Here is a 144179-nt window from a genome sequence, read left to right on the forward strand (position 1 = left end):
AGCCACTGCATTGTACTGAATTTACATTTTTCCTGATTGAAAAAAAAAAAAAGCAGTTGCGTTAATCTTATTTTTCCATAACTCCTTTATATCCATATTGAATGTTTAAATTCTTCTCTTTACTACAAAAGTAAATAATTTCTAGTTTACTCATATGAGACTGGAAAATACATTTTGATGCCTGAATATAGAAATGAAAAACTCAAAACCTCTTAATTCAACTGGACACTGAGGTTTCCATTGCTTAGCGTTGCCTGCCTCATGGGTGATCTCTAAAATGGATTCCACTTAAAGTCTCAGTGATTCATTTATATGAAGGTGTCAGCAAAACTATTTCATATATTTTTTAGTCTTTCTTGGACTCTACTTTCACATATTTTAGATTGTTAGAAGCTCTTCCACTAGTTATTCACTAGTTATTTACATTCTATTTGGTTTTTTACTTTTTTTCTATATGCTTCTGTATAGTTAATGCTTATTGACCTTTTTCAGGTTTTCAAGTTCAATGATCCTTTCTTCTGCAGTGTCTACTCTAGTATCAAATTTATCTAATGTTCAATGTTTTCTTCCTTGCTTCATTTTTGTTTCTTTTTCTATCATAGATATGGTAATTTTTTACTTCTAGAATTTTGATTTGATTATTTTGTACAGATTCCCTTTCTTTGCTGAGAATATATATCTGTTCATCTATTCACTTTATCTTTTCCGTTAAGTACATGAACATATGTAATTATTTTAAAAATCTTTCCTGCTAATTCTAATATTTGTGACCTATTTCATATTTTTAATTGTAAACAAGATATTGTATATAAAGGAATAGTGGAATTTGAAGTGTACTACTCTTTGCTTTTTCTGTTTTTCTCAGAAATGGTGAGTTCTTTTGATATGTCTGGCAACTAAGATGAAGTGTCAAATTAATCTGCAACTGAGCTTTACTTTCAATAAGATTGAATTTTTGATTAGCCCAACCACCAACTAGTGTGCCACTGTGGACTCTTCTTGGGAGTGGCTGATCTCTTTTATCTTTTTAAGTTCGGTCTAAGGTGCAGTTGGTTCATGTTTTCACCTTCAGAATCAGCAATAGTGGTCCCTTGCTCTAATAAGCATAGTGAGAATGTTCAAGCCTGCAGAGACTTTTTATTCTTTTCAGCCTTGCATTCCTGGTCATTTACTGAGGCAAAATAGAGTGGTAAATAGTCAGATTAAGATGATTGTTTTTACTTTTACTTTTACTAGACTCTCAACTCCATACCTCTCTACCTTCTTCACCAATACTTATAGCTTAACCTTGTTGATCTCTCTTAACCTGGCATATTCTCTGGAAGGCATTCTTTTGCCCATACCTAGATCTGCCATTTCCCCCAGGAAAAAGCCGGAACTTTCTTCTCACTTATGAAAGGCTCCTTTTTTTTTTTTCCTGAAATGAGTTCTCCTGGGATTTCTTAAATCCACCATTTTTTGAAAGCCTTGCATATAAGTATGATGTCTATTAAACTGTATTTTTTCAGTGTTGAAATAGTCTGAATATATGTCCCTGCCAAATAGCATGTTGAATTGTAATCCTTAATGTTGGAGATGGGGCCTGGTGGGAAGTGACTGGATAATGGGGGCGGATTTCTCATGAATGGTTTAGCATCATTCACATGGTTCTGTCTTCACAATAGTGAGTTCTCACGAGATCTGGCTTTGTAAAAGTGTATGACACCCCCACTACACCACCTCTTGTGCCTGGTCCCCTAATCTTGCTCCCACTTACACCATGTGAGAGGCCTTCTCCCACTTCACCTTCTGCTATGAGTATAATCTCCCTGAGGCCCTCCCAGAGCCAAACAGATGCCAGCACTATGCTTCTTATACAGCCTGGAGAAGTGTGAGCCAATTAAACTTCTTGTCTTTATAAATTACCCAACCTCAAGTATTCCTTTATAGCAGTGCAAGAACAGCCTAATACAAGTGTTAAAATCCTTTTACATCATAACTGGACATAAAATTAATTTTACCCACTCTTATGTTGTTTTCTTGAGTGCCGTGCCCCATTTGCTGTTAGTTAATAGTTTTATCTAGTTTCTCCAGTCTGTTTCATTTTTCATGACTTACAAACATCTGACTAATCCTACTTGTGTTTTATTTGTTTGTCATAGTCAGTATGCCAGGAAACTATAGAGCATTGGGTCTTTCTTGGTTCCTGGACTCTTAGATAAAGTTTTGGGGTTGCATGTCTTTTAGTATTTTCTGTTTGACATCCATTTTATAATAGTTTCTCTCAAAGCAGGATCCGATGTTAACATTGTATGTATTTGATTTATTGTGGGAGAGTTCTCAAGAGAAACTAGTAGGATGAAAGGAACATGATAGGTGTGCTGAAGGGGCAAGTAGTAGTGTGGTTTCAGATGAATTTAAATTCAACATGATCCTCAAATGATTTTTGGAGTCTAACTGCATCTGTCCTTCTTGGAAGCAAGGGTAGGAGGATGACACCTAACCTGCAAGCTTCTTGAAGAAGGCAGCTGTAACCTCTCAGGAGCAATCTTCAGGGGGAGAATGCAGGTATGAGGAGATATCAATTAATGAACTCACAGCAGCTTAGGGACTGGTGCCACAGCAGAGTTGGTGATGGAAATACAGGGAACTAGGTGGGACACATACAGAATCCTGGTAATGTTTCTAATTCTCCTTAAATTATACATTGCTATTGAACTCTCCTGGAAATAATCCATAGAAAAAACTCTCAGTATGGAAAGGCTATTAAAAGATCTAGAATACTAAAAATTAATTACCCAACACAGGTTTTTTTCTACCTTCCTGTAGGGGAAGCTTACTGAAGAAACTTTAAAAACAAGAAAAAACAAACAAAAAACAAAAACCCAACACATGGAAGCATTATTATTCCACCTCATGCAGAAATCCAAATAGTGTAGTGTCTTGAAACAACAGTATCTGAACCAGAAGAGAGGTCAGGGCACAGTTTCCTTGCTTTATTGAGCAACACTTTCTATTTAATCATCTGGGGTCAAAAAGGATCTGACTACTTGCCTATTTGTGCTGACTTGGGTTAAACCAAAGTGTCAAGTTTTTTCAGGGATCACGACCCCCTTAGCCAGTTTTTAGAACTCTTGCTCCTAAATGAGGAAACCACCTTGGATGGTTATTCAAAAATAAAACTTTGAGCTTTTTTCTTAATAGATTTTATTTTAACTTCCTAAATAAGTACACATGTAGTTTAATAACAATTTCTTGTTGAGCAATTTCTTGTGAGTATCAATCACACAAAGACTGAGAGTTCCAGAGACAATTTATCACACAGTACCCTTAAAGTCTGTGGCCCGGTTTTGATGAAGACTAAGGGTATATAATGAATTTTCTGTCTGGAAATATAGGCATATAGTCTTTAGAACACTAAGTAACAAACTACTCTTGTGGTATTGTATAATTCTATTTAGGAGAAAATTGTAGTTATATTTTTTTCTTAATTTTTCCTGTGTAAATTCTAGAGTAGACTGATTTCCCTTATACGGATGAATAATTTCTTGATGCATTGTTTTTAAGGAATGTTTTGTGGAACAAAGTGTGATATAGCTCATGGGAAAAAGGCAAAAGGATTCTATGGTCAATTAAGTTACTTTCCCTTTATATTGCTGTAGTAAAGGCAAAGACATATTTTAAGCAAAGAAACCTGTTTAATTTTGCTTATTTTAGTGCTGGCCAAATTATTGTTTAGCCATCTATGTCTCTGAATTTTTATTAGTGTTATTTTTATTTTCCAGTCATGTTCAAAAAACCCTGGAATATATAGGTTGGAAAATGTTCCCTTGGAGTCATACAGATTTTCAGTAGAAATGGCACCTAGGTAAAGTTAAATTAGGAATCACTCACATCATCTTTCTTTCCTTTTCCCTCAACATTATTTTTATTCCTACTATTTCTCTGGATGTGCTATGCTGTCATTATGCCCTAAACTCAACACAGGAAAGATGAGGATAATAGATCTACACATATTTGTTTCCTGAATATTGGAATGGGCACCAATTTGACTTAAACAATCTAGACTCAAATAGCATATCTGCTCTTAACTAGCCACATAATATTTAGCAGTTTAACCTTCAAATTTCTACACTATTAAAAAAGAAACAGTAATGTCACTGTATTCATCTGTTCTCACACTACTATAAAGAACTACTGGAGACTGGACAATTTATAAGAAGTGTAATTGACTCACCATTCCACAGGCTATACAGGAGACATGACTGGGGAGGCCTTACAAAACTTACAATAGGAGTGGAAGGTGAAGGGGAAGCAAGCACTATTGTCAAATGGCGGAGCAGGAGAGTGAGCAAATGAAGTGCTACACACTTTTAAACTGCCAGATCTCATGAGAACTCACTATTATAAGAATAGCAGGGTGGAAATCCACCCTCCATGATCCAATCACCTCCCACCAGGACCCTCCCCCAACATTGGGAATTATAATTCAACATGAGATTTGGGTGAGAACACAGAAACAAACCATATCATTCTCCCCTTGGCCCTTCCAAAATCTCATGTCCTTCTCACATTTCAAAACACAATCATGCCTTCCCAACAGTCCCCCAAAGGATAACTCATTCCAGCATTAACTCAAAAGTCCAAAGTGTCGTCTGAGACACAGCAAGTCCCTTCCACCTATGAGCCTGCAAAATCAAAAACAAATTAGTTACTTTCAAGATATAATGAGGGCAAAGGCATTGTGTAAGTGCTCCCATTCCAAAAGGGAGAAATTGGGCAAAACAATAGGGGTAAATTCCACATGCAACTCCAAAACCCAGCAGGATAGTCATTAAGTCACAAGGCACCAAAATCATTGCCTTTGACTCCACATCTCACATCTTCGGCATGCTGATGCAAGGGGTGGGATCTCAAGGTCTTGGGCAGCTGCACCCCTATGGCTCTGCAGGGCAGAGTCCCTGTGGCTGCTTTCACAAGCTGGCACTGAGTGCCTGTGACTTTTCCAAGTGCACAATGCAAGCTGTCAATAGATCTACCATTTTGGGGTCTGGAGGATGGTAGCCATCTTCCTATAACTCCACTAGGTAGTACCCAGTGGGGACTCTGTGTGGGAGATCCAACCTCACATTTCCTTCCCACACTGCATTAGTAGAGATTCTCCATGAGGCCTCTGCACCTGCAGCAGACTTCTGCCTGGACATCCAGGCATTTCCATACATCCTCTGAAATCTAGGCAGTGGCTCTCAAACCTCAAATCTTGCCTTCTGCCCACCACAGGCCCAACACAATATAGAAGCCACCAAGGCTTGGGGCTTGCAACCTCTGAAGCAATGGCCTGGGCTGTACCTTGGACCCTTTTAGCCACAGCTAAATTTGGGGCAGCCGGGACACGGGTACCATGTCCCAAGGCTGCACAGAGTAGCAGGAGTGTGGGCCTGACCCATGAAACCATTTTTCCCTCCTCGGCCTCTGGGCCTGTTATGGGAGTGGCTTCCATGAAGGTCTTTGAAATGTCCTGGATGAATTTTTCCCATTTTCTTGGCTATTAACATTTGGAGGCCGGGCGCGGTGGCTCACGCCTGTAATCCCAGCACTTTGGGAGGCCGAGGCGGGTGGATCACGAGGTCAGGAGATCGAGACCATCCTGGCTAACACGGTGAAACCCCGTCTCTACTAAAAATACTAAAAATTAGCCGGGCGTGGTGGCGGGCGCCTGTAGTCCCAGCTACTGAGGAGGCTGAGGCAGGAGAATGGCGTGAACCCAGGAGGCGGAGCTTGCAGTGAGCCGAGATCACGCCACTGCACTCCAGCCTGGGCGACAGAGCGAGACTCCGCCTCAAAAAAAAAAAAAAAAAAAAATTTGGATTTTTTTTTTTTTTTGAGATGGAGTCTCACTCTGTCACCCAGGCTGGAGTGCAGTGGCACAATCTCAGCTCAATGCAACCCCAGCCTCCTGATTACAAGCTATTCTCCTGTCTCAGCCTCCCAAATAGCTGGGATTACAGGCATGCACCACCACATCCTGCTAATTTTGGTATTTCTAGTAGACATGGGGTTTTGCCATGTCGGCCCAGCTGGTCTTGAACACCTGACCTCAGGTGATCCACCCACCTTGGCCTCCCAAAGTGCTAGGATTACAGCTGTGAGCCACCATGCCTGGCCTGGCTTTTCTTTACTTATGCAAATTTCTGCAGCCAGCTTGAATTTCTCCTTAGAATGTGGGATTTTCTTTACTACACATTTTCAGGCTGCAAATTTTCTGAACTTGTATGCTCTGCTTCCCTTTTAAATATAAGTAAGTTCTATCTTAAGATCATTTCTTTGTTTATGCAAATGAGCATAGGCTTTTAAAAATAGCCAGGCCACATCCTGAATGCTTTGCTGCTTAGATATTTCTTCTGCCAGATACTGTAAGTCATCTCTCTCAAGTTCAAAGCTCCCTAAAACTCTAGAGCAGAGGCACAATGCCTCTAGTCTCTGTTAAGCACAGCAAGAATCACCTTTATTCCAGTTCCCAATGAGTTCCTCATCTCCATCTGAGATCACCTCAGCCTGGACTTCACTGTCCATATCACTATCGGCATTTTGGTTACAACCTTTCAAAAACTTTGTAGGAAGTTCCAAACTTTCCCTCATCTTCTTGTATTCTTCTGAGCCCGCCAAACTGTTCCAACCTCTGCCCATTACCCCGTTCCAAAGTGGCTTCCACATTTTCAGGTATCTTTATAGCAATGCCTCACTCCCAGTACCAATTGTCAGTATTAGTCTGTTGTCATACTACTATAAAGAGCTACCTAAGACTGGATAATCTATAATAAAAGAGGTTTAGTTGATTCAGTTCCAAAGGCTGTACAGGAGGCATGGCTGGGGATGCCTCAGTATACTTACAAAAATAGTGGAAAGTGAAGGGGAAGCAAACACTATCCTCACATGGTAGAGCAGGAGAAAGAGCAAAGGGGGAATTGCTACACATTTTCAAACAACCATATCTCATGAGAACTTTCTATCATGAGAACCGCAAGGGGGAAATTCACTCCCATGATCTAATCACCTCCCACCAGGACCCTCCCCCATCATTGAGAATTACAATTCAACATGAGATTTGGGTGGGGACACAGAGCCAAATCATACTAGTCACCATCTACCTTACAGAGTTACTGTGATGAGAAAAACAAGGTTTGGTTAATAAGTGCTAATTTGGTGGTAGTGACTTTTGGGATGTTAAAATGCTATGAAAATTTAAGATAAGTGTTTATGTATATGTATTCTTGTTGCATTTTGGGGAAAAATCGCAGATAGCCTTAACAATTAAACTATTTTCGAATTTAAAAACTAAAAATAACAATCAGATTTGAGGCAAAGTAAGGGCCAGGTAGCAAAATAAAATCCCAAAGAGTTAATATACAAATAAGCATGCTGTGTGAGCTTACCAGCATGCATAATTGATTGAATCATTACTCTCCTTAAATGCTAGATTCAAAGGATTATTTGGATAGCAAATAAAGGAGGAAAAGTATAGAGGAAATTTTAAAAAGTAAAATGCATATACAGACAACAAAAAGTTATTTAAATCTCATTTCTTAAAATTCTAAATTTATTGGTTACATAACATAAATTCATTCACATGAAGAGTTTATCTTGCAGTATTCCATCACTTTTTTTTGTAAATCAGAGGTTGTCAAGTCCCTGACTTGACCCAATAATCAACATTAAACACATCTCAGTGCAAGGACACATGGGGCATAATTGAGTAACATGGAAAAAAATATTTGGCCCCCAACCTGTTAAAGTCTAAAGGAATTTAGCCAAGTATTACTTGAGATAAATGATTTTGATATATTAACACAGAATTTAAGTAAAAATTTACTTTTTACAAATGTTTTACTCTGTTTGCTTTTTTTATACCATTTCCATTTTTTGAAAATTTTGGGGGGATTTCTTTAATTTAACTTTCAAGTCCAGGGGTGTATGTGCAGGTTTGTTATTTAGGTAAACTTGTGTCATGGGGTTTGTTATACTGATTATTTTTTCACCCAGGAATTAACCCTAGTACCCATTAGTTGTATTTCCTGATCCTTTCCCTCCTCCCACCCTTCAGCTTCTCATATGCCCCAGTGTGTGTTTTTCCCCTCTATGTGTCCATGTGCTCTCATCATTTACCTCCCACTTCTAAGTGAGAACATCCAGAATGTGGTTTTTTGTTCCTGCATTAGTTCCATCTCCATACATGTTACTGCAAAGGACATGATCTTGTTCTTTTATATGGCTGTATAGTATTCCATGATGTATATTTACCACATTTTCTCTATCCAGTTTATCGTTGATGGACATTTAGGTTGATTCCATGTCATTGCTATTGTGAATAGTGCTTCAATGAACGTATGTGTGCATGCATCTTTATAATATAATGATTTATATTCCTTTAGGCATATACCCAGTAATGGGATTTCTGGATCAAATATTATTTCTGTCTTTAGGTCTTTGAGGAATCACCACACTGTCTTCCACAATGATGGAGCTAATTTACACTCCCATCAACAGTGTATAAGGGTTCCCTTTTCTCTGCAACCTTACCAGCATCTTTTTTTTTTTTTTTTGTCTTTTCAATAATAGCCATTCTGACTGGTGTGAGATTGTATCTCATTTTGGGTTTTATTTCCATTTATCTAATGATCAGTGATACTGAGCTTTTATTTCATATTATTATCCACATGTATGTCTTCTTTTGAAATGTGTCTGTTCATATCTTTACCCACTTTTAAATGAAGTTTTTTTATTATAAATTTGTTTAAGTTTCTTGTAGATGCTGGATAACTTGATTACTACTTATCTTGTCTGTAGCCTGAAATCTTCCTGAAGGAACAACCATGATTTCTTTCTTTGCTGTATTTTGTCCTCTTACTAAGACACTTCTCTTGCAATAACTATGTATTGAATGAGTAGTAAATAAATGACTGAAAGTCCATTCTTTAAAAATACTTCATTATAAATTCCTACAAGGAATATCATAAAATAGTAAGTATGAATGAATTAAAACATAACAATGACATTAAATGAGAAGATTCATACTAAAAAAATACTTTATAACTCAATTTATATAAAGTTTACAAACAGGGAAATTCATCGTGTCAGATGTTAGGATATCACCATCTCTTGGGGAGAATGGTTAATAGAAGAGACCACTATGGGGCTCCTGGAAACCCAGTGATATTCTGCTTCTTGATCTGTTGCTGGCTGTCTAGGTGTCTTCAAGTTAGTGTCAAAAACACATCACGATGTGACCTGTGTACTTTTTTGTATGTATGCTATCCTCAATAAACTTATATTCAGAAATAAAACCTAATTACCTAGTGGGGAAAAAAAAAACAAATTAGACCATTTGACTGTTTCTCTTTTTTTTGTGATGGAAAATTGTAAGTGAATATTTTGTCAAAAGTTTTGAAGACACTCATATTCTTATCAGTTTAGCTTTCATGAGACATTTTCAAGAGAAAGAGGCACATCATCAGTGATTATAAACCACAAATCCTACAGAACAGACACACACTTGAGCATGACAACCTTCACAGCAGACTAACTTCTATTTTCCCAATTCTCAGCCCTGTCTTCAAATTCCAATTGTGCTACCAACTTAAAAGTAGATTTCTCTGTTCCCTCAGCTATTGGCTATGAATTTAGCATATCTTTTTACAATATCTCATCCCCAAAAGATATTCAATGTATTCCCAAATACAGGAGCAACTGACATATTATCCAGTAGACATAATGAGTAGACTGATCTATCGTTCTTTCTAAAATATTCCTCTTGTGCTTGAAAAACATGTTGGTTTACTCAGACACTGAGTGGTGATTTTTAATCTCTGGTCAAGCCAGAGTGTTGGATCCTCTTCTACTCTGGAATAGCATCTATATTATTGGAATTAGAACAATTGATTAAAAACTGTCCATAATCTTTCCTAAAGATAGATGTCCTATAAGCTTGCTCTGGAATCCGTCCCGTGATGAAAGGCTGGTTCCTCCTACATGGATAGGTTGCAAAATTCCATAGTGTAAATATGTATGTCTTTAAATAGGAATGCACAGTACACAAAATTGCAAAACAAAAGCCACGAATCTGCACCTATTTGCTAGATGGAAACACTGACGTCAACATAACAACTGTGAATATCTTCTCTCCCTATTTTCATATGTGTATTTGCAATTCTTTTTGAATCGTGATATACTATACTGATCGGCATCTACCCAACCTTTTCCTACCAAATCTTGAAACTACTAATCAGAGATAACTGGTGAACCTTGTCTTGTCAAGTCATGTCATGCTTTGAAAGAGAAAAGAATAGTTTAATAAACTCATGGTGATTCAACTTATTTTCTATAGGTTTTAAACTAATAATATAATACATTGTAAAGAATTAAAATATACAGGCTCGGGTACCAGTGTTCACTGTGAAACCTTGTACATGTCTTGCACCCTGCGTAAGTGTGTGTATTTGTGATGTGGAAAATAGTAATAATGATGATTACAATTATTATGATTTCACCAAACTTTACATGAATGTTGTAAGAAACAATAAAATTAGAGTAATTGAAAGGATATCAATCACATAAAATATTAGCAAACTGTAGAAAGTATGTAACAATGTTACGCCTATTTATTACTGAGACGTGAAGAGTAGAAATCTAAAGTAGTGGTTTAGAGGTATGAAAAATAGAATATGTCAGTCTAGCATACATCCAATTGGAGTTCTGTGAGAAAATATGGAGTGACAATATTTGAAGAAATATTACCTAAGAATTTCCAGAACTGATGAAAGATACTAATTATCATATGAAGAGCTATAACAAATCCTAAACAAAAGAAAGAAAAAGAAATCCACCCCTAGACACATGAAGATGAAAATACATAAAATCTTGAAAAATTATTAAAGCAATCAGAGAGGAAATGTACATTATTTATATGATTCAGGCTGAAGACTGACTTCATATGGCAATTTTAGAAGCAAAATCTTAGCAGAATAATATCTTCAAATAACTGAAACATAAAACTGTCAACCTCAAATTCCGTACTTATTAGAACTATCTGTTGAGAATGAAAATGTGATATATATGAAAAGCTCTTGACATTTATTCAACCTTACTTCTAGTGTGTCTCCTTGTGGTACAAACTGGAAAAAATTAAATAAAGAATACATTTCCCAGATTCTCTAGTAGCAAGTGTTTCAGATGTGACTTGAGATTAGCCAATCAAGAGCACATACACATGCTATAAAAGGTACAAATGAGGTTTGGACTTGACCTTTTCCTCTTCTGTTGATTTTTGGTAAATTTAATTGTGGAGGCATTGCATTTTGTTTTTACATTTTCAATTTTTGTATTTTCCCTAGTGGTTTGATTGTTTCTGTAGAAAAAGTAGTAGAACTTTCCTTTGATTCCTAGCATAATAGAAGGTAATCAGCAACATTTGAGGGAATTCATATTTTGCTAAAATGATTCAGCAAGAATAGTGTGAACCTGGAGTCAACAGTTATAGTGACCATTTCCAGATCTGTGAACAATAATTAAAGTTATATATTTCTGGAATCAGTCTTGTCCTCTGGTTGTAGTAGTCATTCCTGGAAGTCCAGTTGAAAGCACGTTCTTCCAAAGCATCTTATAAGCACATATTTCCCTACAGTAAGTCCCTTTCTCCTTAAAAATAAAAAAAGAACAACAACAACAAAAAAAACCCTCAAGTGTGTTCTATTATTTGTCGTGCAGAGAATCAAGACTGAAGAATAATGTACAGAGTATCAGTTAGCTGTAGGAAAAATTCAAGAAGCTTAATAGACATATAACTGCAGCCTCTGAAAAAACAGAAGAGAGACTGGGCAGAAAAGGCATTGGGATAAATGTCAAAATATTACAAACTTCATAAAAACTATAAATATAGTTTACACACTGAGCCAAGAAACTCAATGAACAGGAAGCAAATAATAATAAAGAAAACTATGGCCAGGTGCGGTGGCTCACGCCTGTAATCCCAGCACTTTGGGTGGCTGAGGCAGGTAGATCACGAGGTCAGGAGATTGAGACCATCCTGGCTAACATGGTGAAACCTTGTCTCTACTAAAAATATAAAAAATTAGCCGGGTGTGGTGGCGTGTGCCTGTAGTCCCAGCTACTCAGCAGGCTGAGGCAGGAGAATAGCGTGAACCCAGGAGGCGGAGGTTGCAGTGAGCCAAGATCGTGCCACTGCAATTCAGCCTGTGCAACAGAGCGAGACTCCAACTCAAAAAATTAATAAATAAATAAAAAATAAAGAAAACTATATCAAATCATATAATTATCCAACTGCTTAAAAATCAGTGATAAGAAGATTCTCTTAAAAGCTGCCAGAATAAAGAGACACGTTATTTACAGAAGAGCAAAGATGGCAATGACAGAAGATTTCCTTCTGGAAATGACAGAATCCAGAAGAGAGTTGAACAACATCTTTAGAATCAGGAAGAAAAGAAAATTTGGCCTAGAAATCTATAAACAATTAAAATAGCTTTTAAACTGAAATGATAAAAGGATTTGTAAGGCATTGAAAATTTGAAATAATTTGTCATCAATAAACATTTACTAAAAAAATTATAAACCAAGGTTTTCAACATAAAAAATATGAAACTACATGGGAAGAATCATCTATATAAAAGATAAAGAACACTAGACTATTTTAATTTTATGTATAGATATAAAATATATATGTTTGTTTATTTTTTTATTTTGAAATAACTATAAATTTACAGGAAGTTGTGAAAGATGTACAAGAAGGTATTACATTTCCCATTGATCATCCCTCATCTCCATAATTATAATCTCCTAGTTTTGTTGCTTAAAAATGTAACATAAATGGAATCACATATTGTATGGCTTTTTGAGATATTTTTCTAACCTTTGTTTTCAAACAATAAAACTTAATTGAAGTTTATGTAAATTGTCATATGCATGAACAGTTTGTTCCTTTTTATTGCTGAGTAGTATTCCATATTATGGAATTGTGATTATTAAGTTTATGTGTCAAACTGACTGGCCACAGGGTTCCCAAATTAAATGTTTTTTTTTTTAGTGTTTCTATGATGGTGTTTCCAGATGAGTTTAGAATTTGAATTGTTGAACTTAATAAAATAGATTGTCCTCCCAATGTGAGCAGGCATCATCCAATTCATTGAGAACCTAAATAGAACAAAAGATGAAGAAATAAATAAAGCACTCCTTTTTGTTCTCTGATTTCAGACTTTGACTCAATTATACCACCAACTTTTCCAGATCTCCAGCTTGTAGAGGGAAGATTATAGGACTTCTGATCTCCCATAATCATCATAATCATGTGATCTAATTCTTCATAATAAATTTCTCTCTAAATCTCTCTCTTTCTCTCTTCGTGTGTGTGGGTGTGTGTGTATGTATAAAATATATCCCACTAATTCTGTTTATTTGAAGAACCCCAAATAATACAAGACACACTACCATTTGTTTAACAACTCACATAATGGTGGACATTTGGGTAAGTTTTCAGTGTTGGGTTATTTATCAATAGACCTGCTATGAACATTTACATATAAGTTTCTGTGGGAATATATGTTTTTATTTTTCTGGGTTAAATGTCAAACAGTACAATTTCTGAGTCATATTCTAAATCCATTTGTAGTTTTAAAATAATTGTTAATTTTTTTCTAGAGTGGATATGCTATTTTGCATTCACACCAAAAATGTGAGTGATTTGGTTTCTCCAGATTATTGCAAGCATTTGCTGTTATCACTATTTCACATTTTAACTATGCTGATAGGTGTGTAGTGATATATCACTTTGGTTTTAATTTTCATTTCCTCAATAGCTAATAAGGCTGAACACCTTTTTGTGTAATTATTTTTAATCTGTATATTATTTTTTAGAGTAATTAACAAAACTGAAAAGTTTTATTAAAAATTATAACAAAATAAGCAAACTTCGAGTGAAACTAATCAAGCAAAATTGTAGAAGGCAAAACCTTAGAGAAATAAAACGTTGACACAGCTATAAATAAATACAAAAGACCTAAAAAAGAGAGAGAATAATAAAATTTAAAAGTTTGTGCTACTTAATAGGAAAACTTAGACATTACAAACAATTTTCTAGGAAGCAATTACAACTAATCAGACTCAAGAAGAAAAGAAAATATGAATAGGTTCAGTAAAAACAAAACCATACAATGGGGATACTACTTCACATTCACTAGTATAATCAGAAACAAATAATCAGATAATAATGTGTTGGTGAGGAAGTGCCAAAATTAGAACCCTCATACACTGCTGGTTGGGAATATATAATTGTACAGCTGCTTTAGAAGACAATCTGAGAATTGTTAAAATAGTAAAATATAAGGTTTTCATATAATCCAGAAATTCTATTCTTAGGTATAATCACTAGAGAAATGAAGGTACATGCAGAAGCTTGTACATGAATGCTTTTAACAGCATTATTTATTATGGCCAAAAAGTGCAAACAACCCAAATGTTCATCAATCAATCTGTATATTATTTTCAGTAAAATACCTATGTCTTTTTCCCGCTGTCTATTCAGTTTATTTAACTTTTAATTGAAGTTTTTTTTATGTTCTAGATACAAGGCCTTTGTCAGATATATATTTGCCAATACTTTCTCCCAGTCAATATGTGGTTTATAATCCTCTTAGAGACGTTCACACAGCAGAAGTTGTTAAATTTAATCAAGTCCAAGGTATATATTTGCTCTTTCATGGATTATATTTTGGTGTCATCTGAAGAATTCTTCATCCAATTCTAGGTCCTAAAGAATTTTTTCCTATGTTTTCATAAAAGTGTAGATTTATGCTTTATATTTAAATCCATAGTTCAACATGAGTTAATTTTTGTAAAAGAGTGAGGTTTAGGTAAAGGATTATTGTTTGTTTTGTTTCTCTTTTTCTATTTTTTTGGTTTTAATGATTTTTTGTGTTGTTGTTGTTGCCTATAGATGTCAAATTGCTACAGCATCAGGTGTTGAAAAGACTATCCTGTCTCCATTGAGTTGGCTTTGTACCTTTTTGAGAAATTAATTAGGAATATTTTACGGCTCTATTTGTTTTCTTTTCTTTCCTTTTTTTATTGTTATTTTTTGACAGAATCTCACTCTGTTACCCAGGCTGGAATGCAGTGGGGCAATCTAGGCTCACTGCAACCTCCACCTGCTGGGTTCATGCCATTCTCCCGCCTCAGCTTCCTGAGTAGCTGGTACTACAGGTGCACGCCACCATGCCCACCTAATTTTTTGTGTTTTTAGTAGAGCTGGGGTTTCACTGTTAGTCAGGATGGTCTTGATCTCCTGACCTCGTGATCCACTTTCCTCGGCCTCCCAAAGTGCTGAGATTACAGACATGAGCCACTGTGTCCAGCCTGTTTTCTTATTTTATTTTTTTGCAAATAAAATTTCATAAAACAAAAAATGATAAAAAATTATGAGATTTTTAATACATGTAAAGATAACTTGTGTGATAAAAATGCTCAAAGATTAGGAGAAAAAATAAAAATATTTTGTTGAAAAATAATTTTTACATAACATGGTAAAATATTGACATAAGGATTATACTGTGAGAACTATAATCTATACATCATGAAGAAGCTGTTAAAATTTAAATACAAAATTATCGCTATTAAGTCAACAAAAGAGATGAAAAGGGAATAAACAAAACTTAGCTATCTAAATAAATAGCAAAATAAAATGTAAAATTGACAGGAAAGTGGAATACAAATAATAATATGGTAGATTTAAGCCACTTATATCAATGATTATATTAAATGTAAATAGTCTACACAATCCAATTAAAAGGCAATTATTTTCAGATTAGATAAAAATGCAGGACCAACTCTGTACAACCTAAAAGAAATCTGTTGAAATATAAAGACATAAATATGTCAAAAGTAAAAAGGTAGTACAAGGTATATCACACTGTCATAAATAAAAATGAGTAGAGGCTATATTTATATCAAAATGTATTTTGGAGTAAAGAATATTACCAGAGAAAAGAACACTCGTTTTAACATTAAACAAGTCTATTAATTAAGAGGACAAACAATTCTAAATATTTTTGCATTTAATAATAGAGGTTCAAATGCTGACATGAAATGTGAATAAAGTGCTAGACTAGAAACATTCAAAACAGTGATGGCAAAACAATTCTCCTCATGATAAATAGAAGTAGACAGAAACTTTGAGAATACACAAAACTGAAAAAACATGATTAACCAACTTTACATAATTGACATTTACAGGGCACTTTACACAGCAGTAGTAAAACATATATTCTTTTCAAGTACCACAAAATATTTGCCATCCTTGGCCATAGAACAACTAACATTTAATTTTAAAGGAGTCAGTGCATACTCAATATGCTTTTTGACCAAAATGAAACATAGTTAGAAATTCATTACAGAAATACATCTATTAGGGCTGGGCGCGGTGGCTCACACCTGTAATACCAGCACTTTCGGAGGCCGAGGCGGGTGGATCACGAGGTCAGGAGATCGAGACCATCCTGGCTAACACGGTGAAACCCTGTCTCTACTAAAAATACAAAAAAATTAGCCAGGCGTGGTGGCGGGCGCCTGTAGTCCCAGCTACTCGGGAGGCTGAGGCAGGAGAATGGCGTGAACCCAGGAGGCGCAGCTTGCAGTGAGCCGAGATGGTGCCACTGCACTCCAGCCTGGGCAACAAGGCAAGACTCCGTCTCAAAAAAAAAAAAAAAAAAAAAAAAAAAGAAATACATCTATTAAAACTTCAACTATTTGGAATCCAAATTAGACATTTCTAAATAAAAAATAAAAAGAGAGATAGGCAGTACTGTGAAGTAAATGCAAAGGAATACAAAACAGAATTAAATATGTAGTTATAGATCTATCTTGGGTTCAGATGACTTCACTGAAAAATTTTACCAAGTATTTCTGAAAGAAATAATAATTGGACATAAGCTCCTTCAAAAAATTAAAGATGAATGGATGTTATTCATTCATTCTCTGAGGCAAGCACTATTTTAACATTAAAATAAGACAAAGACAGTACGATAAAAAAACTACTGACTAGTATCACTCAATAACATAGATGTAAACGTTTTTAACAAAATTTTAGAAAATCAAATCAATATAACAATATTTAAAAGCAATAACTCATCATGACAAAGTGTGACTTATTCTAGGTATGCAAGGTTAAACATCTGAAAACAAATTAATGTTATATATCATATTAGTAGACAAAACAAGAACAAATATTAATTATTTTATAAAAAACAAAATGAGTATTTATAAAAAACCTAAAATTCTGTAGAAAGCTGAAACTGGATCCCTTCCTTACACCTTATACAAAAATCAATTCAAGACGGATTAAAGACTTAAATGTTAGCCCTAAAACCAGAAAAACCCTAGAAGAAAACCTAGGCATTACCATTCAGGACATAGGCATGGGCAAGGACTTCATGTCTAAAACACCAAAAGCAATGGCAACAAAAGACAAAATTGACAAATGGGATCTCATTAAACTAAAGAGCTTCTGCACAGCAAAAGAAACTACCATCAGAGTGAACAGGCAACCTACAAAATGGGAGAAAATTTTCGCAACTTACTCATCTGACGAAGGGCTAATATCCAGAATCTACAATGAACTCAAACAAATTTACAAGAAAAAAACAAACAACCCCATCAAAAAGTGGGCAAAGGACATGAACAGACACTTCTCAAAAGAAGACATTTATGCAGCCAAAAAACACATGAAAAAATGCTCACCATCACTGGCCATCAGAGAAATGCAACTCAAAACCACAATGAGATACCATCTCACACCAGTTAGAATGGCAATCATTAAAAAGTCAGGAAACAACAGGTGCTGGAGAGGATGTGGAGAAATAGGAACACTTTTACACTGTTGGTGGGACTGTAAACTAGTTCAACCATTGTGGAAGTCAGTGTGGTGATTCCTCAGGGATCTAGAACTAGAAATACCATTTGACCCAGCCATCCCATTACTGGGTATATACCCAAAGGACTGTAAATCATGCTGCTATAAAGACACATGCACACGTATGTTTATTGTGGCATTATTCACAATAGCAAAGACTTGGAACCAACCCAGATGTCCAACAATGATAGCCTGGATTAAGAAAATGTGGCACATATACACCATAGAATACTATGCAGCCATAAAAAATGATGAGTTCATGTCCTTTGTAGGGACATGGATGAAATTGGAAATCATCATTCTCAGTAAACTATCGCAAGAACAAAAAACCAAACACCGCATATTCTCACTCATAGGTGGGAACTGAACAATGAGAACACATGGACACAGGAAGGGGAACATCACACTCTGGGGACTGTTGTGGGGTGGGGGGAGGGGGGAGGGATAGCATTGGGAGATATACCTAATGCTAGATGACAAGTTAGTGGGTGCAGTGCACCAGCATGGCACATGTATACATGTGTAACCTGCACATTGTGCACATGTACCCTAAAACTTAAAGTATAATAATAATAAATTTAAAAAAAATTCTAAAAGCACAACCAAGTAAAATAAATAAATAAATAAATAACAAAAACAAACAAAAAACCTAAAATTCATCTCTGATTTAAAAAAAAAAACTCTTATCAAACTGGAGGGATAAAACATTAGAACTATACAGCCTGATAAAGAGAATCTTTTAAAAAGTCTATAATTAATGTCATACTTGATAGGTTAAGATAAAATATTTTGCACCTAAGATTATAAAGAAGTAAATATACCCTCACCATATCCAGTCAGCATAGTTGGGGTTGTAGCCAGTGTAATAAAGCAAGAAAAAAAAAGTGTAAAATAAATCTATGTTGAAAAATGAGAAAGATTTCTACCAAGATGGGATTATAACCTGTGAAGAAATTTTATACAATTTACCGAATAGCTCCTAAACATAATAAATGAATTTAGGGAGGCTGCAGAATATACAAAAATAAAAGAAATAATAAATTACTGACATTAACAAATACATGACAATTACATTAGCATCTAAATTCAAGAATATTTTAAAGAAAATCTGACAAAACACTTCCAAAACACAGAAGACCACAAAACATTGCTTAGTGAAATTAAAGAAGACATAAATAACTATATACACATATTTATTATTAAATAACCAGTTAATTTAATATCATTAAAGCATCAGTCCCCCCAAATTTTCTACAGATTCAATGCAATTCCAATCAAAATCTCAGTAGTATATTTTGTAGAAATTAATAAGGTGATTATAAAAATGATATGGCCTTTCAAAGGACATAGAATATCCAAAACAACCTTGAAAAAAAATTGAAGTATTTACATTACCTGGTTTTAAGGCTTATGATAAGCTGCAATAATCAATACAATATTTCATTAAATATTTCAATTAAATATTAATTGAATTAAATAATTATTTAATTAAATATTTCATTAAAGATTTCATAATCTTGATTATTGCAGCTTATCATAAGCCTTAAAATCAGGTAATGTAGTAATATCTTGATTATTGTAACATCATAAGCCTTAAAACCAGGTAAAATCGACTCACGTCACTTTTAAGGACGCATAGACCGAAAATGATGGAATGAAAAAAGATATTTCAAATAAATTGAAACCAAAAGAGAAGAAAGCTGGCTACATTTATGTCAGACAAAATATCCTTTAAGTCAAAAACTGTAAAAAGAGACAATTAGGGCATTTTATAATGATAAAGGGGTCAATTTATTAAGAGGCTTTAACAATTATAAATATACATATACCCAATAATAGAGATTCTAAATATATTTTTAAAATTTGAGGACTCTGAAGGGAGAGAAAGATTGCAACACAATAATAGTGAGGAATTTAATACCTCATTTTCAACAATGAACATATCATTCAAACAGAAAATTAAGAAAACTGTGGACTTGAACTACACTTTAAATGGAACTAACAGACATATGAAGAACTTTCCATCCACAAACAACAGAATATCTGTTTTTCTCAAGTACACATGAAACCTTCTTTGGGCTAGATCATATGTTAGGCCACAAAACAAATCTGATTAAATTTAAGAGAATTCAAATTATATCAACTATATTTTCTGACCACAATGATACAAAACTAGAAATCAGTAATAACAGCAACAAAAAACCTTTAAAAATCACAAATATGTGGAAATTAAGCCACATGCTTCTGTACAATGATGGGTCAAAGAAATGAAAAGGAAAATTTTTAAAAATATCTTAAGACAAATGGAAATACAGTATACCAAAACTTATGGGATGCAGCAAAAGCAATTCCAAGAGGGTCATATATAGCAACCAATGCTTATTAAAAAAAAGTTCAAATAAACAACCTAATGTTAGATCTCAAGGAACTAGAAAAACAAGGAACAAACTAAAGCTAAAGTTAGAAAATTTAAGAAAATAATAAAGATCAGAGTAGAAACAAATGAAATAGAGACAAGAAAGACAAATTAAAAATCAATGAAATAGAAGTTTTTTGAAAAGATGAACAAAAATCAACAACAGTTACCTAAACTGAGAAAAAAGAAAGAAGTCTTACATAAATAAAATAAGAAAAAAGAGGAGAAATGACAAATGATACAATAGAAACAGAAAAAGATTACTATGAAAAATTACATGCCAACAAGTTGTATAACCTAGATGAAATGAATAAATTCCTAGACACCAAAAACCTACCCAAACTAAATCATGAAAAAATAGAAAATCCAATCAGGCCAATAATGAGTCAAGACATTGAATCAGTGATGATAATTTATTCTATCAAATAAATTCTCAGTGGCTGGGTTGCAGTGGCTCATGCCTGTATCCTAGCACTTTAGAAAGCCAAGGCAGGTGGATCACTTGAGGCCAACAAGACCAGACTTGCCAACATGGCAAAACTCTGTCTCCGCCAAAAATACAAAGATTAGCTGGGCATGGTGGCATACGCCTGTAATCCCAGCTACTTGGAAGGCTGAGGCACAGGAATCATTTGAACATGGGAGGTAGAGGCCACAGTGAGCCGAGATCATGCCACTACACTCCAGCCTGGGCATCAGAGAGACTCTGTCTCAAAACAAAACAAAACAAATGTTCCCAGGGCCTGATGGTTTCACTGCTGAATTCTATCAAACATTTAAAGAGGAAATAATACAAATTCTTCTCAAACTCTTTCAAAACATTGAAGAAGAAGAAATACTTCCAAACTCTTTTTTGAGGTCAGTATTATCCTGGCACCAATGCCAGAAAAAAGACATTAAAAGAAAAGAAAATTGGAGGCCAACACCCTTGAGGAACATAGATGTAACAATCCTCAACAAAATAAAAGTGAACCAAATTTAACAATACATTACAAGGATAGTCAAAACGATCAAGCAAGATGTATCCCTGAGATGTAAGAATGGTTCAAGATATTCAAATGAGTAAACGTAATAGGTTATATTAACAGAATAAATAACAAAAAACACGTGATCATGTCATTAAACACAGAAAAAGTATTGTCAATATTCAACATCTTTTCATGATGTAAACTCTCTCAAAATTAGGTAATCATGTAATGTGTCTCAACACAATAAAGACCATATATGAGAAGCTCACAGCTAACATTATACTCCATGGGGCAAAATTGAAAACCTTTCCTCCAATATCTGGAACAAGGCAAGGATGTCTACTCTCATCAATTCTATTCAACATAGTACTGGAAGTTCTTGCCAGAGTACTTAGACAAGAGAAAGAAAGAAAAGACATCTAAGTAGGAAAGGAAGAATAACGTTTTCACTATTTCTTGATGACATGATTTTACACATGAAAAATCCTACAGATGTCACCAAAAAACTGAACTACTAAATGAATAAAGTTGCAAGATACAAAATCAATACATAAAAATCAGTAATGTTCTATACACAAACAATTTGGGGAAAAAGCCAAGAGAACAATCCCATTTACAATAGCTCAAAATAAATGAAATGCCTAAGAATAAATTTAATCAACGAGGTAAAAGATCTGTACACTGGAAACTATAAGATATTGATAAAAAATATTGGAGAAGATATATATTAATGAACAGCTGCCCCATGTTCATGGATTAGAAAATATAATATTGTTAAAATGATTATACTACCTGCTATAGGTTGATTTGTTTGATGCGTCAAACCTTATGTTGAAATTTGATCCCCAATGTTGGAGGTGGGGCCTAATGGGAAATGTTTGGGTCATGGGGAGAGATCTATCATGACTCGGCTAGTTCCATATTTGTGGTAATAAGTGAATCCTCACTCTATTCATTCCCACAAGAGCTGGCTGTTAGAAAAGAAACTGACAAATCCTCTCTCTCTTTCTCATTTCTTCTCTCAACCTGTGATCTCTGCACATACTGGCTGCCCTTCCCCTCCATTTCTGCCATGAGTGGAAGCAATTTGAGGACCACACCAGATATAGATACTGACACCATATTTCTTGTTTAGCCTGCAGAACCATGAGCCACCTAAGCCTATTTTCTTTTTAAATTGATCCTTTATATCAACATAAATGGACTAAGACAGACAATTGGTACTGAGGAGGAAGTTGTGGCTATAAAGTTACCTGAAAATGTGGAAGTAGCTTTGGAACTGGTAATAGGCAAAATTTAGAATAATTTTTCAGGCTTAGAAGAAGACAGGAAGATGGGGGAAAGTTTGAAACTTCCTAAAGACTACTTAAGTGGTTGTTACCAAAATGCTGATAGAAATCTACACTGTAAAGGGCACGCCGAGGAGATCGCAGATGAAATGAGCAACTTATTGGGAAACGGTGAAAAGGTCACCCTTATTACACTGTAGCAAAGAAATTCACTACATTGTTTTCATGCCCTGGGAATTTGTGGAAAGCTAAATTTAGCAGTGATGACGTAAGGTTTCTGTCAGAAAAATATTTCTAAGGAACAAAGTGTTCAAGAAGTTGCATAGCTGCTTTTAACTGCTCATGGTCAGATATGGGAGCAAAGGAATGATCTGAAATTGAAATTTATAATTAAAAGGGAAGCAGAGCATAAAAATTAGCAAAATTCCAGCCTGGCCATGTGGTAGAAAAGAACAGAGGGTTTTCAGGAGGAATCCAAAGGTGCTGCAGAGAAACCACTTGCTAGGGAGATTTTTCAGAATGGCTGTTATCAAAATCGTGAAAGATAACAAGTGTTGGTGAGGGTGATAACCCTCGTATACTGTAGGTGGGAATGTAAATTAGTATAGCTATTCAGGAAAACAGTATGGAGGTTCACCAAAGAAATGAACAAATAAAATTACCATATGATCCAGTAATTCCACTTTTGGGTATATATCGAAAGGATTTGAAATAAGTATGGTGAAGAGAAATCTACACACTAATGTTTCTTGCCGTATTATCCAAAATAGCTAAGTTATGGAATCAACCTAAGTGTCCATCAACAGATAAATGGATAAAGAAAATGTGGTGGCTGGGCATGTTGGCTCATGCCTGTAATTCCCGCACTTTGAGAGGCCAAGGTGGGCAGATAGCTTGAGCTCAGGAGTTCAAGACCAGCCTGGCAACATAGTGAAACCCCATCTCTACAAAAAAATTAAAAAAATAAAAAACTTAGTCAGTTGTGGTGGTGTGTGCCTATAGTCCCCGCTAAATGAGAGGCTAAGGTGGGAGGATTGCTTTAGTTTAGGAGGTGGAGGTTGCAGTGAGCCGAGATTGCGACACTCAACTCCACCCTTGGTGACAGAGTGAAACCCTGTCTCAAAAAAAAAAAAAAACGTGGTACGTATACACAACAAAATATGATACAGACTTAAAGAGGAAGTTATGTAATTTGCCACAACATAGAATAACCCAAATAAGCCAGGCGCAGAGACAAATACCATATGTTCTCACTTACATATGGAATCTAAAACAATCAAATTCATAGAAGCAAAGAACAGAATGGTGATTATCAGAGGCTGGGGAGTGGGGTAATGGGAAGACAATAGTTAAAGGATACAATGTTTTAGATAGGAGAAATAAATGACAAGTGTTTAAGGTGCCATATATGTTAATCAACTTCAATTATTTCAAATTGTATACATATATCAGAGCATCCCTTTGTACCCCATGAATTTTTACAAGCATAATTTATCAATAGTCAATAGAAAATAATTAATTAAATATCAGTGTAAAAATAAAACATTTAGATAAAAATTCAGTGAATCTGTTTTTGGAAAATATTTTTTAATACAAAACAAACACACAAACTATCAAATAAAGAACAATAAGTTAGACTTTTTCACAATTTAATCTCTTGATCTCCAAAAGTCACTCTTGTAAATAAACTAAAAGTAATTATTTGTAAAATATATATCCAACAAATGATCTGTAGCTAGAATATATCAATAACTCATAGCCCAATGATAAGCAATCAACTATTTTTAAAGGTTAATTATTTAAAAAGATATTTTACCAAAATAACGTGCAGATGATGAGTAAAGCCATGAAACAGTAATTAACATCATTTTTCATAGGCAAATGCTAATTAAAATTGCAATGAGATATCACTACATACCAATTAGAATGGCTACAATTAAAAATACTTACCCTATCATGTCTGTTGAGGTTATGCCACAAATGACTCTCATACCCTGTTGAGAGAAATGTACAAAGAAAATAAATTTGGAAACACTTTAGGAATTTATTAAAAAGACAAAAATAAAGTACCATTTGACCCAGTTAGTTATTCAATTACTAAGTTTCTACACAAGATAAATGCAAGTATATATTCACATAAAGATTTGTACACAAATGTTCATAGCAGCATTTTTTAAAATAATATTTCCAAACTGGAAACAAGTCAAATATCAATCAACAGGTGGATGAATAAACAAGTCATGGTATACCCACATATTGGAATACTACTCAGCAACAAAAATGAAAAACAATGTATTTATACACAAAACAATATGGGTGAATCTCAAAATAATATGCTGAGTGAAAAAAGCCAGATAAAAACAAAGTACTGCCTTCCTGATTAAATTTGTGTATAAAATTACAGGGAATAAATCTGTATGGAAATTCCAGAAACTACAGTGACAGAATGCACATTAATAACATTGTATATGACAGAGAGCAAGAAGGAAATTCAACAGGGCACAAGAAAATTTGAGGGGATGTCATGTAAATTTTCTTGATTTTGGTTTTAGTTTCATGGATATATACGTGTGTCAAAATTCAACAAAAAAATACACACACACATACACTTACACACATATACATACATACATATGTCAAAACTCAACAAATTATACACACACACACACATATACTTACACACATATATGCATCTGCCAATAAATTGTAAGTGCACTTTTAAAAATTAGAACATAAACTGTATGCTTTCTATATAAGATACACAATTCAAAAATAGAAAACACAACATCTCAAAATCAAAATAATGAGAATATATACAATGCAAACACCAATAAAAATTATCATATTATATAAAGCAAACACTATTTTGAGGTGACAAATATTAATGGAGATAAAACATTCCATAATAGCTAAAGCGTCAATTCAACAGAGAAATATAACAATACTAAATTTATAGGTTTTATAATATAGTTTTAAATTATATGATGTCAAGCTAACAGAGCTAAAAGTAAAAATAAAATAACCCACAATTAATTTTGAGATTTGAACATAGTTTTGTGAGAAACTGTTAGAAAAAGTTGACCAAAAATCAATAAAGAATGGAAGACCTGTAAAACTTCACAGTAACATTTTTCTCAAGTGCATATGAAAGATTTCCCAAACCATCTGTTGAGCCATAAAACAAGTATCTGTAATTATCCAAGGTGATATCATGTGTTTTGTTTTATGATCACAATTAAATTTCAGTGAAACTCAATAATAACATTATAACTAGACAAACTCTGAATCCTGGACATTAAGAAAGTTACTTCTAGATACTTACTGGGTCAAAGAAAATTATCAAAATGAAAATTTGAGAATATTTTTCAAGGAGTTACAATAGTGTCATCGCATGCCAAATGTGTGCAATTCAGCTACTACGGTGTTCAGAGGAAAATGTATATACTAAACAACAAGATAGTTTGATAAGCAATGAGCTAAACTTCTTTCCAAAGAGCTGGCAACGAACATTCAATTAAATCCAAAGCAAGTAAAATGATGTAACCAAGAAATAGAAAACATTAAGTAAGAAAAAAATCCACCAAATGAGAAGCTTATGTTTTTAAACATAAATTGATAAACACCCAACTAAACTAATTAAGGGGAAAAAGTAAAGAATGGACTGATAATATAAGAAATGCAAATGTTGCCATTATTTCATATTCCACACATGTTAAAAGGTTAAAAGAGGCTTATCATTAATAATTCCATGCCAATAAACCTGACAATTTGAAAAACACAGCTTATCAAAATTGATATTAAAAAAGCCAAAATTTGAGTAGCTCTCTACTTACTAATATATTAAATTAATTCAAACCTTCCCATTGAGACAGCTCCAAGAGCAGATGGTCTCACTGGTAAAATTTTTCAAACATTTAAGGAATAAGACAATCTTCCACAAACTTTTCCAGAGAATAAAAAATGTTAAAGTGCCTCAATACACATTTTATGACCTGGCATAACTAGGTATCAAAAACCGTAAGGAATATTGCAAGAAAGGAAATTTACAGATCAGTATCTCCCAGGAATAAGGACACAAAAACCCTCAATGTAATATAAATTATTATAATATTTGGTTAAATAAATATTGTATCTTATTAGCATTAAGTAAAAATTATGTCAATAAACAAATGTTCATTCCAGGAGCATAAAATTCCAATTAAAACTGAAAAATCATGAATACTATGTGCCATGTTAACAGAATAAAGAGAAAAAAATTGTATCAGTATCTCAATAAGTGTAGAACAACCATTTGATAAATTCCAATATCTATTCATTAAATAACAACAAGGAATATTCTCAGAAAACGAGGAATAGAATGTTTTCAGTCTAGTAAAAAGTATATGCAAAAAAAGCAACAGACAAACAGTAAAAACTCTCAGAAAAAAATACAATAAAACATTGAATGTTTTCTTTTGCAGGATAAAAACAAGATAAAAATGCCCATCACCTCCAATTCTATTAAACATATTATTAGAGATAATGTAGTAAATGTCAGTGCAATAGAGAAAATGTAATAAGGCAACAAAATAAAATATATGAGAAAGTCCAGGCATGGTTGCTAACACGTGTAATCCCAGCACTTTGGGAGGCCGAGGCGGGTGGATCCCTTGAGGTCAGGAATTCAAGACCAGCCTGGCCAACATGGTGAAACTCCATCTCCACTAAAACTAACAATAAAAAAATTATTCGGGTGTGGTGGCGTGCACCTGTAATCTCAGCTACTAGGGAGGCTGAGACATGAGAATCACTTGAACCCAGGAAGCAGAGGTTGCAGTCAGCCAAGATCACACCACTGTCCTCCAGCCTGGGCAACAGAGCAAGACTCCGTCTCAAAAAAGTATATATGAGAAAGAAATAAAAATTACTATTATTTACAGATGATATATTTATGCACACAAAAAACAAAATATTCTGAAAATAAACTGTTAGAAATAATAAAGATTACTGAATAAAATGCTAATATAGAGAAATCAATTGCATTTCTAGAGATTAGTACCACACAATTGTTTATACATTTTACAGGCATTATTTTCAATAGCACAAAAGGGTGTTTTCATTCCCATTTAGAGAAGGAATATATCATATACCCTGTTCATGAATTGGAAGACATAATATTATGAAGAGTCAATTCTCCCCAATTTTATTTAAATCTAATTTATTTAAATCTTTTTAAATCTAATCTAATTATTAAATAAATCTAATGCAATCTTAATTAAATCCCACCAGGACCTTAAGCAAAAATGTACCACTAATTTTAATGATTAGCAGTGAAAATGACCTAGGATAACCAAGATGATCTTAGAAAAGGAATGCAAAGCTAAAAGACTTACAGTATTAAATATCAACAATTATTTTAACACTAAAATGTCTAAAACAATGTGGTATCCATGCGAAAATCTAATGGAACAGAATAAGCAGCCCAGACACAGATACATATACATCAACACTTGATTTTGAACCTAGACGCCACTGAAATTTGGCATGGAAAGGATAGTCCTTTAATTAGCACTTCTTGCTCCACTGGATATTCTATTAAAAAATGAACTTTTTGGCTTCTACTTTACAGCATACAGAAAAATTAATTACATATAGACTAGAACAAAAATTGGGAGGTGAATTGTGGCAGGAAGTTAAACTGCAAACTTTAAAGAAACAGGTAAAAATCATGTTTATGCTAAAATTTCAAGGAAAAGTGTTGATTCTTGTTTTTTCAAAATTCATAATCCCTAATATACATGTAAATAGGCATTACATTTAACATAGATTTCTCAGAATCTGTATTTACTACATATACCTTTATTAACATGCTAATATAGAAAATCATTCCTTGACACAATGGCCCAAGAATGAAACTCAAAAAATGGGAATGAAAACACCCTTATTTTCAACATACTGAAATTTGTATGTTTTTTTAACAATACATTTTTAATGTATGTTTCCTTGGGCAATATCTTTAAACCTAAGAAATTTAATTTCATCTGATTACACTTTAAGGAGGAAGATATCCAGTTTTTGTGTTTTATCTTTTAGTTGTAAAACTTTTATAGTCTTAACATAGGAGGAGAGAAAGAAAAGAGGAGAGTAGATGAGTGAATGAAGGCAGGAAAGAAAGAAGAAAAAAGGAGAAATAAATAAAGGGAGAGAGAGAGGGTGAGAAAAAATTGTTAAGTAGTAGAGTTCCTCTTAGGTAAAAAAATAGTTTGTATTTAAGAATCCACTTTACTGGTTATATTTATTAATTCAGATAAGGCCCTTTGTGAATAGTTTTTGTACAATGTGACCAGAAATTATTTAATTAAGTTAAAAGAAATTGAATAATTTTATGATGAACTAGAAGGAAACACAGAAAATCGAGGCATTATAAAGAACTATGAGAAACTAAGAAGGAATTTTAAAGCTGGGGCAATTTTACTTTCTATTTAATTTCCTTATTTATTTGTATATTTTCTTTTTTAAGTTGACATATAACCGTTGTACATATTTTGGGGTGTACATATAATATTTCGGTATCTGTATACAATGTGTAATTATCAAATCAGGGTAATTGGAGTATCCATCACCTCAAAGATTTCTTTCCTTTGTGTTGGGAACATGACAAGGCTTTTCTTCTAGTTATTTTGAAATATACCATAAAGTATTATTAACTACACATTTTTTTTTTTTTTTTTTTTTTGAGACGGAGTCTCGCTCTGTCGCCCAGGCTGGAATGCAGTGGCACGATCTCGGCTCGCTGCAAGCTCCGCCTCCCGGGTTCATGCCATTCTCCTGCCTCAGCCTCTCCAGTAGCTGGAACTACAGGCTCCCGCCACCACGCCCGGCTAATTTTTTTTGTATTTTTTAGTGGAGATGGGGTTTCATCGTGTTAGCCAGAATGGTTTGGATCTCCTGACCTCGTGATCTACCCGCCTTGACCTCCCAAAGTGCTGGGATTACAGGTGTGAGCCACCTTGCCCGGCCTATTAACTACAATTTCCCTACTGTACTATCAAATAGCAGAGCTTCTTCCTTCTAACTGTATTTTTGTAGCCCTAACCAGCTTCTCTTTGTCATGCCCCCTTGCTGGTTGTGTTGACACACAACTTGCATGAGGTCTTCAGTAAAGTTTCGTATACCCACAGATGTCCTGTTTGACTAGTATTTGGAGAAAATCAAGGGAAAAGAGAAGAATACCATGCCTCACTGGTGCATGGCTGAGAAAAAGGAAAAAAATGGAATTCAGATAGGCAGGTCATTGAGAAGAGAAGTGAGGAGCTAATATAAACGTGGAAAATTTCCAAAAATCTGTGGAAGATCACTACTTTCACAGGATGAGGGGTAAGGAAGTTCAAACCAATTTTCTTTAAATATCAAAGGACTGAGTGACCTTTGATACTTTAGTTGCAATATAACTAGAAGGTAGAATAAAGAGTAGAAGCAAATGACCTCTAAGGCCTCAACTAACTTCGAAATGCTTTGATTCTAAGAGAAGCATATGACTGTTTAGCAATATATCAAAGACTTGCCAGTGTGACTGTGGTTTGGGCCAATTATTGCATTTATTTATGGTTTGGGAACTTCATTTAGGGCTTGGGGTACAAGACTGAAATAACTCAAGTTCAAAGAAATAACAATGACATTGACATTTCACACGATCAGCAAGTCTTTCAGGGAGTTACAGAATGGCAACATTTAGAAGTAACGGATTAGTAGAGAAAACTGTCCCCAAAGCCTCATTACAGAGTAAATCAAACCTGACCTGCTGGCCCAATGTTGCTGTCACATCAGGAGAGAGACCAAACCACTAAAAACGGCAAATGCAGCAAATCCCTTATTGCTTCTTTAGGGTAAAATAGAAAGAGAGATAAATAAAAAGCCTAAACCAAGCCATTCTGCAAGTTCTTAAAACTGGGAGGCCCTAGATACTGACAGTTTTTCGATTGGATTACCCAAGATAGTTTGTGGTTAATTATCAAATGCAAAAATCAATGTCTGCTTATTAACTCTGAACAAAGAAGTTTTAAGTGTTTGTCATAAAACTCAGAGTCTAGTTATCTTAATCAAAAGTCCAATGATATGCAAACGGAGTCACTCACGCTTAGCTCTTTACATGCTGACATTTTGAGACAGCAGAGAGAGGCACTATATTAACCATGATGCTAATATGAATAACAGAGGGACTTCTGAGTCACAACACATTGAAGTATCCATAGTGCCCTTATGAACATCATTCTATGATTATAGAGGACTGACTTGGTTGGGCAAGATCATACATAACATATGAAAAGGAAAATGTATATTTGTCATTAGAATCACTACTTGAACTCCAGGGAAGTGCCAATGGTTAAAAACCAGAAGGTATCATACCCTATGACAGACATATTTTATTGTGAAGAAGGTAAACACCTTGCTTATAATTTCTGTTTTTGCATTGCAAACTATAGATTATACAGTAGGATGAAATGCATAAAGCTAAGGTTTAGGAAATTCAGGCTCCATTTCTAGTTAGGCCACTAACTAGCTGGGTGACATTCAGCAAGTCAGTTCATCTCTTTGGCTTACACTTTCCACACCTGTAAAAAGAAAGAGGTAAATTTTGTGACCTCCCTTCCAGATGACAAGGTTTAATGTTAATTTGCTACTTTTTCTTCATCTCTACATTTATAATATAGAATTCCATTTTGAATAATCAGAGGAGATACTTTCCTGGGTCTAAAGACCTAAGGCATATCTAATCATTCCTTTACGTCTCACAGAAACATGTATATCTCTCTTTTTCCAACTTTAAATGCCCCACTGTACTCATTGAACTTGAAGGAGTGTTCCCACTGAGCTCTGTGTGAAAAGAAATTGCCATCACATGAATATTTACTCGTCCACATTAAACTAGACATGAAAATATTCCAACCACTCCACTCATCCTATTAATATTCCAGCCTGATGGATATGGAAGAATCACTGACTCATGATCTCTTTCCCAGCTGGTCTCTGCAGAAAGAACTGGAACAATGTGTACATACATTTCGCTTATTAATTGCATAACTGGATATTTCAAGATTACTCTGACCCTCTGCAGAGCAAGATAAACACTGTAATAAAAGTTTTCTATATGGAGAGGTTACTCTAATTTTTCAAGATCCAAGGATTTATAAGTTAGTCTTTTAAATTGCAAGAGACAGAATAGCACTTTCTAGTTGCCTCAGAAATGAGAGTAAGGATGCAAGAACATTTTAGCTCTTATATATGAAAAATTATATGAGTTTCATTTAACTTTGTGCAAGTTATCCTATTTTCATCCCACTCCCCATGCATTTTCCACCTTTCTTCAGCCTTCTCCATGACACTGGAGGATGATTTCTGTTAATTGCCTCACTGACTTCCTTGAAGTTGAGTGATGACAAAGGGAGGTACCAGCTAGAGACTGAAGAGCTAACTGAGAAAAATACCCGAGCATTTTCTTTCAACTCTCTCCATTCTTCAGGGCTGTGTCCACCTCTCTAGCACTATCTGACACCCCCACAAGACACATCATGACTATTGCAGCTTTTATTAAGCTGGAATAGCACTATTTCTTTCCCTGGTTCCTTCAGTTCCAGAGATGGTAACAACTTTTCATTTTCTCTCGACTTTGAGTGTCTCATCCTTTCTTATTTATTACTTTTTTTTTTTTTTTTTCTGAGATGGAGTTTCGCTCTTGTTCCCCGGGCTGGAGTGCAATGGCGTGATCTCGGCTCACTGCAACCTCCGTCTCCTGGGTTCAAGCGATTCTCCTGCTTCATCTTCTGAGTAGCTGGGATTACAGGCACGGAATTTTGCTAGTCCTTTCATAAATAATTGTACCATTAAAATATGCTTTTTTTTTGTATAAACTGTCTGGAGTGAATTCTGCAGGCCTTGGCTGACATAAGCTAAGGTCTAGAGTTCAAACTATGTTACAAAGACCTACTCTCTATTGCTCAGGTTTATGCCCTTTCATTTTGGCTCAGGTGGAAGCAAGATAGTTACCAGTAACTCAAGACACACACCCTTCCATGTTGGTGTCTAGAAAAAGAACATTTTTTTTCCAGAAATTTGAACAGGAATATTGAAGGAGCACTCATTAGGCCAACTGGGGGCATATGGCCATGTCTCAACCAATGTTGTGGCCAGGGCAATGAGAAGCAACTGGTCAAACAAAAATCCTTTCCATACCCCCAGAAATATGGGGTGGAGTCAACAGCAGCCAAAGTCCTTGGACTGAGAGCAGGAGAGATGGATTTCAAGAGTACTCTCTCTGTGTCATTTGGGGAAAAAAAAAGGAAAGTAGATAAAGTGGCCACAAATTATTAATTCATTTAGTTGGGACCATGAAGGCTGAGCTTGAAAAAAAAAAAAATGAGTTGTCCTTTATTTGAGCTCACCCTACTTCTTCTTTAGGTCCCAGATCTACCTTTAGTTTACTTTCTATCTCTTGGGTCCCCATATAATTAGGATGCCATAACTGGGTCACTGCTTCCACCGATGAAATATTTTCATAATCCTTTTTCATATGATGGTAGGAAAACTCTGTCAATTTTCACTTAAAATTTTTCTGTATTTAATGTTTATTAAAATTAACATACTCTCAGGATAAAGTCCAAGGATCTTGCCATGATGCAGAAGACTATACTGAATCCAATTCCCTTCCTATTCTATGATCTCATTTTGCACCAAGATATCCTCATTGCTCTCTCTGTTAAAACTTCATTGAAGTATTTTAATTTCTGTAACACACTAAGCTTGCTTCTTCCTCAGGGATTTTGCATTTGCTGCTACCTCCCCTTGGAAGGCTCCTTCCCACATGTTCACAGGCTGATTCGTTCTGATCATTTGGGTCCCAGCTCAAACGTTATCTCCTAACTGAGACTGTCTTACGCCCTCTCACTTTTTCTTAATCCATTTTTCTATTTTATGGCACTGCCATAAAATTTATCTTTGTTCAAAATTACCTTATTAATTTGTTACTTTTCTCTCTCTTGCCAGATTGTCTACTCCTCCTGTCTGACACATGGGAGGCACTTAGTAAACATTAATTGAATGAATAACCATGGTAACAAAGCAATGCAAAGAAATCATATCTTTTTACTCAAAAGGAATGGCACAATTTTAGATACTAGAGGAAAGGAGGTTGGGGGAAGGTCCCTTGACATCCAAGACATCTACATCTTATTAGATATATTATTGAAATATATAAGAAAATAAAGTTTTAGAAATACAATGATAAAAATATATTTAATGGTGCTTAAAATAGGTTTGGCAAGTATTTTTATTTCTTTCCCAATTAGGTAAAGAAATTGGATAGTGGGAGTAGAGACCATATTGATAGGGTAGAAACATAATTGTCAGCTGCCAACATTGGCAAATACTGTTGTTCTTAATAGACACACACTGTCTAGTGAATTGGAAATTGATTTAAAAATGGGCTGCAAGATGTCTACTGCAGACCACCTGTCTTCAGATTTTCATATTTTTAGTGCCAACCACTCCTTCCCCACATGCAACACTGAGAAATAGTGAAGATTTAACAGAGATTGATAATTATTATGAAATGGAGGTATACATGAGAACAGAAGGCTGAAATAAATATGGTGTTTTTGTAAATGCTGTGTTGCAATATGAACAATATGTAGTAATGCACAATTGAAAGTCTTGGATAAGTATAGCAACACTCGCTTGATTAGGTTAAGATTAGCTCGGCTGAAATTCTGTCTCCTCCACTTTCTGCTTGACATTGGAAAAATCTCTCTGCTCTTCTGAGCCTCACTTTTCTCATCATAAAAATAGCAGTAAGAAATAAAATGCCTAAAATATTATACATGTATTATTGTGAGGGACCAATGTTATAGCCCATGTAAAAAAATTTAGCATACTGTCTCATACAGACAGTAAGCTCTCAATAAATATTGGCTGTTATTAATACAATGATCACTATTGCATTCATTAATTACTCTGAGAATGCAAGGGAGTTATCAATATCTATTTTCAAAGCCAAAATTTCTCCCACTTTAGGATTTATTCCTAAGTATATTATTATCTATCTAAAAGAAATAACAAAAAATGAAGATTTTTTAATAAGTACAAATATTACTAGTGTTTATATTTGTACATCTTATAAAGAGTTATCTCTTTGAAATTCAGTTTCATTATTTGCAAATTATAAAAGTAAGAAAAATATAAATCTCTCAGGGTAATTAAGATGATTAAGTGAAATAATAATTATAAAAGAGACTTAGCAGGGTGGATATGTAGCAAACACTCAGTAAATGGCCATTAATATTACTATTATTACACATTAAGATTAATTTTTATGTGGGGCTTTTTAGTATTTGTGACAAATTTTGTAATTCCTTTTATCAGTATGAGGAGACTGAGACTCGTAAGCTAAAGACTCACTTAGGTATAAGCTAGAAAAATAGCATCTTGACCTTAGATCTTTTCAGGTCAATAGCTTTCTTCTTTCCACCACACCTTGTTACTTCTGATGTTTGGTTTGTATTTAAAGTCTCTAGCATAATAAAGAAAAATGGATCTATTATCTTTCTATGGCTTCATTAGAAGACAAAAGCAAGGGAGTATACTTACAAGTATTGCTAATATAACTCAGATACATTTCCTGAGTTCAAAACTTAATAAGTCTAAATTTATTCAGCAGAAAAAGAAATTCTGCAAAATCCAACTGCAAAACAACTTCTAAGTAGTAGACTTTGGTCCATTTCCCATCTCTGAATATAAATGCTCCAGGACTCAAAAGTGGTAAAACACATCCCCCACAGTCGGGTGGATATGCCAGATCTCTGAATTCCTAATTCAAACAGTGGTGGCATACATTTTAGGGAAGCCCTTGACATAAAGTCATATTTTATATGAGCCAGAACTAATATTTTTAAGCTGAAGGAACTGCCATTTTTACTAGTTCTTTGCAACACAAGTCATTCTCCTTTACCTGTTTATGGTGCCCCCGTCCTTTTAAATGTAAGTTGCTTTACATCATATTCTGCATCTTCTGTAAACCACTTTCCTTTTCAGTACCTATCATTCTCTTTCAAAGTTCCATATATTTGTACACATTGTTCCCAGTGCTGGTAAATTTCCATTCTCCCAATCTCAGTTCTCATTTTCCATTCCACACCCTCCCATATGGCATAGCACCACCATTTAGAATATTGGCTCTTCTTGCCTCTATGAAGTCTTCCCCCAGGGCCTGTTGTCTCTTCCACCACAGAGTTCACCAGAGTATGGCTCCTTGAATATGATCCTATTTTTTATTTATACCATCCAATATTGTTTTTAATCTGCCCATGAAATATTTGCAGAAGCTTACTGTCTCAGGAACTATCCCAAAGACTCATAGAGTGAACATATCAAATACATTCACTGCCCTCATGGTTCTGCCAAAATAGTGATTATTTTTAACTACTGATCTCTCCTGGATGTATCATGGGTACCATGAAAGTAGAGTGTATCTCATTCATCATCAAACCCATAGTGTCTAGCACAAGGCCTGGCACGCATCAGTTGCTGATTAAATATTTGCTGAATCATAGTGGTTAACAAGCTAAATTTTGTATTATCATAAATATTTGTGTTTCAGAGTCAGACAATTCAGTCTAAGATTTGACTTCAGCTTCTTCTCTGCAGATTCCCAAAGGACTGGTTTCTTACATTAGAGCCAACTGAATCTGCCATTCAGCACAATTTGTTGACTTTGAGAAGTTATTCCCCAAGTATTGTACCAAGTTTTGCTTAACAAGGTGCCAGAGGTGCTGGAATCATTGCAGACAATATTTACTCGCATGCTCATGGCCCTTGCAGCTAGGGAAGGCTGGGAGGACATACAGGGAACATTACAGATAAGGACAGCCTAGTTAATATTATAAAAGAAGCAGGGATAAAGCTCCTGTTTCAGAAAGTGTCTTGGCACAAGCTTTCCCTTTGCAAAAGGCAATTGAAAATGGGCAAAGAAATCTTTTAATTTTCTGATTGTCTTCATAATTTGACTAGAGTATCTTCACTTGTGGTGAAATCTGAATCCATTCTGATCCTGTCCTCTCTGGCTCTTACTGTGACTGTATCTTTGAACACATATATTATATAACTTATACAACAAGTACAAATAATACAACTTATTTATTTAATCAACTAGATAAATAGGTTTACCAAGAACCTACTACATGCCAAAGCCTATGATAGACACAGAGATTATAAGGAAAAATAAGACATAGTTACAAATTCACCAATATTTGCTGTTCTCAGAATACAGGGCAGAAAAACATAGTATCAATATAATAGGTGCCATCTTAAAGGTTTAAACACATGCTGGGAAATCCAAGAGGAGTCAGCAATTGAGTATTGTCCATGAATACAGGCAAACATCCAGAGGAGGTGACACTGAGCTGCGATTTGAAAAATGAGGGAAGAGTAATTGGAAACATCTCCACAATAACCTCTTCACTTTTTCCCTGCCTCCATTCCCACACACTTTCATCAGTTACCACACAGCTGCCCAAATGATCTTTTATAATGAAAAATGGATCATACCGCCCACCTGCTTTTCAATCCACTTAGAATAAAATCCAAGCTCCTCACCATGGCCCACACTCTCTTGACACTTGTCTACCTCTGATATCACATCACATAAAATTCACTCCTCACTAAAGATACTCCAGAAATAATATGTTCTGTCTGTCCCTTGGACAAGCCAAGCTTCAACTTTATTTCTGTACCTTTACACAGGCTGTCTCTTCTGCCTGAAACTTTTAGCCCACGCCACCCCCGATTTGCATAGTTGACATATTTTTGTCATTTAGTTCTCAGCACAAAAATTGCTGTTCAGAGAGGCTTTTTCTAAATGCCCAGTATGAATGAAGTGGACTATTCACTTCCAACGTATCACTTTTTATCCTGTTGTTGTTTTTTTTAAGTGAGAATTCAAGCACCAGGAAATAAGATTCATGCATTCAATCTGTCTTGGACATTGTATTATTCCCAACTCACAGAATATTTCCTGGTACACAGTAAGCACTCTTAATGTTCTTACATGATTGATTTCTCGTCTGTCATCTATTTCATGATGATGTATATATTATAATTCTTACGAGGATACCTTACTGAACATATTTGGGAGTCTTCAGGAGACTCCAAACTTTTCCTATATATTTGCTTAAGCTACCATAACAAGGGACCACAGACAGGGTGCCTTAAAGCACAGAACTTTATTTTCTCACAATTCTGGAGGCAAAAGATGCAAGGTCATGATTTCAGCAGGATTAGTTCATCCCAAGGCTTCTCTCTTTGGCTTGTAGATGGCTGCCTTTTGCTGGTATCTTCACACAGTCTTCTCCCTGTGTGTGTACACAGCCAGTCCTCCACATCTGTGAGATCTATATCCACACATTCAATCAACTGCAGATCAAAATGTTCAAAAAAGATAACAAATAACAATAAAATAATACATGTTTTACAAAGAAATAGCAATGCAACAAAAAAACTATACAACAATATAATACAAATAAAAAACTACAGTATAACAACTATCACATTTACATTGTATTAGGTATTATAAGTAATCTAGAAATGTACAAGAAGATGTGGATAGGTTATATGCAAATACTATGCCATTTTATAAAAGGAACTTGAGCATCTGTGGATTTCTCAGAGGGTCCTGAAACCACAGCCCCATGGATACCAAGAAATGGCTGTATTTGTTCCCTAATCCCATCTTTCCATAGGGATACAAGTCATATAGGATTAGGGCTCACTCTAAAGCTTCCATCAATCTTAGTCACCTCTTTAAAGATCTTATCTCCAAATACAGTCATATACTGAGATGAGACGTCAATATATGAATTTTGGGGGTCCACAATTGAGCCCACAAGGCCATATAATATGTCACTATGAATCTACTAGAAAATATAGAGTTCATTATATAAAATAATTTATAATCCATAAAACTTTCCTGATTTAGACCGTGGGTCTTGATTTGTTCTTTATTTCAGCAAACGCTGGTATAATATGATACTGATATGCTTAAGCTCATGTAATGGAGACACAAAATACAGTAACTCAAGAAAGATACATGTTTATTTTTCTCTCAGTTCAGACATAAGTGGCTATTCTATGGCAAGTGGGCAGTTTTCCTTCGGGAGGTTGTCCAGGAACACAGTTCCCTTCTAACTTGTTATCCACTATTCACTAAGGTGGTTTTCTCATGTCTGCATGGCTGAATCTACCCCTACTAATACAACTTTCTCCTTTAGACCAAGAGAAAGGGCTAGAGAAGAAATGGTGAACAAGCAGTTTTCTTTTCAGGACGTGGACTTGAAGTTAAGCCCTTCACTTCCTCTCACATTCCATGGAATTAATTTACTCATATCATCATACCATTTGCAAAGAAAGCTTGGAAATGCAGTCTCAATCTGGTTGAGTATGAGATCTGTCACATGATTATACCATATGTGGTGGCTGAGAAGTTCTAGTACTAAAAGAAAGAAGTAAGGAACAGATATTGGGGAACAATTTCTGCTACAAGAATGGATATTGAGGGACAATTAATCTCTGCCAAATTAATTAGATTTTTAACTATATCCAAAATACTTGCAGCAGTATTTTGGACAGAGAGTAGCATAAGACATGGTCTTTTCCACTTATGTAACATTCTTATTTAAAAGTGTAAGATTAGCTTAATCTGTTATAATTATCATTGGAACCTGAGATTATTTTTATACCAAGTTTGACAAAAATTCCATCCACCATGGTCATATTTTTTGATCATCCTAGCATTACCTATGATAAAAACTTAAGTCAAAATATTTTGCATAATTTCATGCTGTTTTATACAAGCAGAAACATAACAGAAGGGCACAATAAATAAAACTATAAATAAAACAATAATAAATAAAACAATTAAATAAATAAAGGCACAATAAAGTAAAAGATAGAGGCATCTAAACGACACAGTTTTGGAAGGGCCCTCACCTGTGTAAGCATCAGCCAATGAACAAAAGAACAACCATAGGCAAGGTACTTAATGCTTCCAAATCTCAGTTTTTATATTGCTACACTTAGAATAATACTTACCTTGAGGGTTCTTCTAAAGGCTTAGGCTAATGTGTGAAAATCAACCTGCAGAGCTCAATAAACAGAAATACAATTTGGTGGTTTTCTTTACTTAAGAACATGGTTTCTAGATAAGATTATCTGATATTTGTTAATCATTTGTGACATCAGGTAATATTCTTAAACTCCCTAAGTCTCAGTTTTCTCAACTTTAGAACAAAAATAACAATAGCACCAGATTGACAGTAGTGTTACTGTCAGATTTGAGTAAAACAATGCATGTAAACTGCCTATCAAGGTGCTTGGTGCATCCTAAGTGTTTAGTCAATATCATTGCCATGATTTTTTCTCTGCTGAATATTGTGGCTTAGGTCATTAGACAACAGTCTTCCTCCAGCCCCATCTAAGGCCCTGGTTCTTTATCAATTGTCTGCGCTGCTGCTGAGTAAAAAGTGAAGATACACAGCACATCTGTTTCCCATTTAAGAGGCCTTCAGGCTGGGTACTTTGAAGATTAAACTGCATTATTGTCATTATCCATGTGAAGACTTCTTTTCATGGTGAAGCTATTCATACTTAGAGTGGAAAATTACAACTTCCAAAATTGTCTCCCCAGGGGAAATCTAATGGGTATTTTTGTTGATGTCTTTTGTAAATGATTGCTATCAAATGAAGAATTCTGATTAAGGTCATTGAAACTTTTTAACAGATAGTGAGAGGAAAATCATTGGGCATGTTCCTAGTCACATTCATTCCCCCATTACCCTTTGACCCATTAATTCAACAGGACTATTTAGCTGCCCTTTTTATGTTAACGGAAACACAAAAAAGTTGGAAAATTTCTGACTAAAATTTTAATTGCCCATTTGAGGCAATTAAAATTTTACCATCAAGTAATTGCCCATTTGAGGACAATAAGTTCAAGTCATAAGAATAAACACCAGGGGACACCATTTAGTTCTAGGAAGATTCAGAATTGACATCACTCCTTCTCGCAAGACTTATTATTTTCTAATATAGAAGACATGTTATTGGAATATATCCCAAGAACACACTCTTTTCAAGCACTAGGAGATAAAAACCTTTCTTGCATAACACTACCTATATGCTAGTCATTACCATGTCAGTTCTAAAAGTCACGTTGGAACCAGTTAAAATAATTATTTAAGAAAAAACTAAATCAACTTAATTTGCCACCTGTATGGGAGCCTGTGTGCTCCATCAGTTGACTAGACAAACAGGTAGCTTGCATAGCCTAAGGAAGGAAAAAATCAATCTTCTAAGAATAAAGCTAGTGTCAAAGTAACAGGTATCCTTGAAGCTTGATTTAAGATCAGTGAATTACAAACATTTGCTGTGGTGGAATGAAAACATAACAGAAAAAGTTCTCCTTGACACGGAGGTACTTACTACTTAACAATTAGAAAATCAGATCTTGTCACATTCTGAATTTGTTGATTTCCTCATCATTAGATTCAAGTTAAGATGATTGTGGTAGGAAAACTACATGAAGATGTTTACTTCTTTCTGCATCCCACCAGGAGGCATATATGCTAGGGTTTTCCCACTATCAATGATGCGAAGACTGAGAACTTGATAAAGACGCCAAGTGAATCATTTTATATGAAGGTAAATTCTTCTTTGGAATTATTAGGTAAACTGTGGAGAGATACTTTAAGACCATGTTAATATCCTGCTCCCTAAAACTATTTCAGAGACAGGGGAAATACTTTCTAGTATCCTTCGATAATGCTTGTCTATAGCAGTTACTGCATTGGCTGTCAGAAAATGGTGACTTTGTAATTTTATCATTCCTTTATTCAACTGGACTTGTTGATTTTGGCTTACACATATTGAGGATCTTCTTAATTTGCTTTGTTATAGGGCAGCTCACAGAAAAAATTCAGCAAAATTAGAACTGAGAGTTCGAATCATCTTTCAAAAGCTTATAGTACTAAAGTTCCCAACCCTTCTTGCATCTCTCTTTACTATTTCTGCTATTCTTATTTTGTTCTGATTTATTCCATGCCTTTCCATTCTGCCTCAAAACCTTTTTGAAAGAAATTTATATAAGAAAATACTTATTTCTGGAATCTGAATAATGTCTTTCTGTTCTTGAATGGCCAGAAAGGGAGAGAAGAAGGGCTTTTTATGACTGTGTCAGAGATTCTTAAACTATATTAAAGAACTAGCAACATGCTTTCAGAAGAGGTTTTCTGCTTATACACAAACAAAGAGGAGGGCAAGATTAAAGAAATTAAAAATTCTGAAGAAACACACATTACACTGATTTCCAGTCAATGGGACCTGGGTCTGGCATTTGTCAATTTTATACATAAACCAAGTACTACTGGCTTTGTGATTTGTTTAAATACATATCATCTTTAGGAGTAATTATGTCATTTCCTTTCAAAAGGTTGTAAGAAAAGGAGCAATACAGAGAACTTACTTGAAAATGCAATTCAAAATGTATATTCTTTTTTAATTACTCAGTTTATTATTTGTAAAAAAAAGGACAACAGCTCTCATCATTCATCCATAGGTCTGTGAATCTTTTCTCAAAATAAGTTTGCCATTTTTTGCCAGCAAAATGCATTCAGTTCCAGGCAAGTGGTACCACATTAACATGCCATTTCTGTTAGATGTTAAGCCAAATTGTTACACACTCCAAGAATGATTTTGTGAAGCACTTGTGTGAAGCTTTCCAATTGTGCTTCTTTAAAATAGTTCAACAAGCTCCCTGGGAGAAGGTTGAGAAAGCTCTTTACCAATTGGCCAACCGCAATTATTCTCTAACCCAGAAGTCTCATCTGTTGACCAAATGGTTGAGTGGTTTACAGGAGAATGTCAATAGGACCAAACATTTTGACCATCCTGAATGGCTTGCATCTTAAGCCTTTAATCAAAGCAGCTATTCATTCATTTTAGAGCAACATATCTATAAGAGCAGCAGTGAGATATTGAACTCTTACTTATTGTTCCCATACTGAGCTGAAATGCTGAGGCATAGATATGGAAGGCACCACAGATACTAGGCACATAAATGCCACTTCATCTGACAGATGGATAACCCTGAATGCCTTTTGCAAGACACCTCAAATCTCTTCACTCAGTGCACAGGCTTCACACAGTTATACAGTATAGCACCACAGATATTCAGGGCCAACAACTCTATGAAAGGCATGAAAATGCTTTGCCTCCCAGAAGATGTTAGGCTCCAAGAGGTTTGTAAATTGAGACTGATCTGAATGTCCATTTCAAATCAGAGAGGAACAATTTTTTTTTCAAAAATAGTTGATCTGAAACTTGTACAATAAAAATAATATAAAGCTTATATTTCGATCGTTGTCATTGTATTGCAACTCCCTACTATGCTTCACCTCTCTGAGAGGTGTACAAATTCCTAGACAGTGGTAATAATGGGGAAACCCACAACCACACTGTAACTTCTCTCACTTTCTCTTTTCTCTGTCTCTCTTTCACTCAACTTTGCAAGCAAACTTGATACGGTAAAAATAATAGTGGGAGTTAGAATTTGAATAATTTACCATTATTACTCAAATCTTGGGTAAGCTATTTTCTCAATATACTTTCATTGGTAAAATTAAGTCAGTTGTTTCCACATTGTATGTTTTTTGATGATTGAGGATAAAAACATGAAAGACACCAGATACAGACTCAAAGTCAATATGATACTGACAGTTTGATAGAAAACAATCTCTGAAACATAACCCATAGAAGCCTCCCTCATCAACCACCAGATTTCTAATTGCAATTCATTTATTCATCCATCAACATATACTGAGTACTTGTTATGTGACAGGCATTGTGTTAAGAGAAACATAGTCCTAATTCTGAAAAAAAAGGCATTCCTTAATGACCAGCATGGACAAGTACAAGGATGACTGCCATTTTGTGGAGCTATAGATAATGAAAGCAGTATTTTAAGAGTTGATTTCAGCTTTCTATATGAAGTTCACAGTTATATCATAAATTGTCTTTATAAGAATACTTTAAAAATGATTTAAGAACTTAGAAGCCAAACATCTAAATCCAAGTCCTTTTCTTTTCCTGCTCTCCACTCATTAAATTGCATGAACTTGAAATAGTTATCTAACATCTTAGTTTTATCTAATTTTGAACTTTATAACATAAATAATATACAATGTGCAACTTTAGCTTCTTTTGCTTAACACAGTTTTTTAGATATTCTTATTGTTTTTATAAATTAGTAGTTCATTATTTTTCACTGCTGGCTAGTATTCTATGAATGTAGAATTATGTATGCATTTTCTTATTTATGAGTATTCAGATTGCTTAAATTGAGGGTGTAAATGAATAAAGTCGCTATGATTATTTGTATACAAGTCTTTTTGAAGAAATATGTTTTTATTTCCCTTTGATAAATAAGATTGAAATAACTGGCTCTTGGGATATGTGTATGTTCAACTTCATAAGAAACTGCAAAACTGTAAAAAAAAAAGAAATAGTTATCTAACATCTTTTACATCATTTCTTCATCTGTGATATGAGGTAATAATTGCATTTATTGGTTCATTAAGATAATTTAAGATAATAACACTAGAACAGTTTGTGGCATGTTTAAATCCTTGACATGTGGTAGCTATTGTTAGAAAGTCACTAACACATATATTAAAAAAATTATTTAGTGTCTTTTATCTCGGAATTCATTCGGTTATGGTAATCTAATAGGACAAATAATACAGTTATGAATCCCAAATTTATAGAACTTTGATTCTTGGAAGAAGAGAAAAGCAGATAACAGGATTTTAAGAGATCATCTAGCCAAACATTTTATTGTGCAGATAATAAAACCAAAGCCAAGAGAGATATAAATAGTAGTTTTGAAAGCTACTGTGCACATACCTCATACTTTTTGAAGCACTTTAAATATTTTCATCACAATAAGTCTACAGCATATTTACTGTTAGTATTTTCATTTTACCAGTAAAGAAACTGAGTAACAGAGTTTTCAAGTCAATTACCCCAGCTCACATGGCTAATAAGCAGCAGAGATGGAAATCTGATTTGGACAGTCTAGCTTTAAGAGCCAAGTATTTAGCCAGTAGGCCACACTGCCTTTTAATGTAGAGGACTTGCCTAAGGGTAATAATCATCAACACTTGTGACAAATGAAGAGCTAGATGAAAGTATATCAGATTCAGAGCAATACGGCATCACCACAGCACACACCCCCTAATTTGTATTTAAGTACTTCTTACAGAGAAAGCAATTTGAATTTCAAACTCCTTTAAGAGTTTCTAGATATCAGATCACCATTTAGAAAGTCCAACTAAATATCTGCATTAACAATCGGGCACCAAATAAAAAAAATTACTCTAAATCAAAATGCCTAGTCTTTTTAAACAAGATCAGAAATTATCTGAAAACAAGATCAGAAATTATCTGAACTGAATTTACTCCATAATAATTTTTTCAAAATACCTAAACTCTTTATCACTTCTTAAAATTGTATTGTCACACTCATGCTTATCAGGTTCACAGAGCAAGAAATATTTTATTTTTATTGCTATTAAAGTAAGTAGCATACTTTTCTGTTAGTCATCAGGAAATTATTGTCCATAAAAGTTTCCTAGGAGAAAAAATAATTAAAATTCTTCTTCTTCTGAGAATCCATATTTACTACTACTTGGGTGTATTAGTCAGCTTATAATAGATAAATGGAAAAGCAGCAGTGACAAACATCCCTAAATTTCGTACACTGAAAATATGTTTCTTTCTCAAATAAACCTCACAGATTGGCTAGAGTTCTGTTCTACTCAGAATCTAAGCTGATAATGCTTCCATGTTTTTGTAGTTACTGTATCTGCAAAAAGACTTTAGTGGTCACAACAGCAGGGGAAGAGAGAATTGGAGGGCCACCTACTGGCTCTCTTGTCCTCTTGCCTATATATGAAACACATAGATTCTGTGCACAGTTTACTCACAAAAGCTAGCACTTTTCCCTGCCTAATTGCAAGGGTGTGGGAAACTGTAATACTACTTCAGAAGTGCAGAAGGAAAAAGCATAAGATTTGAGTAAGCACTGTAAGTCTATACCACAATGAATCTGTACATACTTCTTGCTGGACAGATAAGGATACAGAATGACTGATGTTAAACGTTCCATCGCAGTGCAACTATTACTACTATTATTACTAAAGCTGCTATACTACTCATATACCATATAGAAAGCAAGTATTATGTGCTAAGTACTATGTTAGCAAATTTTATAGAATACCTAATTTCACAAAACAAGGCCATGAACTATTATTATTTCCAGCTAACAAATAAGAAATCTGAAGTTTAGAAAGTTTAGCATCTTGTTCAAGATCCCACAGATAAGAAGTGATGGAAATACTTTGTTTGCATATAGTTCATTATGACTTCAAAATATTTGCTATTTCCACAGTGAAATAAATTTAAGAGAGCAGGCTGGGAATTCAAAGCAAAGTATATTAGATAAATCTTCTATGTGCTAAACAGAAGAAGGAAGCATCTCTCTGCATTGAGGAATGTACTATTGTATTAGGTAATTAAGGCTTATACAGAAGTAACTATTCTTTGATATTTTTTTCATTGATGACAACTACATTGCTACTACTGTATTTAGGTTTTATGCACCAGCCAAAGTGTTAGAGCCTATCTGTCTAACATCTGAAATATTTACTCAAACACTACAAAGTAGGTATTTTTATTCCCTTGTTATGGATGAGAAAAGAGACCCAGAGAATTCAGGTGACTCGAACTAGACTACACATTATACATAGAAGATCTGAGATTTGAATTTCTATGCTTTTGGCGCAGAATTCACGTTTTGAACTATGTTAGATCAATTTCACCTGCTAAACTTCTCAACATTCAAGGCTTAGCTAAAGCATTACTTGCCCTGTGAGTCATATTAGAAACCCCAGTTACAGGTAGGAATGTTCTCTTCTCCACCTTCCAAAAATACTGAGTGAAAGCCACTATGTTAGCCATTATCACATTCTATTGTTACTGTCTAATTACATCACTACCTTACAGACAGACCGCAGACACTGTGAAGTAAGCCTAGGCAAATGAGGTGGTTGTTGTTAGCCTTAAAAAGAGGTGGGAGGATTTTCACAGAGGTCCCCTTGTCCAAGGAAAGCCTCAAAAGATACCAGCCTCAAATTAAATGGACCATTCTATACTTTGGTAGCAGGTAAACTTCAAGCCACTTATGCAGTACCCGCTTTTCTGAACTGGCATAGCGAGTGTCTGCAGTCAAGGACTTGAAAGCGCGAACCATCAGCAGAGCTCAACAATGCTCAATTAGTAAACAGATTTTGAGTGTGCATTTACTATTGTAGGACCTATGCTAGGCACCGGCAATGCAACACTAAATAAGATAGGCATGGTCTATGGCTTCATAGAACTCATTTTTGCGGGAGTTTAGATAACCAACCAGAAAGCAAATTAACAAAACAAAATTTGTGGTACGTAGTGCTTTGCAGAGAAGTTCACAACAGTGCCTCATGCCTGTAATCCCAGCACTTTGGGAGGCCGAGACGGGTGGACCACGAGGTCAGGAGATCAAGACCATCCTGGCTAACATGGTGAAACCCCATCTCTACTAAAAATACAAAAAATCAGCCAGGTGTGTTGGCGGGCACCTGTAGTCCCAGCTACTCGGGAGGCTGAGGCAGGAGAATGGCATGAATCCGGGAGGCGGAGCTTGCAGTGAGCCGAGATTGCGCCACTGCACTGTAGCCTGGGGGACAGAGCGAGACTCGGTCTCAAAAAAAATAAAAAATAAATAACAATGATAAATAAATATAAAATGATAGATAATAGAAAATAGGGAGATAGCTAGCTAGATAGCTGCATAGATAAACTCAAACAGGGCTATATGACAAAGTGGATAAAGAAGGCCACTTTGTGTAGTGCAGCCAAGGAAGACCTTTCTAAAAAGGTGACAGTTAAGCAAATACCTGAATAATAAAAAAGAGCTAAGTAGATAAGATACAGGGTAAAAATATACAAGGAATATATGTTTTTACATACTTTGGCACTCAAGGTGGAAGATAGTCCTCAAGGTGGAAGATCAGATATATTCTGACAACTCCCATGTATAACTGCAACCCTCAATTTCCCCCTGAATTCCAGATGGCACATGGACATTACTACCTGGATATCTAATGCAAATGTCAACTTAAAAAAATGATTTTCCCCAAATTTTTGTTCCCCAGTATTGGCAAATAAGACCACAATTCACCTACTTGTTATTGCCAAAAAGCTTAATCATTATTTCTGGGGTAGAATCAAAAATCCTGTAGGATCTAACCTCAAAAGATTTCCCTGATCCAACGACTTCTCAACACCTTCATCTCTACCCAATCACACTACCATCATTTTCCACCTGGACAATAGCAAATTCCATATATTGTCTTTCTGATTCTACTCTTTCATTCTGACATTTTATTTTCTGTTCAGCAGCCAGAGAGTTTGCATCCATTTTCTGCACAAAATATCCATTGCTTCCCTCCATCAGTTAGAATTAAATTTTGAATTTTTACCAAAGACTCGGGGTTGGAGTGAATGGGAAGATATTGGTTAAGGGTACGAAGTTGAAGCTAAACAGGAAGAATAAAATGGTAAGTACTGAAAGTGAAAAAAAAAAATCCTTACCATGGGCTGGTGTCTCACTCCCTTTATACCTGTTTTCTTACCTCTCCCTTTATCTGTCACTCTGCTCTAGTAACTGTGACTTCTCTTGCTGTTCCCTAAACAAAGCACGAATATTCTTGTACCAGAATCTTTGTACTAGATCTCAAGACATACGAAGGGATAGCAAATGCTATTGTGTCCATTCTTCCATCTTCAGCATCTCTCTCTGGAATATAAAAGTTCTCAATAAATATTTGCTGAAAAAATATTTGCTCTGTTGCCCAGGCTGGAGTGCAGTGGCACCATCTCAACTCACTGCAACCTCTGCCTCCCAGATTCAAGTGTTTCTCCTGCCTCAGCCTCCTGAGTAGCTGGGATTACAGGGGCACACCACCATGCCCAGCTGCTTTTTGTATTTTTAGTAGAGACGGGGTTTCACCGTGTTGTTCAGGCTGGTATTGAACTCCTGACCTCAGGTGTTCCACCTGCCTCGGCCTCCCAAAGTGCTGGGATTAGAGGCATGAGCCACTGCGCCCAGCCCCTCTTTCTTTTCTCTACTGAAAACGTCTTGGTTTTCCTGGCTACTTGAGTGAACTAATCAATTTCATTCCATTCAAACAGTTGAACATTATATTTAACATCCTCCTAAACACAAATAACTGATACAAGGACACATATGTTGCCTATTTTAACTGCAATAAAGTATATAAGTGCCAGAAGGAGTCACTGAATAGAGCCTGATGTAAGAATTAGGTTTATTACAGTTATTTCCTGCACTAAGAAGACACACGGACCTAAGAATGACAAAGACTAGAGTTCAACGTTCAGCCTTGTCTTTGGCTGGGTGACATTAGTCATATAACCTAAACCTCAGTGACACTCTCCGAACCTCAGCGTCTTCATCTCTAAAACAAGAATACTAAAAACCACTATTAAACTTCGCTATGACTAGTAAAATAAAATAGGATACAGAAAGAACATGCAACAAAGTACTTCTTTTTCTGCTCCCAGTGAAGAGTCAAAGAGATCAGCCTTAACTATTGAGTACTTGCTTAAAGGACAAACCACCACCTGTTGTGCTTCTGCTTCATGAACTTCTATCTCCTGCTGACAAACCATAGAAACAGTGAGATATTAATTCATTACAACCATTGGAGAATTATGATATCAGAAGGCAAAGCAATAAACTACAAATGTTATGCCAACATTTGGTGCTGAGACTAGACTCCCTGACAGTTCAGAGAGGTTGCTTAATAGGAGCATACTTCATAAGGAACCTGAATGTTTGTTTGCTTTTGAGAATCAGAGAGCCCAGGTTCTAGTCTGTTAGCTTTCCGTAGTAATGATTTTTCCTGTTTTCAAATAAAAATGCCAAGCTGAGTGGCTGGTGTCCCCTTTGGGCCATAATGAAGCAGCTTTTGAGAGTTCCAGAGGCCACATTTTCAGAAGGAAACTGCAAAACAGTGTCCTACAGCTTTAAGAGGAACCCAAACAAAGCCAATTAGAATAGCTTTCTGTAACCTTTCCAGCCCTTTCTAATTCATTTTCTTAACAAGCATCAAATCTACTTACATGTAAAATCTGGTCACGTCTACTTCAGCAATAATGGAAAATGGTTTGATTGGACAGTTACAAATATTTATTGGACAGAGCTAAATGTCTTTCAAGATTATCAGGTGTTGCCAGTGTTTATGCCCAGAGAAGATGTAATCATTTTGTTTTCATCACCTGTTGCTTTTTAATTTCCTCTCTCATTGAGAATCCTATTGCCACAGAAACAATAACATCACTGTCTATATGTGTACATACAAACTGCACAGGAGCTTTGGTGCTGGGACAAGATATGCTAAAATAATAAAGAAAAGCAGATTATGCCTTCCAAAGAGCTTTGAAAATACTGAAAAAGATATGTTATCAGTGGCCACGTTTACACAATGAAGATCATGAGAAGAAAAGAATTATAAATTTTCTGAAATTTATTTGAATATCTTTCAAGGATAAACTAAAATAATCTAATAAAATTATCATTACTATTTAGCTTATTATGGATTACACCAAAGACATACCTAACTGACGAGGGATGCAGACTCAAAAGAACCTGGGTCCAAGATTCATGATGTTAACCACAAAATTGCTATGGGAATTGAGCTGTTTGGTTGTTTGTTGTTTTCTATGAGCTCCAGTCTCCTCAGTTGGAAAATGCGGTAGGAAATACTTATTCGCAGGGTGCTATGAAATGTCACATGAAATCACTGAGATGGAAGCTCTGTGAATATAGCAAATTAGAGTGCAAAATATTGGTTATTATTGTATATTATACAGTAATATATATTTAATAAAAAACAAACCTGTGCAGAAGACCAATGGGGATTTGGAGCCCCTCTGCTGCTTGAAAAAATAGTTTCACATTGTGTTTGTTTTCTAGAGCTTATACTAGTAAGGTGGTTTTTTGTTTGTTTGTTTGTTTGTTTGTGTTTTTTTGAGATGGAGTCTCTGTTGCCCAGACTGGAGTGCAATGACACGATCTCGGCTCACTGCAACCTCTGCCTCCAGGGTTCAAGCGATTCTCCTGCCTTAGCCTCCCAAGTAGCTGTGATTACAGGTGCCCATCACCACACCGAGCTATTTTTCGTATTTTTAATAGAGACCAGGTTTCGCCATGTTGACCAGGCTGGTCTCAAACTCCTGACCTCTGGTGATCCACCCACTTCGGCCTCCCAAAGTGCTGAGATTACAGGTGCAAGCCACTGCACCCAGCCCATACTAATAAGTTTTAATCCTGTCAGGGACATATGGCTCTTCACATAAGTAGGAAACGTTATCCTAAAGTAGCCTTGGGTGAAGCCAAGCTCAAGAGGCCAAACCTGAGTAGAAAAATCCAATCGCATATTGTCCCTTAGAGTTTACAGTCCTGAATACATCTGAAAATAGGAATCAAAGACCCTCCCACCTCCACCTGCCCTAAGGAAAACTGACTAATTACCATAGAATAATGTAACTTCTCATCCCTTCCAGAGTGTGCTGGTGCTGAAAGGGCAATCAATGGACTAGGGAGATCTGCAGGGCTACAGCTGTGTCTCTGGGGCTTCTTTGACAAAGAGCATGATGCAGGGACCTATAATCCAACCTCAGATTTGAAAGAGTAATTTGTATCTAAGCAAAAAAATATTTAGTGGGAGGAAACACATACTATCTGAGCTGGTTTTCTAACCCTTTGTGAGTACAGACTAACACATACTATGACCATGGAAGGTTGGTTTGCTTGCTTGCTTTCTTGTTTACTGTCCACTAAGACTGAAACCTTTCCTTCAAAAACAAAGGCAGTAAATTCTCAAGAAATCTTTCTCTAACCTCTGCGTTCCCTAACCCATCTTTGGTTAGGTACTTCTTCTCTTGCCCACATCTAAGTTACTATTTTCTATTGATTTTTCTCTCATCTCCACTGAACTCCTGGTTCCTTGAGGGCACAGGTGGAATCTATTCAGTTCCTGTTGTTACTACAGTGCTGAAGAACCTGCTGGTCTATATAAAGCATTCAGTAAGTATTCTGGAAGAATTAAAAACACATAGGAATCTGCTGGAAAGAAGTACTTAACACAAACTTTGAAGTTTTCATAAATGTGATTTTATTATGTTATTGATCAGAACGGGATGATGTGAGATATTCTTTCCCTTTCAAAAACAGACAGCCAAAAACAAGAAAACAACAAAATTCCTCTTACCATTTTAGAAAGGGAATCAGATACCGCGAATCAGATTCTAGCACCTCAGGAATTCAGTCACATATCTTAAGTAGTAAATATCTCGACTTTGTTGTTTCTGTCACACCATCTTTCTAAAGTAATTGCTAGCAATATCTTTCTAAATGAAAATGTCTGTGGAGAAATAAAAATGATGTTAAAAATATGATCTTTGCCAGAGTGAAAGAAAAGAAGATAAAATTTGTTCATACCATAAATGGATGTACGGGTGGATAGATGGATAAATGAACCATCGAGAATAACTCAAGCAGGAAAAATAAAAAAAGTATTGCAATGAACAGGAAGATGATCCATCCCCATACATACACACATGCATGTATACATGCATGCATATACATATTATATATGTGTTTACAAATATAATTATGTATAGTATACACACATATAAAGTAAAGGAGAGACATGGAGCAATATTTAGACTTAAGTTGCATGTTCTAATATTTAGTGGGAAAGCTTAGCGCCTATTCTGATAGGTTGAAATGAATGGTTCCATGGTATTCAGATGCCATTTGAGGTCAGGAGAGCAAGAGATATTTGCATTTATTCTATGCAGTACAGAATAAATTATCTGTGTCCCTATGGTGTTCTCAAAATAGGAATATATAGGGTCGAAGGCAATAGAAGCACTCTATCATTATCTAGGTTGTCCTATGAAGAACATTTGGTAAGCCAGGATAGAGTCCAGGTCTAGAGGTTCTGTCCTTTCTTCTGGGTATATACATAAATATCAATACATTACAACAATCCAGGGGAATAAATGGACAACAGAATAAAAAAAGAAAGCTGGACAGGAAGCCTTGGTGAAAGACAGGTATAAGTTGGGCACATGCAAAAAAATACAAATATCTTCACATAGATATGGTGACTATACATTCGGATATACCTGAGATAATCCCAGTTTCAATTGTTGCTCACTATAATTTTTAATAGTGCGTCTTTTCCTTTTAAAGCTGTCTTGGTTTTGATGATAAAGACCAAATTTATAGATCATCTTATTACCCAGGACACATGCATGGAAAAGGAAAATGAGCCAGAAGATTTTAATTTTAACATAGACAACCACCCTTCTGGTCAATAAATGTGTCAAAGATTTGCCTAGATTTTATTTTCTTTTTATTAGGAATAGCTGCAAAGGAGATAGAAGAATGCTCAAGAATCTCTATCCCCTTGGCCTATTCCAACGTACACCTAAAATTTTAAATTCCTCTAAAATTTTAATTCCTTTACAAGTTTGCTTAGTCCATATGTACAACTATATAGAGAGAGTGAGAGAAATTGTGTGTTATGTATATATACTAGATGTGTGTGTGTCTGTATATATATATATATATATATATACACATGTCTACACACACGCACACACATATACCAGTCCTATATACATAAAGTTTATTCACTCTAGATATGGTACTTTTCCATTCCATACCCTTCATTTCTATCCTTATTTGTTGTGTGAATGAACTGTTTTTCTTCCCTCGTTTATCATAGGGGAAATGTAGAGATAATACAGAAACACTAATGGCAACATTTTTAAATTTTCTACTATAAGCCAGTCATGGATAGTTACATGTACATACATTATCCCTGCTATGGTCTGAATGTTGTATACTTCCAAAATTCATGTGTTAAAATCTAATCCACAATGTGTTGGTATTCAGAGCTGGGGCCTTCAAAAGGTGACTAGGTCATGAGGGTAAAGCCCTGGCAAATAGGATTAATGCCCTTATAAAAGAGACCAGCGGGAGCGTGGCCACCACCCCCAACCATGTGAAGACACAAGAAGAGACCATCTATCTACAAGGAATGGGCCCTCACCAGCCCCTCAATCTCTGGATCCTTGATCTCGGAGTTCTCAGCCTCCAGAACTGCTATTAATTGAGCATTAAATTGCTATTGTTTACAAATTGCCTAGTCTAAGGTATTTTGTTATAGCAGGCTGAACAAACTGTGACAGTCTCTTTGATCTGCTTAGCAAAAAGAAGGAGGCAAGAAGTCAAAGAAGAAAGTAGGAGAGGTAACAATGGAGGCAGGGGGTTGGAATGGTGTGAAGCAGAGGTCATGAGCCAGCAAGGCAGGTGGCCCTACAGAAGCTGAAAAAGGCATGGAAACAGATTTTCCCCGAGAGCCTCCACAAGGAACCAGCCCTACCAACACTTTGTTCTTAGTTCAGAGAAACTGATTTTAAACTTCTGGGCTCTAGAACTTTAAGAAAATGAGTTTGTTAAAATAAACAATTTTACAGGATTTTCTATATAATTCCCATAGATATCTAGGGAAATGTGTAGGATTAAAAGACTCCTGTGATTGTATCAGCCTTACTCAGATGATCCAGAAGAATGTTTCCACATCAAAATTTTTAAAGTAATCACATCCAAGTCCCTTATGCCATGTAAGGTAACATTCCTAGGTTCTTGAAAATAGAATGTGGATATTGTTTGGTGGACAATTCTTCAGCCTACTGCACCACATATACTGTACTTCATTTGCTGTCTCCATGGTTTGTACTTTACCTGTAGTGTGAGTTGCTGTTTCTCAACATCCTCCTCAATACCCAAATAATCAGAAATGTATATTTTTGATAAACTAGATGAAAAACAGCCTCTCATATTTTTATCTTATTTCCAGTAAGTTTGAATATTTTTCATACATTTATTGAACTATTTTTTAGCCCTTCTGTGTATTTCTTGTTTAAATAACTTGTGCTTTTCTATTGAGCTGTTTGCTATTATTTATTTGCACTACATGTTCTAAATACTAATGTTTTGCCTGTTAAAGGTTTGCAAATGTGTTATCCAAAATTGAGTAATCGAATTTGTAAATCCTTTCTTTCATGCTCTATGCTTTCTGCTTGTTATTCAATGAATGCTTTCATATCTGAAGTCAAACATAAGTTCTGTTCCAAATCTTTCTAAAAGTTTATAAGGTTCTGGCTTTTTTGTTTGTTTCATTTTCCATGCTCTGATTTTTAACCCATCTAAAATATACGTATTTTTCTCATATGTAAAGTAAGTACCAATTTAATTATTTTTCCAAAATTGAAAGCCAAATTTCCTAGCACCAGTATTTAAATATACCTGTTCCCCCTTAAACTGTTGGATTGCTGCCATTATATAGCAAGTTTCCTGATACATGTGGGTTCTCAGTTCTCTACTTTGTTCCAAATGGAGTCTATTATTGTATCATCACTACACTGATTTAATTCACATATGTCAGCATTTGGGGGTGGAGGGTATTAGGGAGTAGTTTCTACATCTTTTATATCATACTACTAATTATGAAATTGAAATTACATTTCTGTTTAGTGATATTGTTTTCTGCTTGATCAGGTTCCCAGGGAGTGTGTGTTTAGTCCCTCGCTGTATCTGTTAATTTATCTTCATGTGTCCCATATTTGTTTCTTTAGGTTTATTTGATCTTATATTAAGTTTCAGATCATTTTGATGATAAACTAGGCATTCCTTTTGTCAGTATAAAATATTGTTCCTTGTGCAAATACATTTCCTTTTAGTTTTATTGTATCTATTATTAATATTGCTATAGCATATTTGTTTGGGTTATAATTTTGCTGGCATATTCCTCTCTACCCTTTATTTCCAATGCATTTGGGTTATATTGTTTTCATATGTTCTACCAAATTACTTCCTTATTCTTTCTCTGAACTTCTTCTACATAACTTCCATTATTTCACATTGGCTGGCACATATTGGACATTTCAGCTATGTACAATGAGAGAGAAAATAGAAAATAGATGATCATTATGTAAGTATCTATTAATACACAGAAGGAACCTAGTTTTGTTTGGAGACAGATCAGGATGTGAGAATACAACCTTTCACCATGTTGTTTTTTCATTAGTTAATTTCAGCTAATATGATATGTTAGGATGACACATTCCCCTTCATTCTCCTCTCCACGGGCTTTCCTCCCAATTCTTAGTTCACAGAAGAGGGAGATGTGAGCCTTACCAGGCTTGATAGCAGATACATGCATGTCAGTGTAATCACTTCCCAGTTTTATAATCCTGTGTATGGTATTTAAACACTGAGTCTTAGTTCCATCATTGCTCAACTGGAATTGCTCCCCACTATTTCATGATATTGCTCTCCAGATTAAGTGAAATGCCATCTTTAAAATACCTCATAAGGCTCATGAGGCACAAGGCATGAATTTGATGCTCTCTGTAGCACCTTCTACATAGTGGATACTAATGAAATGCATGTGAAATGATGTGAAATTATGTTGGGTTACTTGGAAAGAAAAGTTATTTCCATATTTCTAAAGGCATGTAACACTTATCTAATATTAATTACATAAACATCTTAGACTTCTTTTGTAGTCTAACCTTCATCCCCAGGGAATAAGTTTAACAAACATAAATCTCTGCAGTCAGATCAAAGGTCTAATAAAATAAATCACACAGATCTTTTTTTCTCAAGTAACAGAGCTAATATCATAAAGGCATCATTTCTCAAAAGAAAAAAAAAAGACGCTGAATTGATTTAGGATCTCTCTGTCAGTGTTACCCCAGCACATCATCAACAAATCTCTCTTACAAAACACTAACTTGTTTTCTATGTCATTCACAGAAATATCCCATAGGGAAAAACAGTAAGAGCAATAGAAATACAACATTATTAGCGGGTCAGACCATAGGCCTTCCTTTCTCTTTCTTTTTCTCCCTCTCTTTTCTTACATTCCTTTTAACACTCATACTTGCCAAGATTCCTTGTTAGAATGGGTATAGAAAATTGGTAAGTTTCAGCACCAAGGTAGTGGTGGAAGACTTAAAATTTACAGGCAATGGAGAGAAAGTAACTCTGAAACATTTCTTAGGTTATTTATCAGGACCAATGACTGGCAAAACTACACACTCCGCAACATGTATTTTTCAACACTCTTACACCTCCCTTCTGAGAACTTCCTTCTCACCATTTGACACATTCCCCGTCAGAGCTAAGATTCTCTTGTTCACAGCACAAGTTCTGAAGTCAAGAAACTTGGACTTGAAACTTGCCACCACCACGTAGTAGTAAGAACTCGTACTGAGTAAGTCAACTCCTAAATCTTAGTTTCCCATTAGGTAAAATTGGTTAGCTACTTTTATTTTACCTAATTCACATCAAAACATAATTTTTCAAGAAATGAAAAACATGGCTTTTATACAAACATATAGTGAGCACATGTCAAAGGTTTATTTAACTCATAAATAGGGTAAGTGGCAGAATATTGTAAAGCTTGCTCGAAGGAGACTTAGAGAAAATAAGGAAATACAGGCACTGAAAAACATTGCTGAAGTAAGATTACTGCTGGGATTACATGTGCATGATGTGGAAACGAGTGCCATGGTCTTCTGCTGCACAGATCAACCCCATCCCCTAGTTATTAAACCCAGGATGCATTAGCTATTCTTCCTGATACTCTCCCTGCCTCCCCCCGAACAGGCCCCAGTGTGTGTTGCTTCCCCACCCCACCATGCATCCACATGTTCTCACCGTTCAGCTTGCACTTATAAGTGAGAAAATGTGGAGTTTGGTTTTCTGTTCCTCTATTAGTTTGCTAAGGATAATGGCTTCCAGCTCCATCCATGTCCATGCGAAGGACATGATCTCATTCCTTTTTATGGCTGCATAGTATTCTACTGTGTATATGTATCACATTTTCTTCATCCAGTTTATCATTGATGGGCATTTGGGTTGATTCCATGTCTTTGTTATTGTAAGTATTGCTGCAATGAACATACACATGCATGCCAGACCTTAAAATAAAAGTTGAAAAAAAAAAGTCAAAAATAACAGATGTTGGTTAGATTGTGGGGGGAAAAAAAGGGAATGCTTATATAGAGCTGGTAGGAATGTAAAGTAGTTCAGCCCCTGTGGAAGGCAGTTTGGAGATTTCTCAAAGAACTTAAAACAGAACTATCACTCAAAGCAGCACTCCCGTTACTGGGTATGTACCCAAAGGAATATAAATCATTCTTCCAAAAAGACATACACATTCAATTTTCATCACAGCACTATTCACAATAGCAAAGACATGGAATCATCCTAGATGCCCACTGACAGTGAAGTGGATAAATAAAATGTGGTACATATACACCATGGAATACTATGCAGCCATTAAAAATAAAATTATGTCCTTTGCAGCAACACGGATACAGCTGGAGGCCATTATCCTAAGTGAGTTAATGCAGAAACAGAAAACCAAATACCATACATTCTCACTTATAAGTGGGAGCAGTACACAAGGACACAAAGATGTGAACAATAAACACCAGAGCTTACTTGAGGGGGGAGGATGGAAGGAGGGTAAGGGTTGAAAAACTACCTACTGGATACTATGCTCACCACCTGGGTGACAAAGTCATTTGTACACCAAACTCCAACAATGTGGATTTACCCATTTAACAAACCTGCACATGTACCTACTGAACCTAAAATAAAAGTTGGAAAAAAAATACTACAGGGAGAATAAATCCATAACTTTTACAGTTATCATTTCTACTGAACAGAAGTAATTTGCATGCCTACCAGAAAAATGCATCTCAAAACATATAATTTTACAGAGCCATGGTTCTAATCAATAGAAAATAGTATGTCAATCAAAAGTGCATTAAGCTAGAGAACTAAGTAATCCTTAAGCAGACCAGTTAGACAATACTCCAGTAAAATTTTGAAAAGACATACAGTCATCCTTTAGTACATTTTCCACATTTTAGATAATATTTCTTAACAGCACAAAATATTTGTCAAAGTTCTTTAATGTTGTTATGCTTTTCCAGATATTCATTATTACTGTAATTGCTACTACTATCAACACAATCATTAATTATTTTGAGGGAGCTTATATGCCTAGAGAAGCCTTTGGAAATGTATTATTTCTTTCATTAGCTTCTTCCCCTTATTTTTTGTTCTAAGTGGTTCAAATAGAGATGAGGAAAAACTTCGAAGGTTTTCTGAAGCTTTTAACCTAAAAAGGAAATATGCAAGAAAATAAAAGGGTAGAATATGTTCTGCAAGAGTTATGTACATTATGAGGATACAACAAAGCTAGCAACTTTATATAATTTTGCCCAAAGGAGACAAAAAACCTCCATGGATAAAATCTTACTTCAGATGTATACCCAGGCAGCCAATGGGCAGAAGAATGAGACTTTGAGCTAAAGAATTATACACATACAATTGTAGCTGAAAAAACTCATAACCCACACTTACATAACTGAAAAGAGTTTATTGTGGCTAAAACACAGAAGGTATGGGGAAAAGTGATAAGAGATGAGAGTGGCGAGGTAAGATATCATCAACTTGCAAAGTTTTCTAGTTTTAAATCATAGAAGTTGCAAACAAATGGACATATTCGCATTATAAGCAAGAGACTGAACTGGGGGCCAAGGTACCTCGATTCTATTTTTATTTTATTTATTTATTTATTTTTGAGATGGAGTTTTTCATTCTTGTCTCCCAGGCTGGAGTGCAATGGCAGGATCTCAGCTCACCACAACCTCTGTCTCCCAGGTTCAAGCGATTCTCCTGCCTCAGCCTCCAGAGTACCTGGGATTACAGGCACCCGCCAACATGCCCAGTCAATTTGTGTATTTTTTCTTTTAGTAGAGATGGTGTTTCACCATGTTGGTCAGGCTGGTCTCGAACTCCTGACCTCAGGTGTTCCACCCGCCTTGGCGTCTCAAAGTGCTGGGATTACAGGCATGAGCCACCGTGCCCGGCCAATACCTAGATTCTAAAACCTGTTCAGCCAATAGCTGAATTTCAAAATTTTTTCAAAGTTATTTCAAAACTTAGATTTTCTTTCTCAGCCTCTATTTTCTATCTGTAAAATGAGGGTTGCTGGACCACATGAGCTAAATCCCATAAATTCAACAATGCTTATAACATGCTGAGTGCCCTTGGGGTCAAACCTTTGAAAGTGAGGGAAAAGGAGTAACAGTGGGCAGAGGGAGTAGTTGAGCCTAACGTAGAATGCAGAGAAGTCTCAGCCAACTCCATTAGAAGCTCTGGAGCTAGAATGGCCCTTCAGAGTAGTCCCGAGTTGGGTGGCCACTTGGGCTACTCCAGGACTTTGGGCAAGGTGGCTCTATAAGTGATTCAATCCTTGAAGGAACTGACAGTGAAGGCTATTGGCCAACAGCACTCTCAACACTGGGAAAAGAAGTCACTGGAGGGAGGCCTGGGTCACACATCACAGTATCCACCCCAAAGAAGCTTATGATTAATCACATTCTGTCCTGCTATTTATCTTCCCCTTCTTCGCCCTACCTCAACACTGTTTTACCTATGTAAAATTATTTACAGATCCTCAAACACGACATGAAAGCATTTTTTTTTAACAACCTCCAGCATTACCATCCTGACCTACTACTTCTGTGTTCTCAACTTAGGGATCACTTTCTTCTGAATGCTTTCCAGGACAACCTGGTATTGTCCAAGTTTCTTACTCTGTGCTGACTATTGGCCATTAGTCATTCTTTCTTCATGCATCTGACTACCCTTATAAATGGAACCAACTTGAAAGTATTTAATGGGTCTTCTTATATCTAGCACATATGAGGTACATATAGTAAATACCAGATGCATCTTTGTTGAAAACAAACAGACAAGTAAATGAATGCATGAATTTCAGAGATAGTAAATTAAAATGACAATGCAAGTACGTCAATCTAAAAATCTGAGAAACGATCGGAAAAATTAAAAGCTAAATCCAATACCTCATGTTCTTACTTATAAGAAGGAACTTAACGGTGAGAACACGCGGACACATAGAGGGGAAGAACATATTCTGGGGCCTGTCAGAGGTTGGAGGTTGGGAGGAGGGGGAGGATCAGGAAAAATAACTAATGTATACTAGGTTTAAGACTTGGGTGATGAAATAATCTGTATAGCAAACCCCCATGACACAAGTTTATCTATATAGCAAGCCTGCACTTGTACCCCAACTTAAAACAAAAGTTAAAAAAAGAAAAATACATATAATTTATAGTGGCTTATATTAAAAAATTAAAAATTGTAATGTTACCAATAACAGAAAAAACAGGGTTGAGACAGAAACAGAAGCTAAATTTCTCTGAATATATCTTGTTTTGATAGATTCAACTTGAACTAAATAGTTACATAATTATAAAATAAAATACAAACTTTGTAAAACTATAAAAAACAAAATTAAAACAAATTATGAAAAGAGAAAATACCAATTTGACATAGGAGCTTTTTTCGTCATGAAATGTTCTGCATAAAGTGCCCAGGAGTGCACCTGCACTAGCAGAACCCTGAGGGAGAGGCGCGGAGCTGTCTATGACTCACGGTTGTTTCCCTAACTGCGGTTCTTAGTGTTATCTTCTAATTTTGAGGTTTGATTTCTACTACCCCTTGGTTATTGGTCTCTTTTGTCTTCAGACTTCAAAGAAAAGAAGAAAAAACAAGAACCTCCATGCATGTGTACACTGTTGCACAACCTATAAGCAGCAATTTTAAATCAATATTCTTGGCAAAGCTGTTAAAATGCCTTCATTCCTGGTTCTTCAGGTATTCTAATCGTTTATTTCCTGGATTTTTTTTTTTTTTTTTTTTTTTTTTTTTTTTTTTTAGATGGAGTCTCTCTCTATCGTCCAGGCTGGAGTGCAGTGGCAAAGTCTCGGCTCACTGCAAGCTCTGCCTCCCGGGTTGACGTCATTCTCCTGCCTCAGCCTCCCGAGTAGCTGGGACTACAGGCGCCCACCACCACGCCCAGCTAATTTTTTGTATTTTCAGTAGAGGTGGGGTTTCACCGTGTTAGCCCAGATGGTCTCCATCTCCTGACCTTGTAATCCACCCGCCACGGCCTCCCAAAGTGCTGGGATTACAGGCGTGAGCCACCGCACCTGGCCTTTACTGGATATTTTAAATGGCATTTCATATCACTTATCTTTAAATCAAATGCTTTTACATTTTTAAATCCCTTTTATCATTAAAATAGTCCAGGGTGGGATATATCGGATTCAATATTTTTCACATAAATTACAGGAGACTCAGAGAGGCCGCAGAGTTGCTTAAAGTCACACAGTTAGGTAGAATCTGCTCCCAAACCCAGTTGTTTGAATTCTACCCTGTGTCCCCTTTATATTACCGTAGCTGAAGTGAGAATCTTACCATATTGTCTCTAATACCAATATTAGAGACATATTTATTTGGTACTTACAGGTCTTGGTGCTCTAAGAAATAAAAGACGAATATTCCTAAGAAGGGAATATGTGTCTAATGATGTAAAAGCAGAAAAGAAGCAGCAACTATTGCCTAGTGATTTAAAGTTGCCATCTCCTTTACTTTTTCAAAAACCCCAGTATACACATTCCTTTTACAGACAAAGAAATCAAGGCTCAGAGCGGTTGAACTACTTGCATAAGATCCACAACCAATTATGGAAAAATTATGATTGGAACTCAATTATTTCCGGCTCCAAAACCTCTTGTGTTTTTATTATACATTCACATACCCTCCAGGTTTCAGACTTTCATCCTCCTTCACACTTAGAAAATAGCATCAACAAGTTTAAATCAGTCCAAATTGCTCTGGTCCCTTGTGAGAACTGAAGTTCACGCCCCCACCTGCAATTCTGAGTGAGACTGCTAGATCCAGAGCTATGCATCGTTTAAGATCATTAGCGTAAAATCAATAGCTGCAGGAAATAATTGTAAGTATCCCTGTGACCTTGCCCCCTGTGATACTTCATCTTTGAAGGTTATTTAATTAAAGTCCAAGCAAGATGGGTTAGCTCTGGAGCGTTATGTAAAGTGGAATTGACATGACCCAACAGGGAAACGGCCTTCACTACTAGCCTTGCAATGTGTGGCTCAGGAAGAGAAGGTCTCAAAATATTTGGAGCCAGAAGACCTAAGATTCTGTGAAGGATCACTGCCTTGTAGGTGATTAGATTGTCTCTGACATTATAAGACATAAGCTGTGTACCATACGTAGGCAGTTATTTAGTAAATATCTACGGAAATGCTACTGTATGCTAAATTTTCATGCTGTAATGAAGCTGAATATAATATCAACCCTAATTAGCCTCTAGATCATATTTGAATGGAGGCAAATGTCCAATAACTATCTTAGTTGGTTCAGGCTGCTGTAACAAAATGCTATAGCCTAGGAGACTTACATAAAATGCATTGATGTCTCACAGTTCTGGAGTCTGAAAGTTCAAAATCAGGGTGCCAGCATGACTGGGTTCTGGGAGGGTTATCTTCCAGATTGCAGATTGTTGAATTCCTCTTGTATCCTCGCATAGCAGAAAGAAGACTCTCTGGGACCCCCTGTAAAGGGCCACACACTAATCTCATTTACGATGGGGTCGCCCTTATTACCTAATTACCTGTAAAAGACCCCACCTCCTAATACTATCATATTGGGATTAAATGTCAACATTTGAATTTTGGGAGGAAACAAATATTTCACTTTGTAGCCCAATGTCTTCTGGTGTATGATATCTGCATAGACATAATTGGAGTATATACCTTTCAACAATCTAGATTCTGTCAAATCTTGTAAACATTTTAAGAGGGGGTAAATTTGAATACAATTGACCCTTGAACAACACAGGTTTGAACTTCATGGGTCCACTTCTATATGTGGATTTCCTTTTGCCTCTGCCACCCCTGAGACATCCTTTTCTTCCTGCTTTTAAGCCTATTCAACATAAAAACAATGAGGATGAATGATCTTTATAATGATTTGCTTCCACCTAATAAATAGTAAATATATTTTCTCTTCCTTATGACTTGTTAAATATCATTTTCTTTTCTCTAGCTTACTTTATTGTAAGAATACAGTATATAGTATACATAGCGTACAATATATGTGTTAATTGACTGTTTATATTATAGGCTTCTGGTCAACAGGGGAGTTAAAATTGATCCATAGATTTTCAACTATGTGTGGGTCAGCACCCGTACCCACTGCATTGTTCAAGAGTCAACTGTGTTTTTGTTCCATGTTGATACAGGAGCTAGAAAGAAATTACTTAGGCAGTTATTGAGGGTAAAAGAGTCCTCAGTAAGACTTTCCTTGTAATAAAAAGCAGCCCCCAAATCATTTCTTTTCTAACAATGATCAGCCTGAAAAATCAAGCTGCAGACATAGATAAGCAAGCTGGACACTTGCATAGGTAAATGCCGGCAGCTGTGACAGTAGAAAAAGGCTACCTGGGGCCAGGCATATTCAACATGGAGGCTCCATCTTTCCTTTTCTTTGTCAAGCACACATGCATTAAAGAAGCAGGCAACATGGCACCGGCCAGGTGGAGAACCCATCTGCATAGTAAAAGATTAGGGTGGATTGGCCAGCTTCTTTGCATGCAGAGTAAATGGCACACCCTGTCCAACCAATCCTTTGCGCCCTATGTAAATCAGACACCACCTCATCAAGCTCATCTATAAAGCCCTGTGCATTTCACCACAGAATCAGAAGACCCACTCGGGAGCCCCTCTCTCTCTGCAGGAAAAAGACCTTCTCTCTTTCTTTTTCCTATTAAACCTCTGCTCTTAACCTCACTCCTTGTGTGTCCACATCCTTGATTTCCTTGGCATGAGGCAACAATCCTCATGTGTTACCCCAGGTGAATGATGCCACTTCAATGTCACCTCCCTTTGGAATTCAGACCACAGCCTGAATTTCCACGAGAGCATCTCCAATTCCCAGACTGCTGGGATTCACACTTCCCTTGACAATGCTTGCTTTGCTTCCAATACTTGCAGGCTATTATCTACCCCTAAATTAATGCTGCTTCTATTTTGTAGTAAGAGCATACTTAACTACTTGGCACCAAACATAAACTCAGAACTCACTTTATTTTAGGTCACAAATCAGTAAAAACATCCATTTATTCATTATTTTGACACATATTTGTTAAGAATCAACAGTTGTAGTTCTTTTATTAATGAATAATTATTTTATAATCATATTAAACTATTTTTCTTACCATAATTAATTCTGATTTTATCTAATTCATATAACAGACATTTTCAGTGTACACACTAAGTGCTACGTAGTATTTAAAATGCCATGGATACAACCATAAATGAAACAGGTTATTTGCCCTGAGGAACTTACATTCCATTTGAAGAGGCAAACTAAAGAAATAAAAAGCAAACAAATCAATAATTAAATCTACTTTTATAGTTCTATGAAAAAATACAGGTAAATTAATCGGATACACAGTGTCTGGGGTGGGTAGGAATATTCTCATTGATTGGGTGACCCTGAAAGAATACTACAAGAATATGAGAGTTGAGATTCATATTTTACTAAAATATTTACTGAAGATATAGCAAAAACAAACTTTAACCCGGAAACTAGGTATGGCTCTTCTCAAGTCTATAGCCCCACCCCAGCTCAAAGTGTGTACCTCTGTAATAGAGACCTGTGCTTATATTTTGTACTGTCAACTGGGTTCATTTAGGACTTTCATTTCCTAAAAGTCTTTTCTTGTATGACTATGAGTTATGATTAAAGCAAACACTTACATTCTGAAGGTCTTAGATAGAATGTAAAGAATAGATAAAATGTCTTCTCTGCCTCTTCCCTCACCAAGTCCCACTGTCTTTCCTGATTGTTGACCTTGGGTAACAACAACATCCCCAGACTATTGTACAGTTAGGAAGAAGCTTTCCAGAGATATCTCCATGGGCTTCCCCTTGGTGATCCCACCTGGCAGTTGGATGTGCTTGATGTCTTAGACTTCCCTACAAGTTCTAATGTATTCAACCATGTGTTTTAAGAGAAATACTCAGGGGCATTTTTAAATTGTCTTCCTACTTCTTTTCTAGACATGAGTCTTCCTATTTCTCCCACAATTCTGTACTTTCTAACTCCTTTTAAAAATATCTTATACCATTCCCAGGCAAGATGATCGAATAGGAAGAGTTCTGGTCTGCAGCTCCCAACAAGACCAGTACAGAAGGTGGGTGATTTCTGCATTTCCAACTGAGGTAGCTGGCTCATCTCATTGGGACTGGTTAGACAGTGGGTGCAGCCCAAGGAAAGAGAGCAGAAGCAGGGTGGGGTGTCACCTTACCCAGAAAGTGCAAGAGGTCAGGGAACTCCCTCCCCTAGCCAAGGGAAACCATTAGTGAGGGATGGTGCGATCCAGCCCAGATACTACGCTTTTCCCACTGCCTTCACAACCTGCAGACCAGGAGATTCCCTCGGGTGATTATACCACCAGGGCCCTGGGTTTCAAGCACAAAACTGGGCAGCCATTTTGGCAGACACCCAGCTACCTGCAGGGTTTTTTTTCATACCCCAGTGGCACCTGGAATACCAGCAAGACAGAACCATTCACTCCCCTGAAAAAGGGGCTGAAGCCAGGGAGGCAGTCTTGCTCAGCAGATCCCCCCGACAAAGCCCAACAAGCTATAAGATCCACTGGCTTGAAATTCTTGCTGCCATCACAGCAGTCTGAAGTCAACCTGAGATGCTTGAGCTTGGTGAGGGGAGGGGGTGTTCACCATTACTGAGTTCTGAGTAGGCGGTTTTCTCTCACCGTGTAAACAAAGCTGCCAGGAAGTTTGGACTGGGCAGAGTCCACTGCAGGGCCACAAAGCCACTGTAGCCAAACTGTCTCTCTAGATTCCTCCTCTCTAGGCAGCGCATCTCTGAAAGAAAGGCAGCAGCCCCAGTCAGAGGCTTATAAATAAAACTCCCACCTCCCTGGGACAGAGCATCTGGGGGAAGGGGTGGCTGTGGGTGCAGCTTCAGCAGACTTAAACGTTCCGGCCTGCCAGCTCTGAAGAGAGCAATGGATCTCCTAGCACAGTGCTCAAGCTCTGCTAAGGGACAGATTGCCTCAAGTGGGTTCCTGACCCCTGTGCCTTCTATCAGGGGAGATACTTCCAAGCAGGGGTCAACAGACACCTCATACAGGAGAGCTCTGGCTGGCATCTGGCAGGTGCCAGAGAAAGGAACAGGCAGCAATCTTTGCTGTTCTGCAGCCTCTGCTGGTGATACCCAGGCAAACAGGGTCTGGAATGGACCTCCAGCAAACACCAGCAGACCTGCAACAGAGGGGCCTGACTGTTAGAAGGTAAACTAACAAACAGAAAGCAATAGCATCAACATCAACAAAAAGGATGACCACGCAAAAATCCCATCCGCAGGTCATCAACATCAAAGACCAAAGGTAGATAAATTCACAAAGATGAGGACAAACCAGCGTGAAAAGTCTGAAAATTCCCAAAACCAGAATGCCTCTTCTCCTCCAAAGGATCAGAGCTCCTTGCCAGCAAGGGAACAAACTGGATGGAGAATGAGTTTGACAAATTGACAGAAGTAGGCTTCAGAAGGTGGGTAACAACAAACTCCTCCAAGCTAAAAGAGCATGTTCTAACCCAATACAACCAAGCTGAGAACCTTGATAAAAGGTTACAGGAACTGCTAACTAGAATAACCAGTTTAGAGAGAAACATAAATGACCTGATGGAGCTGAAAAACACAGCACGAGAACTTCGTGAAGCATACACAAGTATCAATAGCCGAATCGATCAAGTAGAAGAAAGGATATGAGAGATTGAAGATCAACTTAATGAAATAAAGCATGAAGACAAGATTAAAGAAAAAAGAATGAAAAGGAATGAACAAAGCCTCCATGAAATATGGGACTATGTGAAAAGACCAAACCTACATTTGATTGGTGTACCTGAAAGTGATGGGGAGAATGGAACCAAGTTGGAAAACACTCTTCAGGATATTATCCAGGAGAACTTCCCCAGCGTAGTAAGACAGAGCAACATTCAAATTCAGGAAATACAGAAAACGTCACAAAGATACTCCTTGAGAAGAGCAACCCCAAGACACATAATTGTCAGATTCACCAAGGTTGAAATGAAGGAAAAAATGTTAAGGGCAGCCAGAGAGAAAGGTTGGTTTACCCACAAAGGGAAGCCCATCAGACTAACAGTGGATCTCTTGGCAGAAACCCTATAAGCCAGAAGACAGTGAGGGTTAACATTCAACATTTGTAAAAGAATTTTCACCGAGAATTTCATATCCAGCCAAACTAAGCTTCATAAGTGAAGGAGAAATAAAATCCATTACAGACAAGCAAACGCTGAGGGATTTTGTCACCACCAGGCCTGCCTTACAAGAGCTCCTGTAGGAAGCACTAAACGTGGAAAGGAAAAACCAGTACCAGCCACTGCAAAAACATACCAAAATATAAAGACCATTGACAATATGAAGAAACTGCATCAACTAATGGGCAAAATAACCAGCTAGCATCATAATGATGGGATCAAATTCAAACCTAACCATATTCACCTTAAATGTAAATGGGCTAAATGCCCCAGTTAAAGACACAGACTGGCAAATTGGATAAAGGGTCAAGACCCATCGCTGTGCTGTATTCAGGAGACCCATCTCACATGCAAAGACACATATAGGCTCAAAATAAAGGAATGGAGGAATATTTACCAAGCAAATGGAAAGCAAAAAAAAAAAAAAAAAAAAAAAAAAGCAGGAGTTGCAATCCTAGTCTCTGATGAACAGGCTTTAAACCAACAAAGATCGAAAAAGACAAAGAAAGACATTATATAATGGTAAAGGGATGAATGCAACTAGAAGAGTTAACTATTCTAATATATATGCACCCAATACTAGAGAACCCAGATTCGTAAAGCAAGTTTTTAGAGACCTACAAAGAGATTTAGACTCCCACACAATAATAGTGGGTGACTTTAACACCCCACTGTCAGTATTAGACAAATCAATGAGAAAGAAAATTAACAAGGATATTCAGGATTAGAACTCAGCTCTGGACCAAGCAGACCTAGTAGACATCTACGGAACTCTCAACCCCAAATCAACAGAATATACATTCTTCTCAGCATCAGAATATACATTCTTCTCAGCACCACATAGCATTTATTCTAAAATTGACCACATAATCAGAAGTAAAACACTCTTCAACAAATGCAAAACATGGAAATAATAACAAACAGCCTCTCAGACCACAGTGCAATCAAATTAGAACTCAGGATTAAGAAACTCACTCACAACCGCACAACTACATGGAAACTGAACAACCTGCTCCTGAATGACTACTGGTTAAATGATGAAATTAAGGCAGAAATAAATAAGTTCTTTGAAATCAATTAAAACAAAGACATAATGTAGGAGAATCTCTGGGACACAGCTAAAGCAGTGTTTAGAGGCAAATTTATAGCAGTAAATGCCCACAGGAGAAAGTGGGAAAGATCTAAAATTGACACCCTAACATCACAATTAAAAGAGCTAGAGAAGCAAGAGCAAACATATTCAAAAGCTAGCAGAAGACAAGAAATAACTAAGATCAGAGCAGAACTGAAAGAGATAGAGACATGAAAAATCCTTCAGAAACCAATGAATCCAGCAGCTGGTTTTTTGAAAATATTAACAAAATATATAGACGGCTAGCCAGACTAATAAAGAAGAAAAGAGAGAAGAATCAAATAGACACAATAAAATATGATAAAGAGGATATCACTACTGACCCCACAGAAATACAAACTAACATCAGATAATACTAAAAACACCTCTATGCAAATAAGCTAGAAAATCTAGAAGAACTGGATAAATTCCTGGACACATACACCCTCCTAAGACTAACCCAGGAAGAAGTCAAATCCCTGAATAGAACAATAACAAGTTCTGAAATTGAGGCAGTAATTAATAGCCTACCAACAAAAAGAAGCCCAGGACCAGATGGATTCACAGCCAAATTCTACCAGAGGTACAAAGAGGAGCTGGTACCATTCCTTCTAAAACTATTCCAAACAATTGAAAAAAGGGACTCCTCCCTAATTCATTTTAAGAGGCCAGCATCATCCTGATATCAAAACATGGCAGAGACACAACAAAAAAAGGAAATTTCAGGCCAATATACCTGATGAACATTGATACAAAAATCCTCAATAAAATACTGACAAACTGAATCCAGCAGCACATTAAAAAGCTTATCCACCACAATCAAGTCAGCTTTATCCCTGAGATGCAAGTCTGGTTCAACATATACAAATCAATCAATGAAATCCATCATATAAACAGAACCAATGACAAAAACCACATGATTATCTCAATAGATGCAGAAAAGGCCTTTGATAAAATCAGTACCCCTTCAGGCTAAAAAACACTCAATAAACTAGGTGTTGATGGAAGGTAACTCAAAATAATAAGAGCTATTTATGACAAACCCACAGCCAATATCATACTAAACGGGCAAAAGCTGGAAGCATTCACTTTGAAAACTGGCACAAGAAAGAGATGCCCTTTCTCACCACTCCTATTCAACATAGTATTGGAAATTCTGGCCAGGGCAATCAGGCAAGAGAAAGAAATAAAGCATATTCAAATAAGAAGAGAGGAAGTCACATTATCTCTGTTTGCAGATAATGTGATTGTATATTTAGAAAACCCCATCATCTCAGCCCAAAAACTCCTTAAGCTAATAAGCAACTTCAGAAAAGTCTCAGGATACAAACTCAATGTGCAAAAATCACAAGCATTCCTATACACCCATAAGAGACAAACAGAGAGCCAAATCATGGTAAACTCCCATTCACAATTGCTTCAAAGAGAATAAAATACCTAGGAATACAACTTACAAGGGATGTGAAGGACCTCTTCAAGGAGAACTACAAACCCAAACCACTGCTCAAGGAAATAAGAGAGGACACAAACAAATGCAAAAACATTCCATGCTCATGGATAGAAAGAATCAATATCATGAAAATGGCCATACTGCCCAAAGTAATTTATAGATTCAGTACAGAGGTCTCTGAAATAACACCATGCATCTACAACCTTCTGATATTTGACAAACCTAACAAAAGCAAGCAGTGGAGAAAGGATTCCTTATTTAATAAAGGGTGTTAGGAAAACTGGCCAGCCATATGCAGAAAACTGAAACTGGATCCCTTCCTTACACCTTATACAAATATTAACTCAAGATGGATTAAAGATTTAGATGTAAGACCTAAAACCATAAAAACCCTAGAAGAAAACCTAGGCCATACCATTCAGGACATAGACATGGGCAAAGACTTCATGAATAAAACACCAAAAGCAATGGCAACAAAAGCTAAAACTGACAAATGTGATCTAATTAAACTAAAGAGCTTCTGCCCAGCAAAAGAAACTATCACCAGAGTCAACAGGCAACCTGCAAAATGGGAGAAAATTTTTGCAATCTATCCATTTGACAAAGGGCTAATATCGAGAATCTACAAGGAACTTAAATAAATTTACAAGAAAAACAACCCCATCAAAAAGCCGACACAGGATATAAACAGACACTTTTCAAAAGAAGACATTTATGCAGCCAACAAACATGAAACAATGCTTATCATCACTGGCCATTAGAGAAATGCAAATCAAAACCCCAATGAGATACCATCTCACACCAATTAGAATGGTGATCATTAAAAAGTTAGGAAACAACAGACACTGGAGAGGATGTGGACAAATAGGAATGCTTTTACACTGTTGGTGGGAGTGTAAATTAGCTCAACCACTGTGGAAGACAGTGTGGCAACTCCTCAAGGATCTCGAACTAGAAATACCATTTGACCCAGCAATCCCATTACTGGCTATATACTCAAAGGATTATAAATCATTCTGCTACAAAGACACATGCACATGTATGTTTATTGCAGCATTGTTCACAGTAGCAAAAACTTGGAACCAACCCAAATTGTCATCAATAATAGACTGGATTAAGAAAATGTGGCCCATATACACCATGGAATACTGTGCAGCCATAAAGAAGAATAAGTTCATGTCTTTGCAGGGACATGGATGAAGCTGGAAACCATCATTCTCAGCAAACTAACACAGGAACAGAAAACCAAACACCACATGTTCTCACTCATAAGTAGGAGTTGAACAATGAGAACACATGGACATAGGGAGGGGAACATCACACAGTGGGGCCTGTCGGGGGGTGGAGGACACACTGAGGGATAGCATTAAGAGAAATAACTAATGTAGATGACTAGTTGATGGGTGCAGCAAACCACCATGGCACATGTATACCTATGTAACAAGCCTGCACGTTCTGCACATGTATTGCAGAACTTAAGGTATTTTATATATATATATATATCTTATACCATAACATTTACAGTACTTCTGTTTCTCTGAAGGATAATTATACTGATCCTGAAAGTGGTTCCAAAGAACATAATCTTAAGAATGGAAATCCACAGTTGGTTCTCTGATGGGCTAGAGTTAAAGACACTAATAACATGTTTGCCAGTAATAAATGGAGTGTTGGTAGTTCATAGCATGCAATGGAAGAACTGTCATTTAAATTATTCACCTGTAGTTATCTGGAATCAGATGTGTATAAAAGACAAAGCTTTGTCAGACTACAAAACAGTTCAGGAGAAATAAAAAGTATACAACTTATGAAGCTGGTTGATTAATTTACAAGTGTACTTATGCATATAGAAAAAAATGATGAACACAGGTTTAAATTCTCAGCTCAAGTTTTTGTTTGTTTGTTTGTTTTCAGAAGCTGGAAAGTTGTTATTACTGGAAGGAGGGACTTTGGGAAGAGCATAGTGAGAACCTCTATGCGTTTTCCTCTATAGAAGCAAAAAGAAAACTGGCAAAGTTGTTCAAATCAACTTTTTTAGAACTCTGGAAATTAACCAAAGAATTTCAACAATCCAAGGAGCATTTATCTAAGAAAACTGCCTAATTTCAGTAAGAAGAGTGGAGATTTGTGTCATTTTAACCTGGTTGACTCCCATGCCCCACTCTGTAACACCATGGTAAGTCTTTGAAACAGGAGTAACCCCCAATGTTGGACATGTGGCCTAGAGAGAAGTATTTGTATTTAGGGTCAAATTCCTCATAAATGACTTGGGCCATCTCCTTGGTAATGACTGAGCTCTTGTTCTGGGTTCACGTGAGATCTGATCATTTAAAAAGTATGTGGCACCCATCCTTACTATCTCTCACTTGCTCCTGCTTTCACCATGTGACATGCCTGTTCCTTCCCCTTCACCTTCTGCCATGATAGTGAGCTTCCTGAGGCCTTCCCTGGAAGCCAAGTAAATGCCTGCACCATACTTCCTGTAAGTTCCTGAAGAACTGTAAGCCAATTAAATGTATTTTCTTCATGAATTATCCAGTCTTAGGTATTTCTTTATAGCAGTCAAAGAACAGCCTAATACAGAAAATTGGTACCAGAAGAAGGATATTGTTATAAATATACCTGAAGATGGGGAAGGAAAGTTGGAACTTGGTAATGGGCAGAGGTTGAAAAGGTTTGGAGGGCTCAGAAGTCAGAGAGATGTGGGACAGTTTGGAACTTCCTAGAGACTGATAATATGGCTGTGACCAAAATTCAAAATTCTAACAGTGATATGGACAGTGAAGTCCAGGCTGCTGAAGTCTCAGATGGAAATGAGAAATTTATTGGGAACTGGAGCAAAGGTCACATGTATTACGCCTTAGCAAAGAGCTGGGCTGTATTCTGTTCATGCCCTAGGGATCTGTGGAAGCTTGAACTTCAGAGTGTTGATTTAGGATATCTGGTGGAAGAAATTTCTAAGAAACAAAGCATTCAACATGTGGTGTGTTTGCTTTTAAGAGCCTAGCCTCAAATGTGGAAGCAAATAAATGACTTAAAGTTGGAATGTATATTTAAAAGAGAAGCAGAATGTTCAGGTTTGGAAATTTGCAGCCTGGCCATGTGGCAGAGACAGAAAAAGCTTTCTCAGGAGAGGAATTCAAGCAGGCTATGGAGCAAACACTTGCTAAAGATATTTGCCTAACTAAAAGAGAGCCAAGTGCTAATATCTGAGAAAATAGGTAAAAGGCCTCAAAGTCATTACAGAGATCTAAAAGGCAGCCCCTCCTATTACAGGCCCTGAGTCCTAGGAAGACAGGTACCACTCAAGGTACCACTGTTCTGCACAGTCTTGGGACACTGGTTGCTGCATCCTGGCCGTCCCAACTCCACCTGTGGCTCAAAGGGGTCCAGCTACAATCTGAGTGGCTACTCCAGCTCCAGAGGGGGCAAACTGTGAGGCTTCATGGTTTCCACACGTGTTAAGCCTGTGAGCACACAGAATGCAACAGGAAAAAGGCTTGGCAGCCCCCAATCAGGTCTCCAAAGATGTATGAGAAATCCTGGGTGCCCAGGCAGAAGCCTGCTGCAGGTTGGAACCCTCACAGAGAACCTCTACTAGGCCAGTGCCAAGGTGAAATGTAGGGTTGGAGCTTCCACACAGAATCCCAGTAAGGTACTGTCTAGTGGAGCTGTGGGAAGGGGCCACTGTCCTCTAGACCCCAGAACGGTAGATTCACTGGCAGCTTGCACCCTCTGCCTGGAAAAGCCACAAGCACTCAACAATCTGTGAGAGTAGTCACAGGAGCTGAAACAACAAAGACACAGAGGTGGAGCAACCCAAGTCTGTGGGAGTCCACCCCATGTAGCAGTGTGCCTTGGATGAACAAGATGGAGTCAAAGATTATTTTGGATCTTTAATATTTAATGGTTGCCTTGCTGGGTTTTGAACTTTCATGGGTACTATAGCCCCTTTCTCTTGCGCAATTTTTCACTTTTGGAATGAGAATGCTTACCCAATGCCTATACCTCCCTGTTGTATCTTGTTTTTGTTTTACAGGCTTATAAGTGAAAGAAACTCATTTCAAATGAGAAACTGGGCTTTGGACTTTTAATTAAATTTTATTTCGTTAAAAACTTTGAGGTAATTCTGGAATAAGTTAACACTTTCAGAGACTGTTGGGAAGGTGTGATTGTATTTTGCCATGTGAGAATATGAGATGCTGGGACAGGGGGGTGAGAGGGTGTTCAGAATGATATAGCTTGAATATTTGTCCCTGCCCTAATAGCATTCTTCTCTCTCTTTTTTATTTTTATTTTTTTTGAGATGGAGTCTTGCTCTGTCACCCAAGCTGGGGTGCAATGGCATGATCTCGGCTCACTGCAACCTCCACCTCCCAGGTTCAAATGATTCTCCTGCCTCAGCCTTCTGAGTAGCTGGGATTATAGGCATGCACCACCACACCTAGCTAATTTTTTGTATTTTTAGTAAAAACAGGGTTTCACCATGTTGGCCAGGCTGGTCTCAAACTCCAGACCTCCGGTGATCTTCCTGCCTTAGCCTCCCAAAGTACTGGGATTACAGGCATGAGTCACTGCACCTGGCCGAAATCTGATGTTAAAATGTAATCCCCAGTGTTGGGGGTGAGATCAGGCGGGAGGTGTTTGAATCATGGGATTCATTGTTCATGAATGGCTTGGCCCATCCCCTTGGTGATTTGTGAGCTCTCGCTCTCTCTCTGAGTTCACATGAGATCTGGTTGCTTAAAAGTGTGTGGCAACTCCCCCTCCTCACCCTCTCTCACTTGTCCCTGCTTTCACCATGTGACAGGCCTGCACCCCCTTTCCTTTCTGCCTAATTTTAAGCTTCCTGAGGCTTCCTAGAAGCTGAGCAGATGCCAGCACCATTCCTCCTGTGAAATCTACAGAATTGTAATCCAATTAAACCTCTTTTCTTTATAAATTACTCAGTCTCAGATATTTCTTTACAGCAATGCAAGAATGGTTTAATACAGAGTACAAGATTTGTATACTGAAAATCACAAAACATGACTAAGGGAAATTAAGGATCTAAGTGAATTGAGAAACATACAATACTTATGTACTGGAATACTCAATATTGCTAAGATGAAAATTATTCCTAAATTTATCTAAATATCAAAAAATCCCTATCAAGACTCCACTAGGCTTTTTCATAAATGATAAGCAGATATTAAAATTTATATGGAAATGTAAGGCACCAAGATTAGCCAAAACAATTTTGAAAAAGAATAAAATTGGAGAACATTCACTTTCAGATTTCAAAACTTACTGTAAGGCTACAGACATCAAGGCAGTATGGTACTGGCCAAAGAATGTACATACTTTTCAATGAAAGAGATGTGAGTCCAGAAATAAATCCATATATTCATAGTTAATATATAATTGACAAAGGTTTATGGTAATTCTTGAGAAAAAGATATTTTCAAAAAATGACTTCTCACGGTCCAAAGATTTCATTAAAATACTCAAATATTTTTAAAGAAAGAAATCTACCTATCCTTTGGAAAGGCTTATCAAGACAGAAGTCAGAAGTCAGGGATGTGGAATGATAGAATGGAATGAGGTTCGTGGCTTACATTGCCCATAAACTTTCTTTAATTCTCCAATATTTTTGTAATGAGAAATATAGATTGGTGTGTGAACGATGTGGTATATTAAGTGCTCAGACTTGAATTAGACTGCCTTATTTCAAAATTCAGCTCAGTATTTACTTAGGTCTGTGACTTTTGGCCAAATCACCTAACTTTTAATTGACTCAATGTATCTTTTTAATGGGAATAGTAATATTACTTACCTCTCAGAATTGCCATATGAATTAAATTTGATAACGTAATTAGAGTGCTTAGCATAGATCCTTTTGTATGGTAAATTCTCAATAAATATTTGCTTTGAAAAATTAAACAGGAAAATAAACCCAAGATACATAACCTAGATAAAGAAGAAATAAGGAGACACATAAAATAATGTATTATACCTACAGATGTGAACACCAACCACTTACCCCACCAAAGCATAACCAAAAAAAGGAGAAAATCCAGAGGGCTCTAGGGAGGTGGAGACAGAGACAAAGATACAGAGAGAGACAGAGATTTCTATATAAGTTATGGCTAACATATCTGTTCTAAACAGTCTCCTAAGGGATGCTGGAACAGCATCAGAAATCTCACTCAAGAAAAGAGGAAAGGCCAGGTGCAGTGGCTCATGCCCGTAATCCCAGCATTTTGGGAGGCTAAGGCGGGCAGATCACATGAGATTAGGAGCTCGAGACCAGCCTGGCCAACATGGCAAAACCCCGTCTCTACTAAAAAATACAAAACATAAAAAAAAAAGAAAAACTGCCAGGCATGGTGGTGCATGCCTATAGTCCCAGCTACTCGGGAGGCTGAGGCAGGAGGATTGCTTGAACTCAGGACGCCAAGGTTGCAGTGAGCCAAGATCACGTCACGGCACTCTAGCCTGGGCGATAGAGTGAGACTTCATCTCAAGGAAAAGAAAAAAAATGAGGAAAGGGAAAATCAGGAATAGTTCAGTGCTGGTGTGTGTGGAAATGCAGCAGTAAGCAAGAAACACTAAATCATGCTGAAGGAACTAGTGCATTGTATTACAGTTTATTCTTAATTATAGCCATGTCTAAATTGAGATCAAAACTCTGCAATTCAAACAAGATCCACTTTGGAAACATTTCTTTTCACTATAGGACACTTAGCCTTCTGAGAGATTGTTACCTGAGGAAAGAGTTAACAGTGATTAAAGCAGTTTTTCCATTCAAAAGGACGTGAAGCACTTCAGACAGGAGAAGAAGGGCTGATTCCACTGGAAAAGGAAGCTTGGTGAAATGCGGAGTTCAAGGTCCTCTGCTTCACAGGAATCTATCCACGTAATCTCATCCCAGTTTTCAGGGATCAAGAAGCAACAGGACTGCGGGATGGGATAGAAAAGAATTGAAGAGGAAAACAGGTCCCATGAAACCACTGTCTGTCCAGAAAAGTAGAGGGCTGACACTGTGAAGTCAGAGCACACTTCTCCTAGGTTTCTGGGTACCTAAGGAAACCAATGAGCCAAGACACTTAAGGCACTGAAGCCTTCCCTCCTCCCAGTAGTTTGTTGTTACTAGCCAAAAATAGCATAGCAAAACAAAAATAAAGGTGCCCAGCTTTATTTAGCTAAATCTCCTTGTTGCCACAGAAATTACTTCACTTTTGCCATTCTCATGCTGTCAAAGCCTATCAAATATCCCTCTCTGAATGTAGAAGGGAATAAACTAGACAGAATGTAGGACTGGACTAGCCACATTGTAGAACATAGAGTTAGCATAGTGGAAAGGGAAAGAATCCTGTTTTTAAAATTTTTTTAATTGTCTTTGAGCTGCGCAGTTAGCCTCTTAACATACGCAATGTAGACTTCAGAAGAGCTTACCAAAATGGGAATTTGAGCACGCAAGACGGCCCAGAAAAAGAAGAAGTGATATGCAGAGAAGTTCTAGGTGAAGATAGAAAGTGGAGCCCTGAGATACTCCTATAGCTCATATTTTATGAGGAACAGGGTTACGATTTGGGGCCTAGAATTGTAGCCTAAGAACTAGTGTCTGGAAAACTGAGGTTTAAACTCGGGAAACATGAGGGTAAGAGGAAATAAATGTTAGCTTCCTGGACACAAGGAAAGGAAGGTGGCAGGAAGGTAATTGGGGATCCTGATGGCACTGTAAAACATTTGTCATTTTTGCCTGGAAAGTAAATAAAGATGATTTTCAAACTTCCCTGCAAATGAGGTAAAGCCTGTGGCTGTTCTCTCAGAGGGGGTCCAGTGTTCCTAGGCTGAAGGTATTTACAGTAAAGGTGCATAATCAGGTGTCATAGTCATTAGCAGGTGCCCCAGAATTCTTTATACATGACTAGAATTGGGGATAGAAGTGGAAGAAGATACAGGATCATGAAATGGTAAAAAAACAAAAACAGAAACAAAAAAACACAAAAAAAACCCCTACTGTTCAACATATGATTAAAAAAATGTGGATTCACCAGAAAAAAATTGATGAAACTGTATTTTAACATTGGCTGATGGCTAGTGCCTTTTACAGTGGGTTTGGCATCATTTAAACAAAATATGTGTCAAGCAGTCAGAATGGTATATATGGATAAATATCTATTATCACTTTGGATTTTTAATTTCTAATATGTATTCCATAAGACATAATGTAAAGATTTGCAATCACCTTGTATCCATTTCATGTTATTAGATGTTGCCATAGACTTTCCTCTAGATTAAAATTCACAACAGATTGCGTGAGCCCAGGAGTTTGAAACTAGCCTGGGCAATATAATGAGACCTCCTCTCTACTAAAAATAAAAAGGTTAGCTGGGCATACTGGTGAATGCCTGTAGTCCCAGCTACTTAGGAGGCTGAAGCTGAAGGATCCCTCGAGCCCATGAGGTTGAGGCTGCAGCGAGCCATGATCATGCCACTGCATTCCAGCCTGGGTGACACAGTGAGACTCTGTCTCAAAATAAAATAAAATAAATAGGTCAGGAGTTCAAGACCAGCCTGATCGATATAGTGAAACCTCGTCTCTACTAAAAATACAAAAATGAGCTGGGCATGGTGGTGTAGCCCCAGATATTCAGGAGGCTGAGACAGGAGAATTGCTTGAACCCCAGAGGCAGAGGTTGCAGTGAGCTGAGATCATGTCACTGCACTCCAGCCTGGGCAACAGAGCAAGACTCTGTCTCAAAAAAAAAAAAATCATCAAGTGTCTTCTCTGATAACAATGGAATAAAACTAGAAATCAATAAGAGGAATTTTAGAAACTATACAAACACTTGGAAATTAAACAGTATGGTCCAGAATGACCAGTGGATCAATGAATAAATTAAGAAGAAAACTTTAAAATTTATTGAAACCAATGTTAATGGAAACACAACATACAAAAACCTATGGAATACAATGAAAAGGGTACCAAGAAAGAAGTTTATAGCTATAAGTGCCTACTTCAAACAAGAAGAAAAACTGCAAGTAAACAACCTAACAATGCCTCATAAATAACTGGAAAAGTGGGAGTATAGCAAACACAAAGTTAGTAGAAAAGAAATAATAAAGACCAGAAGAGAAATAAGTGAAATTGAAATGAAGGAAACAATACAAATGATCAAGGAATCAAAAAGCTGGTCTTTTGAAAAGATTAACAAAGCCAGACTACCTAAAAAAAGAAGCCAGAAGACCCAAATAAATAAAATCAGACATGAAATGAGACATTACAACTGATACTACATATGTACAAAGGATCATTAGAGATTATTATGAGCATCTATATGCCAATAAGTTGGAAAATCTAGAAGGAGTGGATAAATTCCTAGACACATACAACCTACCAATATTGAATCATGAAGAAATCCAAAATCTGAAAAGACCAATAACATGCAACAAAATAGAAGCCAAAATAAAGTCTCCTCTCAAAGAAAAGACCAGGAACTGAAGGATTCACTGCTGAATTTTTCAAATATTTAATGAAGAACTAATACAAATCCTACTCAAACTATTCTGAAAAACAAGGCAGAAAGAATACCTCCAAACTCATTATATCAGACAAGTACCACCCTGATACCAAAACCAGACAAAGACACATCAAAAAAAAAAAAAAACTACAGTTCAATATCTGATGATTATTGATGCAAAAATCCTCAATAAAATACTAGCAAGACAAATGCAACAACACATTAAGAAGGTCATTCATCATGACCAAGTGGGATCTATCCCAGGGATGCAAGGATGGTTTGACATATGTAAATCAACCAAGGTGATACATCATATCAACTTAATGAAGGACAAAAACCATATGATTATTTCAATTGTTGCTGAAAAAGCATTTGATAAAATTCAATATCATTTTATTATTAAAAATTCCCCAAAAACTGGGTTTAGGAGGAACATACCTCAACACAATAAAAGCCATATATGACAGATCCACAGCTAGTATCATACTGAATGGGGAAAAACTAAAAGTCTTTCTTCTAAGATCTGGAACACAATAAGGCTGCCCACTTCCACCACTGTTATTCAACAGTGCAGCAACAGTGTAGCAACAGTCCTTGCTACAGAAATCAGACAAGAGGAAAAAATAAAAGACATTCAAATTGTAAAGGAAGAGGTCAAATCATCCTTGTTTGCAGATGATATAATCTTACATTTTGAAAAACCAAAGACTCCACCAAAAAACTACTAGAACTGAACTGTTAGAACAAATTCTGTAAAGTTGCAGGATATAAAACTGACATACAAAAAGCAGTAGTATTTCTACATGCCAACACTGAATAATCTGAAAAATAAATCAAGAATGTAATGTAATTTACAATAGTAGTCCCAGCTACTCAGGAGGCTGAAGCTGAAGGATCCCCTGAGCCCATGAGGTTGAGGCTGCAATGAGCCATGATCATGCCACTGCATTCCAGCCTGGGTGACGCAGTGAGACTCTGTCTCAAAATAAAATAAAATAAATAGGTCAGGAGTTCTATTTGGATCTATTCTGGATTTTTTGTGGTTCCATATAACATATAGAATTTTATAAACTTTTAGAATCAAATAAAATTAAATACCTAAGAATTAAATTAACCAATGTAATGAAAAATCTCTACAATGAAAACTGTAAAACACTGATGCAAGCATTTGAAGAGGGCACAAAAATTGAAAAGATACTGCATGTTTATGGATTGGAATAATCAATATTGTTAAAACGTCCATACTACCCAAAGTTCAATCCCTATCAAAATACGAATGACATTCTTCACAGAAAAAACAATTCTAAAAGTTATATGGAACCACAAAAGATCCAGAATAGCCAAAACTATCATAAGCAAAAACAACAAAACTGGAGGAATCACATTACCTGACTTCTAATTATACTACAGAGCTAAGAAACCAAAACAGCATAAAAACTGGCATAAAAACATACACAGAGCCATGGAACAGAATAGAGAACCCAGAAACAAATCCCTAGATCTACAGTGAATTCAATTTCAACAAAGGTGCCAAGAACATACATTGGGGAAAGGACAGTCCCCTTCAATTAATGATGCAGGGAAAACTGGATATGCATAAGCAGAAGAATAAAACTAGAACCCTATCTCTTGCCATATATAAAAATCAAATCAAAATGGATTAAAGACTTACATCTAAGACCTCAAACTATTAAGTTGGTGCAAAAGTAACTGCGTGGCTTTTTTTTTTTTTTTTGCCACTAAAAGTAATTGCAAAAACTGTGATTGCTTTTACACCAACTAATATAAAACTACTGCAAGCAAACATTGGAGTAAAATATCCAGGACGTCGGAGTGGACGAAAATTTCTTGAGTAATACCCCATAGGCACAGGCAACCAAAGTAAAAATGTACAAATGAGATCACATCCAGTTAAAAGCCTGCACAGCAAAGGAAACAATCAACAGAGTGAAGAGACAACCCACAAAATAGGAGAAAATACTTATAAACTATCCTTCTGACAAAATATTAATAATCAGAATATGGAAGTCGAACAAATAACTCTATAGGAAAAAATCTAATACTCTGATTTTTAAAATGGGCAAAATACACGAATAGATATTTTTCAAATGAACACATACAAATGGCAAACAGGTATATGAAAAGGTGCTCCACATCCTTGATAATCAGAGAAATGCAGATCAAAACTAAAATGGCATAGTATCTCACCCTAGTTAAAATGGTTTTTGCTTATCTAAATGACAGGAAATAACAAATGCTGGTGAGTATGTGGAGAAAAAAGAACCATCATACACGAGGTTCAAATGTAAATCAGCACAACCACTTAGAGAACCGTTTGGAGGTTCCTCAAAAAACTAAAAATTGAGCTAATAAATGATCCATTAATTCCACTGCTAGGTATATAACCAAAAGAAAGAAAACCAATATATCAAAGGAAAATCTGCCCTCTCGTGTTTATTGCAGCACCATTCATAATAGCCAAGATGTGGAAGTAACCTAAGTGTCTGTTAATAGTCGAATGAATAAATAAGATGTGGTATATGCCATCTCATGCCAGTTAGAATGGCGATTATGAAAAAGTCAGGAAGAAACAGATGCTGGAGAAGATGAGGAGAAATAGGAACACTTTTACACTGTTGGTGAGAGTGTAAATTAGTTCAACCATTGTGGAAAATAGCGTGGTGATTCCTCAAGGATCTAGAACCAGAAACACCATTTGACCCAGCAATCCCTTTACTGGGTATTTACCCAAAGGATTATAAATTATTCTACTATAAAGACACATGCACACGTATGGTTACTGCAACACTATTCACAATAACCAAGACTTGGAACCAACCCAAATGCCCATCAAGGATAGACTGGATAAAGAAAATGTGGCACATATACACTAAGGAATACTATGTAGCCATAAAAAAGAACGAGTTCATGTCCTTGAAGGGACATGGATGAAGCTGGAAACCATCATTCTCAGCAAACTAACACAGGAACAGAAAACCAAACACCGCATGCTCTCACTCATAAGTGGGAGCTGAACAATGAGAATACATGGACACAGGGAGGGGAACATCACATACCTGGGCTTGTCAGGGGCTGGGGGGCAAGTGGAAGGATAGCATTAGGAGAAATACCTAATGTGGATGATGGCTTGATGGGTGCAGCAAACCACCACGGCACGGGTATACCTATGTAACAAACATGCACATTCTGCACATGTATCCCAGAACTTAAAGTATAATAATAATAATAATAAAAGAAAATGTGATATATATACACAATGGAGTACTAGTCAGCCACAAAGATGGAACAAGATCCTTTCATTAGAAAAAAACATAAATGGAACTGAATGGTTTATTTAAGTGAAATAAACCAGGGACAGAAAGACCAACTTTGCATGTTCTCACTTATTTGTGGAAGCTAAAAATTAAAACAATTGAAATCATTGAGATAGAAAGGAGAATGATGGTTACCAGAGGCTGGAAAGGGTAGTGAGGAGATGGGGGGAAGTGGAGATTGTTAATGGGTACAAATAATAGCTAGAAAAAACGAATAAGATCTAGTATTTAATAGCACATCAGGGTGATTATAGTAAATAATAATTTAAATGTACAATTTAACTAAAAGAGTATAATTGGAGTATTTGTAACACAAAGTATAAATGCTCGAGGTGATGGATTGCCCATTTACCATGATGTGATTATTACACATTGTATGCCTGGGTCAAAATATCCCATATACCCCATAAATATATACACATACTATGTACACACGAAAATTAAAAATAAAAAAAATCCACCTATAATTCATAATTAGAATTAGCTAATGGTGTGCTTCATAACTGCAAGATTTCTCTTATTCTTTCTGTTGTAATTTTAATATCTATTTTCCCTAGCATACAGGCCTTTTACAAATATCGAAATGAGTGGATAAATGAATAAAATGATGAATACATTATAAGTGTACACGTTAATATTTTGTATATTTTGTTTTATACTACATTTTCACATATTATTTCTTTTCCTTTTATATTTTTTCTTCATGTTTTCTCATTTATTTATTTATTTATTTATTTTGAGACTGAATCTGACTCTGTCACCCAGGCTGGAGTGCAGTGGTGTGGTCTTGGCTCACTGCAACCTCTGCCCCCTGACTTCAAGCGATTCTCCTGCCTCAGCCTCCTGAGTAGCTGGGATTACAGGTGCCTGCCACTGCATCTGGCTAATTTTTGTATTTTTAGTAGATATGGAGTTTCACCATCTTGTCCAGGCTGGTCTTGAACTCCTGACCTTGTGATCCGCCCGCCTTGGCCTCCTGAAGTGCTGGGATTACAGACATGAACCACTGAGCCAGGCGTGTATTTTTTCTTTTTTATATGATTGCCAGTATACCATATATACACTATTGATTAATTCCTTTTTATTTATCATTTCAAAATTATCATGTGTCTGTAAACTATAAAATATCAATTAAAATTGCTGTATAGTATTCCACTGAGTGATTGATTAATTTATCTTGCCAGTATTATCTCTTTAGATATTGAGGCTGCTTTCCATTATTTTTATTATAACTAGCATAACCAGAAATATCTTTATTCAGAACCACAAGCATATTTCATACATGGCATAACAACATTATGAACTTATTCCTATCCTTAAATACTTATCTTTACACCCCACCAGCAAAAACACATTTGCTAAGTTTTTCAAAAAATTTTTTTGTGTGTGAAAAATGTTTGTGGGCTTAGATTTTGCTACAAAGAGCATTTAATTTTATTTCTTTTTGTTGTTGTTTTGAGAAAAATGTTCAACGATTTATGCATTATTAACATACTGCACATTGTATTGGATTAAAATGTTCAGAGCCCATTTACATGCTCTGTATGCTGCTCTAAGGTTGAAATTTAGACAAAGCTTTTCCCATATTCCTGGCTGACTTCCAGGGAGAAAATTGCTTGACTAGGTGAGAAGCAAGGTACAAGGCAGGTATTTTTCCAGTTGATACAGTTTATACATGTATCAGTGTGCTAATTTGCCAAGGAAGGAATAAATTTTGGACATCCTTCCCACCAACAAAATTTTTTAGAAACTTATTCTTACTCACAGATTTTTATGCTGTATATAATAAAACACTCTCCATTGCAGAGACTTCCTCACTTTATGAACTGATTATGCCACACAGAGGTTTCCCAGGCAGCATCTGTTGCTACAACTATTTGCTCTTTATCCAAACATTGGCTTAACATTTGAACCCACAGGCTGAGTTTAAATATGTTGGATTAGTTATAGGCCACATGCTTTTGTATTTTATTATGTTATTAGATAAAATTACAGATACATGAATTGCTAACCAATTTTGCTTTTGTAATACAATTGACTGGTATGGAAACGCAAGTAAAAAATAGTGGAAAAATTATGTTATAAATCTAAAAAAAGAGGCTGATAAATCTCATGAAGAAATGCAAACTGAGAAAACCTAATTGTGATACAACCCATGGCTTTCTTGTAACACATTACATGGTTTTTTGAAGACTTACTTTACTTATCTGTCTCTCCCACTTAAGATAATCTCCTTGAGGACAATAGTTTTGTATATTACATTTCTATATAAGCATAACTTAGCCCAAGTGTCATAAAAGATATTTAATAAATTTAGGCCTATCAAATAAGTATAATATAAACCAACAGCAATGGTGTGCCACAATTAGTTTTGAAAGAGAACAGATGACATTGTAGGTATAAACATCAGTTTGGTGGATAACTCAGACGGGGCCATTATACGATCATGAAGAGTAATGAAGTTATGCAGGTAAATCTCCTTAAAAGCAGCAAACATCCTTTACCTTTTCATTTTAAAAAATTAAACAGAAAATTAAATGCAGCAACATATATTAATTACTATATTGAGTACAAAGTTAAACAGCCACTAAATCATGAAGTGCAAAAAGTTTTTCCTATAATTGTAAACCCATCCACGTTAAGCAAATGTTGGATTTTAATTTGTAATCAAGCTCCAGAATACATTCTTTAATTAAATAAAAACTCTCCTTTAATGCAAAGTTAAATTTTCAAATTTAAGCCACCAAAATTAAGAAAAAAATCAAAGCTAAGCTTCTTGTGAAAGCACGAAGCACATAATAAACAATGAGCAAATAACATCTTATATTAGATGCGTATAATGTAAGCAAATATTGTCGTAAGCAGCTTAGTGTCTGTCTACATTTAACAACTTTGTTGCTTTCATTTTCAAGATTAAGTCCCTTCCATGACTAATGCTTTTTGATAGATATTTTCTTTTTATTTTTTCTTTTTCTGTGTGGGTGGTGGTGGGTGGAGTGGAATTTAAGGCTAGTTGTACTTCATTGGGGGTAGAGTTTGAAAATCTTATTTTCAAACTAAACCTCTCTAAAGAGTGCCTGCCTCCATTTTGTACCTTTATAGCAGTACAGTAAAGCCATTCACCTGCCCCCCAGCTTTCAAAGAAAGCATTTGCATATCCTACTTCTGTTCTTGCTTGTGTCCTAATTCCTTTTTTTTTTTTTTTTTCCTGAGATAAGTCTTGCTCTTGTCCCCCAGGCTTGAGTGCAATGGCTGGATCTTGGCTCACTGCAAATTCTACCTCCAGATTCAAATGATTCTCCTGCCTCTGACTCCCAAGTAGCTGGGATTAAGGCACCCCCATGCCAAGCTAATTTTTGTATTTTTAGTAGATACAGGGTTTCACCATGTTGGCCAGGCTGGTCTGGAACTCCTGACCTCGGGTGATCTGCCCACCTCGGCCTCCCGAAGTGATGGAATTACAGGCATGAGCCACCGAGCCAGGACCCTAGTTCCTCTTATTATGAGGCCACTTTTCTTTCTCATCTTCTCTTTCATTTCTCTGTCTCAGATTAACTTGCGCTTTAAACTTTGGCCTTCTAGCCCAATCAATCCTCAACTGCCACAGGTTCACTTTGGGCATGAATCTGATTCCCAGTATTTTTCTTGGACTTTATTGATGCTTCAACAGACGAAGAGCAGAAATGAACTTGCAAAACTGTACAAATTTCAATAGAAAGCATTGTTTTTGTTGTTGTTGATCTTACCTAGTTTTATAGTAAGTCCCGAAGTCCCAGAAGTTTAGCATTTAAATCTTTGAATCATTACCTTTAAAAAAAAAACAACAATGATCATTAACAGATATCAAGGCATCTGAAATCAAAACTAGGCTTGCAAAACTGATACCAAGCACCATTAGAGATCAATACTACCACTTGTTTGCCTTTAAAAAAAAATGTGGGGTCACTCAGTAATGAATTTTGTTCCCCTTTAGTAGGATGCTAAATGAATACTGCCAGTAATTATATAAAATTAAGACTTTATACTGGCTCCATTCAATCCCAGGAATGGATAATGAAATACATAAAGGTCTTGCAATTACTCCAGGAGAGGATGCTTTTAGAATATGGTCTTCCTCTAATAAAACTCATCCCTAACTCAAGCTCATTTACATTGTTGTTTGTGAATATCCCTCATTAGAATCGCCCTTACTCAAAGTATCTTTCCTGTTTGTTCAGTGTTCAGTGTTCCTGGGGGGAAAAAATCTCATACCTTAGCAGTGTTAAGTTTAGTTGCCACAAACCATGTCTCGAATACCAAATTTTTATAAAGGCTGCTGTTACGAAAAGCATGAGGGGCTTTGCAAGGGATGGGAACACCAGGACTAAATCCTGCTTGACCACTTGTTAGCTGCAAACTGTGGGCAAGTCAATTTACCTCTGATAGTCTCAGATTCCTTGTCTCTAAACTGGACATAAAAATGATTTCTCAAATATTTAGGACTACATGTGCAATTTAAATGAATGCATACAGTGTAGTTGTCAGGCATAAGAGCTGACAGATACCAGAATCTTCAAATGGTAAATAGTAGCTGTTATTGTCTTTCTGAGTACTTATAACAGTGGCTCTGCAGCTGAGCTGCTTTGAAAAAACAGCAATATTTATTCATGTTTTACATTTAAACATTGAGTGAATGAGTAGATTTTTAAAATTTTTAATTTTTTACCCCTGATTGTTTTATCTTTCTAAAACATTGAGTACTTGGCACATTTTTTTCAAATGAGTATTTGAATATGAGGAAAATACATAGAACAACAAAGCAATCATAACCAAACAATTTCTCCTCCTAAACGCTCATGTTAATAAGTTTAGTTTTTATTCTATTAGCTTAATCAGTTTTTTTTTCTTAGAATGGTAAGATAGCAGAGTGATGAGAAGTATAAAATCTTGAACCACATTGCACTGGTGGTCTACTAAGTTGTAAGACTTTAGGCAAATCACCTTAGCTCTTTTGTCGCAGGTTCTTCACAGGTTAAATTGATATTATGGTAGTATCTCTTCAGAGCGATTTTGATATAAATTAATCGATATTTTTAAAGATATTACAACAAAACTTAATTATAAAATAAATAGCTAACCAAAGCAAATGGATAGGATGGATTTAATATGCTAGAACTATATTAGTATTTTAGGTGCTGCATTGCCTAGAAATTAAGATTTTCCTTGAAATTAAGATTTTCAAGCAGAAAAGATTGGGGAAGAAAAGATGAGAAACTAATCAGAAACTAAAGCCTTCAGCAGTATCTCTCCTAGGTTATATTAACAGGCATGGGACGTACTAAAAAGAAACTGTATATCCTGGATGTAGATATACAAACTGTATTCAGTTGGCTCAAATGCAGACCTGGAGATCTGAAGTCACATTAATCCCTGCCTGGAGGGCTTTAATTTATTGCTATATTTCCCAGTTGATGTTTCTGTCAAGAACAGCTCTTTTTGGGCCAAACCTGGGTGTCTGCCAGGGCTGGAGGCTTTTACACCCCACATAGATGTAGAGGGCGAAGTTTGGAGATATAATAACATCTAGAGAAGGGTTTCTCAACCATAGCTCTAATGACACTTAGGGCCAGATAATTTTACATTATGGGCATTTGTCCTGCGCATTGTGAGATGTTTAGCAGCATCTCTGGTCTCTACCTACTGGATGCTAGTAACACCTCTCTCCCCTAGTTTAGGACAGCATACAAATTTTTCTAAACATTATCAAATGTCACCTGGGAGACAAAATTTCACCCAGCGGAGAACTGCTGCTCTAGAGATAAGATAACTATAAGAAACTACAAATTATTGGCTATAAATAATCTCATTGTCTCTATATGAAAACCTTAAATAGAGTATCACCAAAAAGAACACCACAAAGAATTAAAACATTAACACAACCTAAACAAATAATGTAGAAGCTGAGAATGAAGGATGGTTTGATATCAAGAAATCTGTTTATCAAGACATAATGTGGTTGGTAGGTGCCAAGAATTAAAGAACTTAATCATATCTCAATTTCTTCCAGAAAGGTATTTTTTAAAGCTCAAAAATTATTTTAAATAAAAGATACATACAAGAATAATAAATAGTGGGGTATTTTTTAAACATGTGAAAATAATCTTTTAAAATATGTTTATTAATTCAACAAATATGTTAATATCTATACTATTTTATTTACTATATGTGTGGTCAAAATATAGCGAGTTTTAGAAAACATAGAAGTCCCTCCTTTTAGGGAGCTTACATTCTAGATGTGCTTGTAGAGTAGAGAAAATAAATACACAAAATGATTAAAAACATGAGGGGAAAGAAAGCTCTTAGATAGAGTGGTCAAGGAATGAGCCTTAACAAAGTGGCATTTTAGCTAAAACCTGAGGAATAAAGAACATCCAGCCGCAAGGAGAGCCTGGAGATAAGCATTAGGGGAATTGATGAAAGCTAAGATATTAAAGCTGAAAAGAGCTTAGAACCACAACAAAGGAAACAGAGTAGTTGAGTGTGTGAGCAAAGGAAAGGCAAAGCACAATAAGACCAGAGGGGCAAACAGACACCAAGTATTGATGAGAGATTGGGTTTTATTCCAAGTGCAGTGGAAAGCAGTGTTAAGGTTTCAGTGGGAAGATGGCAGAATACGATTTCCATTTTTAAAAGAGTCCCCTGCTGTGTGACAAATGGAATTGAGCAGAGAACTGTAGGAGCAGATAAATCAGTATTTAGAAATCAGTGCTATAGTAGCTTATGCTTAACATGATTGTGCCTTGGTGTGAAGAGTGGAGATGGAGTTGGGGGAAAGTAGATAGATTTGAGATATTTTGAAGACAGAACTGATAGAGCTTGCAAATTGTGTGGAAGGAAAGCATCAAGACTCTATTACATTATTGGCTTAAGCAACTGGAGAAATAATGATATTGTTTGGTGATATGCAAGACAGAGTGTGATTTTTAGGAGAAGCAGGGGCCACAGATCAAAGTTTCAGTAACAGCAGGGAGATAGTTGCATACATGAACATGAATATGCAAGCTAAGGGGAGAAGTCATAACATGAGGTAAGGCATTTGGGGGTCACTAAAAAATTAGTATTTTTTTTTTTTTTGAGACAGAGTCTTGCTCTGTCTCCCAGGCTGAAGTGCAATGGCATCATCTCAGCTCATCCCTAGTAGCTAGGATTATAGGTGCGTGCCACCATGGCCAGCTAATTTTATTTGTATTTTTCGTAGAGATGGGGTTTTGCCATGTTAACCGGGTTGTTCTCAAACTCCTGACCTCAAGTGATCCACCCACCTCAGCCTCCCAAAGTGTTGGGATTACAGGCATGAGCCAGTGCGCCCAGCCAAAAATAAATGGTATTTAAAACCATGGGAAACAGTTTGAACAGCCAAATAGATATGACAGAGAAAGGGAAGGAGGAGGATCCCAAACTTGGCCCCAGTGTTCTAAACACAAGAGATTGAGTAGGGAAGATGGAGTAAACGAAAGTAAAAGTTGCAACAACAGGGTTAATAAAACCAAAATGAAAATTGTTTCAAAAAGGCGAAGCATGCTGAATATGCTGATGTGTTAAGTAAGTCTAAGACTCAGGATTGTTCCTTAGTCTTGATAACATCCAGGTCATTGGTGACTGTGACATGAGTTTGGTAGAATAGTGGGAGAGGGAGCCAGAATGAAATGGGTTAAAGAGGCAGAAAAGGGCAGAAAAAAGGCAAAATTTAAGGCAAGATATGTTCTCAAATGAGGTTTTGCTTTGTTTTCAACAGGAATGATACTAGACCATGTTGTTTTGTCAGTGGTGGTAATTTATGGAGAGAGAGGAGGGCAAGGAGAATAAAACAGTAAAAGAGAAAATGAATAAATAAGTTTTCTGCAGAGGCAAATTACTTGCTCAAAGAAAATACACTGGGATCCAGTATACTAATGGATTTATTGACCTTAGAGAGGAGCAGGGTTCTGTCATTTTAATGAGAAAATATGGATAAAAATGTAGGTGCATTTGTAGATGTGATGAAGGTAAAACAAGGGAACACCAGTCAGATGGTCTCTATTTTTTCAAAGTAACAGGAAGGAAGGTCATCGGCTAAGAACAAGTGGGTAAGGGGTCTGTGAGAGTTTTCAGGAAAGAAAAGGGGTTATGAGCGAAAATCCAAAATTATACTGAGTTGTGAAACTGTAGGATTTTTACATTATATAGTAAAGAAGAATAGCCACAATTTAAGAGACATTGGAAAGAAGGTAATTGATAAAGCTCTATTTGCAGATTGAAGTGTTTGTACACTGAGATCCAAGAAATTTCCTATTAATGGCAATTCATTAAAGTGGCTGGTTAGAGAATACAAACGTAAGTCTCAGCAGCATTTATAGATATCGGCAATAATTTCTTAAAAAATAAAATGGACAATTACCACTTTCTCATATTATATCTGTATTTAATATCATGGCTAAGCTATACTTTGAACTATTGATCCATGCATTTTTTGTGTGATTTTCTTCCTTCCGATCTTTCAGTGGTATCTTGAAGGCCCCTTTTCTTCTCCCCTTATGTCTGCTGAGAAAAACACTGGAGAGGTCACAGACCCAAGAGCCAGCAGGAAAGATTCAGATGATTAGAAAGAAAATGAATCGTAAATTGCTCATATATCCTCCCCTGTGAAAAAGTCTTCAACACTCTGGACAACTGTAAGCCCCTCTAAATGGAAGGATGGCAAACTTGTACTCCTTGGAGTTGGAAAAGAGGGGGCAAATATAGAATATTGTTCCATAGCCAAGAAACAACTGGACTTAACTAATTAGAAACGCCACCCCTGCTGCATATGTTTACTTGTTTATTGTCACTTTAACAATTCCCTAATGATAGTCAATAAGCTATTTGCAATATTACTGTAAGGCACATTCTTCGTATGTGTCTTTGATTTCATGCATACTGTGCCTTTTTGGTTGATCCTCAAAATAAGGCCACCACTAATTTTTACCACCACCAGCAATGACTGGCAACTTGTTGTCAAATTGGCAGAACTTTTTGGCTATTTTCTTTCATAACCTTCCAATGAGATTATGTGGCATATGTAACTACTATATTTTGTAATTTGTTTGTATTTGTTTCTACATGTGGCCCTGTTGATGCCCAATTATTTTAAGGAAAGGAGAGAGGTGTTTAAAATGCATTAATATGCCAATTTTCTGGTGTTATTGAAATCGTCACCTAAATCTACTCCAAAGTTGTTCAGGACTCTCTCACTTTAGAGACACTTAACCAAGTTAGTCCAGGGTCAGCTGACCAATTCCCATTTTCCTTCCTTTGCTGGTTTTGTTTTGAGTGTCCAGGGGTTGCCTTAGGCTGGGTAGTTGGTCTCTCTAGTTTCAATATCAACTCTAGGTGTGATCCACCAGAGAGCTTTACATTCTGCGTAGAAAGCTTGTTTCTCGCAGTAAATTTGCACTTAAGTGTCTCCATGGTTCTCAAAGGGGAACCCAGGGGAAGCTGCTTTTATCTCCAAGTCATCTTGTCCCAGACATGATACAAGATGTAAGTTGTCTGCACATCTCTGTTGCTCCATTAGCCAGATCCCTTCTGCTTTCTATGTTCTAGGCATTCTTCAAATGGTCTCAGCAACAATTTATCATTTTTTAGTGCTCTTCACCAAAGAAGAGCACTAAAGTCTTTTAAACTTTGACGTCCTTATTTTTAATTTACAATATTTCGACTATTTCTTATTCATAGAAATCTGTTATTGTTTCATATGCCTTGAGTCCTTCTAAGGATAAATAATTTAATTAAAGGTAAAGTTTTCCATCATTTATTTAAGGCTACCTTGAACATTACTTCTGGTTGTTGTGTGTTTTTTCTTTGGTGTTGCTCTTCCTTACACATTAAGTGAGTTTTGGATATCCATTTATTCCTGTGGTTGAAATACATGAAAATTCCTGTTCACCTGCTGAGACTACGTGTTCTAGGTATTGAGAAGGCATCAATACATTAGAGCAGGCATGAGAGAAAATCACTTTGCAGAGCATCCCCTAGTTTCCTGGCTTGAGGGTTCACTGGGGAATGGCTGTCTTTGCAACTTTAAACAGAAGCCTAAAGCCTGCAAAGAAGCCTTTGCCTTCTGCCTCCCTCGGCTATATGTGTGTTGCTTTAGTGATTCTGATTCTTTCTGCATCCCAGCAGTCATGCTGGGAGTCCTCCCCAGGCAGATACATTACTGTTTTCCAGACCATTTTAATACAATCACAGAAGGGAGAAAGAGGAAGCATAGGAAATGTACTAGGGCAAGGGAGGCTGAGCCGCTTTTCTTAATCATTCATTATACTGTGTACATCATGCTACAATGTTTTTATTCATCTCATTTAATCCTCTCAGCAGCTTTTCAAGATAGTTATTATTCAGCATTTTGTGGGTAAAGAAAATGAGAGATACAGGTCAAATAAACTGATAGGTTCAAAGGGAGACAAAAAGTTCACATTTAATTTTAATTTTTATTTTTAGACCAGTCTTTTGCCTTAGGAAGTAGTAATATGGTTTACTTTAACCACACTTAGGTAGACTCCCTCAAACCCAATAACCATCCTTTTATTACTCTCTAGGTTTAGAAAAACCTTTGCTAAATTTTCTCCAGAGTTTCCAGCTTGGGAAGCTGTGGCTCAGTCAGATATATCATAATAGGTCATATTCCAATAGCAAGGGAAAGTCATTCATTTTGTAAATTAGAAGGTATTTTTCAACTCAGATCATGTATTTTAGTTAGGTGTCTTCATCCCCAGCAGCAGCAGAATGTGCATGATATGATTGAGACATTGGCCATATCAGTAGCTGTCACAATTTATATTGATTGTACTAGCTAGGCTGTGTCCTCCTTTCCCCTCACCACCCCTAATATATCCTTTTGGACTAATTCTCTGGAAATAATAATGAAAACCAATCATTAATTATGAGTACAACCTCAAAAATTTTAGAAGTTACCTGGGAAGAGAAGAGGAGTTTATAAGAAGGCAGATAAAAACATCTAAGACAATAGGTTGGAGAGATGGAATGATCAGGTTAAAAGGGCCTGAATTTGGGAATCACTTGGTTTTTGAAGTCTGGGACCCAGCTGGATGAAAGGCATGTTGTCTTCAACAGTACTTACTGATAAATATCTATGGGATATTGTTATGGGGATAAAAAGATTTTAGAGGGGCAGCATAAGATAAAAGACTGTCTCCAGTTTTGTTTTTGCCATTAACTAACTCCTCTTCTCCAGCCACCTGCCCTCTTTTTGTGTAAAATGAAGCAGTTGCCCTAATTTTAAGGGTACTTCTAACTTTAAGAGACTATGAATCTGACATGTATCCCACAAGCTAGAGTGCAAGGTTATCTACAGGAAAAGAGGAGGAGAGCAACCAGACAGCACGTTTAAGTGCCAGGAGGGCAAGAGAATAAATGTCTCACAAACCAAAGGAAGGAATAAAGCTCATGCCCAGCCTCTTCTAAGGTTTACGTGAGCAAAGGATTTTAGAAGTCCTTTGCAAACTGGGAAGTTCTATATAAACGTGAGAGCTGATTTTCTTTTTTCGTAGTCATTTACAGATCTCCTTATCTGTGCCAGCCACTTTTTTAGGCACCAAAAATGCTAAAGACTCTTGCTTAGCAATGTAGAAAGCAGTCTTTATTGTGGGCAGGGAACATTTTTGCAGATAATATGACTTCACAGAGCATTTCCAATTAAAAGTTGGGTACAAAACAGAGATTTTTGGGTGATTGCCTTGGGGTAAGGCTTGAAAGGATAAATCATAGGGAACTCCTGTCATAAAGACCATGAGCTGTCTGCTGTAACCCAGCAGCCTGAGGGCTGAAGATAGTGGTTCTAATAGGTGGATGAAATTATAGCCACTGCCTTCCAAAATATCTTATTCTATTTCCACAATAAGCTAGACTATAAATGAGTTATGTTGAAAGATAATAAATAAAAATGTGAAGGCTTACTTCTGAGTGTATGAAAAACTTGGCTCTCCTTTACAAATCACTGGGATTCCAAAGCGCCAGACACATCCCATCACCAATGACTTCTACTGATGCCCTGGAGAGGGATGAGTCATAAAATGCACAGAGTAGAGGGAGGACAGACCGCAAGCAAATAGTCTCATCTATAAATGCACGCAGTCCTTTGTTCTAATGCTGAAGGAGTAGAACCTAGCTCAGTGACAGAGTTGAATAAGAAAGTCCTAATTTAGATTGGGTGGCCAATATGAAGAGGCAAGTTTTCAGCTGAGTCAGAAAGAGTGAGTAGGAGTAGCCAACCGCAGACTTGAGAGCCAAGAGTAGCAGCATGGAGGAAAAAAGCCAGGGCATAAAAGAACCGGGCACATTTGAGCAGGCTTCACCTTCAGAAATCCTATTCATCTAGCCTGGGAAATGCCAGAGACCACTAGGAAAGCCTCCATAAAGTTACTTTTTTTTTTTCAGCTGCTTCCTAGTCAACAAATCTTTTGTATATCAATGAACTCGTCATTAAAATAAAAACAAGAAAAACAACAACAAAAGGCTCCCAAATTTAGGAAGGCGACATAAGAATAGTAGCCCACTGTTCCATTATTGCTCAAAGTACTTTAACTGTTACCTTATTTATAGAAACTCTCCCATATTTATGCTCAAAGCTATATTTGCTTGACTAGTAGAAAATCTCAAATAAGACCAAGAATTAGGAAGTTTGTACCATTCTGTCTAAGACAAGGTCCCTTTGCTAGATAAAGTCCCCTGGATGGACAGAAAGTTGAACCTTTAGCGTTAGTGTCTACCACCTATTCTGTCTGCCTTTCTGGTTGTTCTCTTCTGTTTTAGTAGTTTCCTAGAGTTGTTGTGTTATGTTTATACATAACAGATGTATGTAATCTGTGTATTATGTTTACATAATTACTTGTTACATAATTATGTAACACATTCTAACAAAATTAGAGGCTCACAAGAACAGAAATTTATTTTTTCATAGTTCTGGACATCAGAAATCCAAAATCAGTTTCAATGTGTCATATCAAGGTATTAGTAGGACTGTACTTCTTCAGAGGTGCTAGGGGAGAAGCTGTTTCCTAGCCTCTTTCAGCTTCTAGTGGCTGCCAGTGGATTTGTCAGTGGCTGCTTCACTGCAATCTCTGCCTGTGTGGTCACACTGCATTTTCCTCTCACATTGAAGATTGTATTTAAAGTCATCCTGGATAATCCAGTATAATCACCGTATCTCAAGGTGTTTAACCTAATGGCATCTGCAAAGACCCATTCTTTAAAAATCATTCTATTATTAAGACACATGCATGCATATGTTCATTGCAAGACTATTTACAATAGCAAAGATATGGAATCAACCTAAATACTCATCAGTGATAGACTGGATGAAGAAAATATGATACATATACTCATGGAATACTATGCAGCCATAACAAAGAATGAGATCATGTCCTTTGCAGGGATATGGATGGAGCTGGAGGCCATTATCCTTAGCAAACTAACACAGGAATAAAAAAAAAAAAAACAAAGACTGCATGTTTTCACTTAAAAGTGGAAGCTAAGTGATGAGAATACATGGACACATAGAGGGCAACAAAACACACTGAGGCCTATCAGAGGGTGGAGGATGGAAGGAGGAAGAGGATCGGGAAGAATAAGTAATGGGTACTAGGCATAATACCTGGGTGATGAAATTAGCTGTACAACAAACTCATATGACACAAGTTTACCTATGTAACAAATCTGCACGTGTACCCCTCAGGTTAAAAGTTAGAAAATATAAAAAATCAAAGTGAAAATTTTAAAAATAGTTAATGCATAACAGATGCATATAGTTTTGGGGTACATGTGATAATTTAAAACATTCATATCATCTGTAAAGATCAAATCAGTGTACTTGAGATATCCATTACCTTAAATGTTTGTCTTTATGCTAGAAACATTTAAATTATTCTCTTCTAGCTATTTTGAAATGTATAATACATTACCATAAACTACTGTCATCCAACTGATCTATCTAACACTAGGTTTCATTTCTCCTATCAACCCATATATGCATACCAATTAATCAAAGATCTTTTCATGTACCTTTTAAAAAATTTGGTTTTAATTGACATTTAATAACTGTATATATGTATAAAGTATAGTGTGATGTTTTAATACATGAATACATTGTGTAAAAACCAGAGTGTTTGAGATATCTATTACCTCATACATTAATCATTTCTTTATTGGGAAAACATTCAAAATCTTCTCTTCTAGCTATTTTGAAATACACAATACAGCATAATCACAAACTACAGTCATACTACTACTCTGCAGTGAAACACCAGAATTTATTCCTCCTATCTCACTGGAACCTTGTTCTCCTTGGCCAATCTTGCCTTATTCCTTCTTTCCCCCCATCCTCCCCAGTCTCTGACAACCACTATTCTACTCTCAACTTCAATGAGAGCAGCTTCTTCTGATTTCACATATAAGCAAGATCATGTGATATTTGTCTATGTTCCTGGCACATTTCACTTAAAATAATATCCTCCAGTTCATCCATGTTGCCACAGATACAGAATTTTTTTATGGCTTAATAGTATTCCATTGTGTATATATACAACATTTTCTTTATCCATTGATCTGTTAGACACTTAGGTTGATTATATATGTTTTTTGTAATATATATATGTTTTTTGTAATATATATATGGCTTTTGTAAGTAGCGCTGCAATAAACATGAGAGTGCAGATATCCCTCAGACATACTAATTCCATCTCTTTGGCTATATACCTAGAAGTGAGGTTGTTGAATCATCATGGTAGTTCTACATTTAACTTTTTGAAGAACCTCAAAAAAATACCCTTTTTACATATAAATTAGCATTTCCAGTTTCTAGCCATTAGGTTCTGATATCTTTGGGTGATATTTTTCTGTCTATGACACCCTCCCTCCCACATTACTCTATTGCTCTACTGCCTAGAGGTGTCAGTTCATGGTCATACATTGCAAAATTCTCCAGGGCCTTGACTTTTTTCAGGCTACTACATATCTCTTCTAAGCCTCCAGGGCTCCCCTCCCTCCCCATAGTATGAAAATAATTTTGTTTCACACTTTCTTTTTTTTTTACAGGGTGTTCTCACAGAAGAGCTTCTAGGCCTCCTAATTAGAGAGCTTTTTCCTTTATACCAGAGACCTGCCCATGTGAGATGAGTCACAGAGACAAGAAGGAATCCAAGCTGGATCTAGAATTACTAATCCCCCTATCATCCACGTTGCATTCCTAAGTCAGGGTTCATTCTGCTATAATGTATTGTTTCACATAATGATTTTCTTATAGCTGTGTGTTTGTCTTTCCCAGTGCCAGGCTTTGTTCAGTCCCTCGATTCACTAGAAATATGTAAGAGTAGAGAAATCCTATTTGCCAGTAGAGTCACTTACCTTCTTATACTGGAGAGAGATTATTCCCCTTATCCCCTGCCCCACCACACACACATACAATGGAGTGCTGTTACAAGAAAAATAAAGTGGGTCATAAGTGAAAAAACATCACATGGAAATTCCACACTAAAGACCATTTGGTGAAAGCACTATGCTAGGTATGTTATGTTTGGCTACATCCTCTCACTTATTTTTTCTGGGGTTAATTAGATTGTTTTGGTTGCAAAAAATTAAGTTACTCGAGTAACCCAAGCAATTAATATTTATCGAATGGTAACAAATACTTTACAGCTAAATTACTGCAGGCATCTTGTAGAAATAATTAAGACCTTAGCTGTGCTTCCAGGCCACATCAAAATGAAGATGGTTACACAGCTATAAGCCTATAAAATCGTAAGAAAATCACAAGAAAAGATGCATAATCAGAATTATAAAAATAATAAACAGGAAAGGATGTATAGTAAAAAGTTAAAGAGAAAAACCTAGCTTAGCAACTGAAAGGTTAGTCTGTATTCTATATATATCTTTTGACCTCACTGGCTCATCTTTACCTGCATAGAAAGAGTTTGCCAATGCCCACTGTGGTGCTCTGTCATTATCCCAAGTAAGCTATTCATTACATATCTTGGCACATCTACTTGTGGCCCTTCTACCAATCTCCAAACTATCTTTATATATTTCAAGATATAATTCCTCCAGGAAGAGGATTGATCCACCAAGTGTCCACTGGACTGGTTGGGCAGAGCTTTCTTTACAGCTCACCTCCATGGACCTGAAGACTGACTTTCTTTGGGGCAAGTGTCCATTTGTGGACCAATCAGCTGTGGATGGTGAGGCCACGTGGTACTGGCCGGCATCATAGATGATGGTAGGTGATTAAATTGAAGACCATAACAAATTGGAGATGGGAACCTCATAGAAGGTGAATTTGAGCGTGGAAGATATGTAAGTCTTAGCCTATGGAGACACCTACTTGCTCAGAGACCATGGAAATGAGCCCCAGATCATTGGCATTTGAGCTTAGTGCAAAGCTTTCTTTCCCTCTCAGAATGACAGCAGGAGAGCTCGGTTGTATAACAGGATGTATCTGGAGACTAGTAACCATGCACACACAGTCTGACTCTGCCTGGAATGAGATCCCCAAAGAGACAACTAGGTAATGTGTTAAACCTTTAACATGAGCCAAGGGCTGAGTCAGCACTGAGCTAGCCACTCTCCTTGGTGCTGTTAGATACACATGGCAAGACTTCATTCTCATCATGTTTATGGCTCCAGCATTGCCTAAGGGAGTTATAAAAGCTAGTAGCGGCCTGTGTAATTTTTTCTGGCATGGCTAAGAGAAAAGCCTTGAACTTGGAGACTGATCTCTGGGTATAAAGTGGTAATGGGCAATCATTCACACCTTTCCTTCCCAGCTGCATTAAATAACACTTTGGTATTCAGCCATAATTCACAATCTGCAGTGGCTGTGTCAGAGGGAAGGGGGACGTTCATTCACTGTTTGACTGCAATTTCAAACACAAATGCAGTGAAGAATAGTCTTGCTGAGCCTACAGAAATTATTATTCTAGATGCAGCTTTTTTAATTTGTGCAAATTTTGGATCCTGTACTTACAGAAAAAAAGGAAAAAAGTGGCTGTGACCAGGGAGATGGTTGCATCTTCGAGTAGCGGGGATAAGGCACAATTTTCCTTTAATGAGGTGATTTTTTTTCTGCTGAAGTCTTGAACTCTGAAGAAGAAAATTGTGTTTGAACATATAAAAGGAACGCAGATGGAATGTCCTCAGTGAGGTGTTAAAACACAAAGTCATTCCATTTCAGGGAGACATAACATATAAATTTGCAATCCCAAATGATGGCAATGTCTCTGGGGGTGAGTGGGACTGCTGTCCTTGTGAAATGCCCATCCTGTCCCTGAACACTTGGGCTCAGGAGCACTAGACATTCAAGTTCATGGCAGAGAAGACATGCCCCTCCTGTACATTTCCAGAGCAGCCCCTTCTAATAAGCCACATAAGGTAAAGGAAGAGAAAGCAGAGGTCTGTGAAATAGAGGAATGGATAAAGAATGTTCTTTCCTTGGCTTCTTGGAGCTAAATTGAGAACAAGTGAAAACCATTAATGTCTGATATGCATGGAGGCAGTATAATACAGTTTAATATTAATTATTATTATTATAGATTTCACAGTCAGGTAGGCTTTGATTTGAATTCCAGTCTCTCATTTCCTAGCGGAAAGACCTCAGACAAGTCACATTAGTTGTGCCAATTTTGGTTCCTTCAACTGTCAGAGAATGATATTAATACATACAAGGTGCTATGATAATTAAATTGGGTAGTGTCTGTAAAGCACTTAGCATAGTGCCTAAAAAAATGAACGTGACCTAGCTCAGCATGAGCTGACTCCTGCCTTTCCTGCCGGCCTCATCTGAACCAATGTCCTAATTTGTCTCTACCCTTATGACACCCTGGCCTTATTTTTTTGTTTCTCAAATGCTTCCGGCTTTTTCCAGTTTATGAACCATTGACTGTAATGTCTCTACTGCATAGTCTCCCAGTCTCTAACACTTCTGTTGCCAGTGTAATGTTTTTCAACATTTACTTTCACCTCTTAAATGAGGTTCCTCAAATAAACACATCAGTCTTTCTTTACACAGAATACGTGAGATTGTGATTATGTGTGTGTTCTGTTTTTTCTTAGCACCTTGCAGTTTTCTGCCATTGCATTTATTATAGTTTTAGTTATTATATAACTTATCTTTTAAAATGTTAGCATCTTGTGTTGAACTGAAAGCTTTATGAAGGAAAAAAACCTGCGTGGTCTTATTCACCAGTTACCTCCAGCCCCTGTCACAGTAACTAGTACCCAGGAGTTATTAAACCTTGTGGATTAAGTGATAATTCCATTCTCTGAATGTGAATCACAGGAAGAAAATCAGTGATCACTACCCACCTGGAAGGATGAGACGGCATCTGTGTAGCAAATGGAAAATATTTTCTGGGTCCGGACAAGCGATCATGGTCCTCCAAAGAACAGAATTGCATCTCTGTTTTCCTTTTCCTTCTTCTATTTCTCAATGTATAGTGTCTTAGTTTGAGCTGCTTTAACAAATAGTCACAGACTGGGTAGTTTAAACAACAGAAATGTAATTTCTCACAGTTGTGGAGGCTGGAAGTCCAAGATAAAGGTGTCAGCAGATCTGGCGTCTGTTGCAGGGTGGCTTCCTGGTTTGCAAATGCCCATCTTCTCTTTGTGGCCTCACATGGCAGCGAGCAGAGACAAAGAGCATCTTCTCCTGTCTCTTCTTATAAAGACCTAATCTAATTCATTAGTGTTCCACCTTCATTAATGAATTAACTCCCAAAGTCCCCACCTCCTAATACCATCACATCGGGGGTTAGGATTTCAATATATGAATTTCGGGGGGACACAAATATTCAGTGCATAACATATACCCAACACAAGAGAGTCCATCAGAATGCATGGGCCCTTTACAGACAGGCCAGTTCTCCTGACAGAACTCGTACATGTTTCTCAGCCCAATTTTGATTGTACTCATTGATTTGGTAAGACATGGTCCAAAGGGTTTTCAGGAAGATTCAACATATCTGATAATGTGGCTATGTTCCCAAGTAGCTATTTTAATTTCAGGACCATATTTAACTGTGAAATTTAGCTTCCTCAATGCCAAAAGGTAGTTCATACAACTTGACAAAAATCAGCCACAAAGACTCAAACTCCTGGTGTATACACATTCTACTATTATATGATTCTCTTGGAAGAAAGTTCTGTTTTCTTGTTGCTGGGTCTCCAGGGCCTGAAGCAGTACCTAATATATGCTGGCACTTCATACATTTGTTGAATGAGTGAATGAATTGCTCAAACATAAGCTGATAACCCACATTGCAAGTATATATGGGAAACAAATTTATTGAGTGTCTGTTGCAGATATGTTTCATTTAGTAACTTATTTATATCATACAACAATCTTATTGAAATGTAGCCCCTATTTACAGATAAAAATTCTGGCCAAATCTGTCTTTTATTAAGCACAACACAGAGCTGGTCCCAGACTTCACGGAGTGTAAGAAAGATAATTACAGTGCTGCCTGGGGAGGTCTAATGTAGAAATTATATTGAGAAACTCTCTGTAAAAGAATATAGGAGTCCATGAAAGAACACTTAAAATCTCCATGGACAAGATAAAATTTTTGAAAGAAGTAATTTTATTCTGAACCCAAAATAATGAGAAGCAAATACTCAGATGACAAGCAGTAGATGAGATTTCCAGAAACAGAAAACAGCTAATGTGAATGCTTGTCTTAGAGGTTTGATTGGCAAACCTGAGAAAGACACAGAATGTTGGTGGGGATGGAAGGTAGAGCTTACGTGAGGAGCTGTGAGAGATTAGGCTGGTAGGGACTGGACTCACAGCAGTCCCATAATCCTAAGGTACAGAAGAACTATTATAAGCTTTTGAACCAGGAAAGTACATATTATATATATATATATACATTTTTAATTTTCACAAAATTATATTCCGTTATAGCATTGAAAATGGATTGAGGAAGGGTACAACTGCAAGAAGTAAGTGAGGGCCAGAAACAAAGGATTCCTCAGTAAGAAATAAGGGTGGTCCACAATAAAGAAGGTAAATTATCTGGGATGGGGGATACGGATATATTTTGGAATATTCAGAAAAGAATCAACACCTTGTGCAGTGGGTATTATGTCTAATTTATAGATACAAGATTCTAAGGTAAATGGAGGAAAATTGATGTGTCTGAGAACAGAGGGGGATCTCAAGACCAGGTAGTCCCCAGAGCTTAACTGTTCTCACCATGTGAAACCGTCTCCCAGTAGTCTAATGACCCAGACCTGTGAACTCTGTCATCTCCAACAGAGACCACCATTATCCACAACACAGCTTGAGCCTTCTCTGTATGGCAATCACACACCTTCTGTTTCTTCCCCTTAAATACTGGCTGTTGTGCAAAGCACTTCAAATTATTAAATGCAAATTATCTTAGAAAATCGATTTCAGGATGCTTAGCCAGAGACTTTATTAAGCAGTTATTGATTGAAAGCAGAAAAGTTAACATGCAAATCAAATCTAGATTACCGGAGTCTCTCTCACACATATCTTCTAATACAGACAGGATGCTGCTACTTAAAAAACAAACAAAAATGTTCCTTGTTGGCACCTCAGAAGCAAGCACCTCTTTGCTTATTTGTTTCTCTCCTTGACAAAAATCAACAAATCTTTAAAAACATAATGAGTCAGGACGTTCTCTCTGTGGTAAATAAGTGGCTCTAAGGGACTCCAGAAGGCCCCTGTTGAGGGTCATTACCCCTTTGGGGCCCTCTGGGAAGCATTCAGTAAATAATTGCTTCCCCATCTTACATGGACACCCCAGTGTTCTAAGCATGGGCCAGGGCCAGAGAGTAACTTCTAAACTGGGAGGATATGGCTGATTAACTTTCCATTAAACGTTTCCCAACTCCATGCTGAAACTTCAGGGATCAAGCTGAGAGCGGAGAAAAAAGTAACAATCTGAATGCTTGGCTGGTAATTAACATCACCAGGTGACAAATCAATACTACCTGGCTGTTCCCATAAACAATGATAACAGGGAGGACTAGACTTCCAGCCTTTAGCCTCCTGGTTATTTTTCTGTGGCTCCTATTGCTTTAAAGACAAAAGGTGAAACAGGGCCGGGTGGTATTTCTTCAGCTGTAGGTGGTATTGAGGTCTAAAAATGCAAACAGGTATTTCAAAGAAAAGAGTTTTGGCTGAAAAGTAAATACGATATAACCTGGAATGTTGAACAAAAATGTGAATTTAGGTGAGCGGTTTTTCAATGTTAACATATATAAGAATAACTAGATGATTTATTTATAAAGTAGATTTTAGAAATTAAGTTTCAGGAGTATTCATAAGTTTTTCAGGAGATTTTGGTGATGTGAAGAATCATGTTAAATACACAACTGTTTCATTTATTAGGTAGTTTTATCCAAAAAACTTAACAAGTATTTGTTTCTTCACAACTTATAGCTCTCTGAAAAAGTAATGCATATAATTTCCAAGAAAAATTGATGTTCTTCTTTCTTAAATGACCACAAGTGGTGATTGCTAATGGGAGGTATGCACGTGTGGGGCACTGCCCACCTTTTCAAAGCTTGCAATGAGGTCAGACACTGCCCTCCTCATTTCCTGTTTCACATTGAAACATGGGGTTTCATTTTTATTCCAGCAACTGCTGAAAACTCAGCTTCCCAAAGATATGACAGCATTGAAGCGAATGTAAAGCAAACTAGCAATTCACACTGTGCCTGACAGAAATGGAGTATCACTTGGTTTTCCTAACAAGTTAAAATGTCCCAGTGTGTACCTGGAATTTGGTGTAGCATCTCAATGTGCCTCAGCACACACCTTGGGAATCATGGGTATAAGCAGCAGTAAAACCGGGCAGATTAGATGGGCTCTGACCCCCAGGGCCTATGTTAATTGGCAGATAATGGGCAGTTGAACGGAAGTTTGAGAATGAGGGATTGCCCATCCTTTTGGAAATAGAAGATGCTTTTTAATTTCAGGGCAAATGGTCTCTAGCATTCTAACTTTAGGCTTCTCAGTAAGCCTAATTGGAAGAATTTGTTACTAAATGGTATGGTTTTTTTAAGCCTAAAGAACTTTTAATTTAGAAATGCTATTTCTTTTCTGCATACCTACTGCGATGACTCAGGAAAATAGTAAAATACATACATTAGCTTATTTAATCTGCCCAACACATCTATGAAATATTGTTAGCCCTATTTTCTAGTTGAGGAAGCTAGAAATCAAATTGGCTAAGATACTTACCCAATATCCTACAGAGAGTAAATAACTGCAGTGAGTCCCAGAACCCATGTCTGACTCAAAAGCCCAAACTCTTTCCTCTATAAGCAAGGGCTTCAATTTTGAGAGAGAGCTACCTCTCAGGTGGCCACTATGTAGATCTGGAAGGTTCAGTCTGAGATTCCAATAAATTCCAGGTATAGATAACTCCCCTCTGACACCCAGATTTTTTTTTTAGTTAAGTTATTTGAGTAAATCATGTTATCACCTTATCTTATTGGGATGTAGTTCTTTTATCTACTTATGTTTACATAAAATAATGTTATCTGTGTTATTCTGTCAACCCAGTTCACTTAAAATCATCAGATTTTAATTGAGCCTTAAAAATGTCTCAAGCACTAAACTATGGGTGACAAATATATGGATTAGAAATTCTCTACACACCGGATGCTAAAAACTGTGTGTGTGTGTGTGTGTGTGTGTGTATGTGTGTGTGTGTGTGTGTGTGTGTGTGTGTGTGTGTATGAGAGAGAGAGAGAGATAATTAGAGACACAAAAGGAGATGCAGTTTCATTGTGCCAGGATCAATAAAAGGGGATTTTTTTTGTCCTATTTTGTAACTTATACTAAAACAGACACCACCCCTCATATCTTCTGTGCTTCTACTAATTTACTACTCACACAAACAGTTTTTAGCACCTAGTGTGTACAGAATTTCTAATCCATATATTTGTCACCCATAGTTTAGAGCTTGAGACATTTTTAAGGCTCAATTAAAATCTGATGATTTTAAGTGAACTGGTTTAACATTAGAATAACACAGATAGCATTATTTTAGGTAAACATAAGTAGATAAAGGAACTAAGTCTCAAAGAGATAAGGTGATAACATGATTTACTCAAGTGACATAACTAAAAAGCTGAACAATTTTTTGAGAACCATTTATAGCCATTAACTGTTCTTTTTCCCCTATTTTTAAAAATTTGTTTTCAGAGCGTTAACTATGTGTAAGTGGTTGAAGGAAACATAGAATCCATAAAAACTCTTACCTAACCATAATGCTCTAACCTAACTAAAGGTTAAAGAATCTAAGGAAACCTTGTGTTTAGTACCACTAAAAACACACAAAAGTACTGATATACATAGATTTTTAGGGCCTACAATTGTTGTTAATGTTATTCAATATTAAATACTCGTATTAGCTACAGTTATTATTAAAGAGTATTTAAATCTCTAACTCAAAATATATAGATGTTATTTGTATAGATAATGACATAGATATGCACACAGATATACATATCGAGTTAAAAACTGTCAGTGTTTTCTCTTTGCATTCTGGGATTTCCCTAATATTTTAGTCATATTGATATGTCAACTTCCAAGGCAGGAAAAAGCAAGGAAGCAATTATTTTCTGTTAGCTTTCTGATCCCAATTACTAAAGAATGGTATTAACCTGAAGTATTTATTTATTTGTGTGTGTGTATTTTTATATATATATATAATATAAGTATATATATTTACATATACCACTGTTCAATTGATATGTACATATTGAACCGTGGTTTACAGAGAGTGGGGACGAAGGGGAAGAAGCATTGATTTTGTTTTGGTAATTTTCATTTCAATTCCCATTTCATTATTAAGCAGAAAAACGTGCACATTAAGCTGAAAACATGAGTGACATAATTCTCTTTAGTACTACAGAGGTTTACATTTTAACATTTACTTGACTGTGTTTATGCTCCATGGATAAATGGGTGAGTGGTTAACAGAGCACATACAGAAATTAAAAAAAATATATATTATGGTATCTTCAAACCAGAGAAGGAGAAAACATTTAATTACAGAGTGAAATTGATGCTGTTTTGATAGCTGAGAGTACAATCTTCTACCTCTAAATTATATTAATTAGAAGGTGGAGGTTTTCAGCCCCTATTACATGCTCAGCATGGTGCTTGGGTTGGGGGCTCAGTAATAAACAAGAAAGATTCAATTTTTTGGCATTTGCGGCATCACTTAGTTTTATACAATCCTCACAGCAGCCTCTGTAGGTAGATCTTGTCTTCTTCATTTTACAAATGTGCAAACCAAATTCAAGGAGGTGAAGTAATTTGTCTATGATCACATATGTAGGAAGTGTTGGAGTCATAGCATGAACTCAAGCCTTTTTTATTTTGAAGTCTAATTATTTTCGCTATACTTGGATTCCTCTCAGTCCAGACATACTAAAGATAAACAACTAATTACTTATTAATTGCTTCTCAATCTTTTTTCAACTTAGACTGGTTTCATAGATAATTTTACACTCTCTAGAAAACATGATAATCTTAACTCTGAATATAGTCTAATATTACATATGATAATGGTAATCACTCATTTCAGAAACCATAGGATTCCCTCTAACTTTTTACATCTCAGGTTTATCACCATTAGGCTTGCAAAAGTAATTAGGAAGAATCACCATGTTCCATTTATACCCCCATTTCAAACAATTAATGGCATAGAGCTGTTGTATTAGTACGTTCTCACATTGCTATAAAGAACTGCCTGAGACTGGGTAATTTATAAGGAAGAAGAGGTTTAACTGACTCACAGTTCCACAGGCTGTATAGAAAGCATGGCTGGGGAGGCCTCAGGAAACTTACAATCATTGCCGAAGGCCAAGGGAAAGCAGGCAAGTCTCATTCTCACATGGCGGGAAATGAAGGAAGAGAGAGAGAGAAGGGGAAGGTGCTACACACTTTTAAACAACCAGATCTCATAAGAACTCACTCCTTATCATGAGAACAGCAAAGCGGAAATCTGCCATCATGATCTGATCATCTTGCATCAGGCCCCTCCTCCAACACTGGGAATTAGAATTCAACATGAGATTTGGGCAGAGACACAAATAACAAACCACATCAACTGTCTTTTCTAAATTCTGTCCCCTGATCGATTACTTCATCCTCATCATGGAAGCTTATTAAAAAATTAAGATGCTGGCCAGGCACGGTGGCTCACGCCTATAATCCCAGCACTTTGGGAGGCCGAGGTGGGTGGATCGCCTGAGTTAAGTAGTTCCAGACCATCCTGTGCAACATGGTGAAACTTCGTGTCTATTAAAAACACAAAAACTAGCCGGATGTGGTGGTGCGTGCCTGTAATTCCAGCTACTCAGAAGGCTGAGGCACAAGAATCATTTAAGCCCAGGAGGCAGAGGTTGCAGTGAGCCGAGATCATGCCACTACACTCCAGCCTGGGTGACAGAGTGAGACCCTGTCTAAAATAAAATAAAATAAAAATAAAATAAAGTAAAATGAGATTTTCTACCCTCTATTGAACTAGCATTTCTAGGAGATAAAAAAAAAAAGCCTGAGGAGTCTGATTTTAATCCATTTGCCTAGGTCATTTCAGTCTAAAACCACTATGAGAACTACTCCTATATGAAATACTACACTATATATGGAGTAGAAGTATATCTCATGCCCTTTATTACTAAAGCTGATTATTAAAAGGTCAAAACCTCAACTGGAATAGTAGCAAGTTCAGTACTGTTCTTTTAGAGGGGACTGGACTTCTCACCACTGTTGTTGAGAAAACAAACCAAAAAAACAAAAAATAAAGATTTATGCAAAATGGATTCTACTCCTAGGACAAAACAGGGAAAGTCCTGGACTATAATTGTTCTACTGATTTGTTATTGCTTCTGTTTCTCTCCCTGCCACATCATTGCCATTAAAAGTCAGTCTTTGGCCAGGTGCAGTGGCTCACGCCTGTAATCCCAGCACTTTGGGAGGCCGAGGCGGGAGGATCACCTGAGGTCAGGAGTTCAAGGCCAGCCTGGCCAACATGGCAAAACCACATCTCTACTAAAAGTACAAAAATTAGCTGGGTGTGGTGGCAGGCACCTGTAATCCCAGCTACTCAAAAGGCTGACGCAGGAGAATTGTTTGAACCCGGGAGGCGGAGGTTGCAGTGAACCGAGATCCCGGTATTGCACTCCAGCCTGGGTGACAAGAGTGAGACTCCATCTCAAAAACAAAGAGACAAACAAACAAAATGTCAGTCTTTTTAGATTAGACCTCCTGAACATTGAAGAAAAGAGATGTCAATCATTTGAGACTGAGCATGGAAATCTGCTCAGTACTTCAACTCCAATTTCCATCCTCAACACAGCTATCCACCTAAGTCTCCCTAGGAGTTATGTCCAATGTGGCTTCCATATCCTGCCCTCAATTCAAAAGCAAACTAGTGCCTTCTACTCCCTTTCTCAGTCAAGAGAGCTTGATGGCTTCCAGTGGACATAGACCTCTGAATTAAGACATGCCCATTTGTGAAAAGTTCCCAGTATTTCCTCTACCTTATCTCTGGAAACTTTTCATTCTTTATTACAAAGGATGATTATACTATTCCTTCTTTCCAATAGAGCTTAATTGTCTTTTAAAAGGTCGAGACTTTAAAACCACCAAAGATGTTTTCCTGAGAGGGTCATTCATGCTGGGTCTGCAATACAATTCACTCTTCCCAGGATCACCAAATGAATCTCTGAGTCTTCTTAAAAATAATAAAAGTGACAGCAGAAATTCATGTTAGGGCTTTGTAGCATGGATATAAATGCATGCATTCCTTATTACTGACATCATGGTCTCCATTTTTTTCAATTACTATGTTCCCTATGTCAAGATGAAACAAAGGAGAAAAAGCTGATTTTTAAGAATGTACACTAATTCCCTCCTAAATCATTGTGCTAAAATATCAAAAGAAATTATAGCTGTCTGCGCTAGAGATGTATGAACTGATGTGTCCACACCTTTTCAGTTCCTGTTAGTAATCAAAACAAGTGTTTCTAAACCACTTTCTCTTTGCTCCATAGAACACAAATTCTAGAGGATGATATGTTTTACACACACAACACACTTTCCTCCATCAAGTGTTATAGAAAACAACCAGTACAACAAAATCTTTTACTGCAGATTCCATAAATCAATCTGAATCTTCACAAAAAAATTGTAATTTTATAGTTTTCCTCAAGCTAAATTCATGGAACCATTTTTCCACTGAATATCTTGAATGACTGACATTTTACAAAGTTCACTCTAGGAAATGTTAATTCCAGCCAACTTCTGTTATTCATCATTCAGTCAACCAATTTTGAATACCAGCAATGTTATCAGCAATCCTATGAGAAATGGTGTAGGAATGGAAAAGTGTCTAGGAAGGAAAGGAAAACAATACACAATATGATAAACATTATCTTACTCGTCATACACTATGATATAATAACACTAATAATTATCGTAACTACCTCATATGCATTCTCATTTAACTCTTTCCAATGTTTTCTGAACTCCAGCAACCGTGCAGAGCACATAGAAGTCACAATAGAAATATGAAGTCATTCACCGACACTCTTTCCTTCCTTGCATAAGAATATGTTTTAAAAATCTGTATCTATGAATACACAAATGAAGTATCATAGTCATGCAAAAAGGCATCATATTATACATATTATGACTGTGTGTTTTAAGCGCAATATGTTTTTTCTTTTAGATATACCATCCCCATAATAGATACCGCATGTTAGCCTTATATACCATAGTTTTTTCCATGACATACGATTACATACATATGCCTGTACATCTTTAAAGCCTGTAGACACAGCTGGAATTCTCATTTAAGAAACATCAGTGGGCCAGGCATGGTAGCTCACACTTGTAATCCCAGCATTTTGGGAGGCCGAGAAGGGATGATCACGAGGTCAGGAGATTGAGACCATCCTGGCTAACGGAGTGAAACCTCGTCTCCACTAAAAATATAAAAAATTCGCCGGGTGTGGTGGCACATGCCTGTAGTCCCAGCTACTTGGGAGGCTGAGGCAGGAGAATCGCTTGAACTCAGGAGGCAGAGGTTGCAGTGAGCCTAGATCGCGCCACTGCACTCCAGCCTGGGTGATAGAGTGAGACCCCATCTCAAAAAAAAATAATAATAAATAAAGAAACCTCAGTGATCTTGATTTCAGAAGACATTCTATAGAAACCTAAAATATCTAGGACATCAAGCTGAAAAGGGACTCAGAAGAGTTCTGCCATGGATATGAATAAGTTTTAATGAAATTTGATCAATTTTTTTTTTACATGTTCATTTTTAGGTATGAATAAAGTTATATAAGATAAGCTTCGATACTTAGTAGAATCTAAATGAGCACTTCAAATGAGAGTTAATTTTTTAAGTTATAAAAAAGTCTTCCAGTTCAAGACCAGCCTGGGCAATATGATGAAACCCCATCTCTACAAAAACTACAAAAATTACATGGGCATGCTGGTGCATGCCTGTGGTCCAAGCTACTCGAGAGGCTGAAATGGGAGGATTGCTTGAGCCCAGGAAATCAAGGGTGCAGTGAGCCGTGATTGCACCACTGCACTCCACACTGGGTGACAAAGCAGGACCCTGTCCCCCTCCACCCCCCAGTGAAAACCTTCTGTTACGGTTTAATCTCAGCATGTTTTCTTATATGAAATGATAGTGGGTTTTGCAATCAATGATACCTTAGGTTCAATAAAATACAGTACATAAACACATATGCATACATATGAATTTTTTATCTTTTTTATGAAAATAGAATCATAGTTTATATAGTTTAATATTACATTGTTTTTCTCAGTGCTATCTTATGGAAATTTCTCCAAATCTAAGTGATATATCTCAAATTAATCTATTTTATTGGCTAAATATTTCCCAATGAATTCATTATTGCATTCCTCTATTGATAGGCATTCACTTTATTCTTGCTTTGTTTCCACTATAAACAATGGTATAATAAATATGCTTATAAATGTGTCTTTACATACTGTAGATTTGTTTATTTGCAAGAGATTTACAGAAATGGGATTGTTGGGTCAAGATGAGTATGGCTATAGTTTGAATATGTGCCCTCCAAAATCAGGTATTGCCAATGTGTTAATATTAAAAGCTGGTGCCTGTAAGAGGTCATGGATGTTCCTCCTTCATTGATGGGATTAAAACCCTTATAAGCCCCACATAGCATTAGGCTATCGTTTGCCCTTCTGCATTTTGCCATGCGAAGACACAGTGTTCCTACCCTCCAGAGGATAAAGTGTCAAGGCAGCATCTTGGTAGCAGAGAATGAGCCCTCACCAGGCAACCAAACCTGCTGGTATTAATACATTGATCTGGGACTTCCCAACCACCAGAACCATGGGAAAATAAATTTATATTCTTTATAAGTGACTCAATCTGAAGTGTTCTGTTATAACAGCACAAATTGACTAAGACATGTATCCAATATAAAATCTGATAGACCTTGCCAGTTTGCTTTCCTGAAGGATGAAAAGACTCTAACTTATTTTAGCAGTGTGTGAAAATATTTTTTCTTACAATCATAACAGAAATAGATATTATGATTCTTTTTGAAGTTGGCTATACTTTAACTGATTTTTGAATACCTTGTCTATATTTATATGTCATTAGGTTTTTTTAAGGATTTTCCTATTGATATATTTTATCTATTTTTCTATTTGGCTTTTTGTCAGTTTATAGGAACTATTTGTATATGATAGGTAAAATATTTTTGTTATCAGAAATATATTTGTTCCAAATCTTTGACTATTGTCTTTATATATGAAAATTTTTCCTCATTAAATTATTCTTAATTTTTCATCTTTATCTTTAATCTTATTACTCCAGAGTATGCAGATTTGGTTAATTTCTACTAGATTTTCTTGCAAGTTTTTTGTTGCTCTTTTGTTCTTTTAATTTTTTATTCCTTTTGGAATTTATTTTGTATACATTAAAATCGATGTTGAATTTTATTTTTATCCAGTATGTCATCACCACTTACTAAATATTGGATCCTATCCCACTTATTTGATTGGACTCTTAATTTTACATATACTACCTTCTTATATACACAGATACATGATCTGAATTATCTTTCAGGTTCTGGTGACATGTTGATCTATCCCTCTACCAATAGCACATTGACTATCACAAGGCTTGATAATGTATTAATAGCTAGATGACAAATACCTCTCATGAATCTTTTATTTTCCCCCCAACTCTTTCTCTTACCTATTCTCAGACATTTATTCTGCTATGTAAGCTTTAAGAAATTTTCTTCCAACCCTTTTTAGCAGCCGTCACTGTTTAAAGAAGGAAGAAGGAAGACTTTAACCTAATATTAGTGAGATAATGTATATAAAGTAACATACTTTGTGAATGGCAGAGGGAATATTTTATCCAGCCCAATCTGATAGATCTGATCGTAAAATAATTAGCATTACACCCAATTCTACCTACGTGGTTTCCTTTGATGCTTACCAAAGACTTGTAGCTATAGTTTTCTATTTTTAGAGATAAGGAAGTGAGACGACAAAAAGGGGAACTAATTTGCTTAAGACTGTGCATGTCATTTTTAGGCATATTTCCTTATTCTTTTTATTTTTTATTTTTTTAGACAGAGTCTTGCTCTGTTGCCAGGCTGGAGTGCAGTGGCATGATCTTGGCTCACCGCAACCTCCACCTCCTGGGTTCAAGTGATTCTCCAGCCTCAGCCTCCCGAGTAGCTGGGAATACACATGTGCACCACCACACCCAGCTAATTTTTGTCTAAGTACCTGTCTAAATACCAAAATACCTTTATCCTCAGCATGAAAATGCCTGTGCACTTTGCAGAAATCAGTCTAAGCAGCTCTGGACATGAAAGTGAAGCAAAGTGGGTGTGATCATCTGAGGAAAAAAAAAAATCTGCATTCAATGTGCAACATCGCATTCAGTAGGGTGTTCTGTTGCCAGTAACCTGGATACCGAGCCTGGTTTTGACCAATGGCAAATTTTCGGAACTCCTGACAATGCAGCAGGAATCACAAGCCTTTTGCATCAAATCCTGTGATTCAGGTCTTAAAACCTGAACTTGACTGCCTCCCCATGGGAGTCACAAGTTCAGAACTACTGGCTTTTGTAAAATTAGATCAATGAAAACCTTGATACAATCCTTGTCCACATCTTCAAAACCAGAAGATCTCATATTCCAGTTTGCCCAGAATAGTCCAGGTTTATGTCTATTGTCCAAGTTTGCTTAATAAGAAAGTCCCTTTACTCTCAAAATTATCTCAGCAGGGATAATACATTATATGGTCATGCTATTCAGAAAGAGACAATGTGAGACATGGCATATGTAGTAGTACAGAGCTGAACGAGCTCACAGGGTAAGGTTTACAGGGTTATTAGCAGAGAGCCAGAGGGCAAAGACTCCAGGAAAAAGCAGCCATCACTTGTTATATGTTATTGCTATCTTAAAGAACCATTTTCTGGTCAGGTGAGGTGGCTAAAGCCTATAATCACAGCACTTTGGGAGGCTAAGGCAGGCAGTTCACTTGAGGCCAGAGTTCAAGATCAGCCTGGTCAACATGACAAAACCCCATCTCTTTGCCTGCTGCCATCCATGTAAGATGTGACTTGCTCTTTCTTGCCTTCCACCATGATTATGAGGCTTCTGCAGCCACGTGGAACTGTAAGTACAATTAAACCTAGTTCTTTTGTAAATTACCCAGTCTCAGGTATGTCTTTATCAGCAGCATGAAAATGAACTAATATAACACTCAACCTCTCTTTTCTGTCTATATGAAGTTACCTATTATCAATATTTTATATAAATAAAAACATATAATATGTGATATTTTGTACACATATACACATATATACACATATACACATTTATAATATAAATAAAGCACATATATAAAATGCATATATAATTTGTATTTCTTTCCATATATATAAAAATACAAAAAAACACATTTTTTGTGTTTATCCATTGATCGACATTTGGGTTTTTCTACCTTTGGTTATTATGAACAGCAGTGTTATGAACATTGATGTGAAATTATTTGTTTTCAGTTTTGGGAGGGTATATATACCTATCTAGGACGGAAATTGCTGTGTCATATGGTAACTCTATGTTTAAATTTTTTAGATGATTGCTGAACCATGTTCTACAGTGGATATCATGTTACATTCCCACCAGCAATGTACAACTGTTCTAATTTCACCCTATCCTTGCCAACACTTTTTTTTTCATTTTTTAAAATTCTACTAGGTGTGAAGTGCTATCCATTGTGAATTTTCTATATCTGGGATTTTGTAATCTGTAAATAGAGATAGTTTTACCTCTTCCTTTTTAATTTGGACATTATTTATTTATTTTTGCTAATTGCTCCACTGAGAACTTCCAGTACAGTGTTAAACAGAAGGATCAAAGTTAGCATTCTAACTTTTCTTTCTCCTGATGTTAGCGGGAGAGCTTTCAGTCTTTAACCATTGAATATGATTGTGGTTGTTGATTCTTCATAAATGACTTTTATCAGGTTGAGGAAGTTATCTCTACTCCTAGTTTGTTGAGCATTTTATCATAAAAGTCTGATGGATTTTGTTATATGTCCTTTCTCATAAATAAGATTCTGGGTAAAACAAAATAAAAAATGAAAAGAGTAATGAATGATTGATCAGGAAAACTAAAATTAAAGGACGAGTTGATTTATAATTAGATAGAAGAGAAATGAGAATTACTTTAGATGTAGAAGGAACAACATGATCAAGCCCTCATAGGCCTATGTAAGCATGATATAAGAATAGTAGGTGACTTTAGCTGCTTTTCAGTAACTCCCTACATTATGTTTGAAAACAATTCTATGTAGGTGTTCCAACAGCCCCAGCTGAGATCTCAGATAACAGCCAGTGTCAATTGTTAAGCAGGTGAGTAAAGAAGTTTTCATGATGATTTCTGACCAAGCCATAATCTCTTAACTGTATGATGCTGATTAAGAACCACCTGACTGAAATCAGTAAATCCCCAAACCTATCAGAGATAAATAAAGAAATGATTGTTTTTGCTTTAAGCTGCTGAGTTTGGGGGCATTCTGTCACACAGTAGTAGATAAATGAAAAACAGAAACAAAACAAAAACTCCATTATCATACTGTAGAAGTAAGGCTGGATTATGGTGAGAGAAGTAGATTTCATACAAGGCTTGAGTACAGTTGTTTATAAATTCAAGTTATTCATTCACTAGGCATTTTATCTAACATGCACAAGGCCAAGTCACAGACACTAAAAAAACAAACATGAGTACAAAATAGTCCCTGCTTCAGAGACAGTCAGTACCCAAGGAGGAGAACAGACCGTACCGAAGGCAAGCAATAGTAAAAGAGCATGTGTCCTACAAGAATGGTGGTGAATGCTCAATGTCATGGGAGCACAAAGGAGGAAGTGAGATTCTATGTAGAGACAAGAAAAGGAAGAGATTTTCAAAATAAAAGGAGGAATTCATTTTGAAATGTGGAAAATAGGGAGGAGAATTTCCAGTAAAAAGGAACAACATGTATATATACAAGTACATAAGTGTTAAATTATGTGGTTTATCCAGGGCCTGTAAGAAGTCAATCATGGCTCCTGGCTAACATGGTGAAACCCCGTCTCTACTGAAAATGCAAAAAATTAGCCAGGCGTGATGGCCGGCGCCTGTAATCCTAGCTACTCGGGAGGCTGAGGCAGGAGCATGGCATGAACCTGGGAGGCAGAGGTTGCAATGAGCAGAGATCGCACCACTGCACTTCAGCCCCTGGGCGACAGTGTGAGACTCTGCCTCAAAAAAGAAAAAAAAAAAAAAAAAAAAGAGAAGTCAAACATGGCTTGAGTATTGGGGACAGGGAGGGGTGACAAGAAATAGTGCAAGATGAAGTGAGTGACATTTTAAAGTAATTCGGGCTCTAATCTGTACTCTGAAGGAAGACAATCACTAAGATGAATATTAGCATAATATATTATACAAAGATAAAAAGACATCCTGATGACTTCAGATTTTTCTCAGGAGAAAAGGGGTTTTCTCATCAGAATCACTATAAGCTATACTGTCTTTCTTAGCAAACAGTACAGAAAATACAGTCTAGTCACTGTAAGAGCCCTTTGGAAAGGGATTGGTCATTTAAATTAAGTCATAATATGCACCTAAAGTTTAACGGATGATATCAAATGGTATCTCTTCTAACTTCCCTCTTCCCTTTTCTGACTATACTTCTCTTTACTACTACTATACACACAAAACCTCCAATTAAATAAGAATTATTCATATATCCTTCCATAACAACTTCCTTGCAAAGAAGAATAAAATGATAATCACAAATACAACTAAAAAGTACTATCAAGTGAAGGCATTAGTGCACCTCTACGATCCAATCACCACATTAACACTTGGAGACATAGTTCCAAGCCTTCCCAAAGTATCTTTTTTCTCTGATTATGACAGAGCTCTTGATCACCCTTCCTGGCAGCCTTCTTTCACTGCAAGTCAAAAATTATGATGACCCTTTGGAATATACTGTTCAAATTTTAAAATGTCAGCTCAAATATCTCACTGAAGCTAGTGAACCCCTAGCAAAGAATAGGAATGCAGCTTCCAAATAAACAACTGATTTGCTTGGATGGTGTCCAAAAAGGGTGATAAGCGTCCCCTTGAAAGGGTGCATTGGAATTACATTACCCTGGGTCTATATAAAATATTATTACTAACATATTCTGCATGCATGTTTACTATTAATAATACTATTAAATAATAATAGCTATGTGCCTGATGATGATCTTAGCACTTTTGTTGATTAAGTAATTTAATCTCCACAGTCAGCATTATAAGATAGTTATCTCTCATTTGGGATGCTCACTCTTGGAACCCAGCCACCATGTTGTGAGAAAGCTCAGGCCACATGCAGATGCCACATGTGAGTATTTCAGCCAACAGCTCCAGCTGAGCCCCCAGCCAGCAAACAATGTCAACTTCAGGCATGTGTACCAATGAGCCTTCAGATACTAGCGTCTCAGCCTTGGAGTTCTGCAGCTGAGACCCTAGAAACCATGGAGCATCCCTCCTGTGCCCTGTATAAATTCCTGACCCACAGAAACTGTGAGAATGGTATGGTAATTTATAATGCAAAAACAGATAACTAATAGAGTAATAAAGTGGGTAACTAATATTTCCACATTGCAGATGAGGAAACACTGCTGTAACTATTTCTTACAGTGTCTGTTTTCTCCAATAAGCTTCATTAGGCCAAAGACCAAGTCTTATTCATCTTTGTATTGTTTGCCCTAAGCACTGGTCCTGGCACTAATAGCAAGCAATGAACATTTGTTCAATAAAAGGAGAATAAGAACTGTAGTTAGAGAGTAGAAAGAGCCATTCTCCTAAGTGAACTTATCCTTTCTTTACCCAATTCTCCCTGAGGACAGTCATTATTCACATAAGCAAGCAAACTAAACTATTCATTTATTACAGAAAATGAAGCCTGTGAAAATTGAATAAAGGAGGTGAATCACAATCTGGAGCTGACTTAAGAGGTATTTTTGCAGGAAGACTGTTGAACCTAAAGTACCTTTCCACCAACTACTGAGACAAAGGAATCTTCTTTTTTCCTAACATTATTTTTAGCAATGGCAGTCTTCTAAACCAATAGATGGCAATGCCAGCTAGTAATGAAAGAGCCCAGAGACCAGAATCCTTCCTATCTTTAAACTTTAATTTATTATACATTGTCTCCCTCAGATGCTGTGGCCTGCTCCCTGGTTTTATGTACAAATAGCAGAGAAACACCTATAAGCCTCTAGCAATTCTTTCAGTTCCTTTTCTGTGTCTGTGCTTCCCTTGGCAGGATTCTGTGTGCGCTTTGCATCCAGTGGGGTGTTACTCTAATGCTTTGTAACAGAATCTGCCCTTGCACTACTGATACCATTTGGCAAAAAGGGCTAGGAGTTGAAGTCCCCCTGAGGTATCCCATAGACAATGACTGATGGATGTAAGCTTATGAAGCTCAGCTCTTCTTGACTTAGGAAAAATTCTTCAGAGTGATTTACATTCCAGAACTCCCCTTCAGGATCCATTTGAGGCCAGAACTTATGATTTTCTTCCTCCAGCTTACCCTAGTATCTTAAAGGTTTGTCCTGGGTGTATGTTTTTTTAAAATAAATCAGTCGTCACAAATCCTAATCATGGAGTCTGCTTCTGGAAAACTAACTTCAAGCAAAAGTGTATCAGCAACTTTTTTGAGAAAAAGAAGTAAGATCCTGTTAACAAATGATCATAAAGGAGGGCACTATTTTAACTCCCTTAGCTATTATTTAACTTCCCAATTGTATTCAAATTTCCTTAGAGTATTACAACAATGTGCAAAAAACAGGGATCCACCAGGCACAAAGAAAATAGAGAATAGTGACTTCAGTATCAGTGAGAAGTAATGATGACTTTATGACGTTAGCTGTCATCTTAGGTGCAAGCTATATGAGAGCTCACATATTCAAATGTGTCAAATTATACACACACACACACACAGCATATCACAATTTTCTCCTAGTTTAACACTCTTTTTATGTCCAACAATTTCCATTACCACAACAACTCACATTCCATAATACCCAATCAGGATATCAAGAGATAGTTGGGAGGAGGCAGCTTACAAGTAAAACATGTCCTCCTAGGATGAAGACATTTGTTCTTGGTTGTATGATTTACATCCTCATTTTCTCCTTGTGAACCTTCCAACATTTTCTTGACAACAATGCCAATTGGCACTGCTGAATTCCAAACACATAAGAGTATTTCCAATAATTTTGGATCTGAGTTATATAAATATTGTGTTGTACATAGGTAAAGAGAAAACTATATTTTTTGCCCAAATCACATAAAAGGTCTGTAACCCATCTGAAAGTAATACAAAGTATAGGCAGGTTTCCTTTTCTATGCCAAGAAAATACGAATGTGAAACTAGGTAAAAGCAAAAGATGTGTACTTACTGCTTGAGCAAGACTCACAACTGTTAACCTTAACTCTGTTGGAATATTCTCCTTTGTAAACCTACCTAACAAGATACTTCAACTCTGAAGTAATAGCTTATCATAACTCAACAACATACTTATTCTACCTGTCATACAATGATAGATGTGTCACCTCCACATAATTTTGTTTGACACAAGGACTGTTGTGGCCTAATAATCACCACTCAAAATATAGTCAAATCTTATCAGGGTAAGGGATAAGTATCAATTTTACTACAAGCCAGACACTTTGCCAATAATGTTGATCCTATGCTAAACGGATTAAGTAAGGGTCATTGGGAAGGGCAGAGAAAGACCAACTTTGACCACAGGGTTGACCCCATCCATCAAGTTCAAACCTTAGATATAATAAAATCTCAGTCAAAAATTGCAATCTCTAGGGCATGGTATAAAATAACATTCAGTCTGGAGAACTGTACAGGAAAGTCTGGTTTGGGTGGAAGCTGGGTGATCTATAGAGTGCCGCACTGGGGTTTTAAGCAGCAAATCTTGGTATTGAATAAGAATCAAAATTATCATTTGATAGTAATTCATGTGAGAGTAATCCAACCCAGAATATGAGTCCCTGGAAAAGAAGCTAGCATAGATAAGATGATAGATTCAGATTCAGAAACAGCTTGCAGATTATTGATTAAAAATCAGGCAGCAGAGACCCACGGATGTTGACTAATATGGCACACAGTGAAATTAGTAAAGAGACTGCAGTGCAATTCTCCACTGTGTTAAGGATTGATATAGTGAACCCCTCTCTGCTTTCACCCAGGCAAGTGATGCTAGGATAGAGACTTTTGAAGTATGTACAGATCCCACTGGTCATGAGGAAGAGGTGGCAGTGCCCAACTGTACAGGATTCTAATAGGTTCTAGAATCTTCTTCCTCCTTCTCCTTCTCCTCTTCCTCCTACTCCTTTTCTTCTCCTTCTTTTCATCCCCCCTCCCTCCTAATGATGATGATCATCATCAACATTTATTGAGCTCTTGCCATGTGTCAAGTACTGTTGTAAACCCTTCGCATATAATAACTCATTTAATCTTTACAACATTGATACCAGAAAGGTGGTGTACAGACCCACCTTTGGTGGACGCTAAAGGATGCTAAAGCACAGAGTTCTTACATAATTTGCTCTAGTTTCCAGGATAGTTAAGGGTGGTTCCAAAAGTTAAACTCAGGCAGGTATTAGAGCCCCACAGTCTAGGAAAATACACCCCAGTGGCCAGTGATTTCTATACTAGCAAGTACTGTTATGCGTGGCAGACTGTGTCTTATATTCAAAGGAATTGCCTTTGAATTTGCAGAAAGAAATTCATGTGTCTCTCTTAAATCTCATTTTAAACTATCATTTCTAAAATTCCCCTAAGATTCGTCTACTCCACAGGTTCCTCTTCATCCTCTGAAATCCTTTATTGCTTATTTGAGACTTACTGTTTATACTGAATCACTATTTCTCACTGTATTTATTTGCCTTGTAAGCCTAACTGTGCTAAATTATTTTTGAAGAAAGATATTAGAGGTACTGCATATATAGAGCCTGGCATACAGTCAGCACTTAATAGAATCCTGTTGACAGATTAATTGCAGATTTCATAAAACAGGGATTTTCCCACAATGGGATATATTGCCAAGAAGATGCCATCAAATCCCCTTTCAAGAGATATTTATAAATAAGATTCATTTTCAGCCACTTCATGTCATTTACTGAGTTCCTACTAGAAGTGAAAGGAATGGCCTCCAAAATTCCCTTCTAAGCGTGTGATTTGTTAACACTGGGAACTGTCTTTCTAAACTCCCATATCCCTTTACTTCAAGGTATTTACAACAATGAGACTCAATAATCCTGCCCTTATCCATAATATAATGTTTTGGAAAGATCATAAGCTTTGGGATTAGTCAGTTTGGGATATTCATTTTTAGTCTATAATGTAAAATCTTGGAAAACGTGATCAGTTTTTACCTCTCTAAGCTGCTGGTTTTTTTTCGCTTGCAGAATGAATTCAATGACACCTACCTCATAGGTTTGTTCTAAAAAAAATTGTAAAATTGTGTAAGTTAACACAGTGTCTGTAAAACCATAAACACTCAACAGATTTTAGTGCTCTTTAATTTCTTCTAACTTAATCTTTGATAAAAAGATATTCCCATAAGTTGTTATGTTTCAGTAGAGAATGGCCATTTGTCATGGGTTAGTTTGTGAATATGCATGAATATATATATAAGATTGTTACACTACAAAGCTCAAATTAATTAGAAGATAGATAAACTCTAGATATCAACCCTGGGGATTGCTACAATCTGATAACACAAAAAAGTAATCCATATAGCACTTCTAAGCAATAAAAAAATTACTAGCATTTAGATAATAAATTGTTTGTTTCCAGAAAGTGAGTGGCTATAATACGATGGCCGTCCATTGCAGAGCTCAGAGAGACAAGGACACCCCAAGCAGTTGCCAAAGCTATAAAAAGAAAATGTTAACAACTGGAAAGATTTTAACATTTATATAAATCAGTGTGGTAGCAAATAACATAAACAGCAAAATAACTAATAAAAATGTAGTTCATTATTTCTATACCAGAATATCTCAGCTTTGAAACATTACAGAGGGAGACAAAGAATAACATGAAATTGACATATTAACGTTGGTATTAGTAAGGGGTTGTATCATTTGGGACTGGGAAAGAGTGCTGAAAGAGGTATCAAAGGATGATTTCAAACCAGGACACGGTTCAGAGATACATGAGAGATCAGAGCTAAGACAAACTTATAATCATGAGCCATTCCAGAGTAAGACATATTTTTAATCTCTCTACAGAGTCAAGATCCTTAAAAAACCACTTTAGTTTGTTAAAGATAGAAATTTTAACAAAAGGTGTAGTCAATGTCTTGGTTTCCAGAATGGCCTGATTCCAGAATTAATCAGTGGCTTTTATTAATAGAGCCCTAAATTATACTTGACCTTTTGTGGGTGGTAAAAGAATTTGTCATTATAAAATATAAACCAAATATATGCAATGATTTTTGTGAGCATGCACACACACATACTCACTCACAATTTAGTTCCAATATAGTAACCTGTGGGGGAAAAATTACTTTAATATTATAAAATCCACAAAGCAAATAAGTCAATTCAGGATTCACTGACTTCTTAGACTAGGGCAGAATTCCAAACACTTTTATGTTAGAAAAATCAACTCCCAGGAAATGAATGTCGTCAGTAACTAAGAGTAAATATGAATGATCTCCACATATAACAGATCATAAATGCCGGAAATATTTATACATATTTAAAATACATGAATGCTTCTTTTGGTGACTGTATAAATGAAATTCACTTAAAATTTTGCATTTGTGATGCTTCTTGAGTTAGTGTTTAATAGCAATTATAAATTTAACTTTGTATACACAGACAAATTATACAATCCAAGTTTAAATTAATTTTCATTAATAAAAACAATATAGTGCATTGAGAATATCCAACTGCATTCAATTGCATTTGATTTAGCCACTAAAATTCATCTGAAATAAGCGGTAATTTAATGTCTGCAATATTAATTCTAAATTCAAATGATATACTAATTACAGACTTTTCAGACAGCTAATTACTTCAGTTGGAAATACAGAATTACTTTCATTTATTAGACACTTGTTTAACTTAGAGCATTACACATTTTAGATGCTATTTTTTCCTTTTGCATAATGACCCTCTACGGTTCATGGGTCAAAGACTATGAATTAACATATAATTACTTCAGCTATAACTACTTGACACCATTCATGGGAAATAGTTAAGTAAACAGGACATCTAGACCCACATTGAGACTACTTGCAGAAAATTTTAGTTTCTCTGGAATAGGAAACCATGCCATCATCAACTTATTGCACCCATCAGTACCTACCACATAATATGCACTCTCTATATGCAGTAAATGGAACCATGGATATTATTCTTGGGAGAATTTGGTACGTACTAGTTCATACACACTTTCCTACCTGTAAAACATTAAGCCGTTTTTCAACCAATAAACATGTGTCTTAGTGGTGGGACTGAGGGACTTGGAAAGAAAAGACATTGCCAAATATGGTGAGAAACTGAATATATAAATAGACAATGATCAGATTGTATAGGATGGTGCAAAAGTCATTATGATTTTTGCCATTAAAATAATGACTTTTGCACCAACCTGTATAAAAATTAAAACTCTGACCCACAATTGGCATTAATCTGCCTAAAAAATCAACCCATTATCTTCAGTAACCAGCCCAGGAAGCTAGCCTACCATCTAAAGGAAATACTTATAAGAAGTCAGACCACTGTCTCTAACAAGAAATCCAGAAAGCCAAATGATAGCCCCTGTAATGATTGGGCCCCAGTGATCAATACTTGATTAATAACTGACAGCTTCCCTAATTTTTGTTCCTACTTCCAGCATAAGACTAACAAAGCTTCTCCAGGCTAACAGCTTCCAATCAGAGCACACCTGAAGGTTTCTTTTCTTTTGATGATTAAGCTTTCCCACTCCTATACCTGCTTTTGAGGCTCTAAAATCAAGTGATAGTGGCCACCTCCCTCACTATGGCAAGTTTTGAATAAGTAGCATTTTTTGTTCTCATTTGAGTGGCTGTTGTTTACTTCCTCGATGAAAAAAATTCTGGATGGTGAGTTTATGAATAATTTTTTGAAAATTTTATTCTGTATATTACAAATGTTCTAGTGAGTTTACTTACTCAATGTTTAACATAAAGAAGTGATATGAACTATAGGCAATAGATTTAGACTATTAAAGTTCCACTTTACAGTCTATGTGGTCTCTGACAAGTAATCTAACTTCTCCATAACACAATTTGTACGACTGAAAGATGGGAATAATCCATGCAACCATCATTTTGGGTTATCACAAATATTAAAAGAGAAAATATATGTTATAACTTATAACTGTATCAATGAGTGGAAGTACTGTGAACCATTCACATCATTTGTAATATACAGAATAGTGAATGAGTAAACTCCTAGAACATTTGTAATATACAGAATAATACAATTTAATACAGTTTTATAATCAGAAACTGTAAGTGTTATTTAGCCAAATAGAGAAAATATATCCTTTATATTAACATGTTTACATACTCCGGATGCAGGTGGGTATAGACAGGGGTGGAAGTTCAGGAGACATCTTCGGGAAAGACTTGGGAAGACTGTGTGTTATGGCTCCCCAGGTAGAATATTATCCTGCGTTATTGGGAACCACCGTGAAATGCTGCATGTGTTACTCTGAAATGGCGGAGCTCAGAACATGCTACCCCAAAATATGATGCATTTTATGAAACAGCAGAAGCAGAAAATTCTCTCTGATCTCTAGCCTTCTGCCTTGAAGCAAGCCGTGAAAGAATTCTCTGACCTTCCTCTAAGGTAAGTCATGTGACTCTCATTCCAGCGAGCCCTTCGCAACACTAGAGAAAGGGAATGTGGCACAAGTACACTAAGAATTGGAAGAAACAGGCTTTGCTCATACTTCTGTATGACTGACCATAAAAACACAGAGATTTTTCTGTTCATTGAGTCTTCATTTTTAAAAATATTCCCATGTCACATAAAACTTACATTAAATAAATGGCTGTGCTTTTCTCTTGTTAATTTGTCTTAGTTATAAAGTTCTCAGCCCTGAACCTCACAATGGGTGAGAAATCTTTTCTCCCCTGCAGTACTTTTCTTTCTTACTCAAGAATAAACATGACCAGAGCTCTGATTATCTTCCAACTGTTGACATCCAAGTTTTGAAACGTCCTTTGTAAAGAACTGCTAATTTCTGGCAACCAGTTGCTGACAATCTAAAGACATTAGTAACGTTACTGATTTCAGTGTATGTGAAGGCTACATATACCTTCAGCATGATCTTTCATTGCCGTGAGAACATATCTTTTTATCCTCCCTTCCCATGAAATAAATAAACCCAGCAATAAAGTGATATGGAAAGAAAAACAGCTCTTAAGATTGATTGTAATGTGACAAGGACCTGAATATGTTTATGTATATTTAATTTCATAACAATGCAATAAAATAGGGCTATTATTTCTCCCATTTTCAAATTAAGAAACTGAGACCTAAATGGGTAAGTAACTTGTTCAAGATGTAATGTTTAATACTGTCTTAATTTACACAGGTTTATTCCAAAGGTCTCACTCTGAATTATCAGTCATAATTTTTCCCAGTCCGTCCCTGAAAAGAAAACACACACATGCACACAGAGACATGATTATAAAACACGGGTCAAGTACTAACAAGAGGAATAAATTGATCATGTTATTTTATATCTTGTAGTCTAATATTCATATTGCCTCTCACATATCTGGGTTTGGTAAGGAATTCATTCACCCATATCTAAGAGGTTAGGATTACCAGTCTTAAGAAGCAAATAAATAAGTTATATTTCAAACAGAGTTTAACATATGAAAAGTGTTTTGCTTATTGAAAATTTGAGAGGGGGCTTGTTACTTCCCTCATTTTCTAATATGTACCTTGTGAATTGTATAATATACAGGCACTCAATGTTTAACATAAAGAAGTGATAAGAACTATAGGCAATAGATTTAGACTACTAAGTTCCACCTTTACAGGCTGTGTGGTCTCTGACAAGTAATTTAACTTCTCCATGACACAATTTGTACAACTGAAAGATGAGAATAATCCAGGCAGCCATCCTTTTGGGTTATCACAAATATTAAAAGAGATAATATATGTCATAACTTGTAACTGTATCAATGAGTGGAAGTACCTTGATCCATTCACATCAAAATTTCTCTATTTCAAACAACATAAAAGTTTGAAAAAAATGCCAAGATGGCATATGATTAATTGATAGAGTTTATGCTCTTTCAGAGACTCTTTTAGAAACCAACTAAATAGGTTTTCAAACATACAATACCATTATGAGAGATGAGGAGAAAGAGAAGAGGAGGGTAAATGAAGAAGGAATAAAGAGAGTGGAGAAGAGAATAGAGTAGAAAGAAAGAAAGAAAGAAAGAAAGAAAGAAAGAAAGAAAGAAAGAAAGAAAGAAAGAAGGCCAACATACACACTATCAATTGTTTTATTTTCTATTTATAAAGCAGAACCCTGCAACCCTTTGTCTTTCCTGATAATCTTTAAAAACTCTCCCAATAATTCACTTTTCAGTAGTTTTCCACTTGTTTCTAAGTACCTCAGAGCGGGGAGAAGTAGTTGATTTCCTGATGTAATTATAAGCTGTATTTTAATTAGATTAGTGATAACTAATGCATTTAAAGTTTCTGACTTTGTTGCTTAGGTAGAATACTAATTGAAAACAAATGGTTAGAAGCAGGCAAATCACGTTACAGGTTGAACTGACACCATGCTGTCCTCAGTAAATAATCAAAAAGGAATAACAAAGTCTTTCCTGATCCTGTTCTCTGCTTCTTGTTTTCTCCTACGTTGTAAACTAGAAAAAGATATTTAGTGTAGGACACTGTATTTCTTCAGCATAGGTAATGTATGAACATGAACTATAGCACAGTGGATGAGACAAGAGAGAAAGAATGAAAAAAATATGAGAGTGACAGACAGAGTGAGAGAGTGAGGCAGAGAGAAAGAGAGGGTAAGAAGATAGAGCCAAAGCCAGAAGCAGAGGCAGACAGACACAGAGACAGGGACACATACTGGCTCAGCTGAGGATTCTACCTACTTATTCTATTATGGAAGTTTATCAACATTTTTAATAGAAAAGGTAGTATGTGAGTTTTTTATTCTCATCTATATTAACATCAACAATTCTATCCACAAACCAATCCTGTTCTGGTCCTATCAGAACTTCCGTCTCATTCACAATATTTATCATTTGTTGTGACCTTTAAATTTTTGATTTACCTAAATAATATTTTTCTCATTAATTTGAGCACACGATGTGTCTATTTTGTTTTGTGTCCTTTACACTTATTTTGCTTCTATAGTGCCAGGCTATGTGCATCCGGCCTTCATATATGTTATCTGATACTGTAGCAGGACAAGCAGCAGACAAGTACCCCTCAGACACCGAGTTGTGGAAGGAAAGGGCTTTATTCAGCTGGGAGCATCGGCAAGACTCAAGTCTCCAAAAACCGAGCTCCCCTAGTGAGCAATTCCTGTTCCTTTTAAGGGCTTACAACTCTAAGGGGGTCCACATGAGAGGGTCGTGATCAATTAAGCAAGCAGTGGGTACATGACTGGGGGCTGCATGCACTGGTAATCAGAACAGAAAAGAACCGGACAGGGATTTTCACTGTGCTTTTCCATACAATGTCTGGAATCTATAGTTAACATAACCAGTTAGGTCCGGGTCAGTCTTTAACTACCAGGCCCAGGGTGTGGCAACAGGCTGTCTGCCTGTGGATTTCATTTCTGCCTTTTAGTTTCGACTTCTTCTTTCTTTGGAGGCAGAAATTGAGCATAAGAAAATACGAGGTATGGTCTCCTCCCTTATTCCAGGCACGTGCTCAATAAATGCCATAAGAATGCCCTGAGTGAATGAAAGGGTGAATGCGTGGACAGATAATTTGTTTACTTCCTAAACAAAGCTTTTCACATAAGAATTTTTTTAAATTAGCTAATGAGCACCTAATGTATGCTAGGCTCTTGGGAAAAAAAGAATGAACACAACACAATTTTGTTTCTACTCTGTTTAACAAACAGTGATGCAGACTTATTATTTGCCAGTTATTGTTCTACATGCTTTCCAAATATTAACCAATTTAATCCTTTTAACAAGCCTATTATGTAAGTACAATTATATACAGAAACACAGACTCAGAGTAGTTAAGTGATTTGCCTAGGACTATTCAGCTAATAAGAATTTGAATTGAGATTCAAACACAGGTATGCAGGAATATGAATTGTAACTTATTTTTCTTGGATTTTGCTACTCAGACTATAAAAATACATGCATACACAACACACATTTCTGACTTTTTTGTTTAATTATCTTCTTTTTAAACTCATTAATATCCTTGTATACTCATAGGTATTCATCACGTGTGCACGGCACAATAGGTAAAATATATCCGAGAAAACACCAAATATTTAGAAATTAAACAAACACATTCTAGTAATTAAAGGATCAAAGAAAAATTTGCAAGGAAAATTAAGGGATGTTATGAATGATAAAAGCATATCAAAATTTTGGAGATGAGCTAAAAAAACTTAAATGAAATATATAGCTTTGAATGCTAACACAAGAAAAGACAAAATGTCAGTGACCTAAATTTTCACTTTAATATGTGGGAAAATAAAAAAGCAATATGAAAGAAATAAAGATGAGAGCAGAGTTCAGCATAATAAACAGAGGAAAACAACAGAGAAAATTAACAGTGTCAAAAGTTAGTTGTTACAAAAATAAACAAAATTGATAAACCTCTAGCAAAACAAATAAAGGGACACAATATATAAATATCAGCCATGAAAGAGAGATTATTACTAGATTGTACAGACACTAAAAAGATTTTAAGATAATATTACTTTTAACTCTATGCAAAAAAACATTACACCTGCGTAGCTCAGACAAATTTTTTGAGAAACATCACTGGCCAAAACTGATAGGAGGCAAAACAGAAAATTTGAATAGTCCTCTGAATGTGAGTTTCATTTCGACAACTCCAAAACAGGTAAAACAATAAACCCAGATCATTTTACTGCTAGGATGTATCAAACATTAAAGAAGAAATAACATCAATCTTAAAGAACTCTGTCATGAAACATAAAAGAAGGAAATACTTCCAAACTCATTATGTAAAGTCACATAAAATTGGTACCAAACTACATGACAAAAAAGAACACTATAGATTTACATTCCATTACTTATGGTCTAGCGATATTCCTAGTAAATAGCAATATTCTTAGTAAAAAATATTTTTAAAAGCTAGAATAGAATGGAAATTCATCTATCTGATAAAGGATATCTACAACAAACTTGGATAATATCAACTTAGTGTTGAAATCCTAAAATATTTTCTCTAAAATCTAGAATAAGGCATTTCTATTCAGTATTACACTGGATGATCTAGTCTTTGTAATACGACAAAAAAACAGAAGTAGCTGAAAAAATACAGCAAAGAGACAATTAAAACTGTCTTTACTTGCAGAAAATATAAATTTTTATATAGAATATCCTTAAAAATTTACAAATGTTAAATAAACAACAGGAAAAATTAACAGAGTTGAAGTTGATTATTTATAAAGATCAACAAAATTGATTAACCCCTCACTAGGCATGTCAAGAAAATGACACCATATATTAATATCAGGCATGAAAGAGTGGGTATTACATAGATTGTATAGACATTAAAAAGATACTGAGAAAATAAAATTGAAGATTAAGTTAACAAGTTTGCAGACACAAAGTTAATGTACAAAATCAATCATTATTTCATATGCTAGCAGCAAAGAATTGGAAAACAAAATATAATTCCATATACAATAATCTCAAAAAAGAGAATATTTAAAAAACAATTTTCACAAAAATGTTTGGACCTACACAGGAAACTATAAAATTTTGCTGAGAGCAAAAAAAGCACAATTTATGGAGATATACATAATATTCATGAATTAGAAGACTCAACATTATTAATGTAAATTCTACTAATTCCAATTGGTTTTTTTTGGAAAAGATTACAAATTGAATATAAAAGCTACATAGGGCATGCAAAGTGCAAAGAATATCATAAGCAATATTGAAACAGATGAACAAAATTGAAGAAATTATACTATATGATTTCAAAACTTACTTTAAAGTTATCACAAATAATATGGCACTGGGCATATAAATCAATAGATTTGAATATAAATTTCAAACACAGACCTACATATATACATCCATTGTTTTAAATGAAGGCACTAAAACAAAATATAATATGGGAATAACTGAGTATTTGTTTTAAAAAAATAAATCTTGACTCCTACCTCATACAACAGTCTTCCTTTATTCACGGGGAATATTCCAAGACCCTCAGTGGATGCCTGAAACCATGGTTAGTACCGAACAATATACATATTTTTTTCCTATACATACATATCTATGAAAAAGTTTAATTTTTAAAATCAGGCATACTAACAGATTAACAAAATAATAATAAAATAAATTATATAATATGCTGTAATAAAAGTTATGTTAATGTGCCCCTCCTCAAAATATCTTATTGCATGTAATATTTTCAGATCACAGTTGACCCTGTATAACTAAAACCGTAGAAAGCAAAACCATACATAGGGATGAACTAATGTATACAAAAGTGAGTTAGAGATGGATAAAAGATCCACATGTAAAATAAATAATATAAAGCTTTTAAAATAAAACATAAGGAAATGTCTTCACAACTTGGGACTAGGCAAAAACAGGTCGTTTAAAGCAATAACCATACAATAACAAATTGATAAATTAGACTTCATCAAAAATAAACATTTTTCCATCTAGGGCATAATTAAGAAAATGAATAAATAAGCCACATACTGGGAGAATATATTTGCAAAATATGTGTGTCACTAAATCTGATATCTGGAAATACCTCCTATGACTCAAAATTAAAAGACAAACAACTCAGAAATAGATGACATATGTGAGTAAGCATTTCACAAGAAAAATACAAATAAATGAAAAATCTCTCAACCTCATTAGACTCTTGGGAAATGCGATTAAAACCATAATGTGATACTACTATCACATTTGAATTGAGATTCAAACACAGGTATGCAGGAAGTATTTCACGTTTGGATTTTGCTACTCAGACTATAAAAATACAAGCATACACAACACACATTTCTGACATTTTTGTTTAATTATCTTTAAATTTCTAAATTTAAAAGAGTGACAAAACCAAAAGCTGGAAAGGATATGGAGCAACTCGAAGTCTTACAAACAGTTGGTGCAGATGTAAAATGGTGTAACTACTTTGGAAGAAGTTGTCCTGCAAGTTCTTATAAAACTATGCATATATTAATCCTGTGACCCAGCAATTCTACACATATGCCTCTATAAAAAATATATAAAAATATATGCTTAACAAAAACTGGACAAGAATGTTTCACGCAGATTTATTCATAATAAGCCAGAATTAGAAATAGCTCAAGTGTCCATATATGGGCAAATGCATTTTTATTATTTTATTTTATTTTATTTTTTTGAGATGGAGTCTCGCTCTGTCACCCAAGCTGGAGTGCAGTGGGGCGATCTCGGCTCACTGCAAGCTCCGCCTCCCTGATTCAGGCCATTCTCCTGCCTCAGCCTTCTGAGTAGCTGGGACTACAGGAGCCCACCACCACGCCAGGCTAATTTTTTGTATTTTTTTAGTAGAGATGGGGTTTCACCGTGTTAGCCAGGATGGTCTCGATCTCCTGACATTGTGATCCACCCACCTCGGCCTCCCACAAATGCATTTTTAAAAAAGTTTGTTATACTTATACAATGGAATAATATGAAGCCTTACAAAAGAAAGAGAGGCCATTAGAAAATACTAATACAAACAAAATATCAATAATCTATCTCATAATATGATACTGAATGGAAAAAACCTTACACTAAGGACTACATAATATCTTTGATATTCATACACAATACAGTGGCTGTTGGAGCCTTTTGTCTATAGCTTCTTGCATTTCTGCACATTTGGGAACAAAGGGAACCAAATAACACAAATAAGATGTTTACGATACTTCTTGTGCCTTGAACAATAAAAATCCTTTTCTCTAACTCAGGAATCGTGTGTCTCTAACCAGCATCCCTGAAACTGTGGCAGGTTAAATTGTTAGCTTGCCAGTATTGGCAAAAATTTCGGACTTTTCACAGTTTTGACCGTAGCAACATCTGGCTAATTAAATTTAAATTTTTATTAAATGTAATTTATAATTCAAGTACTCAGAACTACCAGCCACCTTTCAAGTGCTCAATACCCACACGTGGCTAGTAGCTACTATATTAGAGAGCTTACTTACAGAACATTTGCATCACTGAAGACAGTTTGGTTGCACAGAGGTGTTTTCAACAGCAAAAACTGTAGCGGAAAGAAGTCAAGAGCGGCTGCTGTGCTGCTGGGGCCAGGAAAACGCATGGGCATGAAGGGGTTTCCTGGGTGGATGGTAATGTTTTAAGATATATTGATAAATATTTAGTTTACACACATATATTCAGTTGTCAAAACTTCGTGAATATACATCTAAAATTCGTGTATTTAATTTTATGTAAATTTTACAGCTACAAATTTTTTTTATTATATGATATTTATTTATTTATTTATTTATTTATTTTTTAATTATACTTTAAGTTTTAGGGTACATGTGCACATTGTGCAGGTTAGTTACATATGTATACATGTGCCATGCTGGTGCGCTGCACCCACTAACTCGTCATCTAGCATTAGGTATATCTCCCAATGCTACAAATTTGTAAACAGATGTTGAACTAGTTAATAATTTAAATGCTAAATGAATATATTTATGCTGTAATTTATGTTAGTGAGGAGTGTAGTGATGTCTGCAGTCCACTGTGAAGTTAATCAATAAAATAGGATAGGTTGATAGATACATTCGTATGTACAGAGTTTAATAGTTGGATCTGTGATAAAACAAGTGTAGGAAATTATTGATGGTAATTTTGGGTGGCATATATGCAGGTGTTTATGTGTAAAAAGTATTTCAACTTTGATATATGTTTAAATATTTTAATAATAAATGAAAAAAGTTCATTTAAAATAGCAACAGAAAATATGTAACCACTTTAGAAATAAATCTAAAATGATTTTGTACAAAGAAAAATTTTTATTTGGAATACACTAAACTTCGTTAAAAGACATAGCACAAAATATAAGCAAGTAGATTGTATCAGGAAGATGGTGATTCTCCTGAACTATCCATAATTTTAATAATTTTAATAAGAATTTAAAAATCTAGAAGTTTTTCTATAAAATATAATAAGCTGAGACTAAAATACAAGTGGAAAATAAATCACTTATAATAATAATTTTAGCATAGCACGTATTAAGTCCTCACTGTATTCCAAGTCTTCTCTGAGAAATTATATTTAGATAAATGATAGATAGGTAGATAGACAAAATAAAATGCACATGACAACCCTATGAGTAAGATATTGTTATTTCTGCTAATTTTACACCCTTAAGCATGCATTGGTAAGTGGCAATTTCTCATCTAGGGAAATTCACACATCTCAGAAAATATAAGTAATAATAGTTAATGTAGTATTATTTATGATACTCATTAAATGAAAACAATTTATAAATTTTATATTATAGTAGATAAATAAAACATAATTGTGATTTAGTTATACAGTGCAATACTTTGAGTCATTATAAAAGGAATAAAATTAAAATAGAGGTACCAAACTAGATAATTCTCGAAAGCATAATGCGAACTTGAAAATGAAAGCATATGGCAAAAGGACAAGCATAGTATGATGCTATTAATGCACATTATTTTTTGAAACACACAAAGCAATATTATAGTTTTAAAAGTAGGCTACCCATGTTCAAATATCAGCACCATCACTTAACAGCAAGGTGAAAACATCAGCAAAAATACAGAATAGGCATTTCAAGCACACATCCCCTAATAGAAACATCGCTTTGGACAACCATCCACAAAAATATCTTCACCAAAGCTAGGGAATGTAGATGAGATTACAGCACCTGAACGAAGCATAAAAATCAGAAAAGATGTATTGAACAGAGTCAGAAGGACAGCTTTATATTACCTGTATTTCCCCTCCCCCAGGCCCATATAGCATGGCATGAAGCGGTAACTAACACATGGGGAAGGAAAGTGAAGTGAGCATCATGGTGGATCCCAGCACTCCCACACCAGTGAACTCCAGACGTAGGCCAACCTGAATGGTCCCAGGGTCCAGGTTGGACTATGTAGACCTAGTTTCCTGGCTTGCCTTAGCACTAAGGCAGTCTCCACGGATCTAGGCTCCAGGGCTGCTCCAGAACCAGGCTGGCTCCCATACCATCATGATCTGAACCCACCCTTGCAGACCCAGATGTCCACCCCAATCCCCAACTTGCCCCCACTTCTCCAGCCACAAGGCCAATTCCAATGTACTCGGGCTTTAGGCCAGCCCCTGTGGACTCAGGTTCAAAGCCTATCCCCATAAATTCAGGTTCCAGGCCCACCTCCATGCATTCAAGTTCCAGGCCAGCCCACTCAAGAACTCCAGTAACATGCTCTCCCATTTACTCTGCAAACTGGTTTACCCAGAATTTGTTGATATGTTGACAATTGAATGCCTTTTCCTGCTGAAAGTGGTTTATAAAAACAAGAAAAAGTGGTTACTTCCTCAAATGTGCAGACACCAACACAAGGCTACAAGGATCACAAACATGACACCACCAAAAAACGCAAAATGAAGCATGATAACTAACCCTAAATAGTGGGAAATCTACAAACCACCTGACAAAGAATTCAAAATAATTGTCTTGAAGAAACTCAGTATGCTACAAGAAAACACAGATAGAACACTAAATAAAATGAGGAAATGAATACATGAACAAAATGAGAAGTTTAACAATGAGACATAAACAATAATAAAGAACTAAACAGGAATTCTAAAGTTGAGGAAAACGATAACTGAACTGAAAAATTCGATTTAGAACTTAAAGAGCAGACTTGCTCAAGCAGACGAAAGAATCAGAAAGCTTAAAGATAGTTTATTTGAAATTATCCAATCAAAATAACAAAAGAAAAAAATAATAGAGTGTAAAAAGCCTGTGGGAATGATGGGAAACCATCAAGCAAACCAACTTATGTGAATTCCAGAAAAAGTGAAAAGGCCAGATAGCTTCTTTATAAAAACAATAATAGTTGAAAAATTCTAAAATCTGGAGACGGACAAAACATCCAGATCAAATATATGCAAAGAATCCCAAATAGACTAAAAGTAAAGAGATACTCAAGACATATTATAATCAAATTCTCTAAAGTCTAAGGCAAAATAATAATTTTTAAATCAAAAAGAGAAAAAGCAATTTGTCATACAAGGGAACTTCCATGAAAGTATAAGCATATTTCTCAGCAAAAACTTCGCAGTTTTGGAGAGAGAGATATGATATATTCAAAGTGAAGTGCTGAAAGAAAAAAAAATACTGCCAACCAAGATTACTATATGCATCAAACTTGTCCTTCAGAAATAAAGTAGAGCATGCACTTTTCCAGACAAACCCAAGCTGTAGGAGTTTATTATCACTAGACCTATCTTATAAGAAATGCTAATGAGAGTTCTTCAACTTGAAATAAAAGGACAATAATTAACAATATGAAAACATGAAAGTAAAAACTAACTGTAAAGATGAAAGTATAGTCAAAGTCAGAACACTCATACTATAATGGTGGTGTTTAAGCCAATTTTAACTCTAGTATAAGAGTCAGAAGACAAAATTATTAAAAATAACTATAGCTAAAATAATTTGTTAAGGAGTACATAATATAAAAATATGTAAATGTTGTAGTATGCAAATATGTAAAAATATGTAAATGATATCAATAACAAAATATGGGGAGGAAAAAAGTAATAGTGTAGAGTTTTGTATGTGGCTAAAATAAAGCTATTATCAGCTTAAAATTGACTGATATCAAATGGTTTATGTAAGTACCATGATAACCCATAAAGAAAAAAACCTGTAATTGATACATGCAAGAGAAAGGGATTGTTAATCAAAGTCTACCACTGCAGAAAATCGTCAAATCACAAATGAAAACAAGAGAACAAAAAGGAAAAAAATAACCTAGAAAACATTGAACGATTAACCAAATGGCAATAATAGAGACTTATTTATCAATAATTACTTTAAAGGGATAAAATTCTTCTATCAAAAGACATAGCATTTGTATTAGGCTTTTGCTGCACTCTATAAGGAAATACCTGAGATTGGGTTTAACCAATTAGGTATAGGGAGAATATATCTCAACATAATAAAGGACATATACGACAAGCTTACAGCATACTCAACAATGGATTGGAAACAAGACAAGCATGCTCATTCTTACCACTTCTATTCAGCATAGCGTTGGAAGTCCTAGCCAGAGAAACAGGCAAGCAAAAATAATAAAAGTATTCAAATCAGAAACCAAGAAGTAAAACTGTCTCTGTTTGTAAATGACATGATCTTACATATAGAAAACTCTAAAGAATCAAAAACTGTTAGAGCTAATAAACAAATTCAGTAAAGTTACAGGATACAAAATCAGCATACAAAAATAAGTCATGTTTCCGTATGTCAACAATGAGCTCTCAAGAAAAAAATTAAGAAAATAATTACGTTTTGAAAAAGCATTGAAATATTCTTAGGAATAAATTTACCAAGGTGGTAAAAGAAGTATACTCTGAAATCTACAAAGCATTAATGAAATAAATTAAATAAAATACAAATAAATGGAAAGCTATCCGTGTTCATGGATTAGGAGAATCAATATTGCTAAAATATCCTTACTATCAAAAGCAATCTACAGGTTCAATACAATCTGTACTAAAATTACAATAACATTTTTCACAAAAAAAATCCTAAAATTTGAATGGAACCACAAAAATGCCCAAATAGCCAAAGAAATATTGAATAAAAAAGAACAAAGCTAGAGGCATCACACTATTTGATTTCAAATTATACCACAGAGATATTATAAACAAAATATTATGGCACTGGCATAACAACAGCCATGTCAACCAACGGGACAGAATACAGAGCCCAGAAATAAATCCTCATACATTTGCAGTTGATTGATTTTCAACAAAGGTGCCAAGAACAAACAATAGGCAAATGATAATTTTTTTAACAAATTGTATTGAGAAAATTGAATATCCACACACAGAAGAATAAACTTGGATCCTTAGCTCATACCACATAGAAAAATCAACTCAAAATAATTTAAAGACTTAAACATAAGACCTGAAACTGTAAAGCTACTAGAAGAAAGCAGGGGAAAGTTTTTGACACCAGTCTGGACAACGATTTTTTTAATATAATCTCAAAAGCACAGTCAACAGAGTAAAAATGACAAATGAGATTGCATCAAATTAAAAAGCTTCTGCACAGTAAAAGAAACAATCAACAGAGTAAAGAGACAACATACAAAATGGGAGAAAAATTTGCAAACCACATATATGATAAGGGATTGATATCCAAGATATATAAGGACCTCAAAAACTAAATAGTAAGAAAATAAATAACGCTATTACAAACGAGGTGTATTAGTCAAGATTCTCTAGAGGGACAGAACTAATAAGATATAGATAGATAGATAGATAGATAGATAGATAGATAGATAGATAGATAGATAGATAGATAGATTAGATAGATATAGATGATGATAGATAGATAGATAGATAGATAGATAGATAGATAGATAGATAGATAGATAGATAGATAGATGATAGATAGATAGGAGTTTATGAAGTATATTAACTTACACGATCACAAGGTCCCACAATCGGCTGTCTGCAAGCTTGAGGAGCAAGGAGAGCCAGTCCAAGTCTGAAAACTGGAGAACTTGTAGTCCGATGTTCGAGGGCAGGAAGCATCCAGCACGGGAGAAAGGTGTAGGCTGGGAGGCTAGGCCAGTCTAGCCTTTTCACGTTTTTCCGCCTGCTTCATATTTGCTGGCAGCTGATTAGACTGTGCTCACCAGATTAAGGGTGGGTCTGTCTTCCCCAGCCCACTGACTCAAATGTTAATGTGTTTTGCAACACCCTCACAGACACACCCAGGATCGATACTTCCCATCCTTCAATCCAATCAAGTTGACAGTATTAACCATCACATAAGGCAAAGGACCTAGATATACATTTCTCCAAAGAAGTCATACAAATGTCCAGCATGTATACAAAAAAATGCTCAACATCACTAATTATCAGGGAAGTGCAAATCAAAACCACAATGAGACATTATCTCACACCTGCTAATAGCTTTAATTTAAAAAGAGAGAAATGAGTTTGGGGAGTATGCAGAGAAAGGGAAACCCTGATGCACTGTTGGGAAAAAGATAAATTGATATAGCTATTATAAAAAATAGTATATAATTTTTTCAAAAAAATAAAAATAGAATGTCTCCTGTAATCCCAGCAACTTGGGGGCCGGGGCAGGTGGATTGCTTGAGCTCAGGAGTTCAAAACCAGCCTGGGCAACATGGCGAAATCTTTTCTCTAAAAAAAATACGAACAAAATTAGCTGGGCATGATGGTGCATGCCTATAGTCCCAGCTACTAGGGAGGCTGAGGTGGGAAGATTGCTTTAGCCTGGGAGGTTGAGGCTCAGTAAGCCATGGTCATGTCACTGCACTCCAGCCTGGGTGACAGAGAAAGACCTTGTCTCAAAAAATAAATACAAAATGAAAAAATAAAAATAGAACTACCACATGATCCAACAATCCCACTTCTGGGTATATATCCAAGGGAAATAAAATCAGAATCTCAGAGAGATATCTGTATTCCAATGACACTGCAGCATTATTCAAGATATAATATAGAATCAAGCTGAGTGTCCACTGACAGATGAATGGACAAAGAAAATGTGATACATATATATGATATATATACATAAAGGAATATATATAAAATGTTATATATGTAATATATATAGAAAATATTATATATAATGGAATATATATATCACATATATATCACATTTTCTTTATCCATTCATTATATTAATATATATAATGGAATTTATTTCAGCCTTAAAAAATAAGAACATTTTGACGTTTTTAAAAACATGGGTACACTGTGAAGAACATTACACTAAGTGAACTAGTCAGGTACAGACAGACAAATACTGCATGATATATATACATAAAGAAACATATATAAAATGTTATATATATGTAATATATATAGAAAACGTTATATACAATGGAATATATATCACATATATGTGATATATATAATAATATGTGATATATAATGGAAAATATATATCACATATCACATTTTCTTTATCCATTCATTGTGTTTATATATATGATGGAATTTATTTCTGCCTTAAAAAATAAGAACATTTTGTCATTTTTAAAAGCATGGGTGCACTTTGAAGAACATTACGCTAAATGAACTTGTCAGGTACAGACAGACAAATACTGCATGATATATATACATAAAGAAATATATATAAAATGTTATATATATGTAATATATATAGAAAATGTTATATATAATGGAATATATATCACATATATAATGGAATATATATCACATAAATATATATCACATATATGTGATATATAATGGAATATATATCACATATATGTGATATATATAATAATATGTGATATATAATGGAAAATATATATCACATACATATCACATTTTCTTTATCCATTCATTGTGTTTATATATATGATGGAATTTATTTCAGCCTTAAAAAATAAGAACATTTTGCCATTTTTAAAAACATGGGTACACTTTGAAGAACACTACGCTAAGTGAACTTGTCAGGCACAGACAGACAAATACTGCATGATCTCACTTATGTGTGTGTGTGTTGAACTCACAGAAACACACAGTAGAATGGTGGTTGTCAGAGAGTGGGTGCTGGGGAAAATGGGAAGATGTTGCTCAAAGGTGCAAAGTTTCAGTTATGCACAATGAACAAGTTCTGTAATATAATGCACACCCTGGTAGCTGTAGTTAACACTGCATTGTATTCTTGAAATTTTCTGAGAGTAGATTTTAAATGTTCTCAACACACACCAAAAAAGTGGTAAACATGTGAGGAGAAGGATATGTTAATTAGCTTGACTGAAGTAATTATTCCACAATGTGTATGTTTATCAAAACATTATATTGTATACCTTAAATATGTGCAATTTGTATTTGCCAATTATACCTCAATAAAGCTAAAACATAACTGGGTGCCTTTGCTCAATTTACTTTACCTTTACATGCATGCCTCTGTATGGGGAACAATTAAAGATCCTTATATGCCAGGGAAAGCCTCACTGTTCTCCTGTTTTCCCAGTAACTTGTTCTTTGCTGATGTTTTTCCTCTCAAAAGGGCTCTGATTTAGTTGATTCACACACAATTTTGCCCACCTAACAAAGCGAGATTGATTTACGTGGAATGGATCTCGGAAAAAAATACAGGCTTTCTAACGCTTTTCTCTGGCTTGACTGGTGTAGCCACCCTGCCCTGCTGTAAGCAGAACTGATTGAAAATTGCAACCTTCCTCTTCTGCAAGGTTATCATTTGGAAGCTGAATGATGGAGTGTAGAGGAGAATACATGCTCCTGGCCGACTGGTTAAATGAGTAGTGTGTGTCACTTCACTTCAGAAAAACAGTTCAGCAACTTCTCAGATGGGAGTGGGGCCTTGATCCACATCCCCACTCTTACAATGGCCACTAGAGCACTAGGAAATGGCACCAATGGGGCTACATGGGGCCATGTGAAAAATCGAACTTAGAATCATCAAACAGAATTTATTTCCCTTTCCATGTATTCTTTTCAGGTTGGATGTTTAGACTTAACATTAAATTGAACATTGAAAGCAGAAATTATGTCCATTTTTTTTTTTTTTTGAAAGGGAGTCTCACTCTGTCACCCAGGCTGGAATGCAGTGGTGTGATCTTGGCTCACGGCAAGCTCTGCCTACCGGGTTCAAGCGATTCTCTTGCCTCAGCTCCTGAGTAGAGAAGCTGGGACTACAGGCACACCCCACCACGCCCGGCTAATGTTTTTTGTATTTTCAGTAGAGACAGGGTTTCCCTGTGTTAGCCCAGATGGCCTCGATCTCCTGACCTCATGATCTGCCCACCTCGGCCTCCCAAAGTGCTGGGATTACAGGCGTGAGCCACCGTGCCCGGCCACTATGTCACTTTTAAAAAGCACATTGTGGCATAATGGCAAGGTCATCACTTTAAGTTAAAAAAAAAAAAAAACCCTAGGTTCTAATTTTCAATTAATTATTTTTATTACTTTAATTTGGGGAAGTTACTTAATTCCTCCAAATTTTAATTTCTTTATCTGATACTGAAGCTAATAATGCCATCATTAGGGGTGTGCTTTGGAAAGATATCTGTCTCAATCACTTGACACCTACTAGTTGTTCTATATGTGGCAATTCATTTAACTATATTTCCCATAATTGTCTAACTAAGAACCTTTGCTCTTGGTATTCCATAGATCATGATGCCTCCTAATGTATTAGTTTGCTAAGGCTGCCATAGCAAGACCTCAGACCATGTGGCATGTGGCTTAAACAATAGAAAGTTATTTTCTTACAGTTCTACAGCCTAGAATCCAGAATCAAGGTGTTGGCAGAGTTTGTTTTTCTAAGGTCTTTCTCCTTGTCCTGAGGATGCCTGCCTCTTGTAGGGTCCTCACACTGCCATTTCTCTGTGTACACACATCCTTGGTGTCCCTTCATCTTCTTGTAAGGACACCCATCATAATGAATTAAGGTCCCACTCATGACTTCATGTCACCTTAAGTAATTTTTTAAAGTACCTATTCCAAATACGGTCAAAGTGGGGGTTAGGGCTTCAACATATGATTTTGGGGGAATTCAGTCCGTAACCCATGTTGGTCAAACTGCTCATATCAATAAAGATGGCTCGGCCGGGCGCGGTGGCTCACGCCTGTAATCCCAGCACTTTGGGAGGTCGAGGCGCGTGGATCACGAGGTCAGGAGTTCAAGACCAGCCTGGCCAAGATGGTGAAATCCCGTCTGTACTAAAAATACAAAAATTAGCAGGGTGCGGTGACAGGCACCTGTAATCCCGGCTACTTGGGAGGCTGAGACAGGAGAATCGCTTGAACTCGGTGGTGGGGAGGTTGCAGTGAGCCAAGATCATGCCACTGTACTCCAGCCTGGGTGACAGGGTGAGACTGTCTCAAAAAAAAGGATGGCTCAACTTTCACTTTTAGAGATTCTTCCACATGTTCCTGAATAACATCTGATCTTGAGACAGAGCTTATTTCTAGTTCTAGTTTATTATTAATGCCCTGTTTCCAAGGCTCTTTTGGTTAATATGGCCTTAGTCTGTATACTCTTAAAAAAAATTAGGTGATTGATTGAAACCAGTGGATTAAAAACTGTTCCCCATGTCCAAGGCAATGAAATACCATTTGGATGCTATCAGTGATACTGTCTTCTTTAACAAATGTACAGGTTATTTTTACTTTCTCAGGGAATTTTTGATGAACATGAAATATTCATAGAGGACAGACAATATTTAAATGACATCGTTAAATAATTAAAAATGTGAAGATCTCCACTGGGGATTACCACATTAAGGCTGAGAATACATTGTCATTACCACACTCAATTTCTGAGATTTTGGAATAAAAGGAACTTCTGAGTAATTTCTCTATGCTATTATTAAGGGAATGGAAATTTACCTTTAGAGATACTTAAACTTTGCATTTAATTTTCAGCAAAATTATAATTAAAATATTCTTGAATAAATTTAGAAACTTAAAAATCAAGTGCACTATGTAACC

The 144179-nt window shown here is 36.1% G+C and overlaps 1 long non-coding RNA gene across 1 annotated transcript; it reads right to left on the reverse strand.

Annotated features, from left to right (window-relative positions):
- Positions 1 to 48553: 48553 nt before the first annotated feature.
- On the reverse strand, positions 48554 to 114548 carry LOC109028813 (uncharacterized). Its single transcript, XR_002007784.2, has 6 exons — positions 114472 to 114548; positions 101953 to 102023; positions 100616 to 100731; positions 99001 to 99067; positions 49357 to 49467; positions 48554 to 48589 (listed from the first exon to the last, which is right to left on the reverse strand). It is a non-coding gene; the product is annotated as an uncharacterized lncRNA (long non-coding RNA).
- Positions 114549 to 144179: the final 29631 nt, after the last annotated feature.

Source organism: Gorilla gorilla, chromosome 9 (assembly GCF_029281585.2).
Source record: "Gorilla gorilla gorilla isolate KB3781 chromosome 9, NHGRI_mGorGor1-v2.1_pri, whole genome shotgun sequence".
Classification (NCBI taxonomy): domain Eukaryota; kingdom Metazoa; phylum Chordata; class Mammalia; order Primates; family Hominidae; genus Gorilla; species Gorilla gorilla.